The sequence below is a fragment of the Notamacropus eugenii genome, chromosome 1 (assembly GCF_028372415.1).
Source record: "Notamacropus eugenii isolate mMacEug1 chromosome 1, mMacEug1.pri_v2, whole genome shotgun sequence".
Classification (NCBI taxonomy): Eukaryota; Metazoa; Chordata; class Mammalia; order Diprotodontia; family Macropodidae; genus Notamacropus; species Notamacropus eugenii.
Genome location: NC_092872.1, coordinates 280,192,595 through 280,336,773, shown reverse-complemented (window position 1 = coordinate 280,336,773; position 144,179 = coordinate 280,192,595). Strand labels below are relative to the sequence as shown.

The 144,179-nt window shown below is 42.4% G+C and overlaps 3 protein-coding genes across 5 annotated transcripts; 1 reads left to right on the top strand and 2 right to left on the bottom strand.

Annotated features, from left to right (window-relative positions):
* Window positions 1–26,108: 26,108 nt before the first annotated feature.
* ANKRD22 (ankyrin repeat domain 22) lies at window positions 26,109–57,043 on the top strand. The gene is made up of 6 exons (XM_072628978.1): window positions 26,109–26,391; window positions 47,812–48,003; window positions 49,506–49,613; window positions 50,711–50,788; window positions 54,060–54,158; window positions 54,560–57,043. The coding sequence occupies exons 1-6, from the start codon at window positions 26,371–26,373 to the stop codon at window positions 54,635–54,637; spliced, it is 576 nt and encodes a 191-aa protein (XP_072485079.1). The 5' UTR covers window positions 26,109–26,370; the 3' UTR covers window positions 54,638–57,043.
* A 1,620-nt stretch (window positions 57,044–58,663) lies between these two features.
* LIPM (lipase family member M) lies at window positions 58,664–76,816 on the bottom strand. 2 transcript variants are annotated; one of them, XM_072628976.1, is made up of 9 exons: window positions 76,505–76,701; window positions 73,410–73,527; window positions 72,126–72,324; window positions 70,634–70,743; window positions 67,737–67,873; window positions 67,082–67,228; window positions 64,530–64,601; window positions 61,782–61,853; window positions 58,664–60,483 (listed from the first exon to the last, which is right to left on the bottom strand). In XM_072628976.1, exons 1-9 carry the CDS (start codon window positions 76,601–76,603, stop codon window positions 60,202–60,204), a joined length of 1,236 nt encoding a protein of 411 aa, XP_072485077.1. In that variant the 5' UTR covers window positions 76,604–76,701; the 3' UTR covers window positions 58,664–60,201. The 2 variants fall into 2 exon arrangements, with proteins under 2 accessions (XP_072485077.1, XP_072485078.1); XM_072628977.1 differs by lacking the exon at window positions 73,410–73,527 and having other exon boundaries at window positions 58,944–60,483; window positions 76,505–76,816.
* Window positions 76,817–90,777: 13,961 nt separating this feature from the next.
* LOC140517587 (lipase member N-like) lies at window positions 90,778–132,184 on the bottom strand. 2 transcript variants are annotated; one of them, XM_072628975.1, is made up of 10 exons: window positions 132,053–132,184; window positions 123,412–123,527; window positions 122,758–122,875; window positions 113,449–113,647; window positions 111,721–111,830; window positions 110,266–110,402; window positions 102,620–102,766; window positions 101,391–101,462; window positions 100,785–100,856; window positions 90,778–91,244 (listed from the first exon to the last, which is right to left on the bottom strand). In XM_072628975.1, the coding sequence occupies exons 2-10, from the start codon at window positions 123,514–123,516 to the stop codon at window positions 91,155–91,157; spliced, it is 1,050 nt and encodes a 349-aa protein (XP_072485076.1). In that variant the 5' UTR covers window positions 123,517–123,527; window positions 132,053–132,184; the 3' UTR covers window positions 90,778–91,154. The 2 variants fall into 2 exon arrangements, with proteins under 2 accessions (XP_072485076.1, XP_072485075.1); XM_072628974.1 differs by lacking the exon at window positions 90,778–91,244 and adding an exon at window positions 92,581–95,387.
* Between the last annotated feature and the right edge of the window lie 11,995 nt (window positions 132,185–144,179).

Here is a 144,179-nt window from a genome sequence, read left to right as displayed (position 1 = left end):
AGAGTGAAGCTAGGAGGAATCCCTCATTCTATAGTAAAGCACCTTCAGTTTAGCAGAGGACAGAGCAGAGGAGAAATGATTTACTTGTGGTCAGGTAGCTGAGGCAGGATTTGAACCCTGCTCATCCTGATTCTAGGGGCCATGCTCCATCCTGCATGCTGTGCAGCCTGCATCTGGCCTTCACAGCTGGTGCCGTCCTTCTGATTCACTGACACTGAAGCTGAGTCTCAGACAGGGGATGGCATTCACCCAAGGTCACACACCACCCACTGTTCTTTCCAAGGCCATGCAGGTACAGAGGAGGTCTCTCCCCTTTCTATGAGGGTGGTCCAAGAGACTTTACTTCTGTGCCCGATCAGACCTCCTCCGTGGTGTAGATGGGTTACTGAAGCTTGCCTGGACAGAGAGTGAGATCCAGACACAGAGCAGTTCTTGGTGATCCTCCAGATCTGAACAGGTGGCCACAGCTACTGTGACCTTGGCATCCGTAGAGGAAGCCGGGACTCCACCCTGAACCAACAGTATGTGGGGAGGCAGGCGAGGGCCAGCCTGGCTGCCAGCCCCACATTTCCATTCCTTCAAGAGCTGGATTCTTTCTCTGACTTCCTTTGACAAAGACCCTGAGTTTTCCTCCAAGTAAAGTGGATATTGTTTAAAGTCTCATCTAGCTCCAAACCTCTGCTCCTCCTTTCTTTACATGCAAATACCCTCATCATTTTGTTGTCATAAAGAGATCTTCCTCCCATTTCTACGGTCACTGGGAATTTGCAACGAAGGGATTTGACAAGGGCACCCTGTTCCTCATGTGTCCCTCCCAGCTTGGCGAGTACACAGCTTTATGTGTTGTAGGGATCGTGCAGCATCCCAGCACCAGAAGGGGGCACCCTGGGTTAGTCTACAAGGAGAGATTTCCAGAGAACCTAGAACTGCCCCTTCCTCTGGGATTTAGGATCCTTACTTCTGAAATAAGGGCACTGGAGAAGAGGAGACTGTTATTTTTAGAGCTTTTCTGGATGACACCAGAGACCAAGTTGATGACCCCTCAAATTAATTTAACTTAAAATTAATGTTTAAATCAGACCTAATTTCAAGTCTCACTTCTGTCACTAACTACTTAGGTCACCTTAGGCAAGTCACTGAACTCCTCTGTTTCTCAGTTTCCTCTTCTCTAAAATGGGTTGAGAACACTTTGTAGCACCTATCTGGCAGGGGTGGGACCCTTAGCAAGTCAGTGTTTTTGGGTGTTAATTTCTTCAAAGGGAAAATGAATGGGCTGGACTAGATAGGTGACTTCTAAGGTCACTACTAGATGGGATCTATGAGTGTGTGAGCTGGGACTCAGAGAGAGGGTAGGAGATGGGCCAACACACGCATCCTCAGCCTCAGCCTCAGCATCCTTTGTACCCCAGATGCCTTGCTCTTCTGTCAAGGACCGGCTGAAAGCTCAGCTTAGCCTTGTCGACCAGTACTCTCTAATCCTACACACTCCCCTGTTTCATTCAGGAAATAGAATGATTTATGTAGGATTGTGGAATATAAATTAAAATCGACTTAACTCCTACCACACCCCGGAAAGCAAAAAGAAAAAGAAACCTGAATCAAAGAGAGTATATGTGCATGTATGAACACTGGGTCCTTCTTCACGGTGATAAAGACCAGCACCAACTATTTCTTTGATTACTGGCTCTGCTTTGAGCTTTCTCCTTCCTGTCTCTGCTTAGTCTCAGCTGTCAGTCTGAGTTAAAGACCCAGGGTTTAAATGCCAAACAAATATTATATTTTTTTCTAGTGGAAACCATCATATTGTCCCTAGCTAGTTCTTTGAGATGTTCCATGGGGCTGATTTTTTAATTTCTGAGAGCAGCCCCAGATCTTCTCCCTGGCCTGTGAGGAAAGAAGAAAGGAAGGAAGGAAGGAAGGAAGGAAGGAAGGAAGGAAGGAAGGAAGGAAACAAGGATTTATATATCTACTATGCCAGGCACTGTGCTAAGTGCTTTACAATTATTATCTTTACAACAACTTTTGGAGGTAGGTATTATTCTTATACCCATTTTATTTGAAGAAACTGAGGCAAAGAGAGGTGAAGTGACTTGCCCAGAGTCATACAGTTAGTAAGTGTCTGAAGCCAAACATCTTCTAGTCTTCCTCTCTATGCCACCTAGACTCTTGTCTACCTTTGATAGTCAAGGCCCCTGTTTGGGTGCAAGTTCTAGATATGTTTCCAGGTCCTAGGCTGGTTCTCTTTCCACTTGACTTCCCTTTCTCCATCCCTCCCCCCTCCCCCAAATCCAATCCAAGGATTTCCATGCCTGCTCCTTTTGTCCTCTGTGAATCCCAACTAAAATCCCACCTTTTACGAGAAGCATTACCTAACCCCTCTTAATTCCAGTGCCTTCCCTCTCTTAATTATTCCCTATTTATCCTATTTAGAGCTTGATATATTTGTTTGCATATTGTCTCTCTGTCTTTTGGCTCTTTTGTATCTTTAGGATTTATTAGTGCCTGGCACATAATAGGCACTTAATAAATATTATTGTTTGCAAGTCATTCCCCAATTGATAAATGGTCAAATGATATGAACAGGCAGTTTTCAGAAGAAATTAAAACTATCTATAGCCATATGAAAAAAATGCTCTAGATCACTATTGATTAGAGAGATGCAAATCGAAAGAACTCTGAGGTACCACATCATACCTATCAGATTGACTAACATGACAAAACAGGAAAATGCTAAATCTTGGAGATGTGGGAAAAAAAATTAGTGGAACACTAATTCATTGTTGGTGGAGCTGTGAGATGATCCAACCATTCTGGAGAAAATTTGGTATTATGCCCAAAGGGCTATAAAAATATGCGCTTCTAGAGCTGTATCCCAAAGTGATCATAAAAATGGGAAAAGGAGCCACATGCAAAATAATATTTACAGAAGCTGTTTTTTGTGGTAGCCAAGAACTGGAAATTGAGGGGATGTCTATCAATTAGGGAATGGCTGAACAAGTTGTGGTATGTGAATGTAATGGAATACTATTGTGCTATAAGAAATGATGAGCAAGTGGATTCCAGAAAAACTTGGAAAGACTTATATGGACTGATGCTGAGTGAAGTGAACAGAACCAGGAGAACATTGTTCGTATAAGCAGCCACAGTGTGTGATGTGTAATTTTGATAAACAGTCATTCTCAGCAATTCAAGGACCTAAAACAATTCCAAAGGAGTCATGATAGAAAATTCCATCCACATCCAGAGAAAGAACTAGAGATTCTGAATGTAGATTGAAGGAGACTATTTTTCTTTTTCTTTGTTTTTTTTCCCCTTTCTCACGGTTTCTCCTTTTCATTACAATTCTTCTATGCAACATGACTAATGTGAAAATGTGTTTAATAAGAATGTATGTGGAGCACCCATATCAATTGCATGCTATCTTGGGGAAGGAAGGGGGAGGGAGGGAGAGAAAATTTAGAACTTATGCAAGTGAATGTTGAAAACAAAAAATAAATAAATTAGTAAACTGAAAAAATATTGTTTATATTATATTGAAATGTTGATTGGACATCCTTCCTTCCCCCCCTCCCCCAGTACATTACAGAACTAGAATGAGACATTGAGATCACGTAGCTGTGGGCTCGTGGACTCATAGATTTAGAGCTGGGAGGAACCACGGAGGTTTACATTTTGGAAATGAGAAAACTGAGGCCAGAGACGGGATGTGACTTGAGAATCATAAGATCATAGATGTAAAGCCAAAGGCAACTCAGAAGTCATCTTTCCCAATCTCCTCATTCTCTAAATGACAAAGCTGAGTCCCAAGAAGCTGTAAGGGATTTGTACAAGGTTGCACAGATAGCTAAGTAGGAGTTGGGATTTGAACCCCAGGTCCTTTGACCCCAAATGAAACACTTTTTTCCCAATACCACACTAGAGAAAATGTGGCCCAGGGGTGGTATGAGGAGGTAGAACCTTATCTACCACATCATGTTGGTGGTCGATATCAGAACCAGATGGAGCTCTAGAACTAGAATCAGGCAGACCTGGATCTGAAACTCTTGCCAGGCATTATCTGTGTAATAATTCAGTTTCTTCATCTGTAAAGATAGGGATAATGATAGCACTCTCTGCCCTGTGATTGTTGGCAGAATCAAATAGAAGTGTGTGTATAAAGCACTTTGTAATCCTCAGAGTGATGTAGAAATGTCAGCCTGGGTCCCCATAGTTCCGCCCCGTAGGAAGGGCATCATTTCCCTTTCTTTCTTCTTCCCTGCTGCCTCTGAAGTAAGCCTTCCTGGAGCTTTATAAAGGGCTTTTCTTCTAGTCTCTACAGGGAGTGCACTGGTTTTGAATAATTAAGGAAAGAGGAAGGTGAAGTAGATATGGGAAGTCTCTAAATCCTATTATAATGGAGAGCTCCCGTTGTCCGTCTGATATTGGGGAAGCTGTGCGCAGGCAAGGCCTCTATCATCTCTTCTACAACCTGTATGATCATGTGTTAGTCAATTCCCTTTTCTGGGCCTCAGTTTCTTCATCTGTAAAATGAAGGATTTGGATAACTGACTTCTCATCTCTGGATCTCTTCCAGCCCTAAGTCTGTAATTCTACTTACTCACCATGGGACCTTAGGGAAGCCACTTTCCCCCTTTGAACTTTAGTTTCCTCATTTATAAGATAAAGGGGTTGGACTCCATACATGGCCTCTTCCCCCTTGGGATTTATGATTCTCTGATTCTCTGATCATTCTTAGCTGAGAGTCCTCTCCTTGCTCAGGTTTTATTCCCAGAGCTAGCCCTCATCAGGGACCCCCTCCCTCTGCATCAGTTCTCTATCCTTTCACCCCAGTGGACTAAACATTAATCCAGGGTCATCAGTTTCAGTAGAGAATCCAGGGAAACCCCAGCCCTAAGGCTCAATCTCATTGCTCTTCCAGATTTAAGACAGGAAAATTAAGTACAGGTCATTTCCTCATCCAATAAAGAATTAGAGAAAGTCAGAGATGGATGGGGCTGCAGAATACATCCAATCCTGAGTGCCCCCAAGAAGGGTCTCTCTTAGAAGAAAGACTTGCTTATTCCACTTCTCAAATACAAAAATGTTTGCATGACTTCACATGTACAATAGGTATCATATCACTTGCCTTATTAGTGAGTAGGGGAAGGAGGAAGGACATTTAGAACTCAAAATAATAAAAAAAGGTTAAAATAAATAAAGAAAAATAAACAAAAAGAGGTTACTCACCTTCTTTTTCATCACTGTCAGAGAACTCACTAGTTACCAAGACCACCACCACCATTTTGGGCTGCTTTCCTTAGCATCTCTGGTAGCTGATCCTTCCTTCTAGAGGGTAGAGATCTACCTGACTGCATCTTCCCCTTAGTGAACCCAGACTGGACCTTGGAAAAGGCACCAGACAAATGAGATTGCTAAAGGGAGCATTCAATGTACAAATGGAAAGAGGGTTGAGTTTAATGGGTTTAAATTATGCCTTAGGGACTCACTGCCTTTGTGACCTTTGGCAAGTCACATAACCTATAGTCTCTTTGAGCCTCAGTTTTCTCATATATAAATTTTTTAGACTGTATTTTTACATCTACAATTCCATGAGTTATCAGAAGAGGACAATCCTATATCCTCTATGTCTTTTCTTTGCTGGGTTAAAGCTTCCATGGGGCCAGTCCTCCTTACCCTTCTGGAAACACTACTCTGAATGCCCTTCAGCTGGTCACTTTCCTTCCTTAGAGGTGATTAGCCCTTCTCTCCACTGTTTATAATCACCTCCATCTGTGTTTATCAGCATCCCAATTTTTAGAGGATCCCACTCTATGGAAAAGTCACCAGCACAGTATTTGGGGATGAATCAACCAGTAGGCCAGAGGAAGTTTGTGGAAGAGGGGATGACCTGGGACCTGGGCAGTCCTCTATCTTCCTCCTAGACATCCCCCTGAATCCACACCAAGGAAAGGTAGCTGAAGCTGCCCCTGGAGCAGGGCATCCAAAGACCTTGGATGGATGGGATCCTTTCATGTCCAGGTTGCTCCATTGAATACTTGTGTTGTTCATTTAGCTTTATCATTGAGGTTTTGGGATACTCTGATACATTTTCCTTTCACTTTCCTGATATAGAGGCCCACTTTAACCCTAATCAACATCTCTCTTCTAACACCTCACTCAGCACAACTCAACTCCTTTTTTGGGGATCATAACTTGGCCTTTTGGGGAAAGGACATGACTCAGAAAAGAAAAATCCATACCTAGTTGGTTTATGAGATTCAATCTGACAGCAAAAAATATTGCTGATTGTTAGCAGATTTTGGAATTTCTGAAATTTGTTCTTCTGGAGAATCTGGGGAATGATCCAATCAACACTTCTGATGGAAAAGGAGGAGTACCCAAGGCATGGTTATGGTTACATTAATCTTGACACTTTTGGGGGCCCATGACTCAACACTGTTCCCAAAACTCATGACTTGTGGCAAAGGAGAGATGAGAAAAGAGCCCAAGGAGGAAAAGCATGAAGATGAATGGAAGGAATGGGGAATGTTTAGCTTAAAGAAGAAAAACTTCTGGGGAAACATGATGGCTGTCCTCAAGTGTTTGAAGGGATGAAAGACTCTAGAGTCATAGCTTTAGGTCTGGAAGAGGTGAACCTCCTCATTTAACAGATGAGTAAGCTGAGGCCCAGGTATGTAGTAAGTGACTGGGGCAGATTTGAATCTAGATCTTCTTGACTCTGTTCTGTGAACCACACTGATAAAGCATGTTCTCTTTGGTCCCCAAGGAAGCAGCCAGGAGCAATGGGAGGAAGATGCTTGTGTTGTCCCCATCAGTGATTTTTCATCAGTAAAAGGTTCCAAGGCAGGTGGGTGGCTTCTTTGCAGCTGGAAGTGGTAGAAAGTGGACTGGGACTCTTCCAGGTTATGTCAGAAGCAGAATCTGAAGGTGTTCTGATGTCAAGGCAGATTCTCAATCATTGGAAATTTCAGAAAAAGGAAAGACCTCCTAATAATCGTTAACACACACACACACACACACACACACACACACACACACACACACACACTCCAGGACAGCTTTAAGGTTTACAAAGCTCTTTGCATTCATTACCTCACTCAATTCTCTTGGTTGTTGTCCATTTTCAAAGAGGACCAAAATGACATCACCATGATAAAGTTTCAGTGTGTTCCACTGTGGCTGATCAGACCAATGCGAGCTTGGAATGCTCCATCACAGGTTGGGCACAGATAGTCCATATGAATTTTTGCACATCCTACATTTACTTTGTGTTGTCTCAATTCTGCTTTGCTCATATAGCACAACACCCTTTCTGATGTGGGCACCCCATGCTGAGCAGTCCTGTGCCAGTGTTCCCAGTTTGGAGAACAAATCCAAAGTTCTTGAGTGAGACTTTGAGAATGTCCTTGTATCACTTCTTCTGACCACCATGTGATTGCCTGCCCCGTGTGAGTTCTCCATAAAATAGTCTTTTTGGCAAGCGTATATTTTGCATTCTAACAACGTACCTAGCCCATAGGCACGCTCTGAATGGAAGCGATTCAGTTTCCTGGCATGGCGCTGGTAGACTGTCCATATTTCACAAGCATACAACAATGAGGTTGACACAACGACTCTGTAGACCTTCAGTTTGGTAGTCAGTCTAATACCTCTTCTCTCCCAAACTTTTCTTCAGAGCCTCTCAAACACTGAGCTAGCTCTGGCAATACATGCATCAACCTCATTGTCAATGTGTACAAGCCTGGAAAGTACACTACCAAGGTAAGTGAACTTATTCACAGCATTCAAAACTTCTCCATTTGTTGTAACCAATGACTCCACGTACGGATGGTGTGGTGGTGGCTGATGGAATACCTGTGTTTTCTTGGTGTTAATTATTAGGCCAAAATTAGCACAGACAGCAGAGAATCGAACCATACTTAGTTGCGTCTCAGCTTTAGAGGCTGCATTGAGTGCACAATCATCTGCAAATAGAAAATCATGCACCAATACTCCCTCCACTTTGGTCTTGGCTTGTAGCCTTTTCAAATTGAAGAACTTACCATCAGTACAGTAGTTAACCTTGATGCCATGTTCATCCTCACTGAAAGCATTTGACAAAATGGCTGAAAACATCTACTAAAAAGCATGGGAGCAAGCGCACAGCTCTGTTTCACTCCATTAGTGACTGGGAAAGCACGAGAGCATTGTCCACTATCCAAAACCTGGGCAAACATGCTATCATGAAATTGATGTACAATACTGATGAACTTCTCTGGGCAGCTAAATTTTGACATAATTTTCCATAAGCCCTCATGACTAACAAAGTCCTTGGTCAGATCTACAAACATTGTGTACAGACCTCTGTTCTCCTCCTGGCATTTCTCCTGGAGTTGTCGGACAGCAAACACCACATCATCTGTTCCTTGGCACTTTCTGAAGCTCTCAAGTAGATGGCCATCTTCTAGTTGAAGGATCAGTCTATTAAGGAGAACTCTAGCAAGCATTTTGCCCACAATGACTAAAAGAGAGACCTCCCTGTGATTGTCACAGGACAATCTATTCCCTTTACCTTTATAAAGATAGACAATGGAGGCATCCTTGAACTCCTGGGGGATAACTTCCTCTTGCCATATAACCTGGAAAATTTCAATCAGCTTTTGTATGAGCAATGATCCCCCTACCTTGTAAATCTCAGCTGGAATAGAATCAGCACCAGGTGCTTTGCCACATGAAAGGAGCCTAATGGTCCTCAAAACCTCTTTAGTTGGAAGTTCAGCTAAGGAGGGATTGACTTCAACCTAGGGTAAACAGTCAATGGCCTCAGCATTGATTGATGATGGTCTGTTGAGAACACTATGGAAGTGTTTAGCCCATCTCTCTAGGATCATGTCCTTATCACTAATCAATGTGGCTCCATCAGCACTGAGTAGTTGTGATGCACCATAGGTTTTTGGTCCATAAGTAGCTTTCAGAGAATCATAAAAGCACTTTGGATTGTTGCTATCAGCAGAAAACTGAATTTCATCTGCCTTCTTACTGAGCCAGGAATCCTGCTTCTCTCTAAGTTTTGCTTGTACTTTGGTTTTGATGCAATTACATACTGCCTTCTTAGAGGCGGATGAACTATCCTGCTGGATATATCCTGTGGAGTTCTTGTTTTTCATTTAGCAGCTTCTGAATTTCCCTCTTGTTTTCATCAAACCAGTCTTGGTGTTTGCAAGTGTTCTGACCCAGATGAGCAAATGCAGTGCTGTACACCAAATCTCTGAAAGCTACCTACTCCTTTTCTACTCCAATACTCTATGTATTGGCTCAACTTTCCCTCCAAGTTAGCAACAAACTGTTCACGCTCAGAGAAATGTTCTTATTTGCTGACATTGATTCTTCTGGTAGTCATTTTGCCTTGGGGGCTGCACTTTTGATGAATGCTAATATTTAGGTTGGAAAGGATAAGTCTATGATCAGTCCAGCACTCTGCACCACACATTGCCTTTGTCACTCTCACATCTTGTCTGTTTCTTCTCCTTACAACCACATAGATGCCAGTGTTGGCTGCAAGGGTGCATCCATGAAGTTTTATTGTGTTTAGGTAAATGGAAAACAGTGTTGATGATAAGAAGATCATGTGATGCATGAGTCTTCAGCACTAAATGACCATTGCTGTTGTTTCCAACTCCATTCTTCCTTAGGACGCCCTGCCAAGTCTGGTAGTCTGAGCTTACTCTAGCATTAAAGTCGCCCAGAATTATAAGCTTGTCCTCTTTTGGCACATTTTTCTTTGACCTCATCATAGTTCGTCATGGTGGGAGCATAGGCACTGATGATGGTGGCATGGTGTTTTCCTGCGGGTGGCAATTGCATTGTCATGAACCTGTCATTCATTCCTTTTGGCAGGCAAACCAGCTTGCTGATTAGATTAGTTTTGATTGCAAAACCCACGCCAGCTTCATGGCACTCCCCTTCACTGTGCCCACTCCAGAAAAATGTGTGTTCAGCTCCAACTTCAGTAAGCTGGCCTTCATTTACCAACCTTGTTTCACTCAGGTTTGCTATTTGGATGTGACACCTGTTGAGTTCTCTTACAACAAGAGCAGTTCATCTTTCAGGTCTACTGGATTTTGTGTTGTCTATTAGTGTGTACACAATCCATGTGCCACTGGTGAATGGAATCATCTTTGCAGATGTTTTCATACATTTTGTACATTTTTGTGTGTGTTTTGAACACATAGTGGGATTCCCCACCTGCCCTGGTAATCAGACCAGGATTGGGTAAGCAGACAATGTTTAGGGCACTTTTTCTAGCCCCTTCTTTACACTGAGAGGTGAATAGTGCAATTCTTAAAAAGCTGCTCAGACACCCAAGGGGCTGTCTAGTCCCACTGCTGCTTCCAGTGAGAAATGACCCTATGGCCTGGGCCTACAGCATGTAGGGTTGTGACTACAGCTCCCAGTGTATCCGCATCTGCTGCTTCATCACTTGCCTGTTGCCACAGGACTTTGAGGCATAATAGTAACATGGTATGGGTGATGTCTTTTGATTTGTTCGTAAATTGGATTTAAGTGAGGCAGAGTTGCACAAAGTCTCCGGCTTCACTCTCTCCTCCAGAGCCATCACAGTCCAGTGACAGGACAGAGTCAAGATGGCTGGGGATGGCTCAGGATGCAGTGGATGACCTTGGTGTTTTCGATGTCTAACCAAGCTCTAAGCGCTCCACATCGCCTGCTTCAGCTGCCTTCATGGCCATTGGAACAAATTGTTCTTATCCATCCATTCCACCAGAGGAAGTCTTTACATGCTTGGGGTAGATACTCTCCAACTCACCAATGGGTCTGAGACCCCTTAGTGACCTCAACCTGGTTTGGCCTGTCTGACTAAATGGTTTACCAGGGTATGGCCATTGCACATGCTGAAGCTTCTTGGAGCCACAGGTGAGAGTTGGGTGTAACAAGTGAACACCAAAGGTGGAAAGGGACCCAAAAAGGGCTTGGTGGCCATTACACCAAGGTACTGGTCCTCCCTGAACACACCCTACACCCCATTCAATTCTCTAACAACCGTGTGATGGAGGTGCTATTATTAATACTATTCCCATTTTATAGATTAGGGGAACTGGTTATGTCACTTGCCTAGAGTTCCAAAGGCTGGATTGAACTCAGAGCTTCCTACTTCCAAGCCCAGTGCTCTATCTACTCCACCATTGGGGTTATATATGAATTATACCATTGTAAAGGCAGTGTTGTCTAGCAGCTAGAGCCACTAGTGCTCTGAGTCAAGAAGATTGATTAACATCTTGCCTGTGATGCTTACTAGCTCCAAAGGTCATTTAACTCCTTGGTGCCCTGGGCAACTGCCCAGGATTTATCTATTAAACCACAGCTGGGTTTTGTTCAGCCTAGGTGGAGGGAGTTGCCACACTGGAGGAGCCTAGGTTTATGAGTCATAAGTCAACTGCATAGGAATTGTTTCCCAGTTGCTATAAGCTACTGCTGATAAAATTCTCAAAGGCAGGAACGGTTTCATTTAATTTTAGTGCCTAACAATGCATAGCTCATAGTAGGTGCTTAATAATTTGTGTAGAGGGCTCATAGTAGGCTGTTAATAAATGTTTGTTGAATAAATGCCTGAGGGTCTTCATCCAGATGAAACATAGACTGTAAGACCACAGATTTCTTCAGGAAAGAACCTCAGAAGCCACCTAGTCCAAGGTCACCTCACACCCCATTGTACAGATAGAGAAGTGAGGACCATTTTAGGTTAAAGGACTTTCCCAAGGTCACTTAGATAGATATTGGTGCCCCTTGGCAAAAATACATCAGATGGCAGTGGGGTGGGAGGGATGGGGGTGGAAATTTACAATTGCTTCCTCCTGCTTGTGTTTAAAAATGAGGCATTTCTTGTGGTGTGCCTGGGGTGAAGGACAGGTTGGAGCTTGACAATCTTTCCAGGAAAGGAGAAGGGAGGATGATCTCCACAGGCTGGATGGATGCCTAGAAGGCAGGACCAGTGAGCAGCTGCCTCTATTTTGTCTCCTGCTTAGGGAGCATTATGGATGCAGCTGTGCACAGTTGAGGATGGTCTGATGTAATGGCAAAGTCAGACAAAATGGGAGTCCAAGAGCTGGATTTGAATCTTGCCTCTGCCACGTAGCTCCTAGGAGATCTTGGAGACCATTGCCCATCTCTGGCTGTCTGGTTCCCTGAGCTAGAAAATGAGAAGGTTGGACCAGGTCATCCTGGGGGTTCCCCGCTTCCTCCCAGATCCAACTATAACCTCTGTAAGCTTGGCAGGCTTCGTAGGAGCAAAGAGGAGGAGAGGAAAGAAAAAGAGGAGGAGGGACAGGGAGGAGTAGGGGCAGGGGGAGGAGGAAGGGAAGGAGGAAGAGAAGGTCATCAGCTTGGCATTTAGAGCTCTCTGCCATCTGACTCCCATCTGCCTTTCCAGCCATTTCCAAGGCCTCCCCATTCAACCCTTCTCTGTTCTGTTTCTCCCGGCCCATTTGCCACTCCTTGTACTTAGCATTCCACCTCCCCACTTTGCACAGGGGATCACTGCCATGTCTGCACCACCCCTCCTCATCTCGACCTCACCAATCCCTGCTTTTTTCATGCCTAGCTCTACTGTCACCTCCTACAGGAAGCCTACAAGATCCCTCCCCATCTTCTAGAATCCCCAGTTTCTTCTTCTGCAGATTACCTTGTGTTAGTCTGTATTCTCTTGCCTGTTTCCATATTGTATCCTACCCAGGAGGATGTAAGTTCCTTGAGAGCAGGGACTGTTCTTTTTTTAAAGATGAAAGAAAATTTAGACCTAAATACTAAAACTTTAATACACAATAAGAAAAAGAAACATATTATAAACTTTAAAACTTAAATACAAAATAAGAAAAGAAAACAAAAAACATTGCCATGTTCATGCAGAATGTAAGAGAGGATTCAAAATATACAGCAAGAAATTTCTGTTTCAAGAAAGCCTGTGTGATAAATGCTATGCCTTGTGTTCAGAGTTCTTCATCTTTCCTTTGCTTCCTTGCAAGTTTTCTTTTGTTCTTTGCTGTGCACTTCTTACTTTGTTCTTTTTCCCCTCTTCCTTCCCTTCCCCAGAAGGCTACAATTAAGTTTGGACACACACACAATTATGTGTATGTACAAATACACACATATATACAGACATACTTATGTAGACATACACTCATACAAAAATATATACACATACATATACCCTTACATACATACATGTACTTATATAAACCTATACTTAGATATCAATAATCATCCTCATATATAGATGTATACATCCATATGCATCTATGTAAGACCATGCTATACCTATTTATCCTCTTTCTCTGAGGATGGATAACATCTTCCTTCCTAAGTCCGAGGTTTTTTATGTTTTTCCAAGTGTGCCAACTCATCATTTCTTACACCACAGCAATAATCCAACCTTCTACTGTCTAGTTATCTTAAATAGTTGACGGACAGCTAGGTGGTACAGTGGATAGAGCACCAATATAGGAGTCAGGAGGACCTGAGTTCAAATCTCACCTCAGACACTTGATACTCACTAGCTGTGTGACCTTGGGCAAGTCACTTAACCCCAATTGCCTCATCCTGGATCATCTCCAGTCATCCTGATGAATATCTGGTCACTGGATTCAGATGGCTCTGGAGGAGGAGTGAGGCTGGTGACCTGCTCAGCCCTCCCTCACTCAAAACAAAGTCAAGTGCAAGTCATGTCATTATTTCTCTGATGACATGGTCTTCTTTGGCAATGAAGGACAAACACACATCTTAAATAGTGCAAATCAAGGTTGATGAATATGGCTGACACAATGAAATTTCCCTATTTTTCTCTTTTGATTAAATCTGGTTTAGCTTTTACTTTGTCTGAGATCCTGATTACTACCAGGCAGACACTGTTCTGTTTTTGTCTTTGCATCTCGAGGGCCTGATGTAGGCCTTTAATGAACGCTTGTTGGACTGTAATGAATGTTTGTTGGACTGGATTGGACTGGATTGGTTGAGTTGCTTTGTCTGGAGGAAAGGAGGATGGGCCAATGGGATCTAATCTCTGGCCTTTGATCACCAGCTGGTATAAGCACCTCCTCTTACCCAGAAGGTCACTGACCCTCCCCACCAGCTGCCACCTTGATTCATCAGTCCCATCAAGGGACCTCTTTCTGAAGCTACACAAGGGAGCACAGGCTAAGAGGGTCAGGACCTATAGGGGCCTGAGAGATCAGCCAACCTGGCTCCCTCATTTTACAGAGGGAGGAGGGAAATGAATGCAGTGAAAAGAGCTCTGAACCTGAGACCTGGGTTAAAATCCTGCCTCACTTTTCTTGAGCCCTCAGTCTCTGAATCTGCAAAAATGGGCATTCACTTCAACTCAAGAGATAACACTGCTATCAGCAGCTACTTCATAGGGTCACTGAAAGTAGCATTCTTTATAAGTGGTGTTATACTGGATGAACAGGAGTCCCTGAGTAACAGAGGGGAAGGAGTCCTGGATTTGGAGCTAAAGAACGTGTGGTAGGACCAAAGTCCTAATTAGTTATGCTGGTACCTGGGGTTGTGTACCACAAAATACATACAGGACAAATCCAGTTCAGATTAAGGGGTGGGAGACCTAGGAGAGAGACACCAGCCCTTGAGACACAAGGCTCTGTGGTGGGAAGACAGGGTCCCTGGGATGAGGAGAGGCAGCTGCCAGGGATTTGAGCAAGGTAGAACCAGGTTAGGAAGGCACCCACCTGGGTTGTCTGGGTGGAAGAGGGGATGGGAGGAAGCAGACATCTACAAGTGCTATTAGAACCCTCTACATTTCAGCACTCTGATACAAAGTTCAAGTCAGCTCACCCCAGGTATCTTTTCTTGCCAATTATGAAATCTTGAGTAAATCATTTCCTTCCCTGGCCCTGAATTTCTTTCTTTGTAACTCTAGAGGAAGGGTAGATAGAAATAGATGGTCTTCCAGGTCCCCTGGGGCTCTGAATCCTAACATTTAGTCTGTGAGGGCTTTGCCAAGACCACCCAGAGCCTAGGGATCCTGCTTTGCACACCAGTCTGCTTTCCACAACTCCACCTGGAGGGAATCAAGGCCCAAACTAAACACAAGAAAGATGATGGTGTCCCAGAAGCAGCATCAGCACAGGAAACAGTGCAAGTTCTGTCCTCAAAACCACAGCATGTCTTCATTCCCTCCTGGTTACAGCCATCCTGGGGGGCTGTGGGTGAGGTCAGGAAAGTATGTACCCACTGGAGGTGATTATCACTGTCCTCTGCAACCAAGAGACCCAGGAAGGAAGAATCAAGACAGAAGGAATACAGTATGGGCTGGCTTGGGGGCAGGCTTGTTTTATTTTGTCTCTGTATTCCCTTGGCTACGCATGGAATCTGGCACATAGTAGGTACTTAGCAAGCAGGTGAATGAATAGCAAAAGAGAAACATTTATAATGTTCCTGGCTTATCTAAACAAGCTTCTCACTTTGGTTATGATCACTAAGTCATTCTACTCTGGTGGTTTGAGTTTGGTCAAGAAGAGGCAGGCCTTCCCAGGATGAGAAATTCTAGGACTGATACATTTTGACGGGACAAATACTGGTTAAGTGCCTATAACATGAGGCAGACCTGTGACAGCTGGACTTGGAGGAAAGGAGACCAAGATTTGAGTTCTATCTCTAATATTTACCAGCTGTGTGACTATGGATAAGTCACTTTAGCCTCAGGCAACCCTTTAAGTGTGGAGTCGTGGGTGAATGGCAATCTGTGTTGGTAAAGGGAGTTTCCACATGTAATAATAATTATAGTCATGAAAATAATAATAACATGTCAACACAGAAGCATCTGACAAGTGGCTGAGTCATCTGGGTTTGTTTGTTTGCAGAAACAGAGTCATTTATGATAGCAATGCTAAACTAGTTCATTGATGTTGTAACCCACAGAAAAGTCATTCTTAGGGACTTCAGATATATTCACAGATGAAGATTTTGCAAGGAAATGGGAGAAATTGAAATTTATCATTGCAAGCGGGAAAATAATCAGCTTTGACTGAATATCTAAGAAGATTGGCTTTAGTGACCAGAATTCTATATCCAGAACTCATTATCTTTCACAAACTAACTGATGACCACTCATAGATAGTACGTCCAAACCCTCCCCCCTGCAAATATCCTTGAGAAATCAATGGATAAACTGCAGCTTTGTCACTGACAGGTCACCACTAAGGCAGCTCACTGTCTCAGACAAGTTATTGCTGACAATCACCTGGACATGACGCTGACCCATAAAACATGTGAGAACAACCACTAAGAGATAGCATTTGTAAAAGTAGAAGAAAACAAAACCATGTGGGAACAAGACAGTGCATTTGTCACCCTCCCCCCAAATTCTATAAGCTTTGGGAGGGCGGCTAGGTGGTGCAGTGGAGAGAGCACCAGTGCAGGAGTCAGGAGGACCTGAGTTCAAATCTCACCTCAGACACTTGACACTCACTAGCTGTGTGACCTTGGGCAAGTCACTTAAACCCCAATTGCCTCATCCTGAGTCACCTCCAGTCATCCTGATGAATATCTGGTCACTGGATTCAGATGGCTCTGGAGGAGAAGTGAGGCTGGTGACCTGCACAGCCCTCCCTCACTCAAAACAAAGTCAAGTGCAAGTCATGTCATCATTTCTCTGAAGGCATGATCTTCTTTGGCAACGAAGGAGGAACACACAAGCTTTGGGAGCTGTCCCAAAGGTGTTTTCAGTGAATCTACAGAGGGTGAGCTTTCCTTCCCAATACTCTCATTCAATTACAAAAAACAATCATTGTATCCACCTGAGTAATAATTTGTTAAACATTAAAGTGATTGTATCCACCTGAATAATATTTCATTGAACATTAAATACAAAAAAGTAAGTATGTCTCTGGATCATTTCCAGCTGACCTCTATCAGCTGTAATACCACCAGCAAAAACAGCAACAATTGCTCCCTGTCTCTATAGCAACAAATCGACAAGTGTTTATTGAGCGCTTTCTATGTGGCAGGTACTCTGCTAGGTGCTGAGAATACAGGTACAAAGAAAAAAACAATTCCCACCATCAAGAGCTTACATCTGATTGGGGGAAATAATGGGCACTCAGATAGATATATTCAACATAAATCTAAAATTATCATTAATAATCCTAATGGCTAACATTTACACAATGCTTATTATATGCCTGACACTGTGCTAAGAGCTTTACCAATATTACCTCATTTGATCCTCACAACAATTCTGCAAGTAGGTGCTATTGTTATCATCCTCATTTTATAGATGAGGAAACTGAGGCAAACAGGAGTTAAGTGGTTTGCCTGGGGTGGCACAGCTAGGAAGTATCTGAGACATACAAGTAGTTAAATATAAGGGAACCATTTTAAACTTACAAGGGATTTCTTCACAAGAGCCCTGTGGAAGAGGAGATGTAAATATCTACCAGGGGGGTGTTATGGGGACAAAGGAGAATACCAAAGTTGTCTAGGAACTTTTGAGGAAGGAGCACTCACCAGTCATTGAACTCCAGAGGCCGCAATGGGTCAGGTGCTGTCCTTGGTGCTAGGGATTCTGAGATGAACCCAAACAATGCCTGTCCTTTTGGGGCTTACGTTTCACTAGGCTACCACTGTCAACAGAATCTGTTCTGAGCGTGACAAACCTGTCCCAGTTCTATAGGCCTTAAGAAGAAAATTGAGGCATGGGGAGTGCTGGCCCCTGTGGGGTTGGGAGAAAGATGAACATTCTGACAAGTGGAGGTGAGACCGCTGCATTCTATAGTCATGGGGAATGACTTCTTGAGTATGTGACTGCAGAAGCTGGAGCTTTGAGTCCAATTTGTCTGAACAACAGAAGTTAAGAAAAGGGTAAATGAGGCAAGAAAGGTAGATGAAAGCCAAATTGTGGGGACTTCAAAGGTCTCTTGCACAGGATTTCTGTTTTGGAGAGGACTGATAGGGAATGAGGGTTGGAGAAAGTGTCCGGTCTTCCATAGTATTGGTCATGTGACCCAGAAGACCAACCCCCACATTTTAAAGGAAATGAGGCCTAGAGAAGCTAAATAAATTACATGTGCAGTGAGTGACAGAATTGGGATTTGAATCCAAGTCCTTTTACTTGAAATTCAGTGAGTTTTTGCTCCACGTTGGGGCCTTGCTGTTCTTGCTTACATTGTTCATGTTTGTAATATTGTAGTATTCAATCCTATGCTCACACACCATATCAAGTCTTCTGCAGTTTATGATCTCAGAGGGTTAGTCAGTCAGTCAACAAGCATTCACTAAATACCTACTATGTGCCAGGCACTATGCTAAATGCCGGAGAGCTGCTTGAGAAATAATCTGGGGTCACACAGATAGCATGTGTCAGACATGGGATGTCAGGCTCCAAGACTAGCCTTCCCTCCATGGCCATGTTTCTGTTTATTCATCTATCTATTGGCAGCTACACATTCTCCTCACATAATGGAGGACACTAGGCCCCTGCCTAAGGGCTGACTTCTGGACCCTCTCTGCTTAAGAGCGATTATCAATAGTAACTGTTGCTGTTTCCCTCCCAGCCTGACGTCTGTTATTTTTGTTCCTATGCCTCACAAAAGGGACCATCCCCTGGCTCCTTCTTAAAGAGGCCTATTCACTGAATGGGTATTATCTCACTCTAAGTGAGTTCCTGAATAGATCTTGGCCTAAAGGGGTCAAGGTCTCCCAGTGCATCCTGGGTCATCTCCAGTCATCCTGATGAATATCTGGTCACTGGATTCAGATGGCTCTGGAGGAGAAGTGAGGCTGGTGACCTGCACAGCCCTCCCTCACTCAAAACAAAGTCAAGTGCAAGTCATGTCATCATTTCTCTGAAGGCATGGTCTTCTTCAGCAGCAAAGGATGAACACAACACATTCTCTTGCTTAAAGTTTGGAGTGGTTGTGCCCTTTGAGTAGTCGTCTAAGTCCTCTTGATACTGGTAAGGATTTACGTTCATGGCCTAGTTCACACACTGAGCTATATGTTCTTAGCCTTGGTCTGGAGAAGTAAGGTCAGCATCACCGAGAGGTGGACAGAAGAAAGAGAGCAAAAGCAGGACAAAGAGTAGTCTTGGTTTCTAAGAGAAGGGTTCTTGAATTCATGAAGCCCTTTCATGGGGCTGTGGTCATTGGGAGACCCTACACTGAACTGACACATAGACCTAGAAGGGAGTCAGAGGCAAAGTAATGGGATTCTCCCAAACACTCATCCCTAGAAATTGTAGAGATTTTCTATGTCTACTGGGCTCCAAAATGGGTGAGGATGTGGAAAACTTCTTCTCTGATCCTCCAAGGGAGGAAGATTAACACAAATGTTCTAAACTGCTTCATGGGAGTCTAGAGAGCTCACTACTCAATTTACCCATAACTAGGAAAGCATCTCTTAACATGGTAGAACTTTTTTTTTTAGCCCCAAGGTCACAAACAGGTTGTCAGTGAACACCAAGAACAGATTCCTGAATCTGAAGGGTGTGGCTACATCCTCACTCTGTCACCCAAATGAGTTTTTCACATTCACAAATGACACTGGTAGTTTGTATCTTGAATTCTTTCTTTCAGTAGTGTGATGGATTCCACGCAAATGTACGCTTAAAGTAGCTCACACACTGGGGTTTTGGAGTCCTAAATTTCTAGTGGAGGTGTGATCTTGGGCAATGAATTTTTTCTTTCTGGGTCTCAGTTTCCTTATTTGTAAAATAGGTGTGAGTGTCAGAGTTCCTTTCCTGTTTGTTTTAGATCGTATAATCTCTCTCTGTCTCTGTCTCTCTCTGACTTTGGTACCATATTGGCAAAATGGATGTCATGAAAATATATCATGGTGGAAAGACCACAGGAGTATCTGCCCAAAGACCTGGAAATTAAAGGAATGGATTTCCACTTATCAGCTGTGTGAGCTTCGGTAGATCACTGCCCTCTCAGAGGCTCAGCCTCCTCTTCTGGAAAGTGATCATTTTCAGGAGATGCTCTCTGAGAGGGACCCTTTGGTTCCCTTTTGGGGGACCACATTTCCTAAGATTCACTTTAAATTTAAAACAATTTTATTTTAATAGGTTACAAAGAAGCAACAATGAAAATTCTGTCACCCTATTAATGTCATGGGAAAATGAAAATAACCCCCAAACTGTTGGTGGGACTTTCTGGAGTGTACTGGGCACATATGGACAAATGTCATATGAAACCTGTATCAAATTACTTGCTCTCTAAAGGGGGAGAGGGGAGGAGGGAGAGGTGAAGGGGGAGAATTTGGAACTCAAAATTTTTAAAAACAAATCTTAAAAAGTTTTTACACATAGTTGGAAAACCCAAAATATTGTTAAAACAAACAAATAAATGCTATATGAGTAGGGCAAGCATGGTTGGCTGCAGTCAACATCATCAGTGGGAATCTCTGCATTTGGAACCCTCTCAGATTCATGTGAGAATTGTTTTTTAGACTTTAAAATTATACTCAGCTCCATTTATCTGACTGGCTAATTTCTATGTTCAAGTGAAAATTCCAGGGCCTCTCATGAGAATTTCTTTGGATCCAAAATGATTAAAATTAAATTTAAAATTGCAAGATGCTTCAAGGGTTAGAAGAGTCTCTCTTAGCAAATATTATAACCTGATTTCAGAATCCCAGACCTAATAAAAAAATTGATTCCTTTTTTTACTTTTTACTGAAGATATTTTCTGATATTGCCCTCCCTACTGGCAACCACCATAGAATCCTACCTGGAAACAAAGAAAAACAGGCAAGAAAAACTGACTGACCCAGTGACTGCATCTGACAGCATATATACCATTTCCCTCCTGTAGTCCTCCACCTCTCAGCTAATAGGAGGGGAATATGTTTCATCACAGACCAAGACTGGTCATTGAAATTAGTGAGTACAATGGTCTTTTAGAGTTGTTTCAATTTCCAGTACTGGAACTGCATCGATCATCCTCCTGGCTCTGCTTTTGCTGTTTGGCATTAGTTTATATAGACCCCAGACTTAATTATCAGTGATTGAGAGGTGAGGTTGTGAGAAAACCCAAGGGAATTCAGAAATGTGGCAGATACTCAAGTGCTCCCAAATAAAACACATGTGGCCAAAGTAATTGGACATGGCATGGGAGCAACTGCCAAGGTTGATTAACAAGTGTTCTTAAGAGAAAACCATGTGCATTGCTCAGACCCAGATCCCTTTGAGGACTGGGTGAGAACTGGATGGAATATACCAACTGGATTCTGAGTTCTACAGAGACTCAGTGTCTCGTCATAGGAGTCTATGACCGCGCCTCCAATTCAATTCAATTTGACAAGCATTTATAAGATGTCTACCTGTACCAGGAGCTGTGCCAAGGCCTGGGGGTACAAAGATAATACTCATGGAGCTTATATTGTATTGAGGGCATATAATAGGTACCCAGGTAAGTGCAGCACAAGGAAAACTAGAGAAAGAGAGAGAACACATGGGATTTGGGGAATCAGGGCATCTCCCTTGATCCTGAATGAATGATTAAATGCATGAAAACATTTTCTGAGAGCTTATTCTGTGATGTGCATATCACTGGAATACAATAGAGAGATACGTAGCTAGAAAGAAAGATAAATAGGTGGATAGATAGACAGATATAAACATAAATGATAGACAGACATAGACATAAATACTAGGTAGTTAGGCAGACAGATAGATGGATGGATGGATGGATAGATGGAAAGATGGATGGATGGATGGAAAGATGAGTGGATGGATCGATAGGTATGTGTTAAAATGTATCTTGTTCTGGTTCCCCTGATCACCCCATCCCTTTTTAGTCAGTATAGGAAGTTTGTAAGTGGACAGTATAAAGGAACAATAGACAGAAGTAAGATTGCATAGGGGAACCTAGATGTTGCACACAAACTACCCAAAGATCAAAGGAGCGTAATTTACAAACTGTATCATATATTAATAAAAAATCATATTCTGGTAATTGATGCTGGATTAGGGAAAGCCTCTAAGCTCTTGCTGCCAGTGACATCTGGTCCAATGCTCTGTAAACCTCTGATAAGTTCAGGCATCCAGTAAGGGCAGCCCACCGAACACCAAATGTCACTGATAACTTGGAGAGGATGTGGATGTGCTAAAGAACTAACCCTAAGGCAGCGTAGACAACAAACTGTTTCCCCACAAAAGCACTATAAAAATAAGACTCCAAAGCCCCCCATTCCCCAAGCCCTCTTGCTCCATCTTGGTTTATGCTGCTCAGTGCCCCCAACTCTAATCCCTGATCATGTGAGTGAAACTGCCTCTCCCCTCTCCCCATCACTGCCTGCCATCCCATCCCTCATCCCCACTCCATCTTCCCTCTATACCTCTCCCCCAACACACACCTTTTCTCCATGTACTGTCTGTTCCTGTTCATCCCTGTGTGATTACAGCCTCACTTGTTGCCATCACCATTTTCCCCCAGAGAGTACTCAAAGAAATAGGCTTGCCTGACTCCATCTCATAATTTCATAAACTAATTAGCAATTCAGATAGATGATAGATAAATAGATAGACACACAGACAGACAGATAGATGAAGCGAGCGTTTGGTAAAAATATATTAATTCCTGACACTGTGCTAAGGGTTGAGAATTCAAATGCAAGCCAAGGAAAAAAAAAACCCCAGATGCAAGCAAGTCAGTCAGTCTCTGCGCTGTAGGCTCAAGGAGCTCACACTCTAATGCTGGGAAACTAAAAGCAAGAGCTGGAAAGAGGTCAGGGATGGGGCTGAAGGGTAGTGACATACTTTACAAATGGTGAGGAAATGATATGGAAGCCTGGTTCTGGGCAAGATTAATCCAGAATCCCTGGGCAGAGTGCAAGGTCACGGTGCCAAAGATGTGTTCCCGAAATTTGCGCTTGCACCTCAGAAATCAACAAATATTCCTAAATCATAGCTTGATTGATCATTTTGTAGATAGTTTACACGTAAGAAGGTTGTGCAGGGTAGGGAGTGGGTGTGGGAGGACTGGGAGAGAGGAAATAGTCCCAGGCAAAATTCAAGAGAGACCTGGTTTCGAGTCCCGAATACGCGTGATGCTCTGCCCGCTCATCTCCACCTGCTGCCTCCCCAGCTTCCTTTAAGACTCACCCAAAATTCCTCTTTCTAGAGGAAGCCTTCCCTAATTCCTCTTAATTCCAGTGCCTTCCTTCTTTTAATTATCTCCTATTTATCCCACATATAGTTCGCTTTGTATATATTTGTTTGCATCGTCTCCCCCATTAAATTGTAAGGTTCCTGAGGGCAGGGATTGTCTTGTACTTTTCTTTGTATCCTCAGGGCTTAGCACAGTGCCAGGTGCATCATCAATGTGCTTCGGAAATGACAATTGATTGATTGATTGACGTTCTTATCTTACAGAGGACTAAACTAACTCATGCCTCTTCATTCATTCATTCAACTATATATATATATGTATATATATATACATATATATATAGTTGAATATATGGGTGAATATATATATATATATATATATATATATATATATATATATATATATATATATATATATATATATATATATATATATATATATATTCACCCAACAAACATCCAATGAGTAAATTTACTTTATACTAAGCACTGTAGTAGGTACTGGGGGAGATGCAAAGATGAATAAACATAGCCCTTAACTTCCAAATACTTTAAAAAGTTTTTGGAACTTTTTTAATATAAAGTCTTGAATCCCAAATTCAATGCCTCCTCCCTCTCTCCCCTCCCCTCTCCCTTAGATGATAAGCAATCAGATATAGGTTATACATGTGCAACTAAATAAAATACTTTCATATGAGTCATTTTGTATAAGAATATTCGAATAAAACAATGAAAGAAAGTGAAAAATAGTATGCTTCTATCTGTATTCAGTTAATATCAGTTCTTTCTCTGGAGGAGATAGTATGTTTTATAATTAGACCTTTGGAACTGTTTTGGATCATTGTATTGCTGAGAATAACTAAGTCATTCATAGTTTTTCACTGAACAATATTATTGTTACTGTGTACAATGTGTCCTGGATCTGTTCACTTCACGATACATCAGTTCATGTAAGTCTTCACAAGTTTTTCTGAAATCATCCTACTTGTCATTTCTTATAGCACAATAATATTTCATTACAATCATATACCATAGCTTGTTTAGCCATTCCCCGATTGATGAGCATCCCTTTGATTTCCAATGCTTAGCCACCACAAAAAGAACGGCTATAAATACGTTTTTTATACAAATATGTCTTTTCCCTTTTTTCTTCCAAGCACTAATAATCTACTGGGGGAGTGGATTGGTGAAAGGAAGCACACAGGACATATTCATAGTTGAGTTTAATACAAGGCAGCGTGTCTGGGGGCAAAGAAGAGATCCAGACAGACCTTTGAGAAATCTGAGGAGGAAGAAAGAACTTTTTCAGCTGGGAATCTCTGCGAAGGCTTCTTGGAGGAGGTTGGACCTGAGCTAACCCTTGAAGGAAGAGACAGATTTTTGCCAGGTAAACATGAAGCAAATCTTCCTTCCAGGCATGGAGTGGCCAGGAAAGCCCACTTGATTGCTCTAAGGCAGGAGGGAACAGGGTAAGAGCAGCCAGGAACTTGCAAATCTTTCAAAGTTCAGGAATTGTGGGTGTATAAACAGGCCCAGAAACTATGCTGCTTTTGGAGGCATAGCCCTCCAGACATATTTGTACAAAAAAAAAAAACCAAAACCCTCATGAAACTGCCATATGAGAAGCTTCCAAGGGCAGAAGGTTTTGAAAAGAAGTGCTGAGGAAATTCTTTAGAAGGCAAGAGCCAGGATTAGAAAAGGGTGTTTTCTAGCTGGAGAGAAAGAAAAAGAAAGTGGCAGCTATGTCTGAAGTGCTGGTATGTTGTGCAGACTTGGACCATGAGGGTGAATGAAGTCATAGCATAGTGCCCCCATGATATTCTGGTGCCCAGGCCAAGGAGCTCAATATTTTTGCTAAGAGATGGCCAGTGTTCTCTAACCTTTGGTTTCCATGCCGAGAAACACATCTCCTAAGGACTGCAGAGAGTTTCCCCAACACCCTGTTCCAGTAGCCACTTTTTACAAGCTTCTTAGAGAAAGAATGGTTAACTGGAAGATGAGATAGGTCCTCCCCAGGAGAATAGCATAGGTGCTAACAGTCATCTGTGAGGAGGAGCTATGAACTTTTAATACCTGACTCAGTATCCCATTACTACCCTGCTATTCTATTTTAATGAATTAATTTAAAAGTTTTATTGATGTACTTTTAATGTCACAGTTTTAATGCTTCTTATAATTCCCATGCTTCCAGCAGGGAGTCTTCCCTTACGACAAAGAAAAATGGTTCAGCAAAACCCATCTAGTGACTGTTTTCCTGTATATGCAGCATTCTGCACTCAAAGTCCCCCACTTTTCCAATGAAAGAAGTGAGTACCTTTTCCTTACTCCTTTTCTGTGACCAAGATTGGTCATTATCACTCACATTAAACTGTTTTATTGTTCTTTTAATTTAATTTAATTACCATAGTCATCTGCCATGCCATTTTGTTTAAAGCTCTGTGCTGGGAATTCATATATTGGGAGACGTAGTCTGTATAAAATATATCAGATGGGGAACAGAGTGAGATGAAAAAAAATGAGGCAACTAGTAAGAGGAACCTGGAGGTATCTGAGAAGGGCTACATGTGAAATATTAATGTGATTAATGTGAGATCAGTAGAAAGCTAGGGTGGAGGCATTTTGTAGAGTGTGTTATGCTGGTCCACAGTTTGTGTTTTACTTTTTAGTAACAACTAGCCTGGCTAGCTGGCATCTCTATAGCATTTTAAGGTTTGCGAAGCATTTTATAATCATTGCGTTTTATTCATATTATTTTATCCCAAGGCACTGGGGAGCCATGACAGATTCTATTAGTCCCAACTACTACAACTCCTAGGGTCCCAATTCAGCTGTGGCCCCTTAGTCTCTTTTCTCCCGTGGTTCGGTACATGAGAAGACTTTCCTCCCCCCTACCAAATGTGTTTGGCTTCAGGCAGGCAAGCCATTCCTGCTGCTGCGGATGACTCAGAAACCGGCTCCTGTGGGCAGGACCTCGTAGGGCTTGTGTGCTCAGTGGTGAGTTACCGCTGACTTTCCTCGTTGGGCTGGGCGGTAAAGGGCGTGAGGCTCTGTCTGTGCACCAGGATTGGGAAAGCACTCGGCACGGGGTGGCTGAAGCACAGATCTGCTGTCTTTGGTCCTGTGCTGGCTTCCTGGGCGCGATCTCTGCCCGAGGATTTGAATGTGAATCTTAAGAAGGTGGAGGCCAGCCCAAGGACAGGAGGAGGAGAGCTGAAGCCAGCCGGGGGGCTCGTCAGTGGCTGCCGGGAGTCAGTACCATGGGCATTCTGTATTCCGAGGTAAGATATCACATATCATATCTTTCCCCTCCCGTCTATCCGTCCCCCTGCGGTGGGCATTTCTCCTTTGGACGTCTTCCTTTCCTTCTTTTACTTTGGAAATTAATGTCAGATTTTGAAGAAAAAACCCTCCTTTGTATTTTTATACATCTGGTTACTTTTTACAACAGGAAATTACTCGACTCCTTGATCATGTTACTCAAATAAAGAAAAAGGGGAAGTGGGTTTAGAACCAACAAGCTCCTACCTGTGTGAGCTCAGGGAAGTCTGCTTGTGTTCGTTCTGGGAGTGGGATGGACTGACGAGAGGCTGGCTCCGGAGCCAGAGGGCCTGGGTTTCAATCTCACCTCTGCCCATTACTGCCTATGTAAATTGGTAGAGTGACATTTACCTCTCTGGGCCTCAGTTCCCTTCTCTGTCAAGTGAAGGGATATTGAAGGAGATCAGGGTCCTTAAACGATGTGTGTGTGTGTGTGTGTGTGTGTGTGTGTGCGCGTATCATGGACTCGTTTTGTATTTGTAGTGTATCAATTTGTATTGTGAAACTTAGGGGGACCTTTTTGGAATAATGGTTGTTGCCTGCATTCACAATCAAAAGAAGTGCTAAATTTTAAGTTGAAGGTAAATGAGAATTAAAAGATGATTCCCCATCTCTATCTAAGTTTATAGACTCCCTGAAATTTGTCCATGGGATTCCACGGACCTTCACATACTAAGATCTTTTGCCGCTTACTGCCCATGTAACTTTGGAATCACTTCACCCCTCTCTGTGCCTCAGTTTCCTCATGTGTCAAATGAGGGTTGAAGAAGATATGTGCATCTTTTGATCAATGATCCCTCTCATCCTGAGCTTTGCCACCTAAATATGGCTGAGAATCATTCTGTCCCTAGCAACTAGAGATTGCAGGGTGTTTGCTCTCCATATCAGAAGTCCAGGGGCAAAGTGGGAGAAGGGGGTCATCTGGACTTTCTCTAACTCAGTGGTGCCCTGTCACCTGGAGGCTTGCCCGAACTTTTCATCTTCCATTTGAGTGTGGGGGCTACCTGTCCTGGTTTGGGGAGCCTCAATGTCCACATGCAATTGGACTTACTTCCTTGGAATGTTTTAAAAAAGAGGGTCACCAAGAGCCTTTGGGGTGCAGAAATTCTCTAGGTGGGAGCCAGCATCCTCACTCCTTCTTGTAGAAACTACAGCAACCTCTCCTATTTGAATTACTCAATCACTGCACTCACATGACTTTTTCTGAAATACAAGTTAACTTTCAGTAAGCAAAATGGCTTAAAGGGAAATAATTAACTTCCCAAGGACAGTTTTGAAGGAGAGACAGCGCAAGAAAAAAAGAAAAGGCACCCGTCCTCATTGTCAGGCAGGTTTTCCTTCCTGTCTGCCCAGCCTCGGCCACTTCCCCAACCAGTTAGGCTACATTGCATTGTGAACTCACAAAGAAGCCCCGTCCGACTCTGGAGACTCATTCCAGTTACTGGCGCCTATTTCCCCCTTTTTTTATTAGCTTATTTTTAGTTTTCAATATTCACTTTCATAAGATTTTGAGTTTTAAATGTTCCCTCTCCCTCCCTTCCTCCCTCATCAAGATGGCATGCAATCTGATATAGGGTTATATATGTACATTGATATTAAATGTATTTCCACATTAGTTATGGGATGAAAGAAGAATCAGAACAACAGGGAAACACCACGAGAAGGGGGAAAAAAAAGAGAAATAGAAAATAGTCTATTTCGGTCTGCATTCAGACTCCATAGTTCTTTCTCAGGATGTGGATGGGAGCTCATTTTCTAGGTCTGTATTTACACGATGCAGGGGCCAGTCTTTTTGTCTTTCTTCAGTGCCCTGCTGCACGTTTGCTCTTTTTTTTCCCTGCCCAGAGCATTAAAATAGACACACCCTTCTGGTGTACAGTTCATTCATCAATGGGAATAGAACTGGTGCCACGCTGACAGTTGTGGGGAGCCTGAGTGGGCAGAAGGAGCAAGCATTTCCAAGGGTGAGCCTGGCTGGGCCACTTTGGAAAGGGCAGTTTTCTCCTTCATTAGCACCGGGGTGAAATCCTGTCTTCAGTACTTCCATGGACCAGCGTTCATCTTGTTGGAAGTTCTGCATCCAGAGGACAAAACGTACCCATGATCCCTTTTTGTTGGTGGTATTATCTTCCCAAAACATCCTGTATCCCCAGAGAATGCCACTGAACTCCCTTAACACAACTGTGAGTGGGTACCAGGAACCTCCAGAGTGGAATAAAATATTCCCCTTTAGGGGAATTGAGTCTGAATTGAGAGAGGCACTTCGCATGAAAAAAAAAAAAACTCGAAGGAAAATTTTTGTTACTTTGGTTTGACATCAGAGTCATTTCATACAGCCTCTTCCCTACGGAAGCTGCCCTTTTTAACAACAAGAAAAAGACATCTAAGTAGAACCAGCATCTAAATAGAACAGTGTCCATTTCCAACAGCATGTGCAGCATTCTGTACTTGAAGTCCCCCACTTCTCTTCCAAGAGGAGAGAGGTCTATTTCATCAGGTATTTTCTGTTCGTTGTAATTGCTCTGAGTTCTGCTGCTGTGCAGTTTTTTGTCTGTCTATTTATGTTATTGAAGATTCTGTGTATTTTTTCTCATAACTCTATTGTCTTGACTCTGATTAGTTGCTGAGTTTACTTTTCCCATTTCTCTGAATTTCTCATATTTGCCACTTTTTAAAGTGCTGTGCTATTCCATTATGTTCAGAGGTTACTGTTTATTCAGCCATCCTCCAGTCATCAGAGAATGTCTTTTATTTCAGTCTTGTTGTTACTCCAAAACAACTATTAATACTTGGGTGTGTGAGACACTTCTTTTTCTGTCTTTGAATCTCTTTTGTGCGTAGATCCCCATTAATGGGATCACTGGGTCTAAGAGGGAGAAAGTTTAGTGCCTTTTTCTTGAATAGTTCCAAGCTATTTTCTAGACTGATGTAGTGATTAGGGTTCCTGTACTGGGAATTAGAAGCATCTGGGTTCAAATCTTACTTCAGATATTTACTGCACCTGTTGTTACTACTGCTGCTTCTGCTGCTTCTGCTGCTGCTGCTGCTACTACTACTACTACTACTACTACTACTACTACTACTACTACTACTACTACTACTACTACCACTACACACCCACACACACCCACACACACACACACACACACACACACACACTGTCAACCAGACTAAACCAATCTCTAACCCGTGAATGGCTGGAACCGAACAGAGTAGACTAGAGACAGGAGAGTCAGGAATCAAACAGAAGTTTAATTCCAAAGTGAGGGAAAGGTCTTGCAAACAAGGAGGAAGATTAATCACATGTGTCAGGGCCCCACCCCTAGTGAGGGAATCTGCTTTAGAGAAGGCAGATCTCAGGGCTTGTACTAGTGGCTGTGCAATGACCTGTAACCCTGACAATGAGGGGTCACAGCAACAATGAGACAAGTTTGATTCATAACAGGGATTCATGACCAGAATATAGATAACAGCGAGTGTTTCTCTAAGCTTAGAGAACACCTGGTACTGGTCAAAACAATAAAATGATTATGTAATTTTGCTAAAGGGTGAGATCATCCAGAGGGCGAGTGCAAAGGATTGTTCAGAGAGAGAGAGAGAGAGAGAGAGAGAGAGAGAGAGAGAGAGAGAGAGAGAGAGAGAGAGAGAGAGACAGAGACTGAGACAGAGAGACAAAGAGAAAATATAAATAATAGTGCTGTAAAGGTTTGTAAATAGTTTAGGGAAATTATCACATTTCATTCTTGCACTTACAATGTGAGCCCAGGCAAATCACCTAAACTCTGCATTTCAGTTTTTTGTAAAATAAGGGAGTTGAACTCAATGGGCTCTGAGGTTCCTATTAACTCTTAATATATGATCTCTTAATCAATTTGCAATTCCATCAACAATGTATTGGCATGCATGTCCTGTTGGAGCAGTGACTATTTCAATATTTTGTCGATCCTTGCCATTTTTTCTGGATGTGAATAGAAAGCTCAAAGTTGTTTTAATTTGCCTTTTTCTTGTTATTAGTGATTTGGAGCATGCTTTTGTGTAGTTATTTATAGTTCCTATTTGTTCTTTAGAAAACTGTTCTTTCGACATTTATATTTTGGAATAGTTGACAACTGCTTCCCATGATGTGTAACAGCAAGCACCTTAGCATACCCGGGTTGACCTGGTAGTACAGGTTCTTGGATTTGCTTTTCTTAAAGCAAAGCAACTTTTAAGGGGAAAGCCATCTTACTTTAATCAAACATATATATCATTAACTTAGTTCAAGGGAAAAGCCAGGATGCTGAACTTCAGAGAAAATACAGAGAGAAATTACAAGCAGAAATTACAAATAGAGAAAATAGTATAAAGACCTACAGACAGAGCTTCTAATTGTCTGCCCATAAGAAATGCATACATCACAGATCCACAGATAGATCCAACTGTCTGGCCATCACATACATACGTAGTTACCAGAGACAGAAGCACCTACATCTGGGTTTTCAAAGCCAGGGTGCTCCTTAACGGCTGCCCAGTCTCATCTGGCCAAATCCCAGGAACCTTCTTCCAATGAGTGAGGTCCAAAGCAAAACCTCACCTCAGAGTATATATAGAGCCACAACCCATGTGCTTCAATGCCTAATTACCAAAAGGTATGAAAACCTTCACTCAAGTAAGCCTCCCCTAAGCAAGCTTCCCTTAATGGGCTCCACTGTGAGGCCTGTTAAATGGGCTAGGAGGATCTTAAATTGCATTACCATTACAAGAAGATGGGGGGAAACTGAAGTATGATGTTCTATTGGGCCATGTGTGTGCCACAGACAATCCAGTTGCTAAATTGGAGGAGTGATAGGAACAGGGACTAGATATGTAATTCCATTGGTAGATGCCACTTGTAACAGAGAAAACTCCATCTGTTGGTGCATCTCACTCAGCTCTCTCTACAACTTATAGTCTTAAGTATTAGAGCTTTTCTTAGAGCAGTGGCATGTCTAGGGTTACACGGGATTTGAACCCAGGACTATCTGGCTCCAAGACTGTATTATGCCTTGCTGCCTCTGTTTCCTGAGGAACCTCACCTTTTTTGTCTTCTGCAAAGTGCACACTGTCACATCTTCTCCTGTCAGCCCAAAGTTATCTACAGATAAACTATCTTACATCCCCAAAGTAGCCAGCTCAGGACAGCCAGGATTTGCCCATCTCATAACTGACATCTATATAGCATTTCAAACTTTTCAAAGGACTTTACCATATATTATCTCATTTGATCTTCACAACACCTCTGTGAGATAGACACTACTATTATTCCAATTTTGTAAATGAGGAAACTGAGGCAGACAGAGTCTAAGTGACTTGCCCAGGATCACACAGATACCAAGTATCTGTGGCAGAATTTGAACTCAGGTTTTCCTGACTCTAAGGTGAGTTCTTCAAGTAGCATGACTCCTGATGGAATGAGCTCTGCTTCTGGAATCAGAGGACTTGACTTTGAATCCTGCCTTAAGCTCTTTCATTTCCTCACTTGTGTAAGGAGGGGATTGGGCCAGGTGTTCTGTGAGGTACTTTCCAGCTCCAAGGTCCTTTGTTTGTCTCTGGACCTGATCCAAAGACCCATTTATCATGCTTGTTGGGCTTATAAATCATATAGCTTTGATTGTTTCCTTGTCCTTGTTAACTGTTCTCCACACTATAACATGAAGACTTGGCCATAAGGGCCTTCAAGAGCCCTTTCCCAATTTTATATTATTCACAGATATCAGAGAAACAGCAGGTTTTTGAAATTCCCTCTCCAGATGTGGAAGAATGTGGATTTCTGTAACTACAAAAAAAATTTAAATCTCAGAATCAGCAACTATCTCTTCAGATCTTTGCCCCCTACAAGATGTCTCTGACACATGGCCATCCCACCTTTGCTGGTGCCCATGCCAGGAAGGGCACCCCCATCTTCCCAGTCAACCTATTACACTTTGGGATAGTGGCCAACTTTTCATCTGATTCGGAGACTCTACTGTGTGTTGTCCAGGTTTCTTTTCCCTTATGGTGAAAAGCTAGCAAATATTGACTGTTATACATGGGGCAGAAATATACCCACCCACTCACCCTCCCCTCATCTGACCTCAATGTTTGGCTTTTCTTGTGTTGGTGGGTATAATATGTGTGGGACAAGTGGCTTGTGGATGATTGAGTGTATCTGAAAAGTGCCCCAGCACACTGTGATGCCTGTCTCAACTGAGCTCAGAGTCACTTTAGTATCTGCTTCTCTGCCATGCATCTTGTGTTTTTGTTAAACTTTTAATACAGCTGTAAGCTTCTTGAGGTCAGAGACCATTCAACAAATAATGCAATTCAATAAATATTGCTGAAGCATCAGCTACAGGCAGTATACCATGATCAGTTAATGGGGGAGTGTAGATTTAAAATGTCACATAGTCTTTGCCATTGGAGAGCTTAGTCTAGAAGGAGGAAAAGTCAAGTCCACAGATTTCCACTCCACAAGTTACAATGTTAGACATGTCCAGGAGAAGTCATAGAAACCTAGGCTCATACTTTTAGAAGTAGAAGGAATCTCAGAGGTCAGCTACTCTGATCCCCTCATTAATCAGCTGAGGGGTGTAAAATTGGGGTTGGAGGAGGTACTTCTAGCTGGGGGACCCTGGGAAGGTTTTTTCATAGAGGAAGGAAGCAGTTCCCAAATTTTGTCTTGCAGAAAAATGTGTATAGGTGGAGACACAGACGAATCTGTTCTTGGGCTTGGAGGAACATGTAGAAATAAGGTGAGATGTAGGAATTGCTAACTGTCCAGTCTGGCTGTAGTCTACCTGCACATGAAGGAGAAAAATGTGAAATAAAGCTGGAAAGGGAGGCTGGAGTTTGATGGGGAGTGGGGTTGAATGTGAAGCTGAGAAATATATATATATATATATTCTGTATAGTGTACAGTTGTTGAAGGTAATTGAGCAAGGTAGGGATGGGAACAGATCAGTTCAGAGGCTATTGAAGTTGCCCAGATGAAAGGTAATGGGACTAGGTTAATGTATTGTCGGAGGAAGGGAAGATGGGAGAGATAAGGATAGGTGTTGGCCCAGACAGATTTTAGAAACCGATTAAACATACAGGGTAATGAAGGGAAAAGAGTCAAAGGTGAGTCAAAGACTATGCCTGGGCAGGTCCATGGGAGAATGGAGGAGCCATCAACAGGCATGGAGGAAGGGAGAGAGGGACAGGGCTGGGTCTGGGTCACATGAGTCTGAAGTGACTAAGGGAAATTCTGGTGGAGATTTCTAGTAAGAAGCTGACAACATGGGAGCAGACTTTAGGAGAGAGATCTAGGTTAGTAAGACAAATGTGGGAGGCTCTAACTCAAGGCAATAATGGAAGTCATGGATACGGCCAAGGCAAATGAAGGAAGAAATGAAGGAAGAAATGGAAAGTCACTAAGGGAACAATATATGCCAAGCACTGTGCTAATCAATGTCCAGACACATTGTTTTTGTATAATTTTTCAATTGTATCTGACTCTTTGTGACCTCATTTGGGGTTTCCTTGGCAGAGATGCTGGAGGGGTTGGCCATTTCTTTCTCCAGTTCATTTTACAGATGAGGAAACTGAGGCAAACAGGGTGAAGTGACTTGCCCAGGGTCACACAGCTGATAAATGTCTGAGACGGGATTTGAGCTCAGCAAAAGGAGTCTTCCTGACTCCAGGCACAGCGCTTTGTGCTCTATGCACCTCCCTCAGCTGCCCACTAGCATATAGTGAGCACTTCATAAAAGCTTTTTGATTATTGACTAAGTGCTGGAGACACAAACAGAAAAGTAAAAGACAGTTCCTGTTCTCAGGAAGCTTATATTCTATTCATAATAACAACTAACACTTATATAGACCTACTATGTGCCAGGCACTGAGCTAAAACACTTTACATATAATATCTTATTTGATTCCCATAACAACCCTGGGAAGTAGGTGCTATTATTATCCCCATTTGACAGTTGTGGAAACTGAGGCAGACAGAGGTTATGTGATCTGCCCAGGGTCACACTGCTAGGAATTATCTGAGGTTGATTTGTCCTCAGGTCTGACTCCAGGTCCAGCCCTCTGCGGATGCCCCTATATGGGGGATAGGTAGCTCTGTCCAGCTGCTCTGGATCAGAAGGTTACAGGGATGCTGAGTGGAGCCATGCGGGAGCAGGCTGACACAATCTTTCTAGTACCAAAGGTAGTGTTGATTTGATTTGGTTGCAGACTCGGAAAGGTGCACACTCTGTGGTGAGATGGTGACTGGGGAATGGGGTGGAGCGTGATTGGAGCCTGCCCAGGTGTAGTGGCACTCACAATCTGGATATCTGGGGCCAATGAAGAGGATAGAGAAAAGGGAAGTGAAGAGGGTCCAAGGCAGATGCTTGAGAAGACATGATACTTAGGAAGAGGGAAAGGAGACAGTCTAAAGACTAAGACGGTAACCAGAGAGGCAGCAGGAGAAGCAGGGGGGAGAGGGTGGGAACTGATGGTCAGTGGGAGCCAATTCTGAAGATGCATCTGGGAGGTGGAGGTCACTGGGAATCCCTCGGTGGCTGGGGGTGGGCCTGGGGAAGAGTTGGTGGAATTTGTCTCACTTTTTACCCAACTTGCCTTCCCTCAGCCCTTAAATGCCCTCTGCCTGCAGGGTCCTGCCCAGCATGGGAGGGAGGGTGTAGCCAGGACCCCCAAAGACCAGCCCTAGGGGTGTATTCCCTGTGTGAGTTGGGGAAGTCAACCTCTGGGAGCCTCTGTCTCCTCAGGCATATTATGAGGGATCAGACCTGAAACCTCAAGTGTCCCTCCTAGCTCAAAATCTAGGATCCAGTGATGTCAGTGAGTCATCAAGAGATATTAGAATGAAGAAGGGAGGGAATGAGGTGTGCAGCCAGAGCACCTGCTCTCTTTTCTTAGGAGCTCAAGGGGTGATGGGAGAACCCCACAGATACAGCTCAGCCTTGCTCATGGTGGCTTTCAAAGCACTTCCCTTACAAAGCCCCTGTGAGGCATAGAAAAGTGAGTGGCCACTTGACTGAGGAAGACACTGAGGGTCAGTGAATTGCCCAAAGTCACCCAGGGAACCTGAATCAGAGCCAGGACTTGAACCTTACAGTCTGCTGTGCCCAAGCACCTCCTGCCACCTTGGTCCTTAGGCTGGTGTTATTAAAATCATTGCAAGGTTTGCAAATGGAAAGAAAATTTTCTGGCCTGAGACCAGAGATTTTGGGCCACTCCCAGGATTGGAGGGACCTTTTGCCAAGTACAGGCTTTCACAAGGAAGAGGGGCCAAAAACCAGGGTGTGTCCCACTTACATGACCTTGGATGCCTTCTCTGGAGAGATGAACAGAACATTTTTCCATTTGTAATAGAGGACTGCCACCCTGTCTTGCCTCTGCCAGCTGGGGACAGAGACTCCCAGAAGTCTCCCTTCTGTCCAACCTGAAGATTAGACTGAGCCCCTTTGGGATGGAGTCAGCCCCTGGAAAAGTCTGGCTTTAGATAGCAGCCTACATCCCAAGATTCAGAGGCACAGACTGCCTGGAAGCACCACCATTAACATCATCCCTTTGGGTCAAGGCATTAGAAAGACAATACAGTTTTGTGGAATTGTTAAGTAAGTCACTGTTTGTCTACTTGGCCCCTGTAAGCATGCCTTCAGGGCAGAGAGCGCTCATAAGTAGCTCAGTCCACGTTTGAATGAAAATCTCCACCGCATACCCGATAAATACAGACTGGGCTTAAAGACCTCTACTAAGGAGGAGCCTGCCCCCTTCAGGGGCAACCAGATCCATTTTTAAGGGATTCTAATCCTCAAGCTGAGTTTTTATGTTTCCTGATCTCAATGGACTTTTGCCCCATAACAACCTGTCCTAATCCCATTACTCCTACCATGCCTTCTGCCCCGCCCCCCACTTCTGCCCTCCATGGCGTAGCAGAACAAATCTATTATGACTTCCTCAGCCTTGGACCAATTAGTGGGTGCAGTGGGTAGACCACCACACAGGGACCCAGAGACACCAGTAGCAGACACTGAATAAGGCACTATTTGTAAGTTGTTTTGGAAACCTTAAAGGACTATATGAATGGTAGCTCTTATAATTACTTAACTCATCAGCCTCAGTTTCCTTCTCTGTAAAATGGGGATTATAAAAGCACCTACCTCACAGGGTTGTTCTGAGAATCCACTGAGATAATATATGTTCGGTGTTAGTTTTGAGAATCTTCAAATGTTACATAAAGGGGAGCTATTACTGTATAATAATGCAGTATGATTCCCCTTCAAGTGGCATGTGTGTGTGTGTGTATGTGTGTACACGAATATGTGTTCAGGTGCATTTCTGGTGAAATAAATATTTAATATTTAAAGTAATATTTGTACAGCCCCTACCATGTGCCAGGCACCCTGCTAAATACTTTGCAATTATTATCTCACTTGATCCTCACAGCAACCCTGGGAGATAGTGCTATTATCATCCGTACTTCACAGATGAGGAAACTGAGGCAGATAGATGTTTGCCAGTGACTTGCCCAGGGTCACACAGTGGGTGAGTGTCTGGGGCAGGATTTAAAATCCTGACTCTAGTCCAAGAGCTCTATCCACTGTGCCACCCGGCTGCCCTCCCCCCCACTCCCGCAAATGTAGTGTTTTAAATTTACACGAATGTTTAGAGTTTACTTAATGTATTCACTGGAAGGAGTCCCAATTGTTCTGCAGCCCCAAGAAAGCTGGTCAGAATTGTGAGTGAAGAGAGGGGACCTTGAGGGGGATTTCTGTATATTTCCTTCCTCCCATCCGTTGGAATTATCCCATCTCTTCACCACACTCATTCTGCCCTCCCTGAAGGCTACTCACTGCTCACTCATTTTTTCAAACTATCCACAGTAAAAGTCAAATATTTCAGTCTCAGATTTGGAAGCAACATCAGGGATCATAAAGTCCAACCTGTACCTGAATCGGAAGCCTCCCCTAGAGAAAAACCACAAGTGGTGGTTCAGCGTCTGCTTGAAGCTCTTCCGTGACTGAGAAGCTCACTATCTCCCCAGGTCACCTCTGCTCCCCCCATTCTCTTGGGTTCCCATTGTGAGGATGTGTTTCTTAACACTCTTGACTCTCTTTTCCTGGGAAATAATCCAATTTAGAAGCCAATGTTTGTTGCTAAATGTTTGCCAAAGCATGAATTCAAGATGATGATTTTGTCACATGGCTTCCTGGTCAGCTTGGAATACTCTGATTTGGCTGAACCCTAGGGGTCAGCTAGTTAAAACCCCTCATTTTATTAGTTTTAAAAAGTAAATGTTTATGGTTTTCAGTTATCAAACTTTTTTTGTTCCCCATCCACTGGGAAAAAAGAAAGAAAAACAAAGAAATATCAAACTTTTGTGTTAAGCAAAACTAATCCTCACATTGTTTACTGAGGAGGAAACTGAAGTAGTCTTAGAGACATCAGGTAATGCTCAGAAGGTCCGCTGCCCCATCCCACCCTCTGATTATACCAGTAAAGGTTTAAGGTATTCTAGACAAAGAGTTTTCTGACAGTAAAGGATGATGAGATGCAGGAATGGATGTTTTTTCTAGAGATGTCAAAATCTCAGCTAATGTTTTTGTAGGATTTGAAGTATAATCCTGGGGAGGGAGGGTGGGATGGATGGTTTGCAGTCCTTCCACACTGCTGTGGCCCCTGATCCTTGTGTTCGGGGTGATCCTCTGTAGGATGTGCTGAAAAAGATTGAACAACCATATCTCTGAAAAAAAGCACTCATGACACACTTTTAATTATTACTATTATTAATACTTGTCAATACTTTCTGCACTCTTAATTATCAGTGTTTTTATCATGGTGAGTTATTAATATTTTCATCACTTTCTTAAATCTAGACAATCAACGAAACAACAAATCAAATCCCAGTTCAATCAGTCTTTGCTGATGTGTGAAGCATAACTTTCACTCTGAAAATTTAACAACAAGCTCTCTTTTTTAAAAAACTATTTTATTCGTTTTCAGTTTTCTACAGTCAATTCCATACATCTTAGATTTTTCCCCTCCCTCTTCCTCCTTCCCCCCTCCCTTCCCCTCCCTTCCCTCTCCCTTCCCCTTCCCTCCCCTTCCCTCCTCCCTCCCTCCCCAAGATGGGTTTGCAATCTTATATAGGTTCTACACATACATTCCTATTAAATCCATTTTCACCTTAGTCATTTTGCATTGAAGAATTAAAATGAATGGGAGAAACTATAAAACGAAACAAAACATGACATAAGAGAAAATGGTCTGCTTCCTTCTGCAATCCAATTCCATAGTTCTTTCTCTGGAAGTGGATGGCATTTTGCCTCGAGTCCATTGGGAATTTTTTAGATCCTTGTGTTGCTGTGAAGGACTAAGTCTACCAGAAAAATTCCTCACACACCATGATTGTTGCTGTGTACAAAACTCCCTCAAGTGCTTGTTTTATCTGATTCCGAGGCCCCACTGATCTGTAAACTAAATCTCCTTTTTCCTTTTTTGCTAAGCAAACACAGTAGAAAATGGCTTGTGAGTTTTCTTCCCTTCAGCTCCACCTTTTCGGAAGGAAATGGGCTAATTCAGACATTGAGCAACGCTGCCACACGAGGACTGATTGGAGAAACCAGAGAAGGCTTAGGGGGGCGAGTCTGGCATCTTCAGGGCTAGGATGGGCAGCTCCTATAAAGGAGGCTCAGATACCACCAGGAGTGAAAGGTGGAGGTTTTAGAGAGGGAGTCAGGCTATCCAATGAATAAAAATAATAGTAACAACAATAAGGCACTTATAAAGCAATACTTTAAGATTTACAAAGCACTTCACATAAGTTATTTCACTGGATCCTCACAACCACCCTAAGAGAAAGGTACTATAATTAACCCATTTTTACAGATGAGGACGCTGAGGCTTCCTGACTGCAGGTCCTCAGATTTGTCCAATGTCCAATCTAGCTGCCCTTACAGCCAGCCCAAAGTGGCAGGCTGCCTCTGGAGATTGTCAAATCAAGGCTAATTGATCCCTTGTCAGATCTATTGTAGAGGAGTCTTGTTTAGGTACAGGCTGGACAACACCAATCAATTCATAAGCAAGCATTTATGAAACACCTACCATATGCCGCACACTGTGCTAAAGCCTGGGCCTTCAAAGACCAAAGCAGTCCCTGACTTCAAGTAGCTTCCATTCTGTTAGAGAGACCGCAGGCCTCCAGAGCTGCCTCTCCAAAGCTTAGGTTCCACATCCCCTTAGAGCTTTGTATTTAGACGTTTGGTAGGAGGACCTTCAGCCTGAGCTCTTCTTGGCCTTTGTGACATCAAGACCATGACTCCAGAAAGCAAGCTTGGCCTCAGTCTGAGGCTGTGGACCAGCAGTCCCCAAAGGGCCCAGGCCATGTTAGCAGATCCAGAAGATCCTTCCTCTCCCCACTGTGAATGAAGAGGAGTTTGCCTATGCCTTTTGGACAACTTTAAAAAAAATTCCTGGGTATCTTTAGAGGGCATATCCCCCCACGGGGACAGAAACAATCTGGGAATTTTCATTTGATTAAAACAGAAGACTAAGCATCTCTAGAAGGGGCTTGTACCTGGAAAAGCAAAATTAACTATTTCTTTTTAAAGGAGTGCCTCCTGCCTGGGCTGCACCCTTTGGAATGCCAGCCGCAGCAGGCCTTACCAAGCTGGGAAAGCTTTGAGTATAGGCTTGGGAAAGGACTGAAGGTCTGTGATCCAGGGACCGGACTGTCTAGGTGTGGGGGAGCCTCCCTGCAAAGATAACAACACTAAGAGTTTATATAGCATGTACTATGTGCCAAGCACTTAACGAGCATGATTTCATTTGGTCCTCACAACAACCCTGGCAGGTAGGGCTGTCATTGTTCCCAGTTTTACAGACAGGAAACTGATGCAGAGGTTAATGGCTTGTCCAGGGTCCAGTGTCTGGATTTGAACTCAAATCTTCCTGACTCCAGCTCCAGTCCCATGGGCCACTCCAGCTGCCTCTCTGCTTCTTGGGGCAGGGGCTGTGTGTTTGGGATCTTTGTTTCCCCAGTCCTTCCTTTTGGAATAGGTGTGGGTAGAGTTGGGGGCAGGGAGGGAGTCTAGACCTAGGATTTCCTGATTTAAGGAACTCCCAGGGGAGGAAATACCCTCTCTTAATGCAAGTCAGTGTGACCTCTGCAGCCCAGCTGTGAGGGAGGGGCCCAAGAATGATGTGTCCAGGTACATCGGAGAAGCTTTATAAATGTTTGCTGGGGTAGATTGTCATCCCCAGGATCCTGGCCCCAGGGAGAGGAGGGTTCAGTCACAGCGAGTGTGAAAGGATGCTGCGTGAGTCTAGTGGGTTTCTGTTCTGCTCTGAGCAGGTTGAAGGAGTTCCCGGGATGGATTACGCACCTGTGGACCATTCCAACAAGTCACTGATAGGAGGCCAAGGCGTGCGGGGCAGTTAAGGGCGGGGACTATCAGCAGGGTGTCCATTTTATCAGCTATGGTAGCCCTCAGCGCCGTCGCCTCCTGCAGCTGAAGTGGCCGAAGGGTGACAGCACAGGAACGTGGAGGACCTGTATCCGCCCAGTCTCACATTTCCAAGGCACTCAGGGGGGAGGGTCGGAGCTTTAGGCATTAATATGCACTAAGGAGGACCACGTTGTAGTGGCGATTATCTCTATCCATCACCCTGTGGGTCTGCCATCTGGGGCAGTTCCATCCTTTCAGAGATGAAAGGGGAAGAGGCTAACTCGAGGTCAAGCAGTCAGAAGAGGCAGAGCCCGATTTGAACTCGTGCTGGGAGTGCAAGTCCATGGCCCTTTTCATTCCTGAATCATTGGCAGCGTTGGCTGCCTGCAGGTCCCTAAATACAATTTCGAGGGGCGCGGTGCGATGGTCAGATGGAGGAGATGGAAAGCAAAGAGGCAAGGGCAGGAATTCATCCTTCATTGCTTTCTGCCTTCTAACTGAGTAGTGGGAAATAGGACCCGGCTGGCAAATTCACCTCAATGCCCTGAGGTCCTGCGACAGTGAATTAGGAATTTGAAAGCTGGCATCGGGAAGGATGGATGTTTACCCTCTAAACTTCTTGGGTCCTGAGGGAAGACAGGGAGCTTAACCAGGAGATAGTGGGACGAAGAGGCTATTGATTTCCCAGAATGTGGGAGGGAGGGAGCTAAGGCGGGGAGAGGAGGTCGTGTAGACAGAGGCATGGAGAAGGGAGAAAGCGAAAGGAGAGCGAGGGTGGTCAGTCACTGAAGCAGTGAAACTCACGCGGAGTCAGATGTGGTTCATAGGAGAGGAGCAGGAGCTTGAGAGGAGGAAGAGGTCACCTGGAGTCAGATTCTAGGTCTTAGCGGGACCTGCAGTTTACAGTTGATGTGGTTGGAAGAGGGGAGGGTCATTGGAACCTACTCACTTCAAGCAGAATCTGGGTGCATCCCCACCAGGGATTTTATAGAAAGGATTCTTGCTCCGGGCCGGGTCCCCTGAGGGCCGTCTCATCTCAGGGGTTCTGGGATTCTGGACCTTACGGTTACCTCACTGTCCATCTTCTCCCCTCATCCACCAGATTCTTTTACCGTGAAAAAAAAATTAGGGCAGGACTTGGAAACTGTAGAAAAAGAGGGCAGCACTCAATCATCAGGTATTTCTTGAACATACGCCATGACCCCATGGTGCCAGAAGCAAGGAGAGTCTATGGTGCCCATGCTTGTGAACTGGATGGAATTAGCAGGTATTCCAGCAGGGACCAGCATTTCTGACTGGTCCAAGCACACCACATGTGTGTTGGCAGCAGACAGGGCAAGCCATGTTAGTTGCTTCAAGGACTGGGGTCCTTGAAGATTTGAAGGAAGAAACGTTCCTCCTCTCTCTGTCTCTGTCTGCCCCACCTCTGTGCCAGTGACTTCAGCACCAGGCCCACCCTGCTATAATAACTGGCTGTAATTACCTTTACAAAAGGCTAGCTGTTAATTGCCTGCTATAACCTCTTTTGGTATCAGCATTTGCGGTGATGACTCATAGGGCACCTTGGCCCTGCAGATTTTACCTCTCCCATTCAATGACCCTCATCTCTACTCACTGCATAATCAATTGTTGAGTTGTTTCAGTTGTGTCCAACTCTTTGTGAGTCGGTTTTTCTTGGAAAAGATCCTGGAGTGGTTGACCACTTCCTTCTCCAGCTCATTTTACAAATGAAGAACTAAGGCAAACAGGCTGTAGTGACTTGCCCAGAGTCACATTGCTAGTAAGTGTCTGAGACCAGATTTGAACTCATGAAGATGAGTTTTTCTTACTCCAGGTGCAGAGCTTGATCCACTACATCACCTAGCTGCCCTTGCATAACCATACCAAGGGCCTTAGGTTCTACCTCTAAGGCCTAAAATTTGGTATTCTTCACCCTCCCTCCCACGTTTGTCCTTTTCTTTGCTTCACCTTGTCATCTGTTGGGCCTGCTCTGGGACCTGTATTTCCTAGACTCCCATCTCTTCACCCAGTCCACCAGCCCTCTTCTGTCTACTCTTAACTTTGTCCATTTTGGATTCCATGGTCGGTCATCTTGATGCTGAATCTCAAGAGTTAAAACTTACTTCAGAGGCCATCTAGCCTGGACCAAACAAGAAAGAGACCCCCCCTTTAAAATAAATGTGTAGCTTTTGTATGGTGCAGAGATGGCTGCCCCCAGCATCATCCACCCAAATTCCATGGAAACCTCCATCTCTCCATAGACTGTGTAGTCCTGGAGGGCAGACTGTTCTTCCTCCAAATCCCTAGGGCTGAATATGATGCATTGCATAGAGCACATGATTAACAGAGGTTTGTAGAAGTGATTCTCAGCAGACAACCTGCCCTCCTGAGATGGTCCCTCTGGCACACTGTGAGCTCTATCTCTCCTCTGTCTCAATGTCCCCTTGTGCTTCCTCAGAGATTTGAAGGAAGAAATATTGCTCCTCTCTGTCTCTCTCTCTGTGTCTCTGTTTCTCTCTCTGTCTCTATGTTTCTGTTTCCCTTTACGTCTCTCTCCCTCCTCTCTGTCTAGGCATATGTGCTCTCCTCACCCTCTCAATTCTGCCTCTTCCCGGAAACCCCTCCTATACTTAACTCTGTTCTCACATTTCATGCCCCTCTGCAGTGACCCAGCCCTATAGCCTTATAACAAGAACAGTCCTCCCTTATCTTGGTGTAGAAAACCACATACACACACACACACACACACACACACACACACACACACGCAAAACTCTTTGCCTGACTCATTGTTTCTCTCCCTCTCTCTCTCTGATTTTTGCTTTTTCTTTTCCTGTCAAACTTTTCAAACAAGTAGCCTCCACCTACTGCCTCCATTCATTCTCATCCCCACCTGGCCCCACCAAATACTTTCTCAAAAGTCACCAGTGACTCCCTGGTCACCTGAGGCCTTGTTCTCCTCCCTTTACAGACTCAGCCAATAGCAACCCTTGCTTCTGTTCTAGAAGACTGCTCCTCATCAGGGCTGGACCCAGAGCACCCAAGGCTGCCCTTCCTCTACTGTATATACATGACTTCTATGAGGTCTCCTGTTCAGGTTGAGCCTCCTGAGTGGACAGGGACAGGATCTTTGTCTTTTCTTTGCTGGGGCTTTTAACAGAAACCACCAGGGTGTGGATAACTAATATTTATCTAGGCCTTCAAAGTCTTTTACATCCATCATCATATTTGATCTTTACCTTTCTGAGGTTGATATTATGGGCATTATTATTCCTGTTTCAGAGATGAGCAAACTGAGGGGTTAAATGACTTGTCTGTGGACTCACAGCTTGCAAATATCCAAGGCAGGATTAGAACCCAGGTCTCTCATGGCTCTAGGCTTAGCCTTTTTCCCAATACACCTCACTGTGTCTCTATATCTGGATTATTATAGTCTCTTGACAAACCTCATAGAACACTGGATAGAGTAATGGGTCAGTCAACAAGCATTTATTCAGCATCTACTGTGTACTATGTACCACTGTGCTAAGCTCTGGTGATACAAAGGAAATAAAAAAAATGGTTCCTGTCTTCGGGGAGCTCCCAGTCTAACAGGGGAAACAACACACAGGCAACTATGTGCCAACAAGAAGCAGGCAGGATTGATTGGAGGAAATCAGCAGAAAGAAGGCACCAGCCTTTGGGGGACAGGGAAGACTTCTTGCTGCTAATTCAGATGTTCTCAGACATTGTGGGTGGCTCTTCCTGAGCTGTATACTTCACTATCTGGTTGGCCTCAAGTTGGTCCCCACTGGTCTTAGCCAACACGAAGATTTCCTGACTTGTAGCCTTTGTAACACCAGCACCCTCCAGTTGTCAGCAGTTATGGAGACCAAACAGGGCACGTCACTGCTCATCTTTCCACTCCTTCCCAGTAAGGCACTGCTTTATCTCCCTGAAGATGGGGTTTCTAGTTAGAATGTGGGAAGCTCCAGTTCTGAGGCTGGGCTTCCCCCTGGTGGTTGTCTGTGATTCTGGCATGGCCCATCACACAAACACACTGATGTCAAAGCTGAACTACAAAGGTCACTCAGTCTAACCCCTTCTTTTTACAGAGAAAGAAACTGAGGCTTGCAAGGGGGAAACAACAAGTCATATACATTTTATGAGTTAAATTGTGACATCATTTCCTATATTTTATGAGTTAAATCACTGGCAGAAGTCGTGGGGGAGGCAATGCCACACAGTGGGAAGGATGCTGGATTTGCCCTCAGAGGGCTGGCCAACAACTAGTGAGGTTGCTTTCAGCAAACCACTTGTCTTCTCAGGTCCTCAGTCTCTTCATTTGCAAAATGAGGAAGTTAAACAAGGTGATTTCTAAGGTCTTTCTAGCTCCAAGTGCATGATCCTGTGGTCATGAGAAACGGACATTGGGCACCAACATCCTAGGGTAGTAGCACCACTGGGACTCTCCAAGTCAATTGTCTCCTTCGTCCACTCAAGAGATGGACCCCATTGTCTTCTCTTTTCTCCAGTCTCACTTAGCTCTTACCACCTGCTATCTCTAGGGGCCCCAGGGACAACTATGGCCAGTGCTGTACCTAACCAGCAGACCTCTTATTGAAGCAAACCTGTCACTGATAGTCTAATAAATAACAAACTTTCAGAGTAAATGAATGAGGCTAAAAAAAATTATCAGAGGTAAAGGAGGTCGTGGGCTATGGATTCCATTTCCTAAAATACATGATCAAATAAGTTCAAAAGTTACTTTTGAGAAAGTCACAAAAACAACTATGGCACTGGTGATTCACATTCTAAAAAGTAGTGAGTATATTTTCCTGCCAATATTTATTGCCAAAATTTATTGATGCCTTCTGTTTCTCATATCACAGTCAATTCCCCATTTACCCCACCTCTACTGAGCCTTAACAAAAACAGTGAAGCAAATCCAACCAACCCAGCACCCACATCGATAGTTTTCTTGCACAGTTCTATTCTCATGACCTACTTGCCCCAGGTGTTTATTGATAGGCAGCAAGTGAGCTTCATCATTGGTCAGTACAGAAAACCTGAGAACCTGAGTTGGACTACCTCTCCCATGTACTTTTCCCCGAAGTCCTTTTTTTTTTTTTTTTTAAAGTGCTATTGAGGGCTTTGATGGTTATATAATTTCCTGATATACCCCCTTATAACAAAGACATGCAATTAAGTGAAGTCAGCCAACACAGTGATTACATCTAAAAGTGTTTGCAGCATTCTGTACCCACAGGACCCTTTCAAATCTCTACTTCATTTTATATCATATCATACACATCTCCATATGTTCCTCTGAATTCTTCACACTTGTCATTTCTCACTGACAAGAAAAGTATCCCACTGAATCTGTCTCACAATTTCACTGCCTGATGTAGTGAATTATCTAAGAGATACCTTCTTTGACCCTTCTTCATATTTTCACAGCTGTCCTTGACATGCACATACTCATATGTCTTAGAGAAAGAAGAAATCAGGTATAAGTTTTGATAGCTGTAAATATCCTTCTGGTTGCCTCTTTTGGGTGATGTTATCTGAGTTTTTTCTCCATTCTTTTGATCTGAAAAAGGAATCTCTCTTTGAGATATCTTGAAAAATCGATCCTTGAAATTGTGTCACCTTTAAAATGGGCTTGTTCTGTGTCTGGCTTGGTCATTCTGCCTAATTTAACTTCTTACAAGACATTCCTGGTTCCTCATACAGTCATATATCAGTTACTGAGGTCAGAATTCAGATGTGTTGGTACCATTGCTGTCAATGATGAGGAAATTTTGGACAGTCTGTTCTCTCCATTTCATTGTTTTCCTCCTACTTTCATCTTGAAATGATCTTGGCATGATCTGACTTAGTTGAACCCCATATCATGTCTTCTGTAGTGTCCTTCATCTTGACAGCTTTTTGCTATTTTGTGAGTCAATACTGTGTAACCTTCCTATACATTGGCCTACGAATGAGCTTATCTGCTAAACCATGGAATGCCCTTGGGTCACCATGTTTCTCTCCTTGTAATGACCAAATATTTGGTGGTTGATGCAGTTTCTGGGCTGCTTTGCCTCCTTGCTGTAGCAACTTTTTAAACTTCTTGAAAAATAGTAATAAAGAGAGTCAATTTATGTTTAAGCAATTTCTAATTTTTAAGAGTCAGATGCTTGTTTCAATAAGTTGGGTTGGTTCTTTTGTAGTTGCCTGTGATGTCATCCTCTCACGTGTATCCATTTTGACATTGATTTTGTTTCTTGCTGCAACTAGTCAATGGTGAGATTTTGTACAGTCAAACTGCTGATTCTTAAATAATTCCCAGGTTGGTTCCTGTACGTTAATGTAATGTTAATTTAGTTTTGGTGATGCTGATCAGTGCTCAGCATTCCAAGTGCCTTCTGAGACTTTTCCTGAAGAAAGTACTCATGATTTTAGTCTACAAAAATTGCCTTCTTTCATTTCTTAAATGCAAATCAAACTTTTCAACTTTGTTGTCATTTTTATTTTCCCATAAATCCATATTATTTTTGAAGTTTTTGGGTATAAAAACCTATGTCACCTTAGTTTCCTCAACTACAAACTGAGGGTCTGGGCTAGGTGCCCTCAAGAGTCCCTTATAACTCTAAGTCTAGAATCATTGACTTCCTTCATGTTTTACCTTCTGGAAAAGGTATTTCTCAAGTCCTTCTGGAGCCTTCTCCTTTATGGTTACATTTCTCCTACTCTGTCTGTATCTTATACATACATATGTATCAAATATTGTCACCTCCAATATAATGAAAGCTTCTTAAAGGCAGAGATAATTTTTGCCTTTCTTTATCTCCCCAGAATTTAGCAGAGGAGAGCTCTGATTTGACCCAGAATTTCTGACTCCAAATGGAATCTGGGGCACTTTACTGGTCTCATATCATACAGCTTGAGAAATGTGCTTTTTTTCCCCTTTTCCCTCAGCCCATCTGCCAAGCAGCCTATCAAAATGACTTTGCTGAAGTCTGGAAGTGGGTGAAAGAAGATAATAGTTATGTCAACATTCAAGATAGCTTCAATGGAGACACCCCTCTAATCTGTGCTTGCAGACGGGGACACCTGAAGATAGTTACATTCCTCTTACGAAGAAATGCCAATGTAAATGCCAAAAATCAGGTGAGAACATCTGTGAGAGTGGGGAGGATGGAGGAAGTTGGTCTCACTTCAGACCTGAAGCAGGTCATTGAATGAATAGATTGAAGAGTGTTCGTTGAAATTGAAGGGGACCTCAGAGGTCATCTGGGCAAACCCTTGTGTTATGATTCTCTTTCTCATTTTATAGATGAGTAATCTGGAGCCCATGGAGGTCAAGTGACTTATCCAAGGTCACATGGGGAGTAAGCATCAGGTCCTGCTGACTTCAGAGTCAGTACTCTTTCTATTATTACCACACAGCCTCTTATAATGTGATAGGGGAAAACAAGGGGAAGAATCTTGGCCCTGCCTCTTATTACCCACGAAAAAGTTCTAACCACTTCTCTGTGTCTCAGTTTCATCATCTCAAAGTGAAGGGTTGGATTAGATGGCCTCAGAGAGGTCCCTCCCAGTTCTAGCACCATGATCTTCTGGTCTACCACAAAGCCGAATGACTGCCTGTGGTCATTTAATGTTCTGTGGTTGATAATGATGAGTGGGATGAAGAAAAGCTGCTGAGCTGAGCTATGGAAGCTTGCCCCATCCCCAAAGAGCACATGCTGAAGTGGAGGGATGCTCAGCCTGGAGGCTGATACTGGCCATCTTTCCATAACAGAGGCAGGGACATGATCCAGGAAGGAGAGTCACCTTAGATTTATGCCTGCTGTGGTTCATTTATTTCATGGGAGTACCAGAGGATCTTGGGGGATATGGTAAACATAAGTTCCTCAGATCCAAACAAGACTTTGTGGTTTGTTGGAAGACAGCAATCCCTGAAATGATCTGAGGAAGCCATTAAGAATGTCCTAAAGGAGCTAACAGGGACTAACCACAGCGACCCAGAGGACACAGCTTGTTCAAAGTACTTAATGAAGTGATTAAAATTAGCCAAGAACCATCTCCCATAAGCCTGGGCACCGTCTCCAAAAAATACACATACTGCTAGCGGACAGCTTGAACTCTGATACTGTTCTCAGCTTCTTGCCCCCAGACTCTTTGGGTATCCCACGTCAGTGAACCAGAGCAAGGACCAAAACCAAAGCCAGGAGAGTGAGCCGCTGTTTTGCTCGTGGCTTTCCAACCTGTTCTCTGTATGCATGTGGGGTTGGCAACGAGCCTCCCACCTCTGAGCTGCCCCAAGTTAGGAATTCCCCTTGGGGAGGGACAGGCTTACCTCCCTAACTGGGGTCTGCTTTGGCTAATATTAACCGTTTTTCATTTGCTAAGGATACCAGCTGGAGAAGGCAGCCCAGCTAACTGCTATGTAATGGGGGGCGGGGGAGGTAATGGCCCTGGGATTAAAACTTTTCTGCAACTAAAGCCAAAAGTGGATAACAGAGATCAGTAAGTGACCAATGACCTTCCAACAGCATGAAGATCCTCTATCTATGTTCATTAGAAAATGCAAAATTTTAGCTATAAATGGGTGTCCCTAAGTGGTGACAAAGTGACTTTCTTCTTTTTTAAATTTGCTTTCTTCCTAGAAAGAGAGAACCAGCCTGCATTATGCGGTGAGGAAAAGATTCACCTTCCTTGATTATCTGCTCATCATTCTCTTGATGCCTGTACTTCTGATTGGCTATTTCCTGATGGTGAGTAGAGCTGACCCCTCTCCTGACAGTGGCCAGCCCTGTGCTCCTGGTGGGTTGTTTTGTCTCTGCCCTGCCCTGCCAGTCCCACCATGCCGTCACCATGCCTATGCACCATCTTCAGGAGAAGGGGGGATGGACTCCTCTCTGTACTGGGCAGAGCTCAGCTTGCTGGGGCTAGTTTTTCCATTTGTAAACTTAGATCTCTTGGATGAGTTGGCCCAGGGAAGGAAAAAGGAAATGTGTTTTTTCAACTGCAATGACACTTAGGAAGCTTCTTGTTGCCCTGTGCTGGCCCATTGATGAGGCTTTCTAGGACTCTGGGCTTTTGTCCAAGCACTGGACTGTTTCCATTTGCTTTTGTGTCTTCAGCACCTGGTAACATGGTAGATGCCTTAACAGTGTTTGAGGAATGATTTTTTTTTCTAATTTTACCTCCTGCTATGGCAGGAAGAGACCAGATTTGGGAAACAGGAATTCTTACTTTGAATCCCACCTTGAGACTTATTAGCTGTGTGATGCTAGGCAACTCACTCAGTGTGTCTGAGAGTCAGTTTTCTCATTTGTACAATGAAGGTAATACGACTCATGAAGATTTCTTGAGGGGAAAGTGCCTGATTAACCTTAAGACAGTATAAAAATGGGGATTATTATTTATGGCTATCAAACAATGGGGAAAGGGAAAAAGGAGGGATGGTGGGAGGTAGAATGGGGGAATAAGGGAATACAGGGGATTGCTATAACAATTAACATTCCTGTAATGCACCTTACATAGACTATCTCATTTGATCCTCACAACTCTGGGAGGTAGGTGCTCTTATTTATCTCCGCTTTACACATGAGGAAGTTGAGTCAGAGATTAAGTGATTTGCCTAAGGTCACACAGCTGGTATATGTCTGAGGCAGGATTAGAATTCATGTCTTCCTGACTCCATCCCCCTTGCTCTTTCCACTAAGCCACAAGAAGATTTACTCTAGTACTTAAATTGTCTCGATAAACAAATTTATCTTCAATGTCCCACCTTATCATCCCTCTTCCAGATTCATGTGCTGGGAAAATATTTAAATTAATGTATATTGGCTCATCCTGTGTTACTCAGGTATCAAAGACAAAACAGAATGAGAATCTCGTCAGGATGTTACTCCGTGCTGGTGCAGATGTCAATGCCACAGACTATGTAAGTGTACAGTGCTATCTGTCTCAGAACAATGAATAACTTTGTCATGGAAGGGTCTTAGAATCTAACCAGACAGGGCAAGAAGTCCCACCCTTTGGAGCATCCCAGACAAGGGTCGCTCTGCCTTCTCTTGGGGATGTCTCAGGAGGGACGGATCACCACAGCTCCTAGGGTTAGGAAGTGGTTTGGTCCTATTGGTTTTTGTTGCTTGACGTGAGGTCTAAAGCTACCCCTCTGTCATTCATAGTCACAAAGACCCAGAATGGGAAAGGACTTCAGAGGCTATCCAGTTTGACCCATTTCCCACAAAGAATGTCCTCTATGGCAGCCCCCATGGAGAATCCTCTAGCTGGTGCCTGAAGCCAGCTGATAAAGGGGTCTTCCAGCAGAGGTGGATTGGGTGTAGATAGAAAGAGTTCACATCTCTAGAGCATTTTAAATTTGACAAAGATATCATTTTTGTTTGCTGCCATTCAAATCGTTCACCTGCTTTTTATCAAACTTGGCCTTATTTGGGTAAAGAACAATGCTTTGAACTAAATCTGAGACTTTATTGGTTTTGGGAGCTCCTCACAAGGAAACTCCCTTTACCAATGGTGATCCTTCCCCACTCTGATCCTTAGTCTTTGGCAGTGTCCCAGGATAGTAGGTGGGTAAGTGTTGTTCAGAGTGGCACAATTAGTATGAGTCCAAGGTGGGATGTCCTGGCTCCTAGGACAGACCTGGAGTCATTCTGACACAGTCACAAAGTTGCATGTCAGAGCAGATGCCTGCAAACCTCTGTGCTATGAAGACTTTGCTGTTTTTGAATTTTCTGAGTGTGTCTGTGCTCTGAGCTCACAGGAATGGGCATATTTACAAATAATTTGGATGTGGAGACATCAAAGAAGAAAAACCTCTTGGCCCAATTCGCTTGGCTTTCTCTGAACTTTACTTGCCAGTTTCTTTAGTTCAGAGATGGGGAATGAGACTTTCACTTCCTTTGAGCCAGCCTGAAGCAATTAGCTTTTGAATGAATAGAGCTCTGGATGCAGTGTGTTATCCCGAAGCAAAGTTTCCCATTAGTAAGCAGCAGTTATTACCCCAAGCAGACCAGGGCTTGGGAGGACTTAATTAAAAGGTAATTGAAGAGCTCTGAACAATTCATTTAATCCTGAAGGCTTTTCTACTTAGGGTTGTGTGTGTGTGTGTGTGTGTGTGTTTGGTTATTACTTTGGATTTCAACTTTAGATTCCTTTTTCTAAGATCCAGCCAGGTGAATAACTGACTAATTTATTTTGGATGGAGCAGGCTTGGAGCAAGAGAAATAGAATAATGCATAAATGGCAGGCAACTCGTTGAATCAGTTAGATGTGTGGTGTATCCACTGTTGAACTTGGAGTCAGGGAAAACCTGGGTCCAAATTATGCCCAAGACGCTTCCTGGCTGTTCAGTCCTGGGCAAGTCACCTCATCTATCTGTGCCTTAGTTTTTTTTTTCGTCTGTAAAGTGAAAGGATTGGATTCTGTGGCCCCTAAGGTCCCTTCCAGCTTTGCATCTATAATCTTATGATTTAAAATCCAAAATAAAATTTTAAAATGTAGACTAGCTGACATATAAAAATGAATTTGGCATCCTTGCAATCAATAAGCTGACATTTAAGAGATAAATTGTAAAATTTCTCATAAAAGCTAATAGATTCCAAGTCCAGGAAGGACCGTTCTGAATAGCTGGCCAGCCACCTCATATTCAAAGAGCAGGTGATAGATAAATCATTCTGTTATCCACAGACCACATTCTGATTGGCCCTGGCATTGTCCCCATAGAATGGAGACTCCTAGAAGGCAGGGCCTATGCCAAAATATAAAGGTCTTTGATTCCCTGAACTGAGCAGAGTAGTAGGTACTTTTTAAATATTTAATTAATTGAATGGAGTTTAATTAATTAGAGTATTTGTCTCAGACTGACACACTCATCTTAGTGTTTTCAAAAGAGGAACCAAGTGCTTTTTTGTTGGAAGTAAAGTCCTTGGAAGTAGGGAGTCTTTGTTTTCTGGCTTGGGATCCCAAGTACCTAGTAGGGTGGGTGACTGGCACTCATCAGGTGCTTCAGGAATGATTGTTGCTTGCCTAACAGATTGCACGTGGGTTCCTAGGTCCATGGAGGAGCAAGGAGCCCCCTCACTTCAAGGGGAGCTAGAAAGGGAAGAACTTGTGTACAAGGAACCATGTACTTCAGAGCAGGTGCCTGGGAAGTGGAGTGGGGGCCTGGATCAGGGCAAGCTAAGGGGACAGCTCAGTGTCATTCCAGGGATTCAGTTCAAGTGGGGAGGAAATGGCATGAAATGGCCAGAAAGAAGGTGGCACATTTGGAGATGGTAGAGATGAGGAAAGTGAGAATTAGCATTTAAGCAGATTTCTCAATGCCACACAACTGGCAAGAGAATTCAGGTAGGATCTGAATCCAGGTCTGCCTGATTCCTCACCCAATGCTCTGTCCCTTGAGCTTTACTGGGTATGTCTTCTTGCTTCAGAACTTCAGGGTTTAAAGAACAAAGGATGGTGAGCCTTGGGTGATACAAATACTCCCATTTCATAGGTGAGAAAACTGAGGTGCAGAGGCAGAGTGACCGCAAGAAAGGATTATAGCCGACTTCAGCCCAGGAGGTCTCCTGATTCCAAGCCCAGAATTCTTTCCACTGTCAGTCATTTCTCTTTAAGCAGGGACGCCAACTGGGAATGATTAATGTGACTCTTAATGACCCATGATTATCTATATCCGTTCTTCTCGCTAGGTGATTCTCTGAGAGATGCCCTTGCCTCCCCACTGGTCTTTCAGGGTTTCCAAATTCACCCCAGAGAGGTTCTCATATCACCTACACTCACCAGTTCATTTTTGATGAACCAGTCTTTTAGGCAGAGCAGGACAAGGATGTGAACCCAGAACTTTAGGGACCAGGTGGTTTTTTGAGAAGCATCTCCTGAGAAACGCATGACCCAGTGAAGAGATGGCTGAACTGGAAATGGGAAAGAGCTGGATTTGTATCCTATCTCACCTCTCCTAGCAGTGAAACCATGGACGATTCCCTTCACTGCCTAGAGCCTCAGTCATGTCTTCTGTAAAATGCGGTTAAACATGCCCATAGACTTTCTCTCTTAGCTTCACAGGGCAGCTCAAACAAGAACATATATTTAAAGGGCTATGTCTTTCTCTTGTTATCTTCACGTGTCCATGAGAATGCCTTGTACACAATTGGTAAATGTGGCTGATTGATGGACTGGGTCTATTTCAGGCTGGCTGTACAGCTCTTCATTATGCGTGTGAAATGAAAAACCAAAGCATCGTGCCCTTACTTCTGGAGGCCCATGCAGACCCCACTATAAAGAATAAGGTGAGATCGCATCACCATCCAAGAGTCCCACCATCAAAATGCTCTCTTAGAACTCAGGGCTGCTGTTTCCATTAGACTGGAAACTCCTTGAGGGGAGGTCACAGAGCATATTTGTATTGGGATCTACAGCCCCAAGAACAGTGCACATGGTAGTTACTCAATGCCTGCCAAATTCCTCCTTCATCCCCTGAGAGATGTAAGCTACTTGATAGTGGGGACTGGGTAATTTTTCATCTTTTCATCCTCTGGACTTGGCACAGTATCCCTTCCCTCTTCCCCCAATACCCACCCACACAGAGCAGGCATTTAGTACATGTCTGTTGCTAGGAATAATTGTAGCTTTGCTGATGAATCTGATTTATTGAGGAAGGAGTAATTCCTGTCTTTTCTCCTCTTTCTAGCATGGTGAGAGTGCTTTGGACATTGTGCAGAGATTAAAATTTCCTCAGATTGAAAGCATGTTACGGAAAGTATCCTAACCTTCCTGATATCATGGATGGAACACTGGACCAAGGTCAAGGACTCTGGCTGGATCCCTGTATTCATCTATGGTTCCACTCTCTGATCCAGACCAGGCTCTCAATATGTGTGCCTCAGTTTCCCCATCTGTAAATAGGGGATTTTTGGTCACCAGGGATGATGAAAATAATGTGTTTGGTATTTGTACCAATTGTTCCACTCTGAAGGACCCACTTTTACCATCCTCTTTCTAAGACTAATGTCAAGCTTGTTCAAAGCCCCATTTTCCCTGGTGAACTTTGTTTCTCAGATTTTCTCACTCAAGTTTTCTAAAAGCAACAGACAAAATGAATTAGACTGGTGTCTGCTTTCCCTCATTCTACATGCCCAGTCTGCCTCTGTGTCCAGTCAGTTGCAATAAGTCCTCAGCGATGCCTTTTGAGCCATGCCTGACTTGCCACTCTCTTTGAGCAACGTAGCACAGTGATTCCCACCTACCACTTCCTTCTGGATCATCAGCTCTTCGGGCCCTGTGACTCAAAGACACAGAATGTTACCAGGAGAATGAGAGTCTTCAAAAGAGGCCATTTGTGGCAGGGGCAGTTTGGGATCCTTGAAAGCACTGAGCATTTCCTCTACAGCTTACAAATCTGTGGCTTCTTAAGATCTTATCTTTCAAAAATATAATTCAAGAGAGGGATTAAGACTGCAGGACAGCCACCAGCTTGATGGTAGCTTCTCTTTGTCTTTTGGACTCAACAGCTGCCAACCACGTTATGAGAAGGGTGAACACAGCTGTAGAGTCAAACTGATCCCCTACTCCCACCACCATAGAGGCAGACTAGCTAGAGCTGTGACTAGGATGGGGCAACTGGACTTTTGCTTTAACAGTATTTAATTTAGAGGGCACTGAATTTTGAAAGTGTATATATTTTCAGCTCCCTAGCACATGGAAACAACAGAGCTTAGTGCCTAACTTGCAAGAATAAGTAGCTAAAATAAGTAGCTACCTCTGTGGGAAGCTGGACTGAGTTTCTCCTCCATTTTGCCTTCTTTGCCTCCCTCTCTGTTACCCTGCCTTATACAGCCTCTCCAGAAATGGCCTGATGTTGGTGTCTTAGGAGCTCTGGCTCCTTTCCTTACATCATAGGATGAGGTCCTTTGCCTTTTCTTTCATTTCAGAGATTTTTGCCCCTGACATTTTCTTGATGCTTGCTCCAGGTACACAAATCTACAGTTTCAGCTCTGACTCCAGTCCCAGTCTCAGCCTAGACCAGAAGAATCATGGATGGCTTGCTCAAAATCCAAGAAAAAATAAACACACGTCAGTCCAATATTTGACATGAGTCAGGTGGGATCCCTAAGAAGTGAACATCCCAATTACCCACCATGTCCTTGGCTACCTGTCCAGTCTCAGCTGAAGTTCCAGATAGATCTTGAGCTCATTTGCCAAAGGAAGGCAAAGGGGACATGTTAATGATCTCAGGACATAGTTTTCTATCAATTAAAGGTTTGCAAAGTACTTTCTGTGAGGGTAAGGGAAGTTAGTGTCAGGATTATAGATGAGTAAACTGGGAAGCTGTCACTTGCTCAAGGAAGCATAGTTAGGAATTGTCTGAACCAAGATTGGATCCCAGGTGTCTTCCTGGACAATGGAATTTGGGTAAGAAAGTGCTTGATTCGGAGATAGAGGACTTGGGCTAGAATTTTGACCCTTATGCTAAAAACTGGAGAACTCTGAAAGGCAAGTTCCTTTGCTTTCAGACTTGGGTTCCTCAATTTATAAAATAAGGTAGGTGGATAACCAGGATCCCTTACAGATAGAAATTTATTATCCTATAACTGAATCCAGTTTGCTTTCCATCATGGTCCCTGGTTATATCAGCGTTGCTACCCTTGCTTTGGTACTAATTAGCGGACGCAATGAGGTGGAGCAGTGTTGGATCCAGAGTCAGGAAGACAAGTTCAAATCCAGCTTCAGACACTTACTAGTTGTGCAACCCATTTAACCTCTATTTGCCTCAGTTTCTTTATCAATAAAATATAGGATAATAATAAGATAAAATAGGATCAAAATATGGGGATAATAATAGCATTTACTTCTCATGGCTGTTGTGAGGATTCAACGAGTTAACACATGTAAAGCCCTTTGCAAACCTTAAAGCTCTTTGTATGTTAGCTAGTATTCCTGATGATGCTGGTTTCTGGTTGGACGATGATGATGTCACTATGGCAACTAGCAGTGGACCCTGAAAAGCTCCTGTGGGAATCACACATCACAAAGGTTCCTCTTAGTCTAGTGATGTGACGGCCACAGATTCCCACTGTTTATTTAATTTATGACTTTGTTGTCTTGGAAGTTCTGAGTGTGAATGCTGGTCAGAATTTTTTAAAATTGTGAAATAAATTGAGATATGTGAAACAAATGTCTGACTCTGATTTTGACCAGTTCAGGATACACAAACTCACTCCATCGCGGGGCTCCATGTTAAGAAGTAGCAGATGGATCCTTATTTTTGAAAGCAGAACTGGATCAAGAACTAGGAGCTCAGGGGTATCTTCGTACCCCCGCTTCAGAATCTTCCATACAATCTCCTGAGCCCCTTTTAACTTATGCATGCCCCCACTCATGCCACCCCCCACCTCCACCCATAAAGGCTGTTGCCAAGTCCTGTCCCTTCCACCTCTATGGTGCCCTTCACACTGATTCTTTCCTTCCTGTTCACAGAGTTATCCTAGAGCTGGCCCTCCTCGCCTGTCCCCCAGACCCTTGCAACAATTTCCTCACTCATTTCCCAGACTCCAATCCAAGCACCTACAGTATCCGAGGCACTTAATCAGTCACTCAGGCTGAAGAGACAGAAGAAAATCTGCTCCTGATTAAAGGAGCTGGAATTATATTGGGGGCAGGGCGGGGCAGATATGACAAACAAATAAGTACATACTCGGTAATATAGGGAGGAAGGAGGGAGTATTGATTATCAAGGGAATAGGGAAAATTTCCTGTGGGAGATGAATGAAAGCTATTAAGGAAATGAGAGATTTGATGTGGCAGAGGCGAGGAAGGAGTGGATTTCTAGTTAGGGTTTGACATGGGTTGGAGGAAGAGAGGCTGTGTGGAGAGGAGAATTGGCGTGGCCCCCTCAGCTGATAGGGAGCTGTCCAGTGCTGCTGGAAGGGAGGGGTGGCAGCTGTCAAAAGGCAATGGGCTGACCTCCTCACTCTCCTCCTCAAAACCATCAGGTGATTCCTGATTGTGCTAGGATAAAGAGGAAGTTTTCAGTGTAGTATTTGAGGCACTCTACCAAGTGTGAGGCATTCCACCAAGTGTTTTAACATCCCCAATCAAGATGACTTCACATTCTCCCTCTTTTTTTGCATGCTAGATTTCAGCCAAACTGGACTGCGTGACACTTTTCTGATTGCGTCCTGCTGTCTCTGGCTTCTGGGCATTAGCTCAGATCATCCTGGATTCCTGGATCCTCCACCCTCCTCACCACTGCCTGTCAAAATCTTTCTCTTCCTTCACTCCCTGCCTCCTCCGCGGATCTCTGCAGCTTGAAGTCTTCTCTCTTTCTCAAGTTCTCCCGGTCTGAATGGCCCCTTTGTCCCTATATATACTCCTGAAGGACAGGAATGATTATTATTCTTAGCCTTTCTTTGTATGTTCAGCTCTTAGAATAATGTCTGGCGCACACAGGCAAGTAGGAGAGGTGAGATTTGAACCCAGGTCCTCTGGTCTCAGAGCAAGGGCTCTTACCTATGTACCATCCTGCCTCCCTGTGCCCTGAACAAAATCTCAGAGAAATGTAAGATATCCTATCTTCTATGTTTTAAGATTTCTTCATGTTTTCACCTCTTCAGATGTGTCCAGGTAGAGAATTGATGTATTTGACCTGGATAATGCCAACCATGCCTCCCTCTTCTACCCCTTCCCCATACCACACACAGGTGCACACAATCCGCCCCCCGCCCCCTGCACAATTGAAATCTTTGGATAATGGAGACAAGCTTGATCAGGAGAGGGCAGAGGTTTGAATACTGGCTTCCGTTCTTCACTTTGCTCATGTAGGTTGAGTAATGTTAACATGTAGTCTTTGTCTGCCATCAGATTTCAATCTAACTATAACTTTAGGAGACAGTCCTAGGGAGCTTCCTAGTTTCCAGAGAGACCCCAGACAACTAGTGTCAGACGTGGAATTTGAATTCAGATGTCCAACACCCTATGTCCTATACTACATGACCTCTCTGTAGGTTAGATAAACAACTATTTGTTAAAAATCTGCTGAGGAGACACAAGCAGGTGGAGGTCCCCCACCTTCAGGGCTTACAACCTAGTTGTGAGTCAAAAGTTAACTTTCGCTTTTTTTTTAAAGAATGATTGTTAAAATTAATTACATTTCCAGAGGTTGCTTCTGTCCCCAGATGATCTTCTTTACTTATTGTACCAACAACCAACTTTGGGACTCAGACCTCAGCGCAATGTAAGGGAACAGTTTGGGTCAAGATTCTGCCTCATAGTTCCTGTATGACCTTGAGCAAATTACTATCTTTGTGCTCCTCCATTTCTTCATTTATAAAATGAAGAGATAGTGGAAGCCTGTTCTGTTGGGCCCTAGAGGTAGGAACAGTGACAAAGACAAATTTGGCCTGTTGTTGTTCAGTTTCTTTTCAGATGTGTCCAACTCTCTGTGATCCCATATGGAGGTTTCTTGGCAGAGATCCTAGAGTAGTTTGCCATTCCCTTCTCCAGCTGATTTTATAGGAAATTGAGGCAAACAAGGTTAAATGACTTGCCATGCTCATGCAGCTAGTAAGTATCTGAGTCTGTATTTGAACTCACAAAGATCATTCTCCCTGACTTTGGCTCCAGCACTCTAAACACTGTGCTACCTAGCTGCTCCCCCTTTTTGGCCAAATTTGGGCTAGATAACAAGCAAACCTACCTGACATCCAGAGCCATCCCAGAATGAATGAGGTTGCCTCAGGAGTAGCTGCCCTTGCATGAGCGTCCTCTGCATAGAGTCTGGTTGGCCATTGGGTTGGGGGTGGTAGAGGGCATTCATTTTCAGGTATGAGTTGGACTAGACTATCTCTGAGGTTCCTTCCAGCTCAGAAGCCCTAGGAGTCCATGAGGAGGTGACTTCTGACATTCCTTCCTTCTCTTGATCTGGCATTTTTAATGCATAGATTAGATCAGAATGATCACTTTTCTATAGAGACAGATCTTTTAAATCAGTTCCTACCTGTCCCTGACTCAGGACCCCCAGGTCTTTTCACCCTAAAATATCTGGATAATTGAGGCTCCCTCACCCATAATTTAGTTGATTGTTTTGATTGTTTCTTCAGGTTATTTTGAGCAGCCACACTTTTCAGGCAGGTGAATACAACACAGTTCAAGGATTCCTCTATTTTCCCCCAAGATGAATAATTTTATTAACACAAAAGAAGTACTAATATCAGTTCTAGTGTCAAATTGAGAAAATCATCAAGGAAAGCAGACTGGCTAAGCCCCCTTACCATCTTTTCTTACAATCTTCCTTCTCCCATCCATAGTTCCCCACGGACCTGGGGTTTCTCCATATCAGAGCATCTCCCTTGGGGGCCTTTCAGTGTTTTCCAGAGAGAGACTCATTTCCTTCTCTTTCATCATCTCGATGATTTCCTGGTACAACTGCTGTGGCGCATCTAGTCCCCAGATGAAGTCTGTGTGTGCCCATTCTGGGATGTTCTTATGGTAGACAAGATTGGTCACTTGAGTGAGCAAGATGCGGACGTCATCAGGGTCTGCAAGCCAGTCCTGACCTCCTGACCACATTGCTATGGGCACAGTCATGTCTTTAATCTGATACCTCACAGGAGTTGGCTAGGGGAAAAAAGAATATTTTCTTGAATTGCATTCACAAACTACAAGGGCAAAAACAATAAAATAAAGAATAGTAATAAGGCATGATAAATTTTAAAAATTTGAAATTATTATCCAATACTCCAATACTGATGTGGACATTTCTCTCTAGTGATGTAGGTCACAACACATTTACACCAGTGCCATCTAACTCTTGGCCATGTCCTACCATAAATCTGCCCCAGGGTCACTGGCCAAGATGCCAGCAGCAATCTTTGAATTCTCTTTTCATCAAAGGGAAACCACTGGAATACAGAGACTGTCCACCTGCCATCACATGCTCTCACTCTATGACCTGTCTATGATTTCTCAAATCAAATATTCTCTGATAACATCTTTTACAACAAAGCTCCTGTCTAATTCTCAATTTCCCCCATTCTTTATCTTGTACTTCTTTGTAAATGACCATAAATTATCTCACCTATAACAAAAAAAATTACAGGAAAAATAATTTTTCAAATTCATTTACCTTGGAAGTGTAGGGATTCTTCTTTCTTTAAAAAATATTTTTTTTAAACTCATGTGATATCTGCTTTTTTCCCTTCTCCCATTTTTCTATCTCTTCAGCTTTCTCTAGAAATCATTATGACTCCACAAATAGTATGAAATCCTTGAGAGTGGGGACTGTTATTTTTTTTGTTTGTTTTTGTCTTTCTTTGTATTCTAAATGCTTGGCATAATGCCTAATACATGCAAGGGGCTTAATAAACACTAGTGATTGACTAATAAACCAATTAATGGGGATTCAATTAGTCAGATTCTTCAATTACCTGGACTTTCTTATTTGTACTCAAGTTGTAGGAGAAGTCTCCTGCCCTATTTGAATAAAATGAGAAAAATAGAACACTAAATCTGGAACCAGGACCTGATTTTCTTTCCTGGCTCTTCTAATTGCTATTAAGGTGTCCTTGGTCAAATTACTAGCCCACTGCCTGGTCTCCAAATTCTTCCTCTGTAAAAGAGGGTTGGATTCAATATATTCTAAGGTCCCCTGCACCTCAGACATTTGATGAGTCTCACCTTGGATTCTGCTCTTTCCTGTCTCCTCCAAGTGCAGCTTCCTGACCTATCTTGATGATGGGTACAGGGACCACTTAGCCCAGCTGAGTGGATTTGTCTGTGCTGGTCTCACTGGAATCAAGCCCAAGGCATCCCTGGTCCTCTGGGTTCCAGGTAGTTCATCCTTTCCTCTGGGATGCTCAATTGTATAACTTTCCAAAGATGGGGACATGCTTCCAGGAGGTGGCATTTTTTCCTACCTGATTGCATTTCTCCAGATTTTTGGTTTCACTTCCCCAGTCGTATGCTTGGAGCTCTCCAGAATTCACTGACTTAGAGGAAGAAAAAGAAGGACACATTATCACAAAGTGCTTGGGGACTGGAAATGGAACACCAGTCTGCTCCCTGTAAGAGAGGCATGAACCAAGAGAGGACATAAAATCAGGAAACCAAGGTCTGATTTCTTCTCCTCAGTTACAATCTCCTGGAAGGTGAGGGACATTTGTTTTTCAACTATATGCTTCTCTCAGCACCTGGCACCAAGAAAATTAAATAGTTGGTGAATAAAAGTTAGTGCATTGAATACTGTAGCTGGCACATAGTAGGTGCTTGATTAATGCTACTTCACTTGATAGTTTGCCATCGGCTTGTAAAGATATTTCCAGAGGAGTGCCTCCAGGATCTGGTATTGGTCCCACACTGGTCTTTTTGTAACCAATGTGGTGGACAAAGGTATAGTATGGCATCCTTATCAAATATACAGGTGACACTAAGCTGGGAAAGGTAGATAACATAATGGCTGCCAGAGTCAAGATTCCAAAGGAATTTGACAGGCTAGAGCATTCAGCTAAATGAAATAAGATGAAACCTACTGGGAAGAAATGTAAAATCTCATCCTTTGGTTCAAAAAAATTGACTTCACAAGCATATGATGGGGGAAGCTTATTAGATAATGTTTTAAAAAGATCTGATTCGATGGACCACAAGCTCAAAAAAAAAGGTCAGTGGTGTGATGTAGCAGCTAAAAGACCGACAGCTTGGTGGGGAGTTAGCATCCAGTCCCAGAAAGGTGAGAGAGTTCACTGAGTCTGAGGACTGAGCACCGGTTCCTGCTCAGGCCACACCTGGGTTGTGCCATTCTGTTCCGGGACCACATTTAGGAAAGATATTAATTTTCAGAAGCTTTTAGAAGAAGACAAGTAAAAATGGTGAAGAGCCTTGAGCTCACCTTAACCCCCTTCTTTCCTCCCTCCCCCCCGGCTGACTGAAAGAAAAAGGGATATGTACAGTAGACAAGAGAAATAGTGGGGGAGTGGCATGACTGCAACTTCAAGTGCTCAAAGGCTATCTTGCGGAAAATGGATCAGACTTCTGTTTGCACCCCTCTTCCAGCCCCCATGCCAGAACTAAGGATAATGGGTGTAAGATACGAAAATGCAAGCTTGGGTTTGGTCTTAGGACAGACTTTTCATCACTGAGAGCTGTCCCCAGATGGCCTGGCCTGGTCTTGGAGATGGTGGCTTCCCTGTCACTGGATGTCCTCAAGTCAAGGTAGGATAGACAACCACTTGTCAGGGATGTTATAGGTGGAATACTTGTTCATCTACAGGTGGGGCTAGATGCCCTCAGAGGTTCCTTCCAACTCTGAGTTTCTGTGAATCTCTGACTTTTTTTAAACCATTCTTTTTTTTTTTTAATTTTTATTTTGGAGGCAATTGGGATTAAGTGACTTACCCAGGGTCACATAACTACTAAGTGTATTGACCATATTTGAACTCAGGTCTTCCTGACTCCAGGACCAGTGCTCTATCCATTGTGCTACCAAGCTGCTCTTGATTCTCTGACTTCCTAATAAAAGTTTGTTGAGTGTTAAGTGGTTGGGATTCTATTCATGAAGCAACTCTTCCATCCAATTGGTAGGGGCTGAGAGAGAGAGAGAGAGACCTTAACCGAAGCTGGCCAAAACCAGGCAATGTGACCATTGACAACACTGAAAAAAATGAGCTCACATATAAAACTATTGTATGTTTGTTAAGGTGTGTATGGGAATTGAAAACACACTCATTTGCTTCCCCCATAAAGCCCTCACACTGTCCTGGGAATGGGGGAGGATATACCCAACGAATAGATGGCTTTCAAGGTACTTTTAATGAGCTCACATGGATATAGGGAAGGGAAGCAGTGTCCCATCCCCTTTGAGAACATTCCAGTTACACACCAATGCTGAGGATCACATCATAACCCCGAAGGTCAGTTTTCTCACAGCATCACAGGGACCTCAGGGGCGGGGCCAACCCATTCTCCCCCTTGACAAACCCAACTGCTGGTGATACAGCCTCTGCATTAAGACTGCCAATCAGGGGCACCTCCTACCCCTCCAGACAGTCCATTCTACGTAGAGTTGTACTGCTTTGGCCCTTCTGCCATCGCTGCTCCTGAATCCCCCATTTGGGGCCTAACAGAGCCACTTTGACCCACAAAACTGCTCTTCAAATAGACAGTGATCAAATTTCCCTTGAGTCTTTTCTTTTCTGCACTAAAACTGCTCAGCTCCATCTACCAACTGATCAGTCAGTTAATCAATCAACAAGTCATAAACATGAATTCAAGGTCTTTCAACACCCTGGCTGCTGTCATTTAGATACTCTGGCTTAAGATTGTCCTAAAACCTTGTACAGGCCAAGGTCTAGTGCACTGACCCACCCCTCCTCCTGGAAGCAAGGCTTCTTTAATGCAGCTAATGGTCCCTTACAGATTAAGTCAAGTCACAACAAGAATTTAGCCTACTCTGTGCCAGGCACTGTGATGAACTCTAAGATCAACCCCATGTGATAGTGGCTGTGTCTTCCCTCTCCTTTGGATGTTCATGTACATACCTACATATCTACATACACTCAAATAAATAAATATTTAGGCTTCAAAAGGCCATCATTTGATTCAAGGCCCTAAATATTCACCAGAGCCCATGCAAAGGCCTATGACAGTGATGTAGACATTGGCAGCCTTACCTGGCTCCAGTGCAGTATGTTCTGAACAGATGTTCCAGCTGGGGTGTGGGCAACATAGACATTGACTCTGCTCTGCAAGGAAGCAGGAAGGAAGCCTGGATCATTGAGTGACTAATCGAGTACAAGCACAGCAAACTGGGCTGGATTCTCCCTGCCGAGGCTCTGCCTCACAGCTCTCCAGGGCTATTTCTTTCTCCTTGGGAGTATCTCCATGTATGGAAAGGCTCTCACCAGATTAGGAAAGGAAACAACAGATGGAAGTAGGAAGAAATGAGGAGGACCATTAGTAAATGAGGTCCCCTAAAGCAGAGGGCTTCTTTGTTATGTACTGGACTCTTGGGCTCTCAGGCACTGGAATCACAGGACCTCTTCTCAGGATAAAGGTTTTAAATGCATATAATAAAATGCCAAGGGTTATAAAATTGAAGTAAATTGAAATACAGCTGTCAAAATATTTTTTGAAATACAAGTCTCTGGACCTCAGGATAAAAACCTCTTTTAGAGCCTAAGACATTTTAAGGTTTGGGGTTTTTTTTTTTTGTGATTTCACAGTTTTTGTTTGACTTCTCTGACTTTTAATGATAAAAAACTTTTGTTCTTAATGTTTTGATGCTTGCTTCCTTTGATTATCTCTGGGCCCTTGATTATGATTTTGTGTAAATGAGATAAGAGAATTCAGGTTCAACCCAAAATGTGGTGCCTTTGGGTTGGTCCCTTAGCCTCCCTATGCCTCAGTTTCCTCATTTGTTAAATATGGCACTTGAACTAGGTATCTTTTGAGGTCCATTCTAGCCCTAACTCTATGATACTTAATTAGCAGGCATGGATATTTTGATTCACAACAGCCATTCTGCATAGAAATACAGTTGTAGCTTTGAAGGATATTGGACTGGGCTGTGGAGACCTGTGATGACCAGTTTATTTTAGGCACATCTCTGCAGACATGTTGTAATCTGTGACAGAATACAAGTTCCTTGAGCATACAATTACTTAATTTTTGTTTTTAGATCGTCAGTGCCTAGCACAGTGTGTGGCATACAGCAAGCATTTAATGAATGCTTCTGGATTAAGTTGATTGAAATTGTGTGCTCAGTCCTCCTCTGAGCTTCACTGTCCTGTGGAGGCAACCCTGGGCTCTTGAAGGTTACTCCAGTGGAGGAAAGCTCTAGCTGGTCCTGTGAAACCTACAGGGGTTCAGAATGGACCTGGGGATGGACGGCATCATGAGGTTGGTGCTGGGGAATGAATGCTTTGGCAGCAATTCAGGAATGTGGCAATCCCTGAAAACCATGAATTAAGAAGAAAGGGGTTGCAATCTGCATTAGTGAGGGGTACACCAACATCAATTAAACCAACAGACTCCAGATAATGCATAGTGGTGTGTGTGTGTGTGTGTGTGTGTGTGTGTGTGTGTGTGTGTGTGTGTGTGTGTGTGTGTGTGTACAAAGCGTCTAACCTAATTTAATACCTCATGGGCTGCCATAACCAAAGTGTCTGCCACCTAGTGGCCAACCGAGCAGAAAACATCTCCAAGTCTCTTTGCCGGCTTGTCTTGCAATACTTATTAAAAACATGCAAGATTCCTCTTTTTTGTTGATCACTAAGGCCATTTATCTACAGCAAAGTCTAGCTTTAACATCTCTCTTCCTTCAAGGAGTCATAAGCATACACTGAGTTTGTACCAGATTCCTGGTGAGACATCACCTGGAGATGTCTGTGGATTGTGGGATCATATGATAACCCAAGGACTTTGCCATTATCTGGAGGATACTCTAGGCAGAGTGCACATGGAAGTCCACATTCCCTGAAGATGGGGAGATTATCCAGATGCTCATTTTTCAGGGACACTGAATTCATTACCCAAGGTCACACAGCCAGTAACTGTCAGAGGTAAAATTTGAACTGAGTTCTTCCTAACTCCAAGTCTAGCACCATCTAGCTGCCTAATAATGTGATATAGTGGAAAAGGCCCTACACTTGGAATGTGGTAGGACTTTGGTATCAAATTCTGCTCCTCAAAATTAATGGCTGTGTGAACCCAAACAAGGCATCGCATTGTCTGAAACTCAGCTTTTTCATCTATAAAATGGGGGGAATACTATCTATAGCACATTCCTCATGGGGGAATAAGAAGAACAAATAAGATAATGATTGTAAAGTGTCTTTTAACCCTTAAAGAGTATCATATTAGAGACCAGATTTGTGATTTTACTGATAGAGGGAACTCCCAGATTAGGGAACTTTTTTCCTCATGCATGTCAGCACTTCCTCTTCAATTTAAAGTCTCAGAGAGTTATCCAGAGAAGCTAAATGACTTGCCCATACTGCTATGGAAGAGGATTGGTCGATGTTGGTTGAATGAATGAGGGACTGTCTCCTGCAGTGTGCCTTCAGAGACACACCTTTACAATGCAGTCTTGGGATGCAGGGTAGCTCATTGTTTCTGGGTTGTAACTGTGAGGGATGGGACACTGACTGCCCCCTCACCCCGGCAATTTGGTGACTTTCCACTGGAGACTCAGGGTACCACCCTGGACAGCTCAGCCTCCTACCATGTTCAGATTGTTGGTGTTGAATCCTCCCAGGAGCAGGATGATGTTGCTGCAGAGCTGGTCCAGAATGGTCTGGCCACAAAGGTGGATAAAAAATGGCCGCAGGAACTTATGTTGGTGAAGAAATTCCTTCTTGCCAAACACACCCTGGAAGAAGCCAATCAATCAATCAATCAATATTGATTAAACACTTACTTTGTGTTTGGTACTGTGCTAAGCTAGGGAGACAAAGAGGCAGGTCCTTTTAGATGGGAAGGACAGAAAAAGACACAGAAGGGAGAGAAGGGATGTCTTTCATGGAGAACAGATGGAAGTCCAGTTGAAAGGGAATGGAGTGCATATGAAGAGAAAAGCCGAAAAAGAGAGATTGTGGAGGTCTAAGGATTTTCAGTTTTATCCCAGGAGACACAGGGAGTCATTGAAGATTTTTATGGGAGGGAGTGACCGGGTTAGAGCTGTGCTTTAGGAATGTCTGTTCGACACCTGTGGGCAGAGACGTAGAAGTACGGAGCAAGTGACAAGTCTACCTGCCTCCCTGCTTCTCTTTGGGAGAGTCCCAGCAGACCTGAAGAGACTTATCTGACTGAGCAGGTGCTTTCCGCCCCTGGCTGAATTCTTTCCTAAGTGGTCATGGGATGAGTTGGGAATCACTCACCTTGATCATCATCTCTGGCAGGAGCAAGAATTTGGTCCCAGGGCTTTTTGCATGTTTAACCGAGGCAATTGGTGCTAAAGCAAAATACATTTTGATCCTCTGGGCCAGCTCAGGCATCGTGGAAAATGCTATGAAGGCTGTGGGGGCAGAAGAGATGGGTGAGGAAGGGCTATCAGCCCTCACCCCTACATGCTGCCCCTCAGGCTTAGGGAAGGGTGCTCCTGTAGTGCCCAAGAGGTGAGCCTGTCCACATCCCTCACAGTTAGGACCCAGAAACATGAGTTAACTTGCGTTTCTCCATCGTCGTGTCTTGGTAAATAGCTGGGGTGAGAGGGTGGGTTTCACAAAGGGTTCTGGGGTTGGAATCAGATGCAAATTAGAATGAAGCTTTCTGTCCATCTTATATTAATTATTGACAGGCATTTAGGGTAGAATTCTGGACTTAGAGCCCAGAAGACCTGAGTTCACATTTCATTTCTATATGCCCTTCTGAGCCTCAGTCTCTTCATCTGTAAAATGGGGTTAACAGTGTCTGTAGAATCTCCCTCACCAATGTGTCATCAATGAGACTCACATGGAATAATGCATGTCAAACACTGTAGGGGAGCAAACAATTCTCACAATTTTTAGCTTCTTTTTTATATTTACTTTTTACTGGACATGTGATTTTGTCAGGGTGGGAGCTCCCAGGAAGTAACTTTCCCATCCAAGTAAAGAAACTTCTTCTTTGCAACTCCTCATCTCAGAGGTGCCCAGTCAATTAGTCAAGAAGTATTTATTAGGCACCTACTATGTGCCACTCACTGTATTAAGACCTGGAACTATGGGAGGTGGTCTCTTTCCCAGGGTCACATAGCCAGATGTGGCAGAAGTGAGACTTGAAACCAGGTCTCCCTAACTCTGAGGCTGACTCTAACCACTGTATGACACCACCTCCCAATTATGAGCTTGTCAAATTTCCATTGGTGAAAATGAGTGGCAGGCTCAGGATCTCGATGCAAATATGCCATATTCCTCTGCCTTTGTAAGGATCTTTTCCCCACTTTATTTTATACAAACCAGGACATGGAAAACAACAGACAACAGAAACAGAGCCCAAGTGTCCCTTCCTGATCTCAGACAGCATCAACAACAGAAAAGAACAGACCTCATTTCCTACCATCAGCTCCAAGACAGCCCTGGCAGAATGGCGGAGTGTAGATAGAGTTGGAAAGTCCTTAGAATCAGGAAGTCCTAGCTTTGAATCTTGCCTCAGATACCAGCTGTGTGGCCCTGGGCAACCCCTTCCCCAGTCTGGGCCTCAGTTTTCTCATCTGTAAAATGGGATGGGTGAGGGAGTATGGCCTTTAAGGATGGTGCCAGCTCCATACAGATGACCCAACGACCCCATCTTTTTGAAATAGCTGTCTTGGATGTTCACCATTCCTTGCATGGACAATGCCCTGGTTAAGAGTCTTGTGTCTGAGGAGAACCTGCAGGTGACCCCATTATCCTGGCGTTGAAACTGAGGCACATAGCTATTTAGAAAAGAGTAAAGCCTTGACTCATTCCTGGTTCATTAGAAGAGAACTCTTGCACGTGGCTGTGTTTAAGGCACCTACGGGTGTATCCCCTATAAATAAGTTTTGTTTGCTGATTTATGAAGCTCTAGGGCTGAAATTTTAGCCTGTGTTCAGCCAGCCTGGTTTATGACTTCAGGCAGTTCATTTGGAAGGGGATTTCTAAGCCCTTGATGTCTCATCCTGGCATAGAGGTGACTCAGGATCAGGAGGTATCTTCCAGACAAGCATGTGCCCTGGCACTCTGACCAAGCTGCAGAGACTTTGCGTGTGACCCGGCCTAGGGGTCTGACTGCCTCTGGGCTCTATATATCCAATCTACCCTGCTGGAATGAGCAGCCTGGCAGGTACAGGCTTACCCCTGGGGGTCACAGGAGGTACCAGGAGGCCATGCCATTTTTGGTACTTGAAAGGGGATGAGATGTTGGGAAATCTTGCCTCCACTGTTTTTATTCCGTGATGCATGCATGACCTTGGGCAAGCCATTTTCCCTTTTTGAGGCTCACTGTGCTCTGCAAAGTGAAGGAGTTACCCAGAGGACTAATAATGAGGAACAGGAAGCCTCAGAGGTGCCAAATCACAAAAGGCCTCAGGTGGCCAATGTAGGAGTCTGAACTTTACTCAATAAGCCATGGGGAGACACTAAAGAGTTATTAAAATACAGAGTCTCAGTTTATAAATCTGTTAAATGGGAGAGTTAATCTAGATAAGGTATTTCTAACTTTTTTGGTTGCCTGGACCCCTATGGTGGTCTGTTGAATTCCCTAGACCTCTTCTCAAAATAACTTTTTTAATGAAAAGAACAGAACAAAATATGGAGAATTACAGTGAATTATATTGATGTAAAATGTATCTGAGATGTTTATACTTTAAAAGAAACTAATGGGTCCATGAGAAATGAGTACAGTCCAGGCATGGACTCATGAACAGGCAGTAGGCCAGGTTGACTGGAATAGAGAGTGTGTGGAAGGCTATAGAGATGTGGAAAGGTAGGTGGGAGTCAGACTGCAGAGGGCTTTGAATTCCAGGTTTTGTATTTTAACCTAGAGGCCACAGGAATGTGCTGGCCCGTTCAGATTTATGTTTAAGGAATTGTTTGCCTTATGTTTTTGAAGAGGACCAGTGACACCATGCGTGTGTGAATTGGATTGAAGTGAGGCAGAGCTGTGAGTCAGTCTCACTCTCCAAACACTGACAGGTGTGTGGAGGATGGGCTGAGGAGCATAAGGAAGGTGTGGGGAGATGAGACAGGAAAAGAGATATGTCAAGGCTCTGTCCTGGGGTTTGATTTTTCTATGGAAGTGGTTAACTTACAAATCTGTTCCCCATTGAACATACCCATTGTCGTTCCTTGTGAGTAGCCGACATAAAATACTTTTTCCTGGCCCGTTTTCTGCAAAATAAAGTTTATCACTGCTGGAAGGTCAAACCTAGCCATCTCATCATAACTACAAGGGGAAAGAAAGTTTTATGTAAAGATTACCATTTCTGCATTGGGAACAGAACATTGTTTAAGAACAAAACACAAGCAAGATATTTACAAGGATATTTACGAGGGAGCAGTTCAACCATGAGTCCCATGGACAGGACCCAACAGATGCCCCTCAACAGATGGCCCAAGCCAACAGGCATCTGACTGGGTCTACAGAACTGACCAAGACCCCAAATGGCCTTGTTTTCCCAGATTACCCAGTACAGGAATTATCTGTGCTACCTTTTTACAGAGCACACATCATGCCCCAGTGAGGTAGGAAGCACCTGGAGTTTCTGGTTCTATTGGAGTTCGACATCACGGTCATAAAGTATCAAACAAATGTTGCCATACTGTCCTGAATAACTCCTCTTTCTTATCAGAGAATTGGCCTGGAGACAAGTCACTGTCCTGTTATGACAAATGCGTATTTAATGTTCTACAGACATTGGTGCTGGGATGAAATGACCTTTTTTTGTTACTGAATACAGACTATTCAGAGGTAGGCCCATCTTCTACAAATCACTGAAAACGTCTATGTAATGACTGTTTATTAGGGCTAGGGCCTGGTCTTCAATTTCATTGGTCTCTGGGTGAGGACACTCCATATGCCAGGGGCTCTTAACCTTTCATGGGTGTGTCACAGACCCTTGGGTACTCTAGACAAGTCCATGGGTCCCATCTTTGAATAAAGAAACCCATGAACCTTATTTTTAAATGCACAAAATAAAAATATAGGATTAGAAAGGAAATCAATCCTATTGAAGAAGTCATCAAAGTATCAGAAATAAATGAAGCAAGTTGGTCAGTGACTTCTCTGTGATTTACAGGCTCATTGAGTTCATAGAGCACTCAGAGGTTATAACCAGGATTATTCATTTTATCTGTGTCGAGGACTATTGTCATAGAGTCCTCCCTGCCTGGAACATTCTCATCTTCTTCTCTTGGCTTCCCTGGCTTCCTTCAAGACTCGGCTCAAATCCTATCTTCTCTGAGAGGTCTTTCCTACCCACCCTGCTCTGCTCTCCACCCCCAGTATCTTCCCTCTAAGATTACTTCCCATTCATTTGGCATATATATGTATATATATACACACCAAATATTTATATGTATATATATATATATGTATATAATTTGTGTGTAAATAGTTATTTGCATTTAGAATAGAAACTTCTTAAGGCCAGAGGATACTAATAGATAGTATTAGTCAGTACAATTAATGTGGAGTTGGGAGGACTACCCAGATACATGGTCCAAGTACGTGAGAAATCAAAGACCCATGCTTGACTCTTAGCTAGCTAGCTGGTTCCTTCCACAGCACACCAAAGTGCCACCATTATTCCCAACATCCCCATCTACCTGAAAGCCCAAAACTCATCTTGGTCAACCGAGAGAGTCTTGTGCTTGCAGGACCAGGTATTTCCTCGGCTGTTCCCCATCCACACGTCATAACCAGCATCAGCCAGGATGAAACCCAAGCTATTGTTAGGAAGATTTAGGATCCAGTTGCTTGCATCACCAAGCAAACCGTGCTGCAGTAGCACCACTGGCCTTGGTCCTAGAAAGGAAAAGAAAAAAGTTCAGATGCCACAAATGGCTGCCATATTAGAGGGAAGGCTGAGCCTCGCTAGAGAACTAAGGAATGATGTTGGACTATAAGACAATTAACTCTAGAATTTGCATTTTGGGTGCCCAACAGGACATCAAAATTAGCATGGCTATTAGTCTGTGGTATACTCCATCAGGCAATTCAGGTTATCTTCTTAAACTGTGGGGAAATGAAAAAAGCTCTCTGAAAAAAAAAACCCACAAAAAAACTGGAACAACAACTTTCAGATGAATTCAGTTGAGTTTTCTTCCTTGCTCCAACGGAATGTTAGCCCAATCCTGAAACTTGAACCTGTGTAAGTCTTAAATTTACCCCCATTAAATCTGATCTTATTAAATATACATATCTACTGGTTTCTAGAGTGTTAAAAGGTGGACAACAAGGTGTAGGAAGGGGAACTTTGAGATTTATAGTCTTAGATTTATCAGACAAATGTAAAAAAAAACCTAACCAAACAAACCCTAGAAGTTGTAAAGGGGAAATTCTACTTGAAAATAATTCTTTTTTTTAAACCATCATGTGTCCTCTGCCCACCAAGAAGGACATGAAATTACTTTTCAAACATGTTCAAAATGCCAAGTAGGTGGAGGATGCCTGCCTAGTATGGAGGGAGGAAGGAAACAAAAATTTATTAAACACCTGCTACAAGTCAGGCACTTTGCTAAGTACTTCACAAATATGATCTCACCTAATTATCACAGCAGTCCTGTAAGGTAGGTGCTATTATCTCCATTTTACAGTTGGGGAAACTGAAGTAGAGAGGAGTTTAGTGACTTGCCCAGAGACACACACAGCTAATGAATGTATGAAGCTGGATTTGAACTCAGGTTTTCCTCCTTCCACACCTGGCCTTGTCTCCACTGTGGAGCCACTTTAGAATGCATGCTTGGGCACCTGGGTGTCCTCAAGACTGAGGCTCTGAAACATGTTCCTGCCTGGATCTGTGGAACTCTCAGAACACACTCTGGTTCACTCAGAGATGCTCTCTCAAAGCGGGGAGCATATTATACGCCACCAACTGAGGTACCTCCTACCTGGGTCATCAGAAGAGTCTTTGCCCCAAGGAATTCTGTTGACTGTCAGGATGTAGCCATCTTCTGTGGCTACCTCATATTCCTCCCAGGGGTAGCCATGGTGCTGGATGATCTCACTCTATGGAAAGAAAGCAGGACTTTCTGCTCAGGCTTGATGGAAGGGACCACATTTCCCAACCCTTTCAAGTGCCAAGGAGGCAAGTCTGTAGGATGGGCCTTAGGCCTGGGCTTTGTCAGCTAGCATTGCCAACCTTATGCAAGCCCTTTCTCTTCCCTGGGTCTCAGTTTTCTCCTCAGTAAAATGGGAAGGTTGAACTAGATCTCTATGCTCCTTTCTAAGTGTTAAGCTGACTTTTTTTTCAGAGTTGAAACTAAGGTAGGGTTACCTAGAGTTTGCCATAAGCCCAAGATTTAAACGACACTATCAGTATTTGAAAAACCTAAGCTTGGTACCTAGTTTTCAACAATGACTAATTAAAACAGGAATCTAGCATGTGGCAGGTAGGATCCCAGGTGAGCTCAAATACAGGCGTGTGTGTGTGTGTGTGTGTGTGTGTGCGTGTGTGCATGCATTTGCTTCACCCCACACAAGCATTTCTAGTTGTAGCTCTGTGTTTAGAGCCAGGATGAAGCCTGACTCAGTGAAAAGGGTATTGTATTTAGGGCAAGAGGACCTGGGTTTGAATTTAAGCTTGGCCATTTGCTCCCTGTGGAATTGTAGACAAATTAAAACCTCTCTGGACCTCACTTTCTTCCTCTGTGAAATGAAAGAGTTAATCTAATTGACTTCTGAAATCCCTCAAGAAATACAGTATGTATGGCACAGAACCATGCACACATTAGGAGTTTAATAAATGCTTATTAAACCTCTTGACATCATGAGAACATAGCTCCAGGTGAAGAATGGATTTCTTCCCCTGGTATCTGTGTGTGTCATTGCCATGGCATGATGGCACATCCAAGTGAATGGGGTAAGGTAGCCTTGAGATGAGGTGGTTCAGTGACTGGAGCTCAGGGTCTAGAGTCAGGAAGAGCTCAGTTCAAATGTGACCCAGATATTTACTGTTATGTGACTTGAGGCAAGTCACACAACCTCTGTGTGCCTCAGTCTTCTCATCTGTAAAATGGAGACCGCAATAGCACTCACCACCCAGGGCTCCTGTGAGAGTCAAATGCGCTAATAACTGTAAAGTGCTTTGTAGATGTGAGCTATTGTTTAAAGGTTGATGAGCTCCTGCCAACGGTCCACTAGACCATCACCCAGCTTAGCCTTGCTTGTTGGTGGTCACACCTATTTAGAGCATCTCTTAGTGCCCAGGAGGAAGCCAAGATCTCCCAAGCATCTGAAATAGATGAAGCAATGTCCTTTTCATTTTTGAAGTAAATGGTATCAGACTCTCAGAGCCTGTCAATTCTCACTTTGGACTATGTTCTAACCATCTTGGCTACAGGATTGCCCATGGGATATTTAGAATAAAGCAAGTTAGAAATGGGAGGAAGAAGATAAGCCCTAAGACTTAGACCTTGAGAGGCAGCAGAGAACATTTAGGCCAACCGTTCATTTCACAAATAATCATAAGAACAGCTTACATTTATATGGCATGGTAAGGTCTTCAGAGCTCCGTACATGCATTAAACTGGGTGATACTCAGAAGAATGCTATGAGGTTATTACCATTATTTTCCACATTTTATAGGAGAGGAAACTGAGGCTGAGAGAAGCTAGGATTTGAACTGAGGTCTTCCTGCCCCCAAGTCCAGAGCTTTATCCACTAAATGAAAGTGTAGATGAATGAAAAAGCATTTATTACTATTTGGCAAGGACAAGTAGGAGACACAGTAGATGGAGAGCTGGACCTGGAGTCAGGAAGACTCATCTTCCTGATTTCTAATATGGCCTCAGACACTGACTAGCTCTGTGACCCCAGGCAAGTCACTTCACCCTGTTTTCCTCAGTTTCCTCATCTGTAAAATTAGCTGAAGGAAATAGCAAACTACCCCAGTATCTTTCCAAATGGGGTGATGGAGAGTTGGGCATGACTGAAAAAACAACAGCATTTGCAAAGCACTTTGCTATTTGCTGGGATTATAAAGTGGGGAAAACCAATCTCATGGAGCTCACATAATGCCCAGAGGATGAGGGGCCTTGCCCCAAGTTACACCAGTAGAAAATAATAGAACTGAGATGTTAGTTTCAGGTCTGTGTCTACCAATCCACTGTCCTTTCTACTGGACCATTATGGAATGGTTTGAAATTTCAGTTTGAAATAAGTGCCTCCTCCCTGGGCTGAGCTTACATGCATCTGGAAACAATGATGCACCTAAAAGATGAGCTGGACCCCAGCATCCTGGAGCTGCAGGGACCTTGGGGGTCCTCTAGTCTAACAGCCCAGTTTGAAAGAGGAGGAACAAAGGCTGCAGAAATAGGTGCCATTCAAACCTGTGTCCTCTGATTCCAGAGAGAACAGAGAGCTGGCACAGGGTCAGAGAAGGGGTGGTGGGATGAAGAGTTGAAGGAAGTCAACGGTCAGAATGCTTAGTGTTAGGCCTTCAGAGCTTCCTTCCCCTCCATGACCCTCTCTCTCACCACCACAAGCCTTTTTTGGACCACAGGACAGCACCAAAGCAGGCATCCTTGGTGAGGAATCCGGAAAGGAGCTGACTTAGCCCCTCTGGGCCCTGCCCAGATAGGAAGGCAGAAGACTCTGTGAGATACATAGTGAGGGAAGCAGTTCAAATTCTGAAAAGGCCTGGCACTTCTGGTCATTTGGAAAATGTCCTTATGTGAACAAGGGCTCCTTTCGTTCCAGGGACAGTGATCAAAGGAGGCTGGCCAGACACAACACAACAGGTGTTCTCTCTCTCTCTCTCTCTCTCTCTCTCTCTCTCTCTCTCTCTCTCTCTCTCTCTCTCTCTCTCTCTCTCTCTCTCTCTCTCTCTCTCACACACACACACACACACACACAAACACACACACCACACACACACACATACACACACACTTATACTTCACTAGCATCAAACAGGACAGTGGTACATGGAATGACCTGGAAACTCATTGTTCTGTGCTGAATATCACGGACAAACCAAACTTACGATGTTCATGAATGCCTCGGGGTCCACAGCCTTGGATCCAATGAGTCTGCAGTCTGCATGTCCTTGCAGCAGCCAGGCCACCACAATAAACTGCCACATCTTGGTCCCAGTGATCAAACCATCCACCGTCCACTGAAGATCTTCTGCTTGGCCCAATCGGGCTCCACTCGGGGCTTTGAAAAAAACCCTTCTTTTGTTTATAGCACCAACTAAGTCCACTTGGAGAGAGAGAAGATGCACCACACAGGCTTCCAATCTCCAAATTTTGGAGCCAAATTGCTGCTGTGATTGTTGGCTTGAGAAGAAGCCGAGTGAGTCAGAGGCTTTTCTAGGTCAGGCTTGGCTGGGGTTTGGCTCTCCCCCGCAGTCCCCAAGTCATCAGCAAGTGGGAGGTGAGAGCTCCTTTGATGTCACCTGGAGTCCTTCTTTGGCACCCAACCCATAAAGTCAGTGCCTGGCCCTCCTTTCTGCTTCTGGGCAGAGTCTGCTTCCTCACACCAGCCTCCCCCTTCCCCCATCTGATTGTCCCTTCTGGAAATCCAGAACTTTTCAGAGACAACAGAATAACCAAAAGAAGTGACATTTTAGGACACTCCAAGATTCTGTGATGTGCTTTAAGCAGGCTAGGAAGGAGAGGACTGGGTTGGGGGGGATCCCTGGACTTGGAGTGCCTTTGTGGCCTCAGTTTCTCCATCTCCAAAAAATGAGACTGGCTTAATTGACCCACGATGTCCCTTCCAGCTCTAATTCTAAGTTCCGGTGTTGTCATTTCAGCCTCGAATCAGGAAGTGCTATTGCTATTTCCATTTTACAGGAGAGTAAACTGAGGCTCAGGGATGTTAGGTGACTTGTCCAGTGTCACACAACCAATATGTGTCTGAGGGCAGGATTCAAACCTAGGGCTTTCTGATGAAGTCCAGCTCTCCATTCAGGAGGCCACACTGTGGTTTTTTTGTTTTTGCTCAGTTCAAATCTGGCTTTTTCCAAACTGACCTTTTCTGTCTCTGCCGAGCTGTGGATGCCCCCTCCTATTACATTCTTGAGTCATTGCCCATCATCTCCCCTTTGCTACCTTTGCTCCTTGAAGCCGGTGCTGAGTGTTGCTGGTGTTTTTCCTTTCTTTGCAACACTCATGATTAGCACAGTCACACAGTAAGTGCTCAATTAATGCTTGTTGACTGTTTACATTCTGCATCTTCTGTAACCTTCTGAGCACTAGTGGAGAAAGCTGAGGCTCTAGAGTCAGAGGACCCAGTTTTGAATCTTTGGTGCTTCCCATCTGTGAGACCTTGACAAAGTCACCTTTCTTCTTTGGGTCTTGATTTGCTTCTCTGTAAAGTAGAGCAGCTGGAGTCAATGACCCATGTCTGAAGAATCACCTGGAGGTTGCCTGATCATTAGGGAGCCTGGGATAACTAGGCCAACCTGTTGTGATTCTGGCTATTTCAAGCATCTGAACCATCTGCTCTAACGGGCTGCTGGAGGATTCTCCCAGCCCTCCCCCTCTCCTCCCAAGAGTCCCCAGGCTCCCTTACTTGTAGGGTTCCTGGTATGATTTTTCCACTTGAATATTTTTAATGGAATATTCCTGGAGAGGCAGCGCCACAGAATGGATAGATTGTTGGCCAAGAAGACCTATATGCGAGTCCCACTATTGACACACACTCATCATATGGCCCTGGGTGAGTCATTTATTTTCAGCAGACCAGGCAGGTTGCTGGGGGTCTCAGTGACAGAAGAGATGTGACTCTGCTAACCTTGAAACTCACCCCAGACCTGGAATGCTCTCCCTGGTTTCCTTCAAAGGGGAACTCAACTACCATTTCCTATGGGGGAGTCTTCTTTGAGCTGTGAGTGCCTCTCCTCCCCCAACATTTCCTTTTGATTTATTTCACATATATTTTGTATGTTCATGTATAGGGACTTATTTCCTCTGATAGAATATAAACTTTCTGAGGGCAGGGACTGGATTCTTTTTTCTGTATCCTCAGGGATACAAAGCATAGACTTGACAAATTGTTGTAGTTCATATTCATTTTCATTCAAGTCTGACTCTTCATGACTCCATTTGAAGTTTTCTTGGCAAAGATACTAGAGTGGTTTGTCATTTCCTTCTCCAGCTCATTCTACAGATGAGGAACTGAGGTAAACAGGGTTAGTGACTTACCCAGGGTCACACAGCTGGTCGGTGTCTTAGATCAGATTTGAACTCAGAAAATGAGTCTTCTTGATTCCAGGTCTGGTACTGTATCCATTGTACCATGTAGCAGCTCTTTGACGCATTGTAGACCCTTAATTAATGCTTGTTGACTGATCAATTCAGGTAAAATCTGTCAAATAAATAAACCAGTCAATAAACATTTATTAAGTTCCTACTATATACCAGGCATTCAAAGTGCTTAGAATACACAGAAAGGCAAAAAAGGATGCCAGCCCCCAAGGAGCTTAAATTCAAATTGGGGAAACAAAATGCAAAAACTAGATATATATATGAGATTCAAAAAGTCCATCTCTATTGCCTCCTCAGAATGTGAAGGTGACCTGGGGCTCTCCAGGGCTCTGCCCGTGAAGAATGAGCCCATGTTGGTGCCACCAAGTTGGAAAGGATGAATAGGGAGTGGGAGTGAGTATTGATCCTCTGAGGACCAATCTGGCTAATCTCTGGGACACCTCTCCGCAGTTAGCTCCTAGGGGATGCCTTACTGAATAACTCTCAAAGACCATGGACTAAATACTAGACAGGAAATTTTGTGTGTGTGTGTGTGTGTGTATGTGAGAGAGAGAGAGAGAGAGAGAGAGAGAGAGAGAGAGAGAGAGAGAGAGAGAGAGAGAGAGAGAGAGAGATAGCTGCATTGATGAAGGGAGTCAATACTGAACAGGGACAGATCTCCCACTTGGGATGCACTTATCTTACAACAATCTATGTGAACATCTCAACAAGCCCAGACCAGAAATAGGTGGGCCGACACACTAGCTCTGCCTTTGGAATGCTGTTCTGGAAGGAGCCAGCCTCAGACTGGAATGATCAGAAGTCACGTGAGAACACTTATTCTTGCCAAATGCTATCTGAACTGGTTGGATGGGGATGGGGCACCCACCCACACCCTCAGGGATCCAATCAGAACTCATCTGAATATTTACGATATCAGGAGGAGGAGGAGAAGTGTTGCACAATGGTGGTGGTGGTGGTGGTGGTGGTGGTGGTGGGAGAAATACTTGCTGTGGAGCTCAAGGACCTGGTTCAAGTCCTACCTGTCACTACCTGTATGACTTTGGAGAAGTAACCAACTCTACCTGAGCCTCAGTTTCTTTACTTATAAAATGAAAGGATTGAATTAGATGGTGTTTTAGCTCCAGATCCATGATCATATGATCCCATGATTTTATTTATTACCAATACTTAGTAATGTAACACCATGGAACAATAATTAGCCCATTTTAAGATGGAAGGAATGAGCAATGTAGTGGTCCCTGAGGTCCATGTGGTCTCCTCCTCTTTGGCTCAGAGGAGTTTACTTTAGACAAGCAGTTATAGAAATAGTCACCATTGCGCTGAGCCCCTGGTTAGGACAATTCTTAACATTTAGGCAGAGGAAGGACTTTTCTGCCTTATTTTACGTTTGCAGCTATCTGTAGTTAACCTTCAGCTTCTTTGTGGTTGAGGCAAAATTCAGTTCACTGGGAACGTTTGGGTAACAAAATAGCAGATTATATTATAGTCTGGACAGACAAGCACTGGGAGGGAATGTTGGGCAAAGAGCTAAATTTTTCGTGAGGCTTCCCCCAGATTGGGGGCAGATCTGAACCTAGGCCCACAGATCTCATTTGGAATAATCAATGCCTCCCTCTATAAGGTTACCTTGATTTACTTAGTTTTCCTCATTAAGAAATTACCACCACTTGAATAGTGATTTAAGGTTGGCAAAGTACTTTACATCCATTATCTCATTTGAGCCTCATGGACAACTCTGTGAAGTAGCTAGTGTAGTTATCATTAGCCCCATTCTACAGATGAATAAACTGAGGTTTGGAGAAGTTAAATAACTTGCCTATGATCACATGAATAGTAAGCACCAGAGGTGGCTTCATACTAAGATCTTCATCATTCAGGCAAGAGCTCACTAAAAAGCAGATAATGACTCAATTAAAGAAATTCTCATAAGATAAACATTTCTAAATTTTACCTAGGATTCAAAACACAGATATTCTCAGTGATTTCATTATTTCTCCAAATAGTTCTGTTCCCAGCCTCCCAGAATTATTTCATATATACTTATCTCTTCACCTTCAGCATTCCCTCCTTGAAGGCGGGGTCTGTTTTCACTGTATCTTTGCGTCCTCAGTGCCTAGCAGCATGACTGGCACTAGTAGATACTTAACACGTACTTGTTGAAGTAAAGTTCAGTATAGCGTCAACACTTCTCACACTGCCTAAATCTGAATCCCTGTTGACTATTTTAACGCATTTAGGGAGTTGATAATAATAAGATCTCATCAGTTCATAGATAAGTGAGTTTTGCCACTCACTGCACATTTAGTTGAGAGCAGTACCTAGGATGTTAAGATGTGAGGATGAGCTGTCTGGATCTACCCAGAGCCTTTAACAGGTCACTATATCACAGAATCTTGGGGTTGGATGGGACCTCAGTGACTATCCTGTTCAGGGATGGTCCTGATGGAGAACGCCCACTATAGCATTGCTGATCAGTGGTCACTCAACAACTCCAGTGAGAGACTCCAGTGAAGGAGACTCCAGTGAAGGAATAATCTGCTATCTCCCGAGGTAGCCCCCTTCCATATTAGGATAGCTCTTACTGTTAAGAAGTTCATTCTCACCTCAAACCTTCTTAACTTCTGCCCACTGCTTCTTGTTCTACTCTCCAGGGGCAAACAGAACAAAATTAATCCCTTTCCCATGTATCTGCCCTTTAACCATTGAAGATGTGTTGCTCTCATGTTTCTCCTGAGACTCCTTTCCCTTCACTTTAAGCATCCCCAATTCCTTCACTTAGTCCGCACATGGCCATTGGAATTCAGAGAAATTCAGCCATTAGAGTATTGAGATAAATCTGTCTAACAGTAGCCAATGAAGAGGAAGGAAAAAGAATGTTTCATGGGCTGTTTGGTGTTTTTAGCCAAAATTACTAGCTAACTGATTCTATTTTCCCACTAGTGATTTTGGGATGGGTAGTATATGGCCCCAAAGCCCCTACATGTCTTATTATACAATAAGGACATTGTCAAGTCCATTCAGAAATTCAGTCTTTTGGCAGAATAAGAGTGTATTTCAATCTCACTTGCCCCTGTTGAGATGGCTTTGTTACAAAGCATGTGGATATATTTTGCATAGAGGGATATACATGCGTCTTTTATGAAAGTAAACTATAGTTAATCTTGTTTTGAGACTTCTCAAGATACTTAAAGACTCTCCATTTATACCTACAGTAATGTCATAGTTCTCTAAAGGGAAAGCACCTTGGAAGTCATTAGTCAGTCTCCCTTCATTCTGCACACAAAAAATTAAGAACCAAAAATGAGATGGTCTGCCCAATAACCCACAAATAGTTACGAGATGGCAACCTGGAGTCAGGAAAACTCATCTTCCTGGGTTCAAATCTCACCTCAGACACTAGCTGGGTGACCCTGTGCAAGTCACTTAACTCTAGTTGCCTCAATTTCTTCATCTGTGAAATGAACTAGAGAAGAAGACATCAAACCACTCCAGCATCTTTGCAAGAAAACTCTAAATGTGGTCATGAAAAGTCAGGCATTTCTGAAATGACAGAAGGATAGAAAAGATGTGAGATCATAGATCCTAGGCAAGAAGAGACCTTAGAGGCCATCCAGTCGAATACTTTCATTTTCACAGATGAGGGAGCTGAGACCCAGAAAAGTTGCCCTTGCCCAGGGTCACCCAGGTGGTAAGTGTTGGAAGCAGGGTTTGAACAGCTCTATTCCCCATTCTTCCTCACTACCTCTAAGGGGAAACACTGGGATTTGAACCTAAGTGCCTTGACTCTAAATTCTTGATTTAACTATTGAGTTGAATCATTATTGCTGACCCAGGGCATTCCTTCCACTGATAACCAAGTTAGAAGGGAGGGCTGACTGCCTCATCCAGTCCTGCTGATCTGGCCTGTTAAACCTGCCTGGTATCTATCCCCAACTGATGATAAATGTGCTGGTGCTTTGTGTAAGACACTTTGTCTACCCTCCCTCCCTAGAATAGTCTGGGGATAGTGGCATGAATGGAAGAAGGAGAGTTCTCACTATTCATTTTCTGGACAACTAGTTTCTCAAAAGTTGAGAGGAGAACACAACTCTAATGACTTTCCATGTTACAGGTAAGAAAACTGAGGACCAGAAAAAATATTGGCTTTTCCCAACTCACACATTGAGTAAGTGTAGCAAGTAGGATCAGTGCCCAAGTATTCTGACTTAATGTCTACATTTCACTGCCTTTCTGGTCACTGAGCACACATTTAGGACAAGTCAAAAGAGGATAACTATTCCCACCCACCCCCACCCCAGTGCTGGTCCAAGGAGATGGCTTCCTGTCTTCTCTAGCAAATCCTTGAAGCCTCTTGCAGACCAGAATATTCTCTTCTCAGGGAGTTTATGTTCTAAATCTAGAAGTGAAAGTGTTCTCAGAAGTTCCCTAGGTGAATTCACCCTAAAACTCAAACCCCCTCTATACCATTCCCCATCAGGGTCAGCCACCTTCTCCTTGGAGGTCTCCAGCGTGGGACAGCTCACTACATGAGGAGGTAGCCCATTCCACTTTTTACAAGGTCAGAGCTGCAGTGCTGAAGCATCCACAGAGCTGATATTGTTCAACCCTCTCATTTTACAACTGAGGGAATTGAGACCCATGGAGGCAAAGTGATATGTCCAAAGTCACACAGGTCGTATGACAGAATTGAGACTTGAACTCATGCTTTATGACTCCAAAGACAATGCTTTCCATTGTACCACCTTTGCACCAAAGGTGCAGGACATTGCACCAAAACTCCAAAGGAAGGAAGGTGGGTCCAGGGACCTTGTGCATTAGAAACGGGGACACTGCATTTGGGTGGGGTACACTGACTGTGGAAAGAAATGTCCTGTCATAAAGCATAAATTTCCTCTCATGTCCTGGAAGGGAGTGTTTGGAATAATATGTGTGTCTGGTAGAAAGACTGAAATTTGGGCTCTGGACCTGGGGACCTGGGAACTTGAGCTCAAATCCCTCAGTGTTAGACTCAATACATATATGACCTTAGGTACATCATCTCCCTGCTGAGACTCAGTTTTCTCATTTTTAAAATGAGGCATGTGGACTCAGAGCTACAACTAAGGATTTCACCATTGCCATTTTCTATTCCTGTGACCTTGGATAAGTCACTTCCCAACACTCTAGTTTCCTACTTTGCAAAATAAGGGGCTAGGTTTTATGATTTCTAAGATCCCTTCCGGTCCTGAATTCCAGGAACTCTATAATTACATTTAACTCAGAAGAACTGGTCTTCAAGTACAGAATCAAGACTGTGAAGACAGCAAGTTTTTATGTCCATCAGCATTAGAAAAATACGTCAGATCATGATTACTATAGGAGTTCTTTGAAGCCGAAAATGCAGGAAGGCTGATAATATATTTTGAAAGAACAAATTCTAATGCCCGTGATCACTAATGACCATTTATGTTGGTTGAGCTTTCTCTCATTCCAAAAGCATTACAATACTAATTAGGCTTTATGAAGCTGGCCAATGGATGAAGGGAGGGTAGGGTCACATGGGCTTGGGCTTCCTGAAGCCAACTATGTAGACACTCTGTTTATTATACAATTGAATGGTTCCAGGATGGATCCAGGCCACAGAACCCTTCTCCCCTTCACTGGTGCAGATTGCAACCCATCCAGTCCTTCTCCTCTTGTGGGACTCTCATTCATATCCTTAGAAAAATCTTTCAGACAGGAACCAGCTGAAAGGCTGGACACCAGGATGGTTCTCGGGCTGGACTTCTTCCTTTTGTTACTTGCCATGCCCACCCCTTTCTCTGGCACAGGTCTAGCACTGCAGGTGAGGATCAAATATGATCACGTTTGTAAAGTTCTATAAATACTGCAATTCTAATAATTATTTGTATGTTTTCTCCCCAATTATAATGTAAATTTTTTGAGAGCAGGCAGTATTGTTTTGACTTTGTATTCCCAGTGCTAAGCACAGTGCCCAGCACTGTGCTTGTTGACTTCAATACTTGTTGACTGACGATTGTGTTAAAACTCTGGACCCAAATTCCTTTCTGTCTTTTTCTTACAAATGATTCTAGACTTGGACTGGACAAAGCCTCTATTTCACAGGCATATTTTGGGAGAGGTCACTTGCCTCCTGTCTCATTCTACACAATGAGGATCCTATTTCAATACCATACATTTAGAGCCGAAAACGATCAGAGAACATTCGGAACAATTCCCTCATTTCCTAATGCCTTGGCTTAGGTCATCTCTTGCCAAAGATAGACTCAGGACTTGAACCCAGATCTTCTTAACCACATCCAATGCTTTTTCCATGACACCATGCTTCTCTAGCCCTAGAAGCAAAAGCTCGTATTCCCTGAACCCAGAACCCACCTCTCTTCCACCAAGGTGTAGCCTGGAGATGGCAGCTGTCCCAGACCTCAGGCCCTGGAGGTTCTCCATTGGGTAAACAATCATTTCTACCAAACATTTATTTTCCTAAGGAATCCTGGTGGGAGGACAGAAATGGACAGCATTCATTATTCTGTTGTTGGGCTCAGTCTGGGGACAGAAAGACAGAGCAGGAACTAGCTGGGGACAAGGTGATTCTGTCTGAGGGTGTCAACATTTTTCTCTTCCCAGGAGGGGATCTCAGGGTCCTGCTCTGGGCTCAAAGCCAGAGGTGCCACAGTCACTATCTCAGGCATTCCCAGTCCCTTCCCATTGCGGCAGTTGTGACATACCTCCCCCAGGGGAGAGCTGCCCTTGACCCTATCCCTAGGGGTCCCCTGTCCCCTCTCTCCCAGACCAAATCTCTTTGCTTTAACCAGCTTCCTCTCTATTTTTTGTTCTTTGTCCAGACTAGTGACTTCATCTGTCCAGGGAGCACCCATAAGGGGACTGTCTCTGACAAGGGAGCCAAACATCAGCCCTACAGGTTCTAGTCTTCAAAAGGTGCCCCGGCACTGATTCACCTTGAGTCACACAGCCTATGTCAGACTTTTCAGGACTTGAATTCAGGGTGTCCTGACCTGAAGGCCAGCTCTCTATCGACTTAACTACACTGTCCCCTCTAGAAGCCCCCTTCCTGTCCCTTTGTGCCATCCTTCAGTGATTTATCATCATGGAATGTTGGTCAGTGCCATCTCCAAGCTGGCAGGGACTTCAGAGGCATCTCATCCAACCAGTAACTGAACAACACCTGCCATCCCCAATCTTCTCCAATATACCAGAGAAGTAGTTATCCAGCCTTTGTTTAAATGCTTCTAATGAGGAGGGATTCTTTACCTCCAAAGACAGACCTACTTGGGGATGCCTCTCCTTGCAACACCCTTTAATCTCCTTCTTTGTAATTTCTCCCCATTGCTCCTGGTTCTGTTCTCTGGGGAAAGAAAAAGTAAAACTAATCCCCTTTCCAGGGGACAACCTTTGGAATATTTAAAGACAGCTACCACTCTGGCTTGGCCACTTAGCTATGTGAGCCTGGACACGTCATTTAATGTACCTGAGCCTTAGTTTCTGCATTGAACATAAGACTATATGCACATTGAAAGAGCACTGAATTTGAACTCAGTACTTGGGTTTGAATCCCAACTTGGAAGTTTACTAGCTATGGGACTTATGGTGAGAGCCTTTTCATTTCCATGCCTCTAGCCCATAGCAACTAGGTGGCACAGTGGGCAGAGTCTTTGGGAAAGTCACTTTGTTGCTCTCTGTTTCAGTTTCCTCAACTGTAAAATGGGCATGATAATAGTACCTACTTTCCAAGGTTATTGTGAGGATCAAATGAGATAATAGTTGTTAAGTGTTTAGTTTAGCTTGGAGCCTGTCACATGCGTGTTTAACTGATTCCTCTTCCCTCCCTCTTAGTAATAGCTCTTTGAATCACTTGACATTCAGCCCTGTCCCCATCTACCCACCTGAGAAGATGTGTTTGGTGACAAGGGCACATGAGTAAAGAAGAACCCAGAAATAGCAATCATTCCAGGACCTAGAAAAAAAGGACCAAGTTCTTGGAGTTGCTCTGTAAACCTATTGCCCCAGGTGCCACAGTACAGGCCTCCTAGGGGAATGACAAAGATGAACACTGGACTCCGCAGAATTCAGCTTTTCTGTACAAAATCACAGATCTTAGACTCTACTTACCTGAGCAAGAATCTCCTCTACAGTATTTTCAGGAGGTGGCAGTCCAGCCTCTGCTTGAAGATCTCCAGTGATGGAAAACTCACTACCACCGAAGGCAGCCCATTTCACTTCGGGGTAGGTCTTATTATTTGGGAATTTTTCCTTACCTCAAGTTGCTATTTGGACAAATACCTTTTGGACATAAACGGAACAAGTATTATCCATCTTCTATGGGATAGCCCATTGAGTTCTAGAAGGCAGCCATCTGCTCTAAGTCATCTCCAGACCTAACATCTGCAGGTCTTTCAGATGATGCTCATTTGGTCTGAATTTCATACATCCCTTCTGGGCACTGTCTAGCATATCAAGGCCCTTTCTAAACGGTGGTGGCCAGAACTGATGACAGTACTTTAGAAGTGGTGTAATCAGGCATCTATATCCTCATGCATTCCAGACTCCAGGGAAGAAGTGCTCCTTTACTTTATGAAAGTCAGTTCCTGTCCTGGAACCCTTCCTTTCTTCTCTGAGTTCATCTGCGTGATGATTTTCTCTCTCTCTGTTTCTTTTTTTGATCCAATCACACTGGCCTCCTAACTGTTCTACAAACATGACAGTGCACCTCTCAGTTTGGGCATTATCGCTAGCTGTCACCTATGCCTGGAACACTCTCCATCCTTACCTCTGCCTTCTCGCTTCCTTGGCTTCCTTCCAGTCCAAAGTAAAATCCCATCTTCTAAAGGTAGCCTCTTCCTAACTTAATGTCAGTGGTGTCTCTCTCTTGATTATTTCCAGTTTGCCCTCTCTAGTTTGTTTGTGCACAGTTGTAGGCACCTTATCTCCTCTGTGATACTGTGAGCTCCTCATGGCACATAGTAGAGGTTTGATAAATGCTTATTGAATGAGTGGTCCTCATCCCTTCTCACCTGGGTCATTGCACTTGCTTTCTGACTGGTCTTACTTGCTCCTCTCTCTCTTTTTCTCCCGTCTCTCATCACCTACAACGCAGCCACATGGATACGGGCCTGACTGCCATTTCCAAGCTCAATATATTTTGCTGGTTCTCTACTGTTTCTAGGATTAAATCAAATTTCCCTTATTTGACATTTAAATTCCTTCAAGATTTGACCTCAGCCTATCTTTCCAGATGTATCTCACTGTTTACTTAACTTCCTGCTCCACATGTTCCCCTGTCCTAGAATTCTCTCCTCACCTCTACCTCATGGAATCACTCACTATCTTTCTTCAAGGCTCAGCTGAAACATGACCTGTGAGGGAATTGTGGAAATTGAGTGAACCACCCTGACTCCATCTTGTGGCTCAACTCTGGGTCTAGCTCAGTTTCTTTTCTATTCAATTATGAGTCAAGTTCAGTTTCTGTCCTGTGAGAAAACTTTATTGCATTGTTTGAACCTAGCCCTCTGTGGCTGGGAAGCTAGACCACCTCTTCCTGCTGCTTAGAGACTCCTAACCAAGGACCTGGGTTATGCTGCCCAGAGACTTGGTCAGATTCAAGGAATGATGCAAGGAGTTTTCTCACAATTTTGCATCTCTAGCTATCCATATGTTTCATCTGAAAACTGGCCCCATAGTGATCAATCAGTTACTATGTCCATTTTCCTTTGATTGAATACAGATACTTGGGCATGGGGTGAAATGGGACACCTTTTTTATATTTCAGGGAATTGCACCTGTTTGCTCTTCCTGTCTCAACTTATAAAGTCCCTGATCTTTCCTCCAGTTAGAAATCAGATGGCCCAATCTTGTATTCTGGTTTCTATCCTGTTGTTTTTTTTTAAAATAAAATCTGTCTCCCCTTGTATTCAGGGTCCTGTAGCGAGCTAAAGAGCCCTGGTCCAGATTGATTTGTCAATTGGCGTGAATTATTTAATAAATCAATACTCTTCGAAGCTCTACCTCTGTTTCCTCAGTCATTTCAGATTTCGCAAGCCACACCTGCTACATGTAGCCATTCTTGGTACCATCAGCTTTTACTGTTATGCTCCAACAACTCTCAGATTGCTTTGTTTTTACTTTGTTTCTAGTTTGTATTCACTTACCTGTATCAGTATTCACCGTGCATTCAGTGTCTGGCACACAGTCAATTTAACTGGAATTATTATCATTTCCAGGTGAATTGACTGAAGCTGACAGCAATAACGTAAATGCATTTTGTCAGAGTCAGGAGTCAAGAGATCTTGACTCCAAATCCCGTTTTCTTTCAAAAGAGCACACTACACATTCATTGCATATAAAATCAAGGATGTTGTACTTGCAATCTCATTGATTAGGGTTTGGGAAGAGTTCACTCTTACCACAAGAGGGCACTGTCCTTCAACTCTACTCAGCCCTTTAAAAATTCGTTTCATTTGGTTTGGTATTCATCTGTCTAGTCCTTGTATATAAATCCTTAGTCATTGGACTCGGAGTGTAGGGTAGCCCAGACAGCCTGCAGAACAATTAAAGCTCACCCCAAGGGAAGAAATGCTAACGTTGTTTAACAGCAGAGAATGTCGTTTTTCAGTCATTTCAGTCATGTCCAACTCTTTGTCTTTCCTAAGTAATAGCATGGCATGTTCAGTCGTGTCTGACTCTTTGTGACCCCATTTGGGGTTTTCTTGGCAAAGGTACTGGAGTAGTTTGCCATTTCCTTCTCCAGCTCATTTTACAGATGAGAAAACTGAGGCAAAGAGGGCTAAAGTGACTTCTCCAGGGTAACATAGCTAGGAAGTGTCTGCGGCCAGATTTGAACTCAGAAAGATGAGTTATCTTGACTCCAGACTGGGTGCTTTATCCACTGCATCACCTACCTGCCCCCGTAAACCTTAAATGATAGTAAATCTTTGAGTTTCTAGGACACTTCAAGGGTCTAGTATGTAGAGTCCAAACTCCTTTGTTTTCACCAAGGAGGAAACTAAGACCAACCATTTTTTGATATTATTGGGTGAGGCTAGGTCCTTTCTTTAGGAAATCTTTTCTTGAAAGATGAATTCATACTTTATATTATAGTGTAATGGACAATTTCAAAATATTCAGACTCAGGTCTCTGGCTCTAAGGCGATTTTTCTTTTCTGTACATCATGCTGTCCAAATTGTACAAGGTAATACTTATTATTATTCACGATCATTGTACTAGGAGAGGTGGCATGCAGCCATCACTAGAGAGCTGACCTCAGAGTCAGAAACATCTGGCTAGCTGTGTGGTCCTGGTAAAGTCACTTCTCCTCTCTTTGTCCCCACTTTCTCATCTGTAAAAAGGGATAATGATAGAACTTACTTCCCAGAGATGCTGGGAGGATAAACTCCGATAATATTTGCAAAGCCCGTTGCAGAATAAATGCGAGTCATTCTTATTCTTTTCATGTCCTACTTAATAAATTCCTATGGCTTCCTATTTATTGTTTCCAGGATAAAACATCAACTCATTTGTTTGACATTTCAAGTGCTTTACCACTTGGCCCCTTCCTACCTTTCCAGTCTTCCTAGAAGTCTCCCTTTACCTCCCTCCTCACACTCTACTCAGCAGACTTTCTACTAATCTCTTTGCTGTTCCTCACACACAGCATGCGTTGTCCTGGCTGATTCCCAGGCCTGGAATGAGCTCCCTCCTCACCTCCACTTGTTGGGGTCCTTGATTTGCTTTCTAGACTCAGCTCAAGCACCACATTCTTCATGAAGCCTTTCTGGATCATCCCCCATGCCCCCAGCTACTCGGGGTCCTCCTCCTACAGATAACTTGCATTCATTTAATTTATACTCACATGTATTCCCTCATTCTCATTATTAGGATGTAAGTTCCTTAAGGGCAGAGACTGCCTGGCACAGTGCCCGGCCAGGGTAAGGGTTTAATAAAGATTCATTGACTGACTTACTGGAAGACACAGAACTTGAATTCAAGTCTTTCAGTTCTAAGATGGATGATCACTCTGCTCCATCATAATTGTCATCTCAGGTGATATTTATTTAGCAATTTAAAGTTTACAAAATACTTTATCTACATCATCTTATTTGAACCTCACCAAAATCCTGGAAAGCAGAGGAGAAGAGAATATTCTAACCATTTTACTGATGAGACAACCAAGGGGTGAAGAGTTTAATTGACATATTCAGGATGTGTTTGTTAGTAGGTGTCCAAGGCAAGATCTGAACGGAAATCTGCCTCCAAGTCTAGGGCTCTATTCACATATTGCTGCTAGTAAGCTCAAGAGTGTTTGAGTTGGAAAGGACCTCTGAGATCATTCCCCAGTCCAGCCCCTTCCTTATAAATGAGGAACCTGAGACTAAGAGAAGTGCAGAGCCTGAACTGTGGTTGCTTCAAGCAAAGACTGTATTAAGTTGGCACAAATCCAAGCCTGGATAACACTTCCTGGATTCCTGTGGCTTACTCTTCTGTCCCTCCTTCACCTAAAATGGAAAAAAAACCAAATATGGAGGCCAAGGACTGAAGTTTGGCTTTTTGGGGACCTGAAGGAAGAATTCTCCTCCTTCAGCCCAGCCGTTCACTGGGCATTGAGAGCTCAGGTACAATGAACAAAGAGGCAAGAAACAGATGGACAAAGCTGATCAAAGCTTTTTGAATGGGTAAGCAGACAATCAAAACGCCTCTCATTCACCATGTGGTTAGAAGATGGGATGGAGCCCCACCTCTTCCAGAAGCAAGCCCCTCCCCTTTTCCCCATAGGGAGATACCCAAGAGGCATGTGGCACAGGTGCCAGACTCCCATTAAAAAAAAAAAAAACAAAAGCAAAAAGTCCTTGTCTTTCAGGTGTTTACAATCTGTACAATTATGTGGATGCTGTGGGAGAAACAGAGTTGGGATATGACAGGTCCTACCTTCATGGAGGCTATAGTCCAGTGGGGATCCAAAACTCCACACAGATATCACTACAATATAGTACCTCATAAGGGAAATCCATTCTAGTAGTGTCAGAGATAGGAAAGAGTGAACTGGGGGAGGTAAGGGAAAGATGGGCAGAGAGGCATTATTGACTAGGGCAGTCAGTTCACAAAAGCTTCTGGGAGGAGGAGGACCTCTTGCTTGCTTAAAGGACTAGAGATAGGGGCTTTGCTTTGTTTTCAGGATTTTGGGTCCTCTCAAAAGGTGGCAATTGCTGTTCATAGCTGAATATATCTGTGTATGTGGAAAGTGGAAGGTGAGTCCACATGGACCCATCAGTTATTCACCAGTGTGGATTTTTCTTCATTCCCTCATACAATTATTGTGGAAACTTGTAAACTCAGAGAAAATGGATAAAAGCATCATAGCATCATGGATCTAGAGCTAGAAGAGACCTCGGAGACTACTAAGTCCAACCGTTTCATTTGACACTTGAAGAAATTAAGGCCCAAGGAAGCAAAGTGACTTTCCCAAGTCGCACGGTAAATAATGAACTGGAATATGAACAGAAGTTCTTGGGCAGTGGCTAGACTCCTGGTCCTGAGTCAGGAAGACCTGTGTTCAAATCTGACCTCAGATACTTACTAGCTGTCTGATCCTGGGTAAGTCATTTAACCCTGTTTACCTCAGTTTCCTCATCTGTAAAATGAGCTGCGGAAGAAAATGGCCAACCATTCCCATATTTTTGCCAAGAAAACTCCAAACAAGGTCACAGAGAGTTGAAAATGACTGAACAACTCAACAACAACAACCTTGGACTACAAATCAACTCTTCTCCCAGTGTATCATGTACCATGATGAAACAGGGAAGGGAGCTAATCCATGAATCATAACTCTTTCCATGAAAATAGAAATACTGGTTTATTGTTGAAGACAAATTATGGGATTTCTGAAAAGCAAAGCTGTCCCTACCCAGAAGTGCAGGAAGCGACTGCCTTCACAGGAATTTCCAGTGTGCTAACTTTATCATGGCATCAGAAATTTAGAAATGGCTTTAGCAGGCACATCAGCCAAGACTTATTTCACGGATGAGGAAGCTGAGGACCAAACAGAGGAAGTTACTTGTCCAAGTTCACACAGACAGTGAATGACTGAGGCAGGAATCTGGCTTGGATTTCCTGGCTCCGGATCTGGTTCTTTCCAGTACACAGTGGAAAGGACTCTAGGGCCTGGACCATGGCTTGTAATGGCCTCTCTTGGCCCTGTGCTCTCCCCTTACCGAGCCTGAAAGATGCCCTTTGGAGTCATCCTTTTGACTGAGACAACAAAAGCAGTGACTTTGTTTCCAGGTCACTGTGAAAGGAATAGAGAAAGTGGATATCTCTCTCCTCTGGAAATTTGAGACAAAGTTATCGGGTTAGCTAATTAGCACTGTCTGATGGCTAAAAGTGAAGAGGATTTAAGAAGTCTTTTGATGAAGGTAAAAGAGGAGAGTGTAAAAGCTGGCTTGAAGTTAATGTCAACAAAACAAAACAAAAACTAAGATTGTGGCAACTTGTCCCATCACTTCTTGGCAGGTAGAGGAAGAAGAAATGTAAGCAGTGCCAGATTTTCTATTCTTGAGTTCAAAGGTCACTGCAGATGGTGATTACAGCTATGAAATTAAATGATGCTTGCTCCTTGGAAGCAAAGCTATGACAAACTTGGACAGCAGACTGAAAATGAGAACATCACCTTGCTGACAAAGGTCCTTATAGTCATAGCTGTGGTTTTCCCAATAGTAATGTATGGCTGTGAGAGTCTGACCATAAGGAAAATGGACCACCACAGAATCAACACTTTTGAATTCTGGTGCTGGAGAAGACTTTTGAGTGTTCCTTGGACAGGAAGGAGATCAAATCAGTCAATAAAGTTAATTCAGGCTCTTCACTGGAAGGGAAAATACTGAAGCTGAAGCTTAAATACTTTGGCCACATGATAGGAAGACTCGTTGGAAAAGAGCCTGATGTTAGTAAAGATTGAAGGCAAAAAGAGAAGGGCATGGTAGAGGATCAGAGGGATGGTATCATGGAAACAACGAGTACAAATGTAAGCAGACCTTGAGAGAGAGTGGAGGACAGAAAGTTCTGGTGATCTGTGACTCATGAGGTCATGAAGAGTCGGGCATGACTGAATAACTGAACAGAAACAAAAATTAGCACTGGGAAAAGGAGAATTGGACCTTGATGGAATTTGATGATGATGATGATGATGATGATGCAGCTGGTGACTCCCTGGAAGACCTAAGTTCAAATCCAGCCTCAGACATTTATTATCTGTGTAACTTCTGTTTGCCTCAGTTTCCCCATCTGTGAAATGAGGATAATGTCCAGTTGTTTTCAATCACATCTGACTCTTTGTGATCCTATGAAATGGGAGTGGTTTGCCATTTCCTTCTCCAGCTCACTTTACAGATGAGGAAACTGAGGCAAACAAAGTTAAGTGACTTGCCCAGGGTCCCATGGCTAGTAAGTGTTCGAGGCCAGAATTGAATTCAGGAAGATGAGTCTTCCTGACTACAGGCTCAATACTCTATCCACTGGAACACTGCTACCCAAGGACAATAATAGCACCTGCCTTTCAGGGTTTTTGTGAATATCAAGTGAGATAATATTTGGAAAACTCCTCACACAATTCCCAGCACATAGTAGGTTCTATACAAATGCTTCTTCTCTTCCCTTTCTCCCTTAATAATAATAGCCCTTTCAACTTTGCAAAACACATTATACATTATTCACAATTCAGAAAGGTAGGTACTACAGCTATTATCATTCTCTCTCTCTCTCTCTCTTTCTCTCTCTCTCTCAATCTTTCTCTCCCTTCCATCCCCTCTCCCTCCCTCTGCTCTCTCCCTCTCCTTCTCCCTTCCCCATCTCTTTCTTTTTCTCTCTCCCTTCCTCTCTTTTTGTCCCTCCCTTCTTCCTCCTTCTTCCCCCTGTGATTTCATCAGAGATCTGTTAGTGAGGAAACTGCTTTTATCAATGTAAATGCTGAAACTCTTTTGTAGTCTTAGACACTGGGCCACAGAGAGGTTAAACCACTTGTCCAGGATCACGCAGCCAGGTATGCTAGAGGAGAGGTTTTAACTAGGTCTTCCTGACTCTTATGCTACACAGATGCCTTAGAAGCACTCGTCCCCTTCACTCCTCCTTCCTTCTTCCCTCCTTTACTGATGAGGTTAAATGTCTTCTCCCTCATCACCAGTTGGAGTTTTCTACTATTCCACAGAGTCTCTTACATGAGATTCAAGCTAGCAAAAGTTCAGAGGAGGAGGAAGGAGGTCACAGGGCCTCAAGGAGGCTTGGGTTTCATTGGCTATCCTGGTGGGCACTGAGCAAAGAGTAAAGGGGCTGAAAGGAAAGTCTGCCTCTTTGCTCATGGACTGTACCCCTGATGAATTCCTCAGCTCTGGACCTCCAGGATGATTGACCCTTTTTTAGAGGTTCTGCCTCATCAGAGAGAGGATTTTACTGTAAACCCTTTCAGGTGCATCAAGGGCCCAGATGAAATCTATGTGGTTCCAGTCTGGCAGCATCTCATAGAAACGAAGATTCTTGATTTTGGGGAGCAGCATGGCCACATCGAGAGGGTCAACAAGAAGATCTTTCCCACCAGCCCAGATGGCTGTGGGTATCTTAATAGTAGTCAAGTCATAGAGTGGAGGAATGCTCTGTTGGGGAGGAAAAAACGAGTTTTCAGAAGAAAGCTGTTTTCATAACAACTCCAGGATGAACATTTTTAGGACTAGAAGGGATGGAAGGGGACACCCTAACTCTACAGAGGAAGAAACTGAGGCTTGGAGAAGTTAAATGACTTTTCTAAGATCTTTCCATGGCTAGTAACAGCATTTGCTCTTACACTTGAGAATCTCTACTGACCAGGCATTGTTCATTCTATTGTCTTACTCTCTCATCTTTCATTAAGTCATATTTTTCTCTGTCCTCCTCACTCTATAGGCACTTAGCATCTACTTTCATACAGCTCTAAAGGGAAGAGTCTTAGAAGTCATCTCATCCAATCCTCTAATTTTATAGATAAAGAAACTGAAGCCCAGAGAGTGTATGTAATTTTCCCCAAATCACACAGCTTCTAAGTGGCAGAACTGATTTTTGATCCCAGCTTCTTTGATTTCAAATCCAGGGTTCTGTCCACTACACACAGAGAGTAGGAGGCTTTTGGAAGTGGGGGTCTCCCTTGCATTGGAGGTGTTTAAGTAAAAGCTAGAGGACATGTGTTAGGAACATAGGAGAGATTTTTGGTTGGGAAAAGGTTGGGGCATTCACTTTTTTAAATTTTTGATACTGGTAACTTGGTTTTCTTTATTTTTCTAATCAAATTAATCAATGATTTATCTAGTTTATTATTTTGTTTTTGTTCTTGTTTTCCCATGAAAGCAGCATCTGGTTTTGTTAGTTCAGTGGCTTGGGTTTTGCTTTTGTTTTTTTGCTTTTAAAAAATTAATTTCTTTAATTTTTAGTATTTCTAATTTGGTGTTTGGGAATTTTTAATTTGTCATTTTTCTAGATTTTTCTTTAATTGCGTGCCACATTCATTGACCTGCTCTTTTTCTATTTCATTGATGAAAGCATTTTGAGATATGTTTCCCCCTAATATCACTTTGCATGCATCCTACAAGTTTTGGTATGTTTGTTCATTTTCATCATGCTCTTTAATGAACTTATTTATTCTTTCTATGATTTGTTCTTTGATCTACTCATTCTTTAGGATTAGATTATTTAGTTTTAGTATTAGATTATTAGTTTATTATTAGTTTAGGATTAGATTATTAGTTTCCAATTAGTTTTTAATCCATGTTTCTATAACTTTTTATTGAATGTAATTTTTATTGCATTATAGTCTGTAAAGAATGTATTTAACATTTCTGCTTTTTTCTTTGTTTCTTTGTGAAGTTTTTATTCCCTAGTATATGGTCAATTTTTATTAAAGAGCCATATACAGCCAAGTGAAAGGCATAGTCCTTTCTAGTTCCATTAAATTTTCTCCAGAGGTCTAACACATCTATTTTTTTCCCTAAAATTCTGTTTGTCTACATCTTTCTTATTTAGTTTATGGTTAGACTTATCTAGTTCTGAGGGAAAATTTAAAGTTCTCCACCAGTATAGTTTTACTGCCTATTTTTGCCTGAAATTCGCTTAACTTTTAAAGAATTTGATCCACATATGTTTATAATGGATATTCTTCATAACCTATGATATCTTTTAGCAAAATGTGGATTCCCTGTTTAACTCTTTTAATTAGGTATATATTTGCTATCTCTACCTTTTTTACTTCAGCTGAAGCACAATAGATTCTGCTCCAGCTTCTTATTTTTGCTCTGTGTGTGTCTGTTTCAAGCATGTTTCTTGTAAAGCAGATATTGTTAGATTCGGGTTTCTAATCCTTTCTGCTATCTGCTTCGATTTTATGGGTGAGTTCATCCCATTCATGTTCACAGTTATAGTTATTAACTGTGCTCTTCCTTCCAACCTGTTCCCCACTCCCTGTTTATCCTTCTCTCTCTCACTTTTTATCATTTTTTATCCTGTTACTCACAAAAGTCTGTTTTCCTTCTGGCCATTGACTTTCTTAATCTCTCCTCTCTTTTATCATTCCTCCTCTCCCTCTCTTATCCCCTTACCCTCCTACTTTTCTGCTGGGTAAGATAGATTTCTGTACCCAACTGAGTGTGTATGTTATTCCCTCTTTGAACCAATTCTGATGAGAGTGAGTTTCAAGAATTTCCCACTACGCACCTCATTCCCCCTCTTCTGTACAAACTTTTCCTTGCATGCCTCTGATATATGAGATATTTTTCTCATCCTTCCTCTCATCAAAGTCAACTCATATCTATGCCATCTGTCTATATATACTCCTTTTAACTGCCCTAATAATGAAAAAAGTTCTTAGGAGTTATAAGTATTGACTGCCCATATGGGAATATAAACAGTTTAAATTTATTGAGTCTCTTATGATTTCTCTTTCATATTTACCTTTTTATGCTTCTGTTGAGTCTTGTATTTGAACACAAATTTTTTAAAAAATTATGAAAGTAAAGTAAAGGTTGATGGATTCACTCTTAATTTTGATACTGGTAATTTGGTTTTCTTTATTTTTCTAATCAAATTAACCAATAGTTTATCTACTTTATTGTTTTGTTTTTGTTCTTATTTTCCCATGAAAGCAGCTTCTGGTTTTATTTGTTAGTTCAATGGATTGGGTTTTTTTTTTTTACTCTAAAAATAATTTCTTTGATTTTTAGAATTTCTAGTTTGGTGTTTAACTGAAGACTGAAAAAAATTATTTAGCTGTTGTATTTTTTATTATTAGGAACCTTTGAAATTCCTCTGTTTCATTAATTATTCGTGTTTTCCCCTGAAGGATTAAACTTAGTTTTGTTACATAGTTATTCTTGGTTGCGATCTTAGTGACTTTGCTTTCCGGAATATCATGTCCCAAGCCCTCTGTTCCTTTTTTATATAAGTTGTTAAGTCTTGTGTGATCCTGACTGTGACTCCATGATGTTTGAATTTTTTTGGCTGCTTACAATATTTTCTTCTTGACTTCAGAAATCTAGAATTTGGCTATAATATTCCTGAGAGTTTATATTTTGGAATCTCATTCAGGGAATTATTGGTGGATTCTTTCAATTTTTATTTCACCCTCTGATTATAGAATCCTAAGGCAGATTTCCTTGATAATTTTTTTGAAATATGATATTTAGGCTCTTTTTTTTATTATGACTTTTAGGTATTCCAGTAATTCTTGAATTATTTCTCTCTCTAAGTCAGTTGTTTTTCTGATGAGATGTTTCACATTTTCATCTATTTTTTATTTTTATGATTTTGTTTTGTTGTTTTTTGATGTCTCATGGAATTATTAGCTTCTCCTCACAATTCTAATTATTTAAGGAATTATTTCCCTCAATGAGCTTCGGTACCAATTTTTCCATTTGGTCAATTCTGCTTTTTAAGGAGTTCTTTTCTTCAGTGAATTTTTTAAAACCTCCTTTTCAATTCAGCACAGTCTACTTTTTGAGGAATGCTTTTTAAAGTGAATTTTGAGCATCTTTTACCATTAGGCTGTTTTGACATTGATGTCTTCTAAGTTTGTATCTTAATCTTTTGTGTCACCATAGTGCATTTTTATGATGAAGTTATTTTTTCTTGTAGTAATTACCTCATTTTCATTCCTATTTCTTAACTTTTAACTTTGTAGTGAGTGGTGGAGGCACTGTCCCAAGTTTCAGGGTTTTTTTATTTGCTCATATTTTCAGATCTAGTTCTGAGGGTCTGTAAGTTTTGAGTGCTTCTAAAATAGTATGATTTAAGGAGAAGTGTGGTCACTGCTCTTCTGGCCTGTGCTCCAGTTTTTACTCAGAAAGGAACTTTGTTTCCCTACAGTCATACATTTCAGCCCTGGAACTGTGTTAGTGCTCCTTTCTACCTTGGAACTAAGACCAGAGCTCCTACTACCCACATGCACTCTTCCCTACCCTAGACCTGTGACTGAGGGTCCTGCTGCTCTTGACCACAAGCATTAGTGCTCCTCTTTGACAAGGATCTGTGACCCAGAACTGTGTATAGGAAATATAACAGGGACCTATATACCCAGTGCCACCAAAGGGTTCCCTGTAGTCTCTGACCAACCCCCTTACTGCCTCTGGACTGAGATGTTCTGAAGCTGCCATGACTTCTGGTGCAGCCATCTCCAAGGCCTGCTGCTAGTGTGCACAGTGCTCCTCGCTGAGCACTACCCTGTTCCTCTCTTTCTGAGCTCCTGTGTTATCTTGGGCTGGACAAATGTCTCACTTTAACCTTTTGTTGGCTCTGCCGCTCCAGAGTTCTATTTGTGGCATTATTTTAAAGCTGCTTGGAGAAAAATGTTGGGAGGGTTCAGCTGAATTGCTGCCTGTAGTTCATCATCTTGCCTTTCTAATGTCCCTCTACAGGACAAAAATCCTTCTGGGACAATAAAGAAAACAGTCCAGTGCTGTCTGGGGCAGATGGAAAGTAGCTATGGAGGACAGACCAAGGAGGTCAGGGGTGAAGGAGGAGCAAAAGAGGAAGGAGGAGTGAAGACAGAATCCAACCTTTTGAAAAAGTTGTCTGTCACTTCTTGAATTATACCTGGAAAATACCTGATGTTATTTAAAAGAAATTTGGGAGTGTGTGAAACATTCAAAAACAGAGAAATAGTAATAGGGATTATTTCTCTTCCTTAAAGTGAATGAATGAGTGAGTAAGTGAATGAATGAGTGAGTGGAAAAGCCTTTATTAAGTACTGTGTGCCAAATACTGCTCTAATTTCTGGACATATAAATACGAAAAGTAAAGGCAGTTCCTGCCCTTAAGGAACTTATCTTCTGTTAGGGGGCAAAGAAACCTATAGGAGAATAATGGCCAAAAGTGTATTTTGATTTGGAAAATAGCCAGAATGGTAAGTGGAGCTTCTCTTTTCTGTAAACAGTGGCAGTAGTAAATTAATTGAGGCTCCAGAAGTGGAAAGGGGATGGACATGCATGTAGCAACATGGTGACTGACAAAAATATGGTTAGGGAGTAAATGAAGCATGACAGGGCATGATTAGAGAGGGTAAACCATAAGAGCTCAGCTATAGGACCAGATGGAAACTAGATGTAGTTCAGGGGATAACTGGCTCTCTTTGTCTCAAGAAGCATCAGAACCTTCTGGAGGTTTATTGGATAGAATGCTGGATAGGACTTCAAGCAACCAGAAAATCTGGCTTGACATACTTAGAATCAAAATGGTAGAGTTGAAAAGGATTGCAGATATCATCTAGTGTGGATAGTCCTTCCATTTTTCAAGTAAGGAAACTGAAACCCAGCAAAGAAATGGCTTGGACAATGATGCAGAGCCAGCTAATGGGAGAGCTGGGATAAATGGTTTAGGTTGGTTTCCTCTGGGGTAATTGCTCATTATAATCTATTCACCTGATGAACAAGAAGATCTACCTTGAGGAGCCCAACCACTAGAGCCCAGACACATGCCTTTCCTAGAGAACTTTAGAAACCTTAGGTTATAATTGTCTTTTTTGGTGAAGAGCTAACCTGGTTGTAATGACGCATGTTTTCATCCTTGCTACCCCAGTCATAAGCTCTGAACTCATCCGAGTGGAAAAGCTGAAATGGACAAACAAATGGTAAATTACAATGTGAAAGAGCTTCTAAGGCAAATATTCTATAGAATAGAGTGCTTCATGGTGCTAGTAACCTCACTTCAAGAAGAATCTAGCCTTCCCATGTCCTAGGGAGGTGTTAGAGGGTAGACACTCATGCACATACAGATACACACAGAGGATGGGGGAAAAAAGAGAAGATGAGAGGTGCACAGATAATGGACATGGAAACACATAGAGGAAGAGAAGGAGGAGGAGAAGAAGAAGAAAGAGGAGGAGGAGGAGCAAGAGTAGGAACAGGAAGAGAGCTCAAGAAAAAGCAAAGAGCAAAGAAAGGGAGAGAGAGAGAGAAAAATGGAGATAAAGTAAACAGACACAGAGAGGCAAAAGAGAAAGAAAATAAGAAAGATATAGAAAGGAGATAGGAAACAGGAGAACGGGAGAGAGAGAGACAGACAGAGAGAGAGAGAGAGAGAGAGAGAGAGAGAGAGAGAGAGAGAGAGAGAGAGAGCAGACTTCAGTGATCAGTCACTCTTACCTGTTTGAAATGCAGAACGTTCTGTATGGATGTCCCAGAGGGACTATGGGAAAGGTAGATGGAAATTCGGCTCTGAAAGAAAAAGTTTACTCAGCAAATGTCATCTGAAGAGAAGAAATCTCTATTTCCCAATGATTATTCAGCAGAGAGCAATCATCCCAAGACCCGACTACCCTTGAGCTCATCTAGTCCAAGCCCTTGATTTTACATAAAAGGAAACTGAGTCATATGGGTGTGTGAAAGAGAGCTGAAGTCCAGCAGAACAAGAGGGAGGAGGCTTTTTCTGCTTGGCCTCGGAGATCAGAACAATGACCAGTGGGAAAATTTGGCTACAACGTCAGGAAAACCTGATCAAGAATGAGATCTTCTAGGCTCCCAGGTTAGGATGGAAAGGAACTTCAGAGGCTTCTGGTCCAACCACTTCCCTTTATAGAGGAGGACAGTGGAGTCCAGAAGGACTCAGAGATCCCAAGGTCACACTGCTAGTAGGTGACAGAGCTAGGAATGAATTCATTTCCTCCAATAGTAAATCCAAGGCTCTGAACTGCTATAGTGTCATGGGAGGTTGGACCCTACAAACCAGGACCCTCCTGGTTTCTTTCCTGGAATTCTGGATAGGTTCATGTAGCTTTACCCATTGGGAAGAAGGTTTTCCAGCTCATGTTTGGTTCTGTCTGGAGCAAAACCTGCATTTCAGATCGGCGGGGGGTGGAGGCTCTGAGGAACTGAGATCCAAGAAAATTTTACACCTGGAACAAAGTATTGGGAGTGGGAGGGGAGGGGGACATAGCACCTAGAAGGACACATGCCTGAGGAAGATACTCAGGTTTTGTTTTTTATTCTGGAAAGACAGGTATTGGGGAGGGTGGGGTTTGGTGTGTGACCTCTGGAAAGGGAGACAATCAGAATAGGGAATAGCAGTGTTCCTTGCCTTCCCCCATGGGGCAAGATAGTGCAGTGGCACCCTCTACATTTCCCAGCCTGAGGCAAAGCGTTAATGGCCTTGCTCTGGTTTCTCTTCCCATGGCAGGTACTTGATTTCTCTAGCTTGACCAGGAACCCTAGGGAGAAGTGACACGTTAGGGTATCAGAATAATCTGAGTTTATTGTCAGTGCTGTATTCTGGTTCATATGGGGCTTATAAAGCCCTAAAAACTAGATATGAGCAGAGATGGAACCAGAAAAATCAAAGAAGTCTAGATCCCTTAAGGCCCCTCGGAGCTACATACCACATTCAGGTTTTTGGTGTCAAATCCAGCCCACAAGGAGAGAAATGCAGAACATATCCAGGAGAAGATTTTTCGGTTGCACAATTTAGTAGACGGTATTTTCTTTACAGGATCTTCCAGTAGGAAACTTTTATTTCCCCAGAGAGCCTGTGAACATGGCAGACAAGTTTGCTTTGAAAGAGCAAGCAAGCTTCTTGACTTGGGAGATCATTAGTTTCACTGGCCACTTAAAGCTTCAGGGTCACATTCACTTGTAAGAAGTCAAATTTCATCCAAGACAAGCCAGAATAACCATAGACGTGTTGGCATAGCCCTAGACACATGAAAGATGGTATCCTACTCAACAAACCAAGGAGGGAGGCAAGTAGGGACTACGGCCCCCATTTTGTTGTTGTTGTCAAAGCTTAGAAGGGCAGAATAAGAACATAGATTTGGTTACAAAAGATTTTAGAGGCCATGTGGTCTAGCCCCCTCATTTTATAGATTTCAGAGGAAATAGGTCCAAAGGGATTGTTGCATGATTTACTGTATAGGGTGTCCCAAAAGCCTCAGTGTAGGCTGAAGTTGGATAGGATTAGAAGTAGAATTCAGTTAATAACTTTAAACTACACAAAGACTTTTGGGACATGGACTTACATGTGTTTACAGAGAGAGGTATATTGTCTCTTCCTTCTCTCTTCCTCTGTCTCTGCTCTCTATCATCTATCTCAAGAAATTGCCACCATGCCTCAGTTTGCCATTTCATCCATTAAACAGCTCTCAATGCCTGTGGTCTTCTTGCCCTGGAACAGCCCTCTGCGTCTCCAGCCTCTTCCTCTCTCCCCTCATTGTTCAGCTTTGTTTGGTGTGTGACCTTCTTCAGTTAGAATGTAAGTCCTTTGAAGGCAAGGACAGTCTGTCTTTTTCCTCATATTTGTATTCCTGGGATTTAGCACCTGGCATATTGTAAGTGCTTAATAAATGCTTATTGTTCATTGACTGCAAAATCTAAAAGGCAATAAGACGAAGGGAATTCCATCCCAAATAAATATAAGATGCATAAAATGTTTTGGTGTTAATCTGCCAAAGCATAAAAAAGAATTGCATAAATTCAGTTACAAAGTGATCCTTAAAGAAATATTAGAAAACTTGAATAGCTGAAGTAATATTCAGTGCTCATGGTTGGGACATGCCAATATAATGAAAACAACAATTTTACCAAAATTTTAGTTGTACTGCTTCAGCCATCAAACTATCCATGGGGTACTTTATATACCTTGCTAAAATAAATTCATTTGGAGAAAAAGAAAATCTAGAGTCAAGGGAAAAACAATAACAGTAACAACAGCAATAATAGCCAGCATTTAGATAGCACTTACTCTGTGTCAGATACTGTACTAAGCACACTATAATTATGTCATTTCATCCTCATAACAACCCTGTGGGGGTGCTGATATCATCCCCATTTTACAGATGAAGAAAACTGAGACAAACAGAGACTGACTTGCCCAAGAACACACAGCTATTAAGTCTCTGAGTCTGGTTTTCAACTCAAGTCTTCCCGACTCAAGCCCACCCAGTTCTCTATCTATCTACTGTAGCGATGAAGGGGGCTAAGGGATGAAAGCATTACCATATCTCAAACTATATTATAAAACAGAAGTCATTCAAAAACACCTGCTATTGATTAAAAACAGAGGAGATTAATGGAACAGGCTAGACAAAGAAAAATCAGAAACAATGAAACTTAACATCCCAGTGTTCAGTAAACAGGAAAAGATAAATTTTGTAGAAAAGAACTCTCTTTGATAGAAACTATTGGAAAAACTGGCAGGAAGTCTGAGAGAGTCTAGGTTCGAACCACCATCTTATACCATATTCCATAATCAATTCAAAATGGACATGTGAACTTAAACGTTAAAACAATTGGAAAAGAAGCAGTTCACGTACTCCTCTGCAGCTCTTGGTAGGAGATGTATTCTTAACTTAAAAAATGATAGAAGTAATTATAAAAGATTAAATAGATAACTTTGGTTACAAGGAAAATGAAAAGCTTTTTGCGAAAACAAAGTTTCTGCATCTTACATAAGGAAGAAGCTGAATGGGGAAACATCTTTTCACATTTCTCTGATAAGGACATATGTGAAATAGACAACTAATAGAGACACACACAGATGTAGCCAAAAGTCATTCCCCAAAGCTAAAGGATGTGAACCAACAATTCTCAAAAGAATAACTGAAATCTACTAACAACTATTTCAAAGGATAGTCCAAATCAGTAAAGATAAGAGATATGCAATAAAAATCATGATATTTCTCCTCAAGTGCAGAAATCGACAAGGAAGAGAAAAATCAGAATAGTCAATGTTGGAGGGGTTGTGAAGATATAGGCACACTAATGCGTTGTTGGTGAAGCTATGAAATGGTACAACTATTTTGGAAAGCAATATGGAATTATGCAAATAAAGTGACTAAAATATTCTTCCCCCTTAATGCAGAGGATCTGTTTCTGGGTTTAAACCCCAAGGAAGCCATCTATAAGAAGAAAGTCTCCATACGCACTGGAACATTAATAGGAGAATATTTTGTGATAGCAAAGAACTGGAAACAAATCCCATCAGTTGGAATGGCTATATGAATTGTGGGACATGAATGTAACAAAATTTCACTGAACTATTAGAAATGGCAAATATGATGAATTAATAAGAGAAACATGGGAGAATGTACACAATCTAATGTAATCTAAGCATATATTAAGCACTTACTGTGTGCCAGGCTCTGTACTAAGCCCTGGGGATACAAATACAAGCAAAAAGGAAGACGGATTGCCTTTGCCTTCAAAGAGCTTCCATTCTAAATGGTGAGATCATACACTAATGGAAGCTGAAAGATGAGGGGAAGGAGGAGGAAGCTGGAGACAGAGAGGTCTGTTCCAGGGCAAGGAAACCCCAGGCACTGAGGGATGTTAATGGGTGAGAAGGCAACAGGGGAATTAAGCAAAGCCAAGAAAACAATATAGATAATTATTACAATAATGTAATTGTGCCCTACTCCTACAAATAATCAAATGTGTCTATTGCAAAATTATATAGAACAAGCATTGTCCAGCTGCGAGAAGGCACCCTGCTTTATTGTTTTGGGAGATCCATGGACACGGTAACTTGCCATATTTTTAAGCTTTTTTCCTCTTCTTTTTCTCTTTCTTTTTCAAAAAACTATCATTTGTTATTTGGGATGTCTCTCTGAGCAGGAGAGGGGCAGGGTTACTGGGAGAAATTCTGATGATATGAACAAAGATAAAAATCACCTTACAACAGAATAACATGCACATATGACTTAGAAAGGGTATAAAAATCATTCTTTCCTCACTGATCTGTAAGAAGTTAGGATGGGGGCTGGAAGAGATTTTAGAGACCATCTTCTCCAACACCCTCATTTTACAAATGAAGAAACAGGTCTGGAAAGGGGAAGGACTTTGGATTTTAAGATCACAGAATTGGAGCTAAAAGGCACTTTAGAGGTCATCTGTGAAATTCCCTCATTTTACATCTGAAGAAACTGAGACTAGGAGAGAGGGGACACGATTGTTCAAAGTCACACTGGAGGTAAGGGTGACTTTAGAACCCAGATCTTCTGTGCTTTTTCACTATACAAGCAGTTCTAAATGTTCAGCTGTTGCCTTGTAAAACAGAGAACTGTATATGGGATTATAGATTGAGAACCAGAATATATGTCTGCTAACTGATGACCAGGTGGTGACTCACTCAGGGATACAGCAATTAAGAAGCCAAGCCAGGATTCTAACTTACTTCTTATGACTCTAGAGGCCTCATTCTTTCCACTATACTGTTCCTTACCGATAAGGTAAGAAATCAATAATCAAGTATTTACTGAGATTACATTTTATCCTGGGACTTAAGGCAGTTGGGATGAATGGATGGAGGTTGGGATGGGCAAACTGCAGTGTGAGAGGTGCTGCATACAAAAGGAATGGCTGGGTGGGACCCGATAGTGGGTAGCCCCTGGCTCTTGACCTGTCACCTTTATTAAGAGTGTTTGCCAAGGGGCTGAGGAGAGAACTGGAGGAGTCACACACATTCTTTGCCCTGAGCCTCATCTATCTGTATGCTACAATCTGTGTGGAAAAACTGGTTGATTTCCAGAAGGGCATCATGTTTCAGGATTTTTACTAATGCTAATCTCCAGCCTTGAGCTGGAAGAACAAGGCAATGAAACTAAACTCCATCTGGCAGTATGCCCTGGAGGGACACTTGCTTGTAAAATCTGGAATTTCTTTCTATCATTAAGATCTCATTGTAGCATCTTGGGCTTGCTGTAGTAGACTCCAACTGTTATTTACCAGTAGTGATCAGGGTGTTGTTTTCAGACTTAAGAGACCTGGATGCCTGAAGATTCTGTCTCTGACACTCACTATAGGATCATGGGCAAGCCAGTACCTCTGGGCCTCAGTTTCTTCATCTGTAAAAGGGTCACAGAACTTAGACCTGGAGGGAAATTTGAGAGGTTGCTTAGTTCAGAAGATAATAGACACCTGGAAGGAACCTTGGAGGATCCTAGTCTAACTGCCTCACTTGGTCACTGGGGGTCTCAGCCCCAGGGAGACTGAGTATTTTGCTCATGATCACACAAATCAAGTCAACTACCATTTATTACGTCTTTACTATGTGCTAGGGACTGTGTTAGGCTCTGGGGATACAAAGAAAGGCAAAATACGGTCCCTGCCCTCGAGATCACAGTCTAATTGGGGAGATAATATACAAACAAGTTACAGGCAGGATTAATTGGAGAACTATTGGAGGGAAGGAAGGTGGGATTTTAGCTGAGACTGGAAGGGAAGTCAAGAGGGGGAAATGAGAAAGGAGAGAATTCCAAGCATGGAAAATAACCAGAGGCAACGGATAGAGTGTGTTCTGTGAGGACCAGCCAGGAGATGATTGGCATTGGACTGCAGAGAATTCATAGGGGAGGGAGGTGTAAGAAGACTGGAGAAGTAGGAGAGAGCTATGTTAGGAAGGTCTTTAAAAGCCAAATGGAGAATTTTAAGTTTGATCTTGGAGGTACTAGGGAGCCATTGGAGTTTATTAAGGAGGGAGGTGATATGGTCAGACCTGGGCTTTGGGAAAATCGTTTTGGAAGCTGAATGGAAGATGGGCTAGAGAGGGGAAAGACTACCTTCCCCCCCCCCCCACCCCCCGCCCGCGCCAGCAGCTATCACAAGTGCCCAGGTGTGAGGTGATAAGGGTCTACACCAGGGTGGGGGCAGGGTCAGAGGAGAGGAGGGGACAGAGCCAAGAGATATTGCAGAGGTGAGATAGACAGGCCTTGGCACCATATTGGATCTGGGGGGTCCAGGATGACTCCTAGGGTGTGAGTCTGTGGGACCAGAAAGATGGTGGTTCCCTTGACAGTAACTGAGAAGGTAGGAATAAGAGAGATTTGGCGGGTCCTTCCCATACAGGTAGAACTTGGCAGAGTCAGGTCATCTAGTCAAACCCTTTCATATTGAGAAACTGAGGCCCAGAGAAGGGAAGTACCTTCCTTAGGTTCACATGGGGCAGTGGCATGAGAGCCAGGATTCAAACTCAGTGTCTGACTCCAAATCTGGTTCAATCTATTTCCTTTCCCTAATTGCCTCATTTCCTCAATGCCATGCAATGCTGCCAGACAAATGCCCAAGATACCCAGGGTTCATTATTTCCTTTTTGACTCCAATCTTCCATTTTATTCATGTAAGCATGTGCATCCACCATGCAAATCAAAGTCAATGCATGACCAACCCACTCCCTCTGGTCAACAGGTGGGTGAGGCACCATGGCCAATCCCCACAGGGGTGCTGTATCTACTTTCATGGAGTTACTGGGAGTCCAGAGCTCTGTAAACCTTACCATGTTCTAGCCACATGAGGGATGCTGGTCATATCCTTCTCCACCCCACCACCCAATCCATTTTCCCCAAACCTTAGCTCTCATTTGGTCCTCACTTTCTTCCCAAAGAACCTCCCAGGGCCTCCAGGTTGAGGAAGTGTCCAAGATGGTCAGGTGACTCTGTCTCTGATATTCTTGACTTGACCTCTGGACCCCAGCAAATATACTCCTCCTTCTGCCCCCCCAACCTGCCCTGTCAGTGCAGCTTCTTTGGGGTTGTCTTCCTCATCAGAGTATAAGCTCCTTGAGGACAGGCTCTGTCTGTCCTTTGACTTCTATTTGTATCCCAAGCTTTTAGCACTGTGCCTGGCACACCAGTGGATGCTTAATAAATGCTTGTTGCCTCCCCTTGGAAAAGGAGAATTTGGGACTGTCCAAATTGTAAATTCAAAAGCCTTAAAGGGATGATGTAAATGTCATTGGGCAAAGTGGAACATGGGCTTTGCTTAGAGGTCAGGGCCATGACCCTAGAGGCAGAAACCTGGAGGTTCATCTGGCCCAAGTGCCTCATTTTACAGATCAGGAAACTGAGGCCCACCCTCCACAGTGATGTGCACATACATATCACCTTTCCCAGCACAAGGTAAACACCTTCAAGACAGGGATGCCTCCAGAAGACCATTAATAAGTGGTTGTTGATTTATTTATTGGTCACATAGGGACTGATCCTCAGAGGTAGGGTTTGAACCCAGATCCTCTGACTTAAGAGCCTCTGCTCTGTCCATCACATTGCAGTGTCCTCCAGAAAAGCTTGTTTTCATCTCCTGCCACTGACTTTATTGACTGTGTGGCCCCAGGGAGATCACACAGCCTCTCTGAGACTCGGTTTCTTCAACTGTAAAATTGAGACATCAATCCCTGCCAAACTTAGTTTACAAGGTTGGTGAGAGGAGCAAAAAGTATGGAGTGTGCACTGTGTGCACAGGGCTTCACAAAACATAGTAACGATAAATGTCTCCATTAGGAATGAATGGTGGGTGGATGTCTCTATCCTCTTCTACCATCAGTGTTGGAAATCCAAAGTTGGAGTACACAAAAACACACACATACACATGGATATGCGCAGACATAGATATGCATGATACGCATCATGCAAACATGCCCACCATACACACATATACACTGGTGCACATATACATGTACACCCTTACATATACACAGATATGCATGTGCACAAACACATGTGTACACATGTACATATACACAGAGACACACAAACATATACACATATGTATACAAACACATGCATCTACAATACAATACACAATGCATACACATAACAAAGTGGAACACACGTATGCTATATATGTACATGCACACATATACACACAGAGCTGTACCCATTCACACACATACACAATGTATATGTGCGTACATGCATACACATACATAACACATGGCCCCCACACGATGCAAACACATGCATGCACAAATGGCAGCAATATACGAAATACACATGCATGCATGCACAGAGAATGTACATGTACAAAATGCGTAATATATACACACACATGCATGCACAGTATATGTGCACAAGCATCCACATATATCTATATATTCACACACATGCACATATCCACACACACCAGTAGCCATGCAAAAGCTTTGTCATCTTACTTTCATTTTCTTCTTATGATTCTCAACAGAATTTAAAGCCTCGGGGACTTGGGGTTCTTATGGAATTCCCAAACATATGGGGGAGTTGGGAGGGTGGCTGCTTACCTTGATGACTGACTGAGGAAGGAAAAAAAAATTGGAAAAGACACTCTTGGGGTATTTGAATGAAGTCACTGGACCGAGAACAAAATTCATTTTGATTCTTTGGGCTACTTCTGGTCTAGTGGTGAAAGCAATAAACCCTGAAAAAAGAGAAGACATCCTGTTGAAGAGAGAAGCCCCAAGGTCACGTCTATGGGGAGACTCGATCCCCTGGCCCTAAGAGGGAGATGGGGCTCTGCTTTGAAGACCACACTGATGAGCTATGATCCAAAGGGTGTGGAGATAAGAGGAACCACAGTCACCTGGCCCCACCCCTTCATTTTTGTAGCGGGATTCTTTTCCTATAGGTCCTTTAGAAGATCTGTCTTTTTTCCATCTTCGTGATGTATTTTGATCCTCTCTTCCTAAAGGAAGTCTTCCTTGCTGCACCCCTCCCTGCCTTCCCCACCTCCCAGAGATCAACGACCCCAAAACTTTCATTTTATAGAAGAGGAAGATGGAAGGATGAGAGAACTCACTTCCTCAAGATCACAGAGCTCGTTTGTGGGAGATCCTTCTTAACCATTGGACGGTGGGCAAGTCTCTTGTCTCAGTTTCCCCATATTCATTTCTTATCATTTTTCCCTATAAAGTTATTTTGTATTTATATTTGATGAAAGCATATGTTTCTAATATTTATTATTGGTATTTACATTGGTGTTGATGGTATTTGATAAACACATATTCACATAAGACTCTCTTGGAGGAAGGGTCCAAAAGATGAAAGAAAAGTAACGTCATCTACAAAACAGAAGGTTGGAATAGGTGCCTCTGAGGCTTCTTCCAGGGAGTGTCCCCCATGCTTGGAATTCTCTCCCCCATTCCTGCCTCCTGACGTCCCTGGCTTCCTTTAAGTCCAAACTCAAATCTCATTTTCAGCAAGAAGCCTTTCCCAACCCTCATCATTCTACTATCTTCTCTCTTGTACATTACTTATCCATTCATTCATTTATTTTAATGACAATCTATTTATTGAGCTTGTTTGTACAAAGCGTTTTCATGATCTCTCCTCCATTGCTTGGGAGCTCCTGAGGGTCAGATGGTCATCTGCCTCTTTTTTGAACTCCAGTGCTTAGTACAGGGCCTGGAACATACAAGCACTTAATAAATGCTTCTTGACTGACTGTCTGAACTCTATGAGTCAAAAGAGCCTTGGATTGGTAGTTAGAAGATGTTGGTTTGAATCCCAACACTGCCTGTGTGACCTTGGGCAGAGTACTTCTCTTTGAGCCCCATTTCTGAATCTGTAAATCGATGGGATTGGTCTAATAACCTCTGTGGTCACCTGCAGTTCTATGTCTATGATCCCAAGACTTCTTTTTTTAATCTCCATGACACCATCCACCCATCAGACCCCAATTGTGGGAAAAACGTGCCATGCCACTTGTCAGACAGTCACTTCGTCTCTTCTGAGCATACCTATGGTAGTGCCCAGTGAATGACCAATAAAATATAGCTTCTGTTGCCCGGTCTTTTGTACGATGAAGTCGATCACACTTGGGAGGTCGTACTTGCCCATTTCATCAAAACTAGAAACAGAAAGGAGAGCAAAGTTGTAGTGTGAATCCAGATTGCTTGACTGCTGAGCTTGGTTGGCACCAAACTAAATGGGTATGCCTTCTTCGGTTTCATTTAATCATTTACTTAGCTATTTCAGTATAATAGATTCAGCAACAGATTGTGTCTATTTTCTGGGTCCTAGCCTAGGTGACTCAGAGGCTTATCACCAGAAGGGTGGCCTTAGGGGTTGAATTGTTTGACCAAAGCAATTCAGCAGGACCAGTTACTGTTGAAGAAAGGCAAAGCTGCCAGTCTGAGTATCAAGACTTCCTACTCCAAAAACCAAAAATAAATAAATAGGTGAATAACGAGATAGATAAATGAAGGGGTAAATGACTAAATAAATAAAAACCAAATGAATGAATGAATGAATGAATGAATGAATGAACAAATGGATAAGCACATTCTGAGGCTGGATGACCCAAGTCAGAAGATCTGAATTCAAATCATGCTTCAGTCACTCATTAGCTAGTTATGTGACCTTGTAGTGATTAACATCACTATACTTTTCCAGGCCTTGATAAGTTTCCTTCATCTCTCATAGGAGGAGGTTGGAAGCAATGATTTGAACATCCTGGTGTTCTCAAAAAGTTATGTGGTACAGTGGTGAAAGAACTGCTTTGGAGTCACAAGATCTGGGTTCAAATTCTTTCTCTAAAAACACACTGAATGCATTATATTCAGATCAGCAGAGTTCCCTGAGTGGGAGGTTATAGCTATAATGAATGGTCAATGAATAAATGAATGGAAAAGTATTTCTTCCCAATGCACTGTGTCTCAGGCACTATTTTAGCCCTACTCTAACAGTTGCTTTGAGATTTGTAAAGGGCTTTATGTAAATTATCTCATTTACAATCTCAAGAGCTCTGTGAGATAAATGTGTCCAGTATTACTACTGTCCCCATTTTACAGGTGAGGAAATTGAGACTCAACAAGGTTACATAGTTAGTAAACATCTGACTCTCCAGATTATAATTTAGAACTGAAAAGGAAATTAAAAGGCTGTAGTTCAACCACCTTGTTTTACAGATAAAGAAACTGAGGCACAGAGAAGTGAGAGAGACTTGATCTCCTAAGATTTAGAGCTGAAAGGGACTTTTTTTGGAGGGGGAAGGCAAGGCAATTGGAGTTAAATGACTTGCCCAAGGTGCCAAGTGTCTGAAGCCAGATTTGAACTCAGGTCTTCCTGACTCCAGGGCTGGTGCTGTATTCACTGAACTACCTATCTGCCCCTGAAAGGGACTTTCAAGAGGCATGTGGTATATTAGAAGCCCTGGGTCCAGATCCTACTTCTATGTGCGCTTAAGCAAATCTACTAAGCTTTGTACCTCAGTTTCCTCATCTAAAAGTGAGATTGGATTGGATAGCCTCTGAGATCCCTTCTGATGTAGAGCTATTGCCCTGAGTTCCTTCAGTTCATAGATGTGGAAACTGAGCCCTAGAGAGAGCAAGTGCTTTGCCTAGGGTTAGAAGTAGCAAGAGCTAATATATGAACTCATGCGGTCTGATTTCCAAACCTCCTCCCCTTTCATTTCTTGCTTCCCTCACACCCTCCAATTACTGGTCTTTTCCTGAAACCCAGTTTACCTGAAGGCCCAAAATTCCTCTTGATCAACGGAAAGGGTCTTGTGTCTTCTGGACCAAGTGTTGCCCCGACTGTTGCCCATCCACACATCATACCCAGCGTCTGCTAGAAGAAAACCCAGGCTCTTGTTGACCTGGTTTTGGAGCCAGCAGGAATTATCCAAAAATAGGGCATGTTGCAAATACACTACAGGCCTTGGACCTGAAATAGAGAGAGAGAGAGAGAGAGAGAGAGAGAGAGAGAGAGAGAGAGAGAGAGAGAGAGAGAGAGAGAGAGAGAGACAGAGAGACAGAGAGACAGAGAGACAGAGAGACAGAGAGACAGAGAGACAGAGAGACAGAGACAGAGACAGAGAGACATAAAGCAAGAGGAAGAGAGACAGAAAGAGAAAATTATCACAGGGACAAAATAAGACAAATTGTAGTTTGGAGGAACATAGGATGTAGGGCTGGAAGGATCTTTGGAGTTTATCTAATCTCACTACAGAAAGAAACTGAGGCCTAAATTGGAAAGTGACTCATTCCAGGCCCCACAGGTATTAAGTGGATGCATCATGCCAGAAAAAATTGACATTTATTTCAAGTCATAAGGGTAAATGGAGTTTTAAAATGTACCAGAGTGAAGGATCAATCCAGCCTGTCCCTGATATAACTTCATTGGCACAGAATTCAATGGAACAATAGGCCTGGATTGGCACTATAAACCACATAGGAAGTATCCCAAGGTTCTTCACAATTTGAGTTCCATTCTTCATTCTATAAAGGTAAATTATAGTAACTACTGACATTCCTATGGCACCATAAGGTTGGCAGGCTTTTCCTTACAACTATGTGAGGCAGGTAGTTCAAGGCATAGCATCCTCATTTTACAGATGAGAAAATTGAGGTTCATAGAGAAGTGACTTGGTCAGGATTAGATCCCCCAGTGAATATTTGAGGTGAGAACCATGTCTCTTGATGCCAAGTCCAGCACTCCAGCCAATACATATAACACTTACACTCTAAAATGACGAATGAATAGATAAGAAAACATATCTTAAGCACTAACTTTGTGCCAGCCAACATGCTCAGCACTGGGGATATAAATGCAAAAAACCCTCAAGAAACTTATATTCTGATGGTGGGAGGCAGGAGGCAGAGGGCACAAAATCAAGGCCAGGTGGTGGGGTGATGGTCCTACAATGTTTTCTGATGATGTGAATTCTGGGAGAGGAGACAGACCAAGAAATCCCTTTATTTCAGGAGGAAGGAGTGCTAGAGAGGTACATAGCTTATGGTGTACACTGGTAGCTACTGGTTATTAATAGGAAGGCCTCCAGCCTGTATAGTGATCCCCTCACTTTGCATTTGTGGTAGGACATGTACAAAGATTACACAGGATGAGATAGCATGAACAGGTTATAATCTGCACCAGTGGAGGGAGTGTTCACATGGAGGAGATGACAGATTTAAGGAAGTGTTGAAACTGGGATCCTGGGTGAGATCAGAGCCACTGGCTTTGGAGTTGGAGGACCTGGTCTCAAATCTTGCTGTTGTCACTTGCTATGTGACATTGGGCAAGTCACTTCATTTTTCTGGGGCCCAATATAATGAAGGAGTTGAATTACTGAGGCTTCTTCTACCTCCAGATACATGAGCCTAGGACCTCAGGAAGTGAGTGACTACCACCTATCGGTGAACCACCTTCCTCACTCTCCCTTGCAGGTGATCTGTCTGTCTCTATCCCTGTGGAGTAGTAAGATGGATCAATAGAAGCTTGGGACTTTTAGATGGCTTGGCATTGGGCAGAAACAGCCCAAGGTTCTAGAGCAGAGAGAACCCCAGATGACCTGGTTCCTTGTCAATTACTACTTTTAAGTCAATTCAATTCAATCCAATCCAAGAAAATCCAATTCAACAAGCTGTGCTCCAGACGCAGTACTAGACACTGGGGATGCAAAGGGAAAATGAACCTAGTCCTTTCCCTTAAGAGCTTACATTCTATTGGGGGAAAGGAGATGTAAACAGACTAAAAATACAAAATAATTTTTGATCATACAAGAAGGAGAAAATTAGTTCTTGTGGGGGAGACAGAACTCAAGTGAAGTTAGGGAATCCAAGAGGTGGCGGTGAAGAGGGAGAGCGTTCCAGGATTGGGGGCCAGTTTGTTCACAGGCACAGAGGGGAAGATGGGATACAACTCTGTTGGTTTGCCAGAAAATGTGTATGATATGACAGAATCAGTCCAAGATGGTGTATATAGGCAGCAACTCAGCTGAATTCTCGCCTTCCCCTCCAATGTTACAATAATTCCTCAAATCAAATTTTGTTTTTATTTTTATATGTATATTTATTTATTTCTAGTTTTCAATATTCATTTCCACAAAATTTTGAGTTCCAAATTTTCTCCCCATATCTCCCCTCTCCCCATCCCATAATGCCTTCCATTCTGATTACCCCTTCCCTCAATACGCCTTCCCTTCTATCACACCCCTCCCTTCCCTTATCCCCTTCTTCTCTCTTATCTTGTAGGGCAAGATGGGTTTCTATACTCCCCTCAAATCAAATTTTGGATCAGCAGAGCCAATAAGAGGTTGGTGTGAGACAATTTTGTCATCCTAGGACAACTTAGGAAGTTAGAAGGAGAGGTCTATGACACTGGGAGCCAACTCAGGGATCAGTAACCCTAGTAGTGGAGTTTGGAGGTAGTGGTAGCAGCAGGAGGAGCTGCGCTGGGAGCTCTCAGCCCAGAGAGCATAAGGAGGAGGCCAGATGACTGGTAAGAAATAGATTGCATGTGACCCTTTGCTGGCACTGGGTGCAACTGGTACTGACTGGCAACTGTATTGCTCACAGGCAGTCCTGGCTCACAGTTCCAGGAGTACTGGTGGTCAATCACAAGGGAGCAGGGGTCCTTCTTATAGCTACAAGGCAAAGAAGAGCACTAGCCCATGGGACCACAGGAGAACAGGGGATCTGGTCACAGTTCTAGGGCCAAGAGGAGCAGTAGAACTAGCACCAAAAACTTACAAGAAATCCAGAACTAGCTTTGGAAACAGTAGCATGAAAAAGCCTAAAGCCTGGGACAGTGCCTCCCCACCTCTAAGTGAACAGAATCTAATTTTAACATAAAGTTCAAAGGCAAGAAATAGACTGGAAAAAAAACGACAAAACAATAACAAAAGAACTTTATCATAAAATGCTACCACAGTGGCAGAGAAGACTAAGACAAAAACTTGGAAGAAGATAACAATATGAAAACAACTAAAACAAAACAAAGCCTCAAAAAAAAATACTAATTGGACACAAGCCCAACAAAAATTCCCAGAGGATTTATAGAAAGAGATAGGAGTGGCAATGGAAAAATAGGGAAAGAAATGAGTGATACAAGAAAATTATGAAAAGGGGACAGAGCCAAGATGGTGGAATAGAAAGATGAACATACTCTAGCTCCTCCCCTACAACCCATAAAATACCTGTAAAGAAAGATTCTCAACAAATTCTAGAGCAGCAGAAGCCACAGAACAATGGAGTGGAGGAGATTTCCAGCCCAGGGTAACCTGTAAGGCTGACAGGAAAGGTCTATCACACCTGAGGCAGAGAGAGCTCAGCTCAGCCTTGGCCACATGGTGTCAGGAGGAGCAGGGCTAGAGCAGGCCTCGGGGTAGAATCCCCAGCAGCAGCAGCTGAAGTTCACAGATCCCTCAACCCACAGATGACAAATACATTTCAAACATCAGTGAGAGGACTTTTTCACCTCAATGATAAGGGAGCAGGGTCTTTCCCTAACCCTGGCCCCAGGCAGCAGGAGCAGCAGAAGTGGGCAGCAGCAGCAGGCAGCAGGCATTGTTGAAGCCTCAGCTTAAAGCCCCTGGGGGAATTGAGCAGCTGATCTGTATCTCAGCCATGAGCCAGGCCAGGGAATAAACTCTTATCCCTTGATTGTACCACCTTGGAGGAACTGAGAACTTACAGGCTCCCAGAGTATACCCTACCCTTGACAAAGGACCCAAAAGTCAAGTAACTGGTTGGGAAAATGCCCAAAAACAGGGAAAAAAATAAGACTATAGAAGGCTACTTTCTTGATGAACAGGCATTCTTTCCCATCCTTTTGGATGAAGAAGAACAAAGTTTACCATCAACAGATGACGTAAAAGTCAGAGCTCCTGCATCTAAAACCTCTAAAGTAAATATGCAGTGGTTCCAGGCCATGGAAGAGCTCAAAAAGGACTTTGAATGTCACATAAGAGAGGTGGAGGAAAAATTGGGAAGAAAAATGAGAGTGATTCAAGAAAATCATGAAAAACGAGTCAGCAGCTTGCTAAAGGAGAACCAAAAAAATGCTGAAGAAAATAACACCTTGAAAAATAGGCTAACTCAATTGGCAAAAGAGATTCAAAAAGCCAATGAGGAGAAGAATGCTTTCAAAAGCAGAATTAGCCAAATGGAAAAGGAGGTTCAAAAGCTCAGTGAAGAAAATAGTTCTTTCAAAATTAGAATGGAACAGATGGAGGCCAATGACTTTATGAGAAACCAAGAAATCACAAAACAAAACCAAAAGAATGAAAAAATGGAAGATAATGTCAAATATCTCACTGGAAAAACAACTGACCTGGAAAATAGATCCAGGAGAGACAATTTAAAAATTACGGGACTACCTGAAAGCCATGATCAAAAAAAGAGCCTAGACATACCCGTTCATGAAATTATCAAGGAAAACTGCCCTGATATTCTAGAACCAGAGGGTAAAATAAATATTGAAAGAATGCACCTATCACCTCCTGCAAGAGATCCAAGAAGAGAAACTCCTTGGAATATTGTACTCAAATTCCAGAGTTCCCAGGTCAAGGAGAAAATATTGCAAGCAGCTAGAAAGAAAAGATTCAAGTATTGTCAAAATACAATCAGGATAATAAAAGATCTAGCAGCTCCTACACTAAGGGATCGAAGGGCCTGGAATATGATATTCCAGAAGTCAAAGGAAGTAGGATTAAAACCAAGAATCACCTACCCAACAAAACTGAGTATAATACTTCAGGGGAAAAAATGGGCATTCATAGAAATAGAGGACTTTCAAGCACTCTTGATGAAAAGACCAGAACTGAAAAGAAAATTTGACTTTCAAACACAAGAATTAAGAGAAGCATGAAAAGGTAAACAGGAAAGAGAAATCACAAAGGACTTACTAAGTTGAACTGTTTACATTCCTATATGGCAAGATAATATTTGTAACTCTTGAAACCCTTCTCAGTATCTGGGGAATCAGAGGGATTATACACACACACACACACACATGCATACATACATACATGCATACATACATATATATATGGGGGGGATAGAGAGAGACAGAGATAGAGAGAGAGCACAGGGGTGAGTTGAATAGGAAGGGATCATATCTAAAAAAAAATAAAATTAAGGTGTGAGAGAGGAATGGATTCAGAGGAGAAAGGGAGAAATGAAATAGGGTAAATTATCTCTCATAGATGAGACAAGAAGAAGCTTTTCCAATGGAGGGGAAAAGGAAGGAGGTGAAAGGGAAAAAGTAAAGCTTACTCTCATCACATTTGGCTCAAGGAAGGAACAACATGCACATTCAACTTGGTATGAAAATCTATCTTACACTACAGAAAAGTAAAGGAGAAGGGGATAAGCAGGGTGGGGAGATGATGGAAGGGAGAGTAAATGGGAGGAGGGAGAAATTAGAAGTAAACACTCCTGGGAGGGACAGGGTCAAAAGAGAGAATAGAAGAAATGGGGGGTAGGATAGGATGGAGGGAAATATAGTTAGTCTGATGCACCATGATTATTGTGGAAGTCATTTGCAAAACTACACATATATGGCCTATGTTGAATTGCTTGCCTTCTCATTGGGGATGAGTGGGGAACGGGCAAGGAAGAGAAGTTGCAACTCGAAGTTTTAGGAACAAATGTTGAGAATCGTTTTTGCGTATAACTGGGAAATAAGAAATACAGGTAATGGGGTATAAAAATTTATCTTGCTCTACAGGACAAGCAAGAGGTGGGGATAAGGGAAGGGAGGGGTGTTAGAAGGGAGGGCACATTAGTGGAAGGGACAATCAGAATGCATGATGTTTTGGAGGGAAGGGGAGAGATGGGGAGGAAATTTGGAACTCAAAATTTTGTGGAAATGAATGTTGAAAATTTAAAATAAAAATATAAAATTATGAAAAGAGAGTTAAGAGGAGCCAAGATCGCAGAGCAAAGGTAGAAAATCAGTTCAGTTCTCCCAACATTCCCTTCCAAATCAAGTAAAATGCTTCAAATAAAATTCTGAAAGGTAGAGTCAAGATGGCAGAAAAAAGAAAAGCACACTGGAGTGCTCCTAAATTCCTCTCCAAACAACATTAAAATAATACCTTAAAACAAATTTTGAAGTGGCAAGAAAAGATCTCTCTCACTGTGGTGAGATTGGAGTATAATCTAATGGAGGCTATGTCTGGCAAACTAGCAGAAGGCATTGAGGTGACAGAATCATCAGTGGAGCTTCTGGAGCTCTCAACCTACAGATGCTAAGGGGGTCAAACAACTGGTCAGAAGGAGATTACAAAGGGCCTTTTTCTAGACCTGGAAACATGACTCTATTGACCATACATGGTTCCAGGTTCCAGTCTCAAGGTGATGAGGAGCACTTATAGGAGTGAGACCCTGGTCAAAGTTCCAGGGCAGAAAAGAAAGCTTGTAGTAGCTCACAGACCATAGCACAGACCAGGAGAGTGGTGAACACACTTCTCCTTAAAAGAACTGAAAACTTAGAGACTCCTCCATAATTAGCTCTGTAAATAGTAGCACAAAAATCCTGAAGCTTGAAACAGTGTCCCCTACACCCAGGAAGCAGACCCAACTTTAACATAAAGTTAAAAGTCAAGAAATAAGCTGGAAAAACAAGCTAAAAACAAAATAAGAACCTGGTCATAGAAAGTTACTATGGAGACAGGGAAGATCAAAACATGACACAGAAGAAGACAATCAGAAATCAAAGTAACTGCATGCAAAGTCTTAAAGAAAGATATGAATTGGTCTTGGTCCCTGGAAGAGCTCAAAAAAAAGATTTTAAAAGTCAAATTAGAGAGATGGGGAAAGAAATGACAATAAAAAGACAATCATAAAAAGAGTCAACAGCTTGGTAAAGGACGTACAAAAATATTGAAGAAAATAACACCTTAATAAACAAAATAAGCCAAACGGTAAAAAAGACACAAAAATCCATTGAAGAGAGAACAACTCTTTATAAAGCAGGCCTGGTCAAATGGAAGAAAAGGTACAAAAGCTCACTGAAGAAAATATTCCCTTAAAAATTAGAATTAGTCAAATGGAAGCCAATGATTCCATGAGACATCAAGAAACAATAAAATTTAAAAAAATGAAAAAAAGAAGAAAATGTGAAAATCTCATGGGAAAAACAATTGACCTGCAAAAAAAGATCAAGGAGAGATAATTTAAAAGTTACTGAACTACTTGAAAGCTATGGTTAAAAAAAGAGTCTAGACATCATCTTCCATGAAAGTGTCAAGGAAAACTACCTTGATATCCTAGAGCCAGAAAGAATCTACTAATAAGGTCTTGATAATGATCCCCAAACAAAAACCCCCATAAATATGACAGCCAAATTCCAGAGCTCTCAGGTCAAGAAGAAAATAATGCAAGTAGCCAGGAAGAAACAATTCATACATCATGACTCTGCAGGCAGGATAACACAATATTTGGCACCTTTTACATTAAAGGATCAGAGGACCTGAGGTATGACATTCTGGAGGGCAAATGAGCTAGAATTACAACCAAGGATCACTAACTCAGAAAACCTGTCATCAAAGAGAATGACAACCATGAGACAACATGCTAAAATTTATGGATACAGTCAAAGCAATACTTAGGGGAAAATTTATATCTCTAAAAGCTTACATCAATAATAGAGAAAAAGCAGATTAATAAAGTGGGCATGAAATTAAAAACATTAGAAAGAGAACAAATTAAAATACTAAATTAAAAACTAATTTGGAAAACCTAAAAGCCAAAGAAAACATCAATAAAATTGAAAGTAAGGAAACCATTGAACTAATAAATAAAACTAGGAGCTGATTATAGAAAAAACAGTAAACATTTGGTTAATTTGAATTAAAAAAAGAAAAAAAGTGCCAGTATCATAAATGAAAAGGTTGAATTCACCAATAAAAATGAAATTAAAGCAATTGTTAGGAGCTATTTTGCTTAGTTACCTTGTTCAATGCCAATAATTCCAATAAACCAAGTGAAATAGATGAATACTTACAAAAATATAAATTATCCAGAATAACGAAAGAGGAAATAGAATACCTAAGTAACCCTATCTTAGGAAAAAAATGAATAAGTCATCAATGTTTACAAATGAATTCTACTGAACATTTAAAGAATAATTAATTTCAATACTATATAAACTATTGGGAAAACCCATGTGGTTTGTGTCCTCATCAACAATGTATGACCAGGTCCCATTCCTTGAGTTTTCTTTAAGCTACTGATGAGTTAGCTTAAGTGAGCAGCATGCAGTCATAACATTGATTATTTCATCCTTTAAGTTTGCAAAACATTTTACAAGTAGGAAAACTATAGGCAGGATAACCCCCTGCTTTACAGATGAAGAAACTGAGGTTCAGGGAGGTGGAGTGATTTGCCACGGGTTAAATAGCTTACTTTTGTCAGAGGCATGATCGGGATCCATGTGTTTCCAGAATCTGACTCCATTCCTCTTGACTACAGTCAGCTGCCCTCTGTAGCTAAGATCTATTCTGGCCACACTACTAGGTGTCCTTGCACAATGCATTTAAAATCAGAAAATCTGTATTCATATTTTGACTTCTATTTGCTTCCTGTGTGACCTTGGGCAAGTCCCTTCTCTTCTCTGGGACTCAGTTTTCTCATTTGTAAAATAAGAGGATTGGATGAGATAGTCTCTAAAGTCCCTTCGTATTCTAAAGCCAACCCTGTCCTAAATTGCTGGAGCAGGTCACTACAATTACATGAGAGCAGAGAGGGCAGCATTAACTCAATTTAGCCGTTCCTCATCTTTTCTCTCCCTACTACCCACAAGTATCTCCCTCCTAAGTTACTAGTGCCTTTTCCCACCAAAGTATTTATATAGACCTGTGCAGACTCATTTCTCCTTTGGCTAGCTTGTAAACTCCTAGGGGTAAGTAACTGTTTTACATTTGTCTTTGTACACTTGCAGATTGATTGATTGAGTCATCCCTGGGGCCAGACTTCCCAAACTTATCTAACTTGACCTGCCCAACTGGGTCACCAGTCTCCTTCTTCCCATTCTGAAACAAAGCATACCTTTTCTCTCAGGAGGTTTATGGCCATGGGGAATTCTATTGACGTTGAGTATGTAACCATCTTCAGTTGGGACGTCATATTCCTCACTGGGGTAGCCATTGTAGGTGATGAGCTCACTCTGTACAAAAATACAAAATGCATTAGTGCCCAGAGTTGGGTCAGGTCTTTTTTGGATGCTGTCAGAAATGAAGTGCAAGTCCCCAAGGTGGGGCTTTCATTTCTTGCTAATGTCATATGAGGGGTCATTGTGGAATTCCAAGGAATGTGGGAGAGGCTACAGTAGAGTTTCCAAGCTGCTGTTGTAGCCCCTAACCATTGCTTCAATACATCCAAGAAGTGTGATCTTTTCAATTTAGGGGCCTCCTTCATGCACACATCTCAGGTCCTTCATCATCTGATACATAATCTTGAATGCCTAACTTAATGATCAGTTAAATCCATCAACAAATCCATCATCTTGAAGTCAATCAAACATAGAAGCTGAGAGCTAGTAGAGACCTAAGAAGCTATCCAGGCCCATCCATGCTTAGATAAGAATTCCCCTCTGCAAAACTCTCAACCAGTGGCCATCCAGCCCTTTCTGGAAGACATCCAGTGAGAGAGAACATGCTAGAGATCCAAATCTAGCATTTCCTTCCCAATTCCAAAACTTACAATATTCATCCACACTTCGGGTTCCACAGGATAATTTGAGTGTGAGAATCCTTGGGCATTTAGAATTCCATAGATGGAATATATTGCTGCTGAGAAGAGCCACATTTCAGGGTTACCTAGAACAAGACACTGACTATTAATATTAAATTATTGTTGCTCTTCAAAGTTGGTTGGTACAGAGAAATCTGAACCCTTAAAAGTAAACCCAAGCTTTGGATGACAGACACTGTGAAAGAAGATATTGCTCAAGATGGAGGTGGGAGGAGAACAACACCATTAAGGTATTTGTCTGAACAAGAGCTAGTGTGACTTCTCTCAGTTATGAAAAAGAAAACAATATGCTGAATTCAGTGGTTCAACCAGGTTCATGCCGTACCTGACATCAGTGTTTCCCAATCTCTTTAAGTTGATGACAAATCAGGAAACATCTCAGAAGTTATGAGACACACCAACACACTAAGAAGGCAACTTCAGTGCCAATTGGGATTGGAGCTGAAACCAGTTGTGGAACCCAACAAAACCACGTCTGGGGATGAATTTTTCTCTTCCCTGGACACCCAAAGATTCATCTTAGGACATTTAAATGTGTCATTTTTGCCCTTAGCTAGTTGCAAGAAGTTGCATTTCCATAGTAGGGGGTGAAGAACATGATTTCAGCACTTCTGCCATAAACAGCAAATATGATCCTTTTAAAACTTGGTATACTTTGGCAGCAAAGTTATTTCCTATCTAATGTTTATAGGTTTGGCCAGCATTTTAGATTCTGAGGAATTGTACAGAGCAATGGATGGCTTTTGTTTGCTCAGCCAATGTCCTTCTAACCCTGTTTATTCTAAGTGATTGATGAGATTACTTAACTATTGTTTTGTCTATTGTAACCTATAGGTTAGGAAGTGGCTACAGGGCCAGGTGGACAGCTAGATGGAATCAGGAAGACTCATCTTCATGAGTTCGAATCTGGCCTCAGACATTTACTGGGCTGGGTGACCCTGTTTGTTTCAGCTCTTCATATATAAAATGAGTTAGAGAAGGAAATGTCAAGCCACTCCAGTATTTTGGACAAGAAAACCCCAAATAGGGTCATGGAGAGTCAGACACAACTGAATAATATAACAAAGTGGAGACATTTACAAGCCCATGACATCGCTGACACTGGAAATGAAGATACCAAAGGCAGGATAGGGACCTTAGAGATGATCTCATTTAACCTCTTATAAAAAGGAAAACTCGGGGCCACAGAGAGGAAAGGACTTGCCCAAGGTCACAGAAATATCAAAGGGAAAAGTCAGAATTTGAATACAATTTTTGAGGGCTTTGAAAGTGGTGTGGTTTTCACGTATCTTAGCTGCTCTCCTCCATACAGCACAGCCAGAGGGCCCTCTGGATGTCCCAAATATAATGGAATGCAGGATAGGAAATGGTGATTGCCATGTTTGAAAATAACCAATTTGGGCACATTATTTTTTCACTTTTATCTGGATGTTTGACATTATGTAGTTGTTGTCCACGCAACAGTCTATCTCCCATCTCTGTACCTTTGCAATGGCTGCCCCTCCTCCCTATGCCATCTTCCCCTCTAGCTCTTAGAATCTCTAATATTTTGTGCCAAAACAATGCAACTCCCTCCTTACTTCTGTCTCCTCCCCTCCATCATACTCTTCTCCTTTCTTAGGGGCTAGTATCTAATTTCTTTTTTTTTTTTTGGAGGCAATCAGGGTTAAGAGACTTCTCTAAGACCACACAGCCACTAAGTGTCTGAGGCCACATTTGAACTCATGACCTGATTCCAGGTCAAGTGTTCTATCCACTGCAATATCTAGCTACCCTAGCTGGTATCTCATTTCAAAGGGAGAATGAGTAAAGGGGCAAAAAGCTTGGGGCTTATTAGGTCTTGTGTCTAGAAGTGCTTCTCAGAAACAACCTGGAAGAGAGGGATGGAGAACAGAGAGTGATTAACCATTTTTAACTTGTATGCTCCCCTCTCAAGTTAGCTTAGCCCTGCAAGGTGGAAATACAACCTTAAGTCAATAAAATGACAAAAGCATGATGATTAACCCCAAATACCTCCAGTTGTCTTTCAGCAGATAGGGATTTTGAAGATCTAGGTTACCTGTATGTGACCTTGGACAAGTCATTTCCCTTCCTCTGAGATTTAGTTCCCTATTCCTAAAATGGGGGTGGGGGCTAGACTTACTTGATGGTCTCCTTTAAACCCCATTGAGTTCTAGAGGCTAGATAATGCTGGTAGTGAAGGTGAGAGCTAACTTTATAGGGCACCCCAGTGTTACCAAAGTAGTCTTCATCTACAATCTTACACAACCCTGTGAGCAAGTAATTGTATACATCCTGCAAATGAGGAAATTCATAGAAGGGAATGGCCCAAGACACCCACACAAAAATACAGAAGCTTGCAGCAGGTGTGCCTAGATCCTTTGCTTCTTTTTGTGTGTAGACCTAGCCAAGGCAATTATTAAATTTGCTCATAAAGTCTTTCATTGCCTAGTTTGGAGAAGGAAAGTAAAGGTCACTTGGTCCCTAACACAGCTGATCCACTTGCGAAGGTTGATGCTCTTACTTTTTACCTACTCCTCATTCCTAAGGAAAAGGAAGAAAAAAATGCATGTTATAAATTAGCCCTGACCTCATCACAAAGTTTTATCCATCTTTTCTTGAAAACAAATATTTAAGACTTGGAGCACATAGAGCTGTTCTTCCTCCTGCTCCCTGGGCCTCAGTTTGATCATCTGTAAAAGGGGAGGTTGAGTTGGATGACCTCTGAAGCCTCTTTGAGCTCTAAATCTGAGATCCTATGACATCAGACAGCAAGCACTTGAAAGATGCTCCATACCCAGCCCCAAGCAATCCCAGAAATCCTTGAAAACTGCATCTCGGTTAAGAGATTTGGCCAACATCATCCAAATAGTAAATGACAGAAGCAATTAATCAACCAATCAGTTGACCAATAAGCCTTCATTAAGCCCTTCTAGGGGCCAGGGGCAGTTCTAAATGCTGAGAATTCAAAGATACAACTGAAACAGATCCTGCCTTCAAGGACCCTACATTCTAATGGGGAAAAACATGTATGAGTAAATATAAAATGGCTACAGAGTAATTGGGTGGGAGCCTAGCAGGTGAAGGATCTTCCGAAGAAAGCGGAATTTGATCTGAGACTTGAAGAAAACCAGAGATTTTAAGAGTTAGAGGGGAAGATGGCATGGGGAGGAGGGGCAGCCATTGCAAAGGTACAGAGATGGGAGATGGACTGTTGTGTGGACAGAAAAGCAAGTATGTCAGTATGTCTGGGCCAGAGAGTGCTTAGAGGAGAGTGATAGTCTATAAGATACAGTTGTGAAGACCTTTAAATGCCCCCTAAAGGAGGTATTAATCCATCCTAGAGGTAGTAGGGGTTTATTGAGGGGTACTGAGGCTAGGACAGGGACAGACTAGAATTTAGAAAAACCTCTGTGGCAGCTGAGTGGAAGGTGATTAAAGAGAGTGGAGATTTGAATCCTAGAGATCAAACATGGGGATATTGCAATGGGCCAGACAGGAAGTGATGAGGACCCAAACTTGTTCTGTGTGAGTGAAAAGAAGGCATTGTATTCAATAGGTGTCATCTCCCTCCAAACCCTGGGATCTTTCCATTCCCCAATACTGCCCATCAATGTAGATTTTGGCTGAGGGAGGGAGCATATTTGTATTATTCATCCAGATGATGAGGTGTTTCAGGACTCTGTGGGGGTGTCTTGTGGCTACAATTACAGATTTAACTCTGTCCAAGCTTCTGATAAGGAATTCCTCTAGTTCCTTGAGTGACTCAGATACATAGCTGAACATCAGCACTTGAGTGAACTTTTCTAGAATGGGTCTCCCCATCTGTGAGAACTCAGCTCAGTCTGGGGACCAAGGAAGGCATCTTGTCTAGTTGGCTTGCCTTACTTTCGGTGCACCCTCAGCATCCACTATGTATAGAGGGCTGGGGGCACAGGAGACATGCCACAAACATAAGTGGAAATTAACTGAAGGGACTAGAATAGATTTCCAAGGCTTTTTCTGGGTACTGGTAAGGAAGACAGAGTGACTATTTCCCTCTAGAAGGTAATTTCCCTCCCTCTCCAACCTTGCTTCATTTGACTCGACATCACGTCAGGAAAGGAAAATGAATGTGGAACCTGCTTCCCTAGGCTGGAGGCATTTATTGTCATCTTAATTTGTCTTCTCTGACCTTGCTTGTGAGCAGTCTCAGTCAATGATGATCTCCCATTGCCCTCTGGGTCCATGGGAGATCCCAAGGTGCTCAGTCTCCTCCCCTGAGACATGAGTATGGTTTGGTGAGGCCTGGGAAAAAGTTCTGCATCTCACAGGTGAAATCCTGTCACTAGACTGATGAATGAACCCATTTCCAAACACTGAAGCATTTGGACAGCCTCATTTTCTGTATTTGTAGAATTAAGAGGTTGGACCAGATAGCCCTTGAGTCCCTTAAGTTCCAGCTCAGTGGCCATTAGATCCAAAACCTTCCTGACATGGAGACTTGGACTGGCCCAGTATATGGCTGAGCACAATGGCACGCACATGTGGACACACACACATGCATAAAATACACAATGTACACACACATACACACGTGCATGCACATTCCTGTGCACACATGTGCACACACATACACACAGGCAGAAGCACACACATACCTGTGCATAGTGCACACACATACACACAGCCTCAATGAGAGTTTTTAATGAAAGCAACAATTTGGTCTTAAGTTTTGCCAGACTTGTTACCTGGATTTTCCCTTTGAGACCTACAATAACTCTGTGAGAAATGTATGGCAGATGTTATTGTCCCCATTTTACAGATGAGGGAAACTGAGACTCAGAGAGCAGAAGTGACTTGTTAGAGGGCATACATCTGGAGAATGTTGGACACTGGACTTTGACACAGCTTTTCCAAGCCTAGCTCCATTTCCACTGTCCATTCCATGATGCCTCTTAAATTGGTCGAATTTCTATTGATCTCTTTCTCAGACAGTAGTGGATGAGAGGTATTTGTCTGCCTTTGTTTACTTTCTAAATCATTCTCACCACTGAGAGAATTTCCTCAATCTTCCTACTCATTTGGCGCATGGAGAGGCGGTCAAATTTTCAAAGCCAGACAAAGGCGCACAAAAGATGACAGGGTCCCTTTTCCTGCTGTAGATGTTCTTTTGTTAAGAAGAGAGGAGCTGTTCTGTCAGCCCTTAATTCAATTCAACTCAATTCAGTCCACTTTATTGAACTCCAATTCAATTCAGTTTAACAAGCATTTATTAAACTCTTAATATAAGCAAGGCCTTGCCCCTGCTAGCACCAAGTACTGACAAATCATCCAAGAGAGTAGACCAACATCTTGCCATAACTTCCCTAGCCTCTCTCTTCTGAGGTTCCTTTGTCTAGAAATCCCTTTCATGTCCCATTCATGAAGCCCAGTACTGAGCCACCTCCCTCAGTCCCCAGCAGGACCTTTGGCACTCAATTAGATCATCCCTTTCCAATCTTGAACTCATCAACTCCTGGGAAAGGGCTCAAATGGATACAGTATGGTATCAGTTTGGAGTTAAAAGACTCAGGTTTGAACCCAGGCTTGGCCATTCATTCTCCTGGGATTTGAGATGTCATTAAGCTTCTCTGGCCTCAGTTTTCACTGGTCAAATAAGGGAGTTGGATGAGATGAGTGAAAAGAGAGCTACATCTATGATTCTACAATTCTCAAGAAGACTGAGGGACAGGCTTTTGTTTTCTCACCATCATTTGAACCAGATACTATAAGGAACCACTCTGAGAAACATGTCAGGAAATCAGCCTTTTGTTGCCCCTTTCACTTTCTGCCTCTGGGTTGTCTCCTGGGGCACCTAGGTTCTCATCATTTATACCTGCTGCTTTGGGGTATCTTCTACCCAATAAGGCAACGAGAGTTAGATTGAAAGTATTAGGAGTCTTTACCACGAAAGCTTTGGGCAAAGGTTTGAAGCCTATATACTCTCAGGGGGGGCCAATTTTTGTCAGTCCTTCTTCCCACACATGCCATTTCTCTTCCATGCCCTTTTCTCCAGCCAAGTAGTCCCTATCCTACATCAGGCATTCATCACCCACCCTCCCCAGACTACTGAAGCAGCCTCTCATTTGGATGTCTCCACTTCCAATGTCTCCTCTTTCCAATCTACAAACCATAGAGCTTCCAACTTTTATAAAGCACAAGCCTGACCACACTACATTCATACTCAAGAGCCACCTCTGACTTCCTAATGTCTCTAGGAAAAAAGTACAAGTTCTTCAGCTTTTAATTTAAAGCTGTTCTTAATCTGACTTCAATTTATCTTTTGTAAATGATTTCGCATCATTCCTCACCTTCATGAATTCTGTGTTTCAGCCCAACTGTTTACCCACTGGGCTTCAAAGGATCATGGTTAGATTTAGAGATTGAAGGCATCTTGGAGGCATCAAATCCAGCCTCCTACTTTACAGATGAGGAAACTGAGTACCCAGGGAAGTGAGGTGACTTGTCCAATATCACACTGCTTGTAAGTGTCTGAGATGAGAGATGGGCCCAAGTCTTGTTGACTTTAGGGTCAGTGCTCTTTTCACCAGACTATGCTTTTCCCATGACTCACAGGTTGTAGGTCCACCATGCTTCCTCACCTCCATCTCTTCACTCAAGTTTCAAGCCATGTGGATGCCTCCCCTGATGCCCCTAACTGTTGGTGTTCTCTCTCCCTTCTCAAATCATCATGAATATATTGATCTCTTTACATAAACTCTAGCCTCCACACGAATCATCATAAAATGTGAGTTTCTCCAGTGCAGGGACTGTTTGTTGGTGGTAGTCATGTCCATATCCCCATCACTTAGCAAGACACTATGCATACAATAGGTGCTTAATAAAAGCTTCTTCTGTGGAAGTCAAATTCCATGTAACCTTGTGGGTGAAAAAGCTATAAAGCTTGTCTCCTCTTTTTTTAAAGTAAAAAAAAAAGTATGCTTCAATCTGTATTCAGACACCAGCAGTTTTTTTTCTGGGAATGGATGGCATTTTTCATCCTCAGTCCTTCTGAATTGTCTTGGATAGCTATATTGCTGAGAATAGCTAAGTCATTCACAATCAATCATTTTACAAGTATTGCTGTTACTTTGTACACTGTACATTTCATTTTATATCAGCCCATGCAAGTCTTTCCGGGTTTTTCTAAGAGCATTCTGCTCATCATTTCTTATGGTACAATAGCATTCCATCATAATCATATAACACAACTTGCTCAGTCATTCTTCAATTGATGGGGAATTAAGTTTTAATTCTTTTCCCCCAGAAAGGAGCTGATATATATATATATATATATATATATATATATATATATATATATATATATATATATATATATATATATATATATATATATATATATATATATATATATATATATATACATACATACATACATGCATATATATATACATATATATATACATACATACATACATACATATATATATACATATATATATATATGTATTGCAAAAAGGTCCATTTCCTTCTTTGAGCTCTTTGGGATACAAATTGAGTAGTGCTGTTGCTGGGTCAAAGGCTATGCACAATAGTAAAGCCCTTTGGGCATAGTTCCAAATTGCTCTATAGAATGGTTGAATCAGTTCACAACTCCACCAGCAGTGCATTCATGTCTTATTTTTACCACATCCCTTCCAACATTTGTCATTTTCCTTTTCTGTCCTATTAGCCAATCTAATAGGTATGAGGTAGTACCTCAAAAGATTTCAGTCTCTCAAATCAATAATGAATTAGAGCATTTTTCATAAAGCCACAGACAGCTGTGATTACTTCATCTGAAAACTGATCATGTCTTTTTTTCAATTGGGGAATGGCTCTTATTTTTATCAGTTTGATTCAGTTTTCTATATGCTTGAGAAGTGAGACCTTCATCAGAAACAACCTGTAAAGTTAATCTCCTAGTTCTACATATTTTAAAATAAAGCTTTGTTAAAATGCTATGTTGTAGAAGTAAGGACAAAGAAACATTTGCAAAGTGAACTTTTATGTTCTGTACTCAACAACACAAGAGTTTAAAACAATTTTTAAGACCCTCCTCCACCAGATAAATAGAAGCCACGCTTTCAATTCTATGGAAAGCAAGGAAGATCATTTCATAATAATCTCAGTGAGAGTCAATATATATCAGATCACAGGGAGAAATGGCTGTTTAGAATATTTATGCCCAGAGGAGAAGAATTTTTGTTATGTTTAAAAACGAATTTCTTTATCCATGATGAAATTCAACAAAAGCCTTGACTCTCTGAAGCCCTACAACATTCATATGGTCACCCAGTGTAAGTGAGAATACTTTTCTGAGCTCTAGACCTGGTCTTTCTTTTCAGTGCCAGCCAACTCCTCCACATCTAAAACACCAAGATGGGGAACTTTAATGAAGATGTAGCAACTGGTAAACCTTAAAAGATTTTCATCTCCCATTCTGCATTCTAATAGGGTCCCTGCCATCCCAAAAGCGTTTGGTAAGAAAGACATCAAAACTCTTGAAATACTCCCTTTTTGTCTAATTTAGAGACAAGTCTCCCAGAAGAATAAGAATCATAATTACCAGTTTGTGAAATCTGGAGGTGCCTGCAGCTTCACGTGATGAGATCCAGTCTTAGCAATGGCAGGACCAGAGATGGTGGCAGAACTTAATGCTTTCTGAAGAGAAAGGCAAGAACTACACCTTTTCAGAAGCAAGAAAATGACCCTGTCTATTTGATCTAATTAGCATCAACGGTATATGTACCTGCCTCATTGCTTGCTCAATGGACTGACTTAAAGGTGATTGGTCCACTTTGGAAATTTTCCTGTATTTGAATACTTGTAAGGGGCAGGTTCAAATGGTGACCTTTCCCTGATAGGGTGAAACAAGTAGCCAGAAATTCAAGTTGGAGCTAGTTCTCCATTACTACCTCACCCACTGGCCCTGGCTTGGTGAGTGTGCCTTTTCCTTATGGGGATGATGTCACCTCTTCATTGTATGTATATGTATATATATATGTGTGTGTGTGTGTGTGTGTACGTATATATGTGTACATGTATGTGTGTGTGTATGCCTCTGATTCCTTCCACCTGGATTTCTTCCATTTCAATGAAATAGCTATCAAACCCTATAGGAGTTGTTTCAACATCCCATAATGTTTCCTTTTGGGTTTGAGTAATGACAGAGTTTGCTCGTAATAAGAGATGGGTGTGGAAAGTACATTTGGTCGAGAATCAGTGGAAATATGAATTTGAATCCTGACCGACATTTTGTAATTACATGAATGTCAATGAGGCTTTGCACTTCTCTGAGATCCAGTCTTCTCTAACATAAAGCACCTGTTTTGCATCTGAGAGGGAGGCTTTGCATGTCTCAAACCATTCTAGATATGGAAGTTTATCTTAAATGAAACCTGGGAGAGATGATGCTACCTATAACCAAAAGGTGAGGGTATTTAGATGATGTAGTGTATAGGACCTAAAGTCAGGAAGACCTGAGTTCAAATCTAGCTTCAGACCCTTACTAGCTGTGGGACCCTGGGCAAGTCACTTCACCCTGTTTGCCTCAGTTTCCTCATCTGTAAAAATGAGCTAGAGAAGGAAATGGCAAACCACTCCAGTATCTTTGCTAAGAAAACCCCAAATGGGATCAAGGAGAGTTGGATGTCATTGAAATGACTGGACAACAATGTGATCACAGTGTAGGCTGTCCCAAATGACAGCTTCTAGAAGTTTATTTGCAAGGGTTGTTCTTGGCATTCTTGAATATGTCAGGCCTGTGGAGGTCACATGACCAAGGAGCAGTTATTTTTTAAACCATCAGTATCAAAAATGCTATACATTTCAATGAAAACCAGAAAACTTGAGGGGAATGTCTGGGCACACGAGGAAAAGGAGAGAGAGCTTTCAAGTCAACATGTTTCTGTGTAGGAGTTTCTTAGGTCTAACACTTGCAACTTAGGTGGGGCTGGAATTCCAAAACAGATGCCACATCAGCTATGCACTTGAGACGTTGCCCAGAAATGCCGCAAAGAAAGAGCTGGTGTGTGTCATAAGACTTAGATTTAGAAAAGATCTTAGAGGTGACCCATCCAGTCTAACCTTTCATTTCATTTTATTCATTTTCATTTGTTCTTTTTTAAAATAATATTTTTATTTCTTCCCAATTACATGCTAAAACAATTCTTAACATTTATTGCTGTTGTTTTTTTTTTAAAGTTTTGAGTTCCAAATTTGATCTGTCTCCTCTCCTCCCTATAGCAAGCAATCTGATATTTGTGGTTTCTCAATTGCAATTTTTATTATTTCATAATAGTAATAAGAACAATAACTAGTGTTTGTATAATACTTTAATGCAAAATGATTTGCATATATTATTTCATTTTATCTTCATCACACCCCTGTGATGGATGTGTTATTCTAAACCTTATTTTATAGATAAGGAAGCTAGGGCTAAGAGGCATTAAATGACCCTGGGGGAAATTACTGACTGACCTGGGATTAGAACTCAGATTTTGCTGCCTCCGACTAATGCTGTTTTGGCTAAGATTGAGATGTAATCTCCGTGCCTCTTCGCCTACCATCTTTCTTATAAAATAGGACAAAATATTTAAGGAAACACAGAAGACACAATAAATATGTCTGACAGTGGAAGAGAGTGGGGTCAGCTCCAAAATAAATGAGGCCACAAAACCATACATGAGGATCCCTGTAGCTACGTATTGACTTAGAAAACCACAGGGCAACATTATCTATGTTCTATTGTACTATTGTTTGTTTTGTTAAATTATCCCCAGATTACACTGTCATTTGGCTCCAGATGTACACACCACCTGGGTATGTGTTTGACATCTGTGACGTAAGGCATGTTCCATATCTGTAGTTCTCCACCTCCTTACTGAGAAGAGGGAGATGATATTAGTTTGCTATGACAGGGATTGCTCATTATGATCAATAGGAATTCAATTACCTTCAAGTGGTTTTTTCCCACATTGTTCTAGTTACTGTATGTTATTCTCCTGGTTTAATTTAATTTATTCTACATCCATTTATACAAATATTACTCAGTTTCTCACAATTGTCTTTACTTACTACAAAATTCTATTTTATTAAGTTCATATCCCACAGTTTGTTCACCAATTTCCCAACAAATGGGCACCATCTTTCTGTCCAGTCCTTTTTTATTTTTGCTGCCACAATAACAGCAAAGAAAATCATGGTGTTTTGATCTCTCTTTGTCATGTTCTTGAGGTATATGCTTTATGGTGGAATCAAAGGGAAGGAGAAAGGGATCAGACTTATGATTATTTCACCGATATGAGGAATGTCCAGAGGAGGGGCTTCGTTGTAGGCAACTTATAACCTCCTGCGTGACTTCCCAACCTCTATCTCTTGTCTTTTGTTGAGACAGCTCAAAACCCATCTTCACCAGGAGGCTTCATGGCCCCTCCCCAATGTTCCTGCCTTCTCTTTGAGATCTCTTTTCGGTTACTACCAACTTGTAGATACACAGTTATTGCCATCTTGTCTATTGCAATGGAATGTGAACTTCCTGGAGGAGGGCCAGTGCGATTGTGTTTCTTCTTATCCCCAGAACTTCATTGACTAATGGGGAATGCTCGTAAGAAGTAGTTAAAGAATATCTGTTGATTAGTTGTAGTCTTTGATCGCTTCTGCCTCTTGCTTATCTAATATTTCACTCATCCACTTCTTCATTTTGACAAAACTTCCACCAAAAAGTTTAGTTATTATTGCTTTATAATATAGTTGAATCTGCTAACAATATTCCCTCTTTATCTTCTTATTCCTACTTTTTCTGTTTTCCTTGAGATTCAAGATTTTATTTAATTTTAAAGGTTGAATGATTTGGGGGATTATACTATAACATAACTTCATGGAAGTTTGATTAGTATAACATTAATGTGTAAACTAATTTAAATAATACGATCATTTTCATTATGTTTGAATATCCCAATAATAAACAACAAATCTTTCTCCAATTATTTGTCTCTTTTTATTTCTGTCAAGAGTGTATTATGGTTGTATTCATACAAGGCTTAATCATCTTATGATAGGCAAACTCCTAGATAGTTTATAAGTTTTACAGCCACTTCCAATATTGTTTTCTATTTCTTTTTTTTGGTTAGTATTATATAGGAATTTTTTTTAAATGTCTTTTTTATGTTCTCACTTTACTGAAGCTATAAATTTCATTTTCTTTGCTGATGTGAGAAGTTTTCTATGTAAATTGACAATCCATTTATGACAAGTACAGCTTTGTATCCTCTTTGAAAAAAGTTATACTTTTAATTTCTCTCATGTTGATACTATAGCTAGAATTAATAGGACTCTGATAATGAATCAGGAGAAGAGATTCTTTTGCTTTTCTCCACACTTCATAAGAAAGCCTCTTGTGGTTTATCATTGCAGATAATACTAGCTCTTGATTTTAGCTATGTGCTTTTGGCCAAAGAATGTCTCTTCTGTTCCTTTTTTAGAATTTTCAGGGGTGGAGCCAAGATGGCAGAGTAGAAACACACACATACACTAGCTCTGAACCCACAGCCCATAAAATATCTGTAAAAAAGAACTACCAACAAATTCTGGAGAAGCAGAAGCCACAGAACAACGGAGCGGACGAGATTCTGTTCCAGAGAGCCTGAAAACCTCTTGCAAAAGGTCCTTCATGCTGTGGACCCGGAGCCCAGCCCAGCCCTGTGTTGGCCACATGGTGTTGAGAGGAGTGGATCCGAGCAGGCTTCAGGGACGGAATCTCCAGCATCTGCATGGGTCCCTCCGCCCACAGGTGACAAGGGTTGGTGAGAGGGTCTTTTTGGCGGGTCGAGAGGGGAGTGGGGTGCCCCCATAACTCAGGCCCCCTCGGGAGGCAGTAGTGGAGGCGGGAGCAGACCTGGGCTCCCAAAGCAGGCAGGAGCTTGGATTCATTGTTGAAGGACTGTGCATAAACCCCCTGAGGGAACTGAGCCCGTGAGGCGGCCCTGCCCCTACCTGAGCAGCTGAACTTGATCTCACACTGAATAACAGCCCTGCCCCCACCCAAAGCCCTGAGGCTGGGAAGCAGCATTTGAATCTCAGACCCCAAGCACTGGCTGGGCGGATCTGGAGGCCAGGTGGGGGTGGAAAGAAAACTCAGAAGTCAAGTCACTGGCTGGGAAAATGCCCAGAAAAGGGAAAAAAAAAATAAGACTACAGAAGGTTACTTTCTTGGTGAACAGATATCTCCTCCCTTCCTTTCTGATGAGGAAGAACAATGCTTACCATCAGGGAAAGACACAGAAGTCAAGGCTTCTGTATCCCAGCCCACTCACTGGGCTCAGGCCATGGAAGAGCTCAAAAAGGATTTTGAAAATCAAGTTAGAGAGGTGGAGGAAAAACTGGGAAGAGCAATGAGAGACATGCAAGCAAAGCATGAAAAACAAGTAAACACCCTGCTAAAGGAGACCCCAAAAAATGCTGAAGAAAATAACACCCTGAAAAATAGGCTAACTCAATTGGCAAAAGAGGTTCAAAAAGCCAGTGAGGAGAAGAATGCTTTCAAAAGCAGAATTAGCCAAATGGAAAAGGAGGTTCAAAAGCTCACTGAAGAAAATAGTTCTTTCAAAATTAGTATGGAACAGATGGAGGCTAATGACTTTATGAGAAACCAATAAATCACAAAACAAAACCAAAAGAATGAAAAAATGGAAGATAATCTGAAATATCTCATTGGAAAAACAACTGACCTGGAAAATAGATCCAGGAGAGACAATTTAAAAACTATGGGACTACCTGAAAGCCATGATCAGAAAAAGACCTTAGACATCATCTTTCATGAAATTATCGAGGAAAACTGCCCTGAGATTCTAGAACCAGAGGGCAAAATAAGTCTTCAAGGAATGCACAGAACACCGCCTGAAAGAGATCTAAAAAGAGAAACTTCTAGGAACATTGTGGCCAAATTCCAGAGTTCCCTGGTCAAGGAGAAAATATTGCAAGCAGCTAGAAAGAAACAATTCAAGTATTGTGAAAATACAATCAGGATAACACAAGACCTAGCAGCTTCTACATTAAGGGATAGAAAGGCATGGAATAGGATATTCCAGAAGTCAAAGGAACTAGAACTAAAACCAAGAATCACCTACCTAGAAAAACTGAGTATAATACTTCAGGGGAAAATTGGTCTTTCAATGAAATAGAGGACTTTCAAGCATTCTTGATGAAAAGACCAGAGCTGAAAAGAAAATTTGGCTTTCAAACACGAGAATGAAAAGAAGCATGAAAAGGTAAACAGCAAAGAGAAGGCATAAGGAACTTACAAAAGTTGAACTGTTTACATTCCTACACGGAAAGACAATATTTGTAACTCTTGAAACTATTCAGTGTCTGGATACTGGGTGGGATTACACACATGCACACATAGAGACAGAGTGCACAGAGTGAACTGAAGAGGATGGGATCATATCTTTAAAAAATGAAATCAAGCAGTAAGAGAGAAATATAATGGGAGGAGAAAGGGAGAAATGGAATGGGGCAAATTATCTCTCATAAAAGAGGCAAGCAAAAGACTTATTAGTGGAGGGATAAAGAGGGGAGGTGAGAGAAAAACATGAAGTTTACTCTCATAACATTCCACTAAAGGAAGGAATAAAATGCACACACATTTTGGGATGAAAACCTATCTTACAATACAGGGAAGTGGGGGATAAGGGGATAAGCAGGGTGGGGGGGATGATGGAAGGGAGGGCATGGGGAGGAGGGAGCAATTTGAGGTGGACACTCATGGGGAGGGACAGGATCAAAAGAGAGAATAGAAGTAATGGGGGGCAGGATAGGATGGAGGGAAATATAGTTAGTCTTATACAACATGACCATTATGGAAGTCATTTGCAAAACTACACAGATTTGGCCTATATTGAATTGCTTGCCTTCCAAAGGGAAGGGGTGGGGAGGGAGGGAGGAAAAGAAGTTGGAACTCAAAGTTTTAGGAACAACTGTCGAGTACTGTTCTTGCCACTAGGAAATAAGAAATACAGGTAAAGGGGTATAGAAAGTTATTTGGCCCTACAGGACAAAAGAGAAGATGGGGACAAGGGCAGAGAGGGATGATAGAAGAGAGAGCAGATTGGTGATAGGGGCAATTAGAATGCTCGGTGTTTTGGGGTGGGGGGAGGGGACAAAAGGGGAGAAAATTTGGAACCCAAAATTTTGTGAAAATGAATGTTAAAAGTTAGATAAATAAATAAATGAATGAATGAATAAAAGAATTTTCAAAAACATGAATGATTCATCCTCTACAAAGCTGTGCTCCCTCCTTTCCTCTGGGAATCTCTTTTCTGTGTCAAGATTCAACCCAAGTGTCACCTTCTGAAGGGGACCTTTCCCCATACTACAAATAAAGTCCTCAAAATATCCCAGAGAACTCACCCAATAAATCACACTGAAGCCAAGACACAGTTACAGACCCAGCTTGTCATAATACCGATTCCTAAAAACTTGAGAACAGCAACATGATCATGATGCAGACTGTCTCAAATGATAGCTGCTAGAAACTAAATTAAAGTAAACTAGAAGAATAACACACTACTACAAAAATGGGGAAAATAAGCAAACTTGAGAATAACATTTTTTCATAGACATTGTTAAACCAAAAAACAGTGAAATGAGTGTTTTTGAATGCAGATCCCTGGTAGAGGGGTCATTTATTTGTTTATTTTAGTATAAGATAAGGTACGTGTCACCCCATCTGGAAATTTATGGAGCATACTTTGAGTAAGGCTAGATAGGGATAACTTATACCTCAAGAGTTTAGTTCAGTAAACCAAAAAAAAAAAAAAAAGCTTATTCTGGGACCATTTGTATCTGAACATCATTGGAAAAAAATAGAGGAACTTGGTCATAATAATGATATAAGGGTTTTGATGATACTCATATTTTTGTGAAATACTTTTCTCTCACCAAATCCAGCCCAACCTCTCCTAGTCTTATAATATGCCTGTCCTCACCCCACCCTTCCCATGGTTTGGACTCCCCATGAGAAGGCAAGCACAGTTTGACCTCCTAAATGGGCAATCTCCTCAGCCTTCCCAGACTCCTACGCAGTCATCTGAAGACTTGTAGTGACACCATGTGGTTTGGAACATGACCAGATGGCAAGCACAACTTGCGACTGCTGAACTGGCAGTCTTTTCCCATGAGAACCACACTGTCTGAATAGCTCACAGTCATGGGACGTGGGTATCAAGGGCTTGATTGCTAGGTCCTCCATACCATGGCTTTAATCCCCATTCTGCTGTTCGTCAAGCTAGAAGAACCATGTGGGCAATCCTCTCCAAGAGGCACAATGCTAGGAACACTTTCCTTCACCATTTTTAGAATTCAGTATGTTTTTTACTTTAAAAAAATCAAATATTTATTTCTTCCCACTTAATAGTATTTTGTATTTTATATACATGTAAAGATAATTTTTGACATTCACTTTTATAAGATTTTGAGTTCCAAATTTTTCTCCCTTCCTCCCTTCCTTCCTCCTCTAGACAGCAAGAAATCTGATATAGGTTATACATGTACAATCATGTGAAACATATTTCCACATTAGTCATGCTGTGAAAGAAAAATCAGAATGAAAGGGAAAAACCACAAGAAAGAAAAAAGCAAAAAAAGTGAAAATAGTATACTTTGCTCTGCATTCAGACTTCATTTCTTCCTCTAGATGTGGATAGTATTTTCCATTATGAATCTTTTGGAATTGTCTGATGATTGTATTGCTGAGAAGGGCTAAATGTTTCAAAGTTGGTCATAGCACAAAGTTGGTGTCGCTGTGTACCAGATTTTCCTGGTTCTGCTCACTGCACTCAGCATCAGTTGATGTGAGTCTTTTTATCATTATTATTATTTCTAAAGCTTAAATCCACAATAAGAAAAGAAAAAGAAATATATTGTAAACTTAAATACTAAAACTTAAATACAAAATAAGGAGAGAAAAAACACTGTCATATATGCAGCAGGACATACGACAAGATTCAAAATATACAGAAATAAATATCCATTTAAAGAAAGCAAATTTAATAAATACTACATATTGTGTTGAGAGCTATCCATCTTTTATTTGTTTCCTTCTAAGTTTCCTGTTGCTCTGCTGTCAACTTTTTTACTTTATTCTTTTCTCCTCCTTCCTTCCTTCACCCAACCCCAGAAGGCTACAATTAGGTGCAGATGTACTTGTGTGTATACATACACACACCTAAATATGTGCTTATATACATACACAAACATATATATATACATAAATATACATGTACTTTATAATCATATCAATATATAGACATATACATTCATATGCATCTATGTAAGACTGTAAGGGGATTAGACTTGTTTGTCCTGTTTCTCAGAGGCTGGATAACATCTTCCTTCATAAGTTCAATTCTTTCCACATTTTTCTAAGTCCACCAACATGCTATTTCCTACACCGCAGCAATATTCAAAGTTTATACCTGTCTATATATTTCAAATAGTCTAAAGCAATATTAATATGACTGATATATAGTGCATGATTACTACCCTTGCTTTTTCACTAATAAATTCTATCCCTGATCATTATTTTAGGTATTGTGTATATCTCTTACTTCCTATCCTTCCTGAATCCTTTACTTTACTTCTATCTGCTGCTTTGTCCTTCATGACTTACCCATCCCTGCAAAGATCCTCGCTTATCCTCTTCCTCCTATTAACCTAGACACCTTTCTATACTCGCCTTGTCCTATTCCCTCCACTCTTCCACTAAAAATCCCTCCCTCTTCCTATGCCCTTAGCCTTTTATTTCTTTCTGAATTTAGAAGACTTGTATACATACCTATGTACATATATATGTGTATATATGTATTGTTCCCTCTTTAATTCATTTCAGAACTACCAGCTCTCCTCCCCTAATTCCTCCGTGTCAGTTCTTGTCACAGCTCTGTATAAGATAAATACTCTTTTTACCTTCTCGTAGATGGTTTAGTATCAATCCCACTCTTTCTTTCCATCTACCCAATTACTAATAACAATCTTAGACATACAATTTACATCTCCTCATATAAAAAGTAAACAGTTGGCCCTTACTGAGTCCCTTCTAAGTAGTTTTTTATGTTTACCTTTTATTTCCCTTGGAAATTGTATGTCAAATTTTCTATTGATTTCAAGTCTTTTTGTAACAAAATCCTGAATGTCTGGCAATTAATTGAATGTTCTTTTTTTTCCATTGAGGATTATGTTTAACTTTTCTGGGTCTGATATTTTTTTCACTGTAACCCCAGTTCTTTTGCTCTTTTATATATATGGTGTTCCAAGACCTTTTAGTATCACCACTGCTAGGTCTTGTGTGATTCTAATTGAGATTCCACCGTGTTTGACTTTTTTTTTGTTGTTGTTCATAATATTTTGTCCTTGAGCTGGGGGTTTTGGAATCTGGCTATAATATTTTTGTAAGTTTTTTTCCTCCTCTGAAGACAAATCCTGGTCTTCTCTATTCTCATAGTAATTTTCTATGGTTGAATACTTTCTCCTTTGCTTATTATTATTATCATTATTTAATTTTATAGCAGTTTCCTATTGTAATCACCTCAGTTCCATTGAGGATTATGCTTAACTTTGCTGGGTCTGATATTTTTGGGGTAAGGGGGATGGTGCCTCTGGTTTCAGATCTCCCTTCAGTTCTCTCTTCTGGCCTGGAAAAGAAACCAAGACCTCCAGCCTCCTTTAAGTGCCCATAGACAGCAGCATCCCTGTGCCACTGATTCTGCACTCAGGCATGCGCTGGTTCTTTCTTGCCCAGGGTTGTGTCTTGGCAGCACAGTTTGGCCTGGCATTCCTTAGCAGTAGAGGTTCCTTCAATCTTTTTCCACTCAGATGCTGGACTTCTCACACTCTTCAGGACATGAGAATTCCTGTGGCTGGGGTCAAGTTTACCTCCCAACCCAGCTAGTCCCAGGACTTACCACTTGATGTTTCAGGGGAACTAGCTTGGAGGTGTTTACACTTTATAGGGATCAAACCTTGGTCCTGAGAATTTTCTACCAGTTGTCCCAGAAGGACCACTGTTCTGCCCTAACTCTTGTTTGTTTTTACCACTCTACATTTGCCCTGAGGTGCTATTTTGTCTTGTTTGTGAAAGAAATGTGGAGAGTTTGAAATTTTCTGACCTACTCTGCTATATTCCCAGAATCCTGTCATGTGAGTCTTTCCAGGTTTTTCTGAAACCAACCTGCTCATCATTTCTTATAGTTCAATAGTATTCCATTACATTTACCTATCACAACTTGTTCAGCTATTCCCTAATTGATGGGCATCCCCTCAATTTCCAGTTCTTGGCCACCACAAAAAGAGGAGCTATAAATATTTTTGTATGCGTGGGTCCTTTACCCTTTTTGATGATCTCTTTGGAATACAGACCTAGTAGTAGAATTGCTGGATCACAGTTTTATAGTCCTTTGAGCATAGTTCCAAATTGCTCTCCAGAATGGTTGAATCAGTTCACAATTCCACTAACAGTGCATTAGGGAGCACAGCCTTTTCAATAGATCTCAGTTTTTGAAATTCTCAAAATTAAGTTTACTTATGAAGCAACTCTCAAGGCCAATGCTGCCCTTGCAAGTCCTTTTTTTTTTTTGCATAGAAAGCTAGATTCTTGTATCACATTACCTGGGAAATTTCAACATTCAGGAGCATTGTCCATGAATCACCCTTGTCTCGCTAGAATGGAAGCTCTTCCAGGGCAAAGACTGGCTTTTTTTGGTCTGTATCCTCAGCACTTAGAAGATTATTGGACATCTGTGGGTGCTTAATAAATATTGTTGAGTGAATGAATAAATGACTGAATGAGTCAGTGAGTGAGTTAATGGATATGTGAATGAATGAGCTATCTTCAGCCACATCAATAAGGCAATGCAATGCCTGTCAACTTCTACCCAAGGCATATTGACTACTTCAAGTCTTTCCCTAATCCAATCCATCTTTCATTTAACCAACAAAATGATTTTCTTAAAGCATGGACTTGATCATGTTACCTCACTATTCCATAAACATCAGTGACTCCCAAACACCTCCAGGATCAAATACAACATCCTCTGCTTGGCATCCAAAGCCTTTTATCACCTAGCCCCCTCCTTCCTTTCTCACTTCTTACACCTTATTCCCGACACACTCCAGTGACAGTGGCCTCCTGACTGTTCCACAACACTCCATCTTTTGACTCTGGGCACTCCTTTTGAATATCCCCTGGGTCTAGGATGTTCTTCTTCTGCCCTGTCTACTTTCCTCTCTGGCTTACTTTAAGTCACAAATAAAATTCCATCTTCTGCAAGAAGTATGCCCTCGTCCCTCATAATTTCAGTGTCTTTTCTCTGTTAATTATTTCCTATTTATCCTTTATATAACTTGTTTGTTCATATTTGTTTGCTTGTTGTCTTCCCCAATATTCTATGAGCTCTTTGAAGGCAAGGACTGCCTTTGCTTCTTTTTGTATCTCTACTGCTTAGCACAGTGCTTGACACATAGTATGTGCTTAATAAGTATTTGTCGACTGGCTGACTGTTTCTGAAGTGGTGGTGGGTCAGAGGAGGACTGAGTGAGTGAATTCATAGACTTTCCATCCTTAGCCACAGTTCTGCTCTGAGCCCTGTGTACCTTTGACAAGGGAGAAGGTGGACAGCTAGAGGTGTGATTTTCCTAGA

Coding starts and splice junctions, on each gene's coding strand:
- ANKRD22 (XM_072628978.1), top strand. CDS start 26,371: ATGGGCATTCTGTATTCCGAG. Junction 48,004..49,505: donor ATGTAAATGCCAAAAATCAG/GTGAGAACATCT, acceptor CTTTCTTCCTAG/AAAGAGAGAACCAGCCTGCA. Junction 49,614..50,710: donor TGATTGGCTATTTCCTGATG/GTGAGTAGAGCT, acceptor TGTGTTACTCAG/GTATCAAAGACAAAACAGAA.
- LIPM (XM_072628976.1), bottom strand. CDS start 76,603: ATGTGGCAGTTTATTGTGGTGGCCTGGCTGCTGCAAGGACATGCAGAC. Junction 73,528..76,504: donor CCGAGGCATTCATGAACATC/GTAAGTTTGGTT, acceptor TTCTTTCCATAG/AGTGAGATCATCCAGCACCA. Junction 72,325..73,409: donor AGACTCTTCTGATGACCCAG/GTAGGAGGTACC, acceptor TTTCCTTTCTAG/GACCAAGGCCAGTGGTGCTA.
- LOC140517587 (XM_072628974.1), bottom strand. CDS start 123,516: ATGTGGCTCTTCTCAGCAGCAATATATTCCATCTATGGAATTCTAAAT. Junction 111,831..113,448: donor GAGGAATTTTGGGCCTTCAG/GTAAACTGGGTT, acceptor TTCTGTTTCTAG/TTTTGATGAAATGGGCAAGT. Junction 102,767..110,265: donor TTCCTCAGTCAGTCATCAAG/GTAAGCAGCCAC, acceptor CCATGTTCACAG/GCTCTCTGGGGAAATAAAAG.